We start from the raw sequence: 144,179 nt of genomic DNA on the forward strand, positions 1-144,179 counted from the left end.
TGATCTGCTAGAACAAGCGTCGTTGTCTCAAAGTAGCTGCTTATAGATCAGTAATAATCTTCACTGGCATTTTCTTTCGGCATTTCTTTTGTGGAGTGGCTGTGCTTCAGGATCAGGTCCTTGATATGATAGCAGTGTGTCCGCATAAGGACGTCCCTCAGCACTGTTGCGGCTAAGACTGTTGGTTTTAGGACTCGGTGCACATGGTCCAACAGGAGCATGTTAGAGGGCACGTCTGGCGCGAACACCTTGAGTAAGCCATAGATGTATGCTGGCAAGTCCGCCATCGCCACCGACTCTGGAACTCCCCGCATCCTTAAGTTATTTCGGCAGGAGCGGTCTTCCGCGTCCATAATTTTTTATTTCATAGTGGTAACTTGTTGTTTCAGCATTTGGGCCCGGTCTGCGAGGTCATTATGGGCTGAAGCAAATTCTGCCATTTTGCTTTAGTTGTGGCTCTCAATTCCTGGATATCTTTACATAGTATGTCTACATGAACTGACCAGGAGATTATCAGTTTAGTTGAGAGGGAGTCTAGGGCTTCTTGCAGGTACATGGTGGTTAGGTACCTGTTGGTACCCGGGTATTCTGCATCAGAGGCCGGGTTGCTATCTTCTGACATGTGACCGCCATCTTGTATTGCGGCCTGCGCGGCCAGGGGCGCAGGAGCAGTTTACTGGCCAAAAACATCTAGCCTTTCGGCTTTGGACGTGGTCCTTTTACTTTTGCCTTGCAACATCTTCTTTTGTTTGAGCAAATGTAGTGTGCGAAGCTCTAGATTTCTCATTATGCAGAGCCTAGATGCCAGAGCACAGATTCAAACGTCAGTCTTGCTCGGCGGTTAGCCATGCCCCGCCTATTTTGTTGCATTTTTAACAAAAGCATAATAGTGATCCCCAATTTTTTAAATAGTTTGCTATACAGAAAATAGATTTCAACTGAAGACATTATTTAAAAATGAGGTAAAACTGAGATGAAGTGGATTATTTAAATACCTTAACTTTTTTGGTCTTAATGCGTATTTTGAGCTGTGCTACTTTTTATAATCACAGCCCTATTTACTCCTTAGTAAAAAAAAATTTATTTTTTTTGGTAAATCTTTATTTTTGCTGTGGAGTGACACAATGAAAGCTGGCCGACGCCATAGGAATTCACACAGATATTTTTTTTAAACAATAAACAGAAAGAATGCTATAAGCTAAATATACAAAGTTGTACCAATAAAACAAGTCGATGAAAGACTTTGGAGTAGAACATTTTAAGCTAGGAACCGCTCTAATATTATTAAAATGGGAAGGGAAATAAAAATAATAGCACTGAAAATAGCCTAGAACAAGTATTCTTTAGGAGGTTGCTCGTTTGAACGCACAGGCCCTAATCAAGGGGAGCCCCAGCAAGGAATCCCAAAATCTTCTAGACATCGTCCTGGCAGGTATACTATGTTGAATCCTGCAACTGCATGGATTGTGTAACCTCCTCCGCCCGACTTCTCAACTCTGGCTCCGAGCTAGGGCTTTTACCTGCTAGGCCTGTTGTTGTTTCAAATAGTACTGAAGGAGGTAAAGGTGATAGCTGTAGTAACATTTGACTATTTTAAATTATTTTTTTTATTTTATTTTTGTTTTATTTAAAAAAAAAATCTACGAAAATTAAAACATTTTCTAAACTTTTTTTTAGATTTTATTATTAAATTAGATCCACTTTAGATCAGATCCTAAACTAATAGATAATAAACTTTATCATTAAAAAAATTCTGTTAGTCCAATAAAAAAGGTATTGCAAGATACAAATCTTATCTGTTTTTTTTACATCTACATCACTGGACTAATACGGCTACAATCTCTACTTGAACAGATAATATACTTAATATAGAAGTAGAAAATTACAAATAGATATGGTTTACACATTACTTGTTCAAATCAATGTCCTTGTTATATTCAACATTTATGGATGCTAAGGTTACATTTTAGATGTTGTATTTAAGTTTCAATATTGCTTTTGGTGGTTTCTAAATTGCAGTTATAACCTCTCTTAGGTTATAACTGCAATTTAATCTTCTAATTATATATATATATATATATATATATATATATATATATATATATATATATATACACACACACACACACACCTGCAATATTATGGACTTCGTGTGGTCTCTGCTGCACACCGGGATTGCCTGTGTATTATGCAATGCTGGATCGGTGTCCCCCCCACCCCACACACATATATTAGCACTAAGCTTTCGAACATAGAACACTAGAGCACCACACCTACAACACTCAGCTATCTCACTAGAGATTGAGCCACTACAACTAACAGAACAAAGCCCAGGGCAGTAGGAGATGGACCCGATCTGGCATCTTGCCAAGGGCCCTGGGCAATCTCAATCCTGCACTGCGAACTAGATTAGCACAGGGCGGAATTGCCGGTGTAATTGAACGGATCCTCAATTTATTGACACGAACTATGTGAGCTGGGCACACGCTGCTTCGTTCTCTCAGACCTGTATGCTTTACGCGGTCTGCTCCGGGAATAAGTGAGACACACCAACGGCAGATCTCAGTAAACTGCTTCACCTGGCAGCTCTGGGCGCGAGTCCTCCACCCTGTCACCTGCTTAGACTGGCGGGCAAAGTGTGTCCGCGTGACGAAGCCGTTATTCTTCGGTCAGTTGGCGCCAGTATGAACTGGGTGGGCGGACACAGGTGAGGCGGCCTGGTCTCACATTCATTATGAGTTAACCCTTTGTACCCGTGTGTGTATTTTTAAGGACAGTTCTTGTGCTGCTGTTTGAGTGTGGTGATATATGCGCTTACCCTGTTCATTATCCGATGGCATTCAACTATGTGTTTTGGTATGATAATGGATTTAACTATGTTGACTTGTTTTGTATGACAATTGATTTAAAGGGATACCATATTCACCAAAACTCATTGTAGTTGTACTGGTGCTTGTAGTCGGTCCCTACAGGTCTTTTTAATGTAAACACTGCCTTTTCAGAGAAAAATCAGTGATTACATTTATTGCCTAGGAACATCTCTAGTGGCAGTCACTCAGATGGCCACTGGAGGTGCTTCCTGGGTGACGTTCAGTGTCTCCTCCCTCTGCATGCAGACACTGAACTTTCCTCATAGAGATTCATTGATTCAATTCATCTCTATGAGAAGATACTGATTGGCGTAGCTCGGCTTTTTGCCATGCATGCGCGATAGCCTTTTCAAAAGCATAGGATTGGCTGAGATCGGGAGTTTTGAGGATCTCAGGCAAGGAGACAGGGGCGGATCCAGAGCCTAATCTCTGAAGGTGCACTGGTAATGGGGTGATAGGGGCTGTTATGGGGAAACAGCGGCTGTAATTGAGGAATTAGGGGCTAGGAGCTCTATTGGGGGACAGGGGCTATAGTGGGGGGATAGCGGCTGTAGTGGGGGGTAAGGACTGTAGTGGGAGGGTTAGGGACTGTAAATGGGGGTTAGGAAATGTAATAGGGGCTGTAGTGGGGGAATGGATGCAATTGGGGATAGGGGCTGCAATTGGAGGTAGCGACTATAGTAAGGGAATAGGGGCTGTAATGGGGGTGATATGGGCTGAAGTTAGGATGAATGGGGCGGTAGTGTGGGGGTATGGGCTGAAGTTGGGATGAATGGGGCTGTAGGGTGGGGGATATGGGCTGCATATAGGGAGTAGGGACTGTAGTGTGGGATAGGGGCTGCAGTGAGGAGTAAGGGACTGTGGTAGAAGGGTTAGGGACTATAGTATGGGTGTTAGGGGATTTAGTGGGGGAAAGGGACTGTAGTGGGGGAGTAGGAACTGCATTAGGGATTGAAGTGGGGATAGGAGCTACATTTGGAGGGTTGGGACTATAGTGGGGGACAGATGCTACATTTGGAGAGTATGGACTGTAATGGGGGTAGGGGCTGCCATAGGGGGTAAAAGCAGCAGTGGGGATAAGGGGCTGTAGTAGGGATAGAGGCTGCAGTGGGGAATAGGGGCTGCTGTTTGGTTAAAAGGGCTGTAGTAGAGGGTGTAGGGCTGTAGGGCATAGGGACGGCAATTGGAGGGTTAGGGGCTGCAATTGGGGGCTGCAGTAAAATGGAAGGAGCTTTAATAGGGGTGTTAGGGGCTGAAGTAAAGGGCTTTAGTTGGGGGTGTTAGTGGCTGTACTAAGGGGGTTAGGGGCAGGAGTAAGGGACATTAGTAAAGGAGGTTAGGGGCTGTAGTAAAGAGTAAGGGGCTTTAGTAGGGGGTTAGGGGCTGTAATCAGGATTTAGGGATGTAGTAAGGGGCTTTAGTAAGTGAGGTTATGGGTGTAGTAAGGAGTAAGGGGATTTAGTAGGGGTATTAGGGGCTGTAGTGGGGGTTAGGGTGTAGTAAGGAGTAGGGGCATTAGAAGGGGTGCTAGGGGCTGTAGTGGGAGGTTAGGGGTGTAGTAAGGAGTAAGGGGCATTAGAAGGGGGTGTTAGGGGCTGTAGTGGGTGGTTAGGGGTGTAGTAAGGAGTAAGGGGATGTTAGGGGTTGTAGGGGGGTTTAGGGGTGTAATAAGGGGATGTTAGGGGCTGTAGGGGGGTTAGAGGTGTAGTAAGGAGTAAGGGGCATTAGAAGGGGGTGTTAGGGGTGTAGTAAGGAGTAAGGGGCATTAAAAGGGGTGTTAGGAGCTGTAGTGGGGGTTAGGGTGTAGTAAGGAGTAGGGGTATTAGAAGGGGTGCTAGGGGCTGTAGTGGGAGGTTAGGGGTGTAGTAAGGGGCATTAGAAGGGGATGTTAGGGGCTGCAGTGGGGGGTTTAGGGGTGTAATAAGGAGTAAGGCAGCATTAAAATGGGATGTTAAGGGTTGTAGGGGGGTTTAGGGGTGTAGTAAGGAGCATTAGAAGGGGATTTTTTTTTGTAAATTCTTTATTTTATTAGTGCATAGAATAAAAAACACATCTTGTTCACAATGCCACAACAGCACGAATGAGTACACAACATATCGTAGTGTTACAATAGTGAGGCTTTTGGAGGATTCTGCACAATTTTTATATATTATTGTCGTTTAACAGATGGATTAACCTGTTCGGCTTGTTAGGAGAGGCACAAGATTAACTACATAAACATAAATGACTTGAATTCTCAAAAGAGTAATTCCAGATAGAAAAAATATTGGAAATGCTGTCGTCTAGTGATACTATGCCAACAAAGCCTATTGAGCAATTCTTCTGAGCAATTATTCTGAGGCGGGTTACGCTAGGTAGGCATGGGATAGAGCTGCCTAGGTTTATATCCAGATATCGCTTTACCTAAAGGAACAACGGGAACGTGTTGACCCCTGTTCTGCTTTTTAGTGCATATGGGTTACATTGAGTACTGGCGTAACGCTTCTTAACTCGGCTATGGACAGTGCTAGGGATTTAAATATGATGGTGGAGGGGAGGTACTTACAAAACCCATGCAGAGGCGCATTTTGGGGAGTTATGCTCGTGGCTAGGTTGCTTGAACATCGAGTATATCTAGGGAAGACATGTTACCTCCGGGTACTATGCTTCTTGCACGTGACGATACCATGAATTATTAAACAAATCTCCAACAGTGGTCAGCGAGTACCTAACAATGGAGTCTAAAGCGGTCGATCATAGCGAAAATACAATACAGGAATGTATCGCTGTCTGATGAGGGATTCAGTGTATTCTAGGACGCTGAGCTCTCTGCGTGCTAATAATGGAGTCAAAAACAGTCCCCAAGAAAACCTTTGATATACAACAGTCCTTCTTGCTAAACCACAAAATACATTTAAACACAACAAAGTGGGCAATGCAGCTATATGTACTGCCGCATGAGGTTTTACGAAACATAGATAAGTCTGGGCTTACTAAATTCGCTGAAAAGGTGGAAACAGGTCACTGGCGTAGGTAGTTTCAGTCCCTCAGAGCCTGGCGTCCAGCTCTAGATATTTAACACACCCTACAAGTCCAGTCAAGGGCATAGAACAGATGAATATTTAGCTGGGAGGGGGATGCAGGTAAAAGCCTAGCAATATATGCTACAGATTCCACTGAGTTAATGGGCCTGCAGAAAAATGCCCTGTTCTAGTCAGGAAACCTAGTTGGCGTCAAACAGGTTGAAAGGTGGTCGGACAAAATTCGCACTCAAGTATTATACACAGGTAGCTCTATGTCGGGCAGGACCTGAATGGAGGTGTAAAACAGGCAAACAATAATAACATAACGAACACAAGGAAAAGTTTGTGACTCTGGGCGTGTGGTCATTCGTGTCCCAACTCGAACTTCAGGCAGCTTGTTCTGCGTCCAGGTGAGTAGCTTGGGAACAGGCCAGTGCTGTCGAACATCCGAAGTTCTGGTGCGTCTCGGGAGGTAGTCTCTGCTAAGTGCAGCGTACATAAGAGACCACACAGTCCAAAGAGCCGTGTTGAATGTCGGGTGAGGATCTGTGAGTCCCCTCATGGTGTCGATTTTAGCTCAGCGTTGTCGCTGGTTGGGGGAGTCTCCTCGGGACAAATGTTTCGGAGGTGGCCGGATTCCATGTATGAGTGGCGGCGGGTTTGGTAGGCTGCGGTAGGGAGTCTTGAGGGAGGCCCCATGTCGCTAGGTGTCGTTGTGCTTCTCGTAGGTCGGCAATCAGGTAGGTATCATTCCCATGGAACACCTGTAGCATGTGGGGTGGGCGCCACTGGTAAGTTATGCTGTGTGCGCGGAGTAAGGTGGCGAGTGGCTTGAGGGTAGCGCGCCATTGCATTGTACCCCTAGATAGGTCCGTGTAGAACGAGAGGGACATGTCCTCAAAGGAATATGGCGTGTGTCCCCTGAGGGCTGCCGTTATTGCCATCTTGTCGTGGCGTCTTTGAAATGTAACTATAATGTCCCTGGATGCCGTCGTTGGGGCAGTCGTGGGTTTGGTTATACGAAATACATTGTCAATGCCTATGCCCTTGGCTTGTTTCGCGGGGAGAATCGTGCTTACCAGACGTCTGATGAGGTGGGGGACCTCGGCGTCCGAGACAGAATCTGCAATTCCCCGGATTCCTTGAGGTTTTGGGCCCTCCGCGTGTCCTCCATCGCCGCCATTTTGTGTTCCACTTTCAGGTACTGCTGCTGTAGAGTGTCTACAGTCTTCTGTAGCCCTGTAAATTGCTGCGTGTGGCTCCTGGAGTCTCGCTCGACGATAGCCACTCGATCCGACAGACCCTGGATGTTTTTCTTCATGTCTGCCATGTCGGCCTGAATGCCCCGTCGGAGCTCTGCCAACAGCTCCCTCATCTCCGCCTTTGTGACCGGTGACGTATCCGACTGTGTCTTGGGGTGCGTCGGTGGTCGTGAAGTGGGTAGGGTCACCTCTTCTTGGTCTGAAAATGGGCCATCAGAGTTAGTGAGGCCGTCCATATAGTCTGAGTAGTCCGCCATGCGAGACTCTTGGGCACCTTGTGCTCTCCGCCACAGGTCTCCGATACTAGCACCTGGATGTGTCCCGTCCGATTTTAGGTTTTTTGTCTTCTTTCCCATGCCGTCTAAGTTGTTGGGGTAATAAGCTTGTTTCTGACGTTTTTAGGGGGTTGATATGTGCAGTTTTTCCCGTTTTTAAGTTTGGTAGCCACGGAGCTCGCTAGAGTTGCGACCGCTCTGTTCGGCTGTTGGCTCCGCCCCCCTAGAAGGGGATGTTAATGGCTTTAGGGGGGGTTAGAGGTGTAGTAAGGAGTAAGGAGGGTATTAGGGGTGTAGTAAGGGACTTTAGAAGGGGGTGTTATGGGGCTCTAGTGGATGGTAAGTGGGTGTATTAGGGCATAGGGGCTGCACATAGGGGGGCTGAAGAAAAAACAATACTGTATTCCCCCCTCCCTGAGGCTTACCTTGGGTCGGGGGTGGGGGGTGGGGGGGAATCCTGTTCCCTGTTTGTCCGGTGGGAGATGTGCTGCTGTGCAGACAGTTCTTTCCAGCAGCCGCTGAGGTAAGTATCTGGGCGGGGGCGGGGCCTAAACAGGGGTGGAGCCTGTCACGAGTGGGCGGAGCCTGGTGCTGCCAATGTACAAAGGCTGTAGATTGAAGTGCAGCAGTAGCAAAGCAGGGCCATGGAAAGCCCTGTCATCGTGCTGTACTTCTATCTCGGATCCGCCACTGCAAGGAGAAGGAGCGAGCCACAATCGGACCCGAGCGGCTCTGGAAAAAGATAAGTTTTAACTAGAGCCAAGGGTGGCCGAACCACCAAAATGGAAGTTTCCAAACTACAGTGTGAGAAATACATGCTTGTATTCCTAACACTACAGTGTTCCTTTAAAATAGTAAGTCTGTGATCTCAGCATTACTACAGTTTACATTTTCAGATACGATAATGACACTAAAAATTGTGTATTCGTCCCTAAACTAGGCTGAAAACGTATGTCTTTCTCATTGTAAAAATAAATTAGATGCAAAAGATTATAGTGTGGACCAGCTTGCTAATATAAGCCCTACCCTGAAAATAAACCCTAGTTGCAAGTTTGTTTGGTGAATTTTCCCTTTACATTGTAATGATCTTGTAAGCCAAGCATGTCAAACTCAAAGTCTAGGCACGGGCCACATAAACAAGGTTTAAGTATATATATATATATATATATATATATATATATATATATATATAAAAAAATTTTCATAGAAACTTTAGGTTTATTTTGAAAATTACAGTATATAAAAAAAAAAAAAACAGCATCCCCCTCTACTAAACCACAGCACCCCCTATACTAAATCCCAGTCCCACCCCATAGTAAATCCCAGTCCCACCCCCATAGTAAATCCCAGTCCCACCCCCATAGTAAATCCCAGTCCCACCCCCATAGTAAATCCCAGTCCCACCCCCATAGTAAATCCCAGTCCCACCCCCATAGTAAATCCCAGTCCCACCCCCATAGTAAATCCCAGTCCCACCCCCATAGTAAATCCCAGTCCCACCCCCATAGTAAATCCCAGTCCCACCCCCATAGTAAATCCCAGTCTCACCCCCATAGTAAATCCCAGTCCTCCCCCATAGTAAATCCCAGTCCTCCCCCCATATACTAAATCCCAGTCCTCCCCCCATATACTAAATTCCAGTCCTCCCCCATATACTAAATCCCAGTCCTCCCCCCATATACTAAATCCCAGTCCTCCCCCCATATACTAAATCCCAGTCCTCCCCCCATATACTAAATTCCAGTCCTCCCCCCCATATACTAAATCCCAGTCCTCCCCCCCATATACTAAATCCCAGTCCTCCCCCCCATATACTAAATCCCAGTCCTCCCCCCATATACTAAATCCCAGTCCTCCCCCCCATATACTAAATCCCAGTCCTCCCCCCCATATACTAAATCCCAGTCCTCCCCCCCATATACTAAATCCCAGTCCTCCCCCCCATATACTAAATCCCAGTCCTCCCCCCCCATATACTAAATCCCAGTCCTCCCCCCATATACTAAATCCCAGTCCTCCCCCCATATACTAAATCCCAGTCCTCCCCCCCCATATACTAAATCCCAGTCCTCCCCCCCATATACTAAATCCCAGTCCTCCCCCCCATATACTAAATCCCAGTCCTCCCCCCCATATACTAAATCCCAGCACCCCCCCCCCCCCCCCTCTAGCCAACAAGCAGACTCCACTCACATTGCTGCTGCCAGTATGCGACTCCAGAGTCCGGCCTCTGGTATACCCCAAATGGTGCCGGCCGCACCCTGTGTAAAATCTGATCCTCCCGCTACTTCTTGAAACCCTGTGAAGGTGGAGCACGTTGATGTCCCGTCGGAATGTGACATGGCGTTGCGTGCCTCCATGCACCTTGAGGTACTCCACTGTCCAGTCACAACCAATGCAACACTGACCCCCCCCCACACACACACACACACACACACACTCATTTTTTACTTAACGGCTCCCTACCTTTTGGAGCATCTCCCTGGGGTCCTTCTATCTGCTCCCTCGCACGGTTTAGTGATGCTGGGTGCCGGAATATGACGTCATATTCTAGCAACTGGCTTCACTACAGACGGCCCGCGTGAGGGAGCAGGAACACTGAGCTTCCTCGCTGGCCCTACTCCCTGGCCAGGTAAGTTTTAGCAGAGTAGTCACCTGCAATGTGGGGAAAGCAGGTGCCTACTCTGCTATAACACCAAGCATGTACTTGTGGTTTGCTGGGCTGCAAAGATGTCCCTTGTAGGCTGCATGCGGCCCATAGGCCGCGAATTTGACATGCTTGCTGTAAGCTAATCTAATTCTAGCACATGCTTGCTACCGTTTTTCCCCAGAAATAAGCAATCCCCCGAAAATAAGCCCTAGTGCGTTTCAGGGGAAACATTTATATAAGATCCGGTCTTAAGTAATAAGTTGTAAGTTAGAGTAAATCAAGCTTACATTTTTCCATGGGTAGTATATCTAAACAACAACTTGCTGCTGCTTGAGTTTTGCTCCACTGAGCTAACCAAGCCAGGTAGTTACAGGAGCGGTTTATGATTTACAGTGTTTCAGTGCTACAGCGGAATTTCACAAACACTGTTACAGGGTGCGCTGTAGCACCAAAATGTGTGCCAAACTGTACAGTTATTGTTTACACGAAAGGGGGTGTTATGCAGTTTGTAATGTTTTTGTGTTAACCCATAGACTCTGTCCATCTGCAGGTTACGTGAGCGGTAATACTAGATAATTTCTTAACAATCGAGGTAGACTTAGAGCAGTCTAAGTATTAAAAATAGGTTTAGCCCAGAAAGAAAGATTGAACATGTAAGCAGGCACCATGCCTCCCTTCCCTATGTGGGCAGCAATATCAGTGGGTGCAGGAAGTTTATAACTACGTACCTAGTGTTCCAGCAATTTGTTGCAAGGTTTAATAGAAAGCTTAATACAGAGTGCTTTTTTGCAGGCAGGTAGCATTAAACAGACCCTCCAGGCACCATAATAACTTCATTAAAGTTAAGTTCTGTTGCCAGAATGTCCCTGGTACTGGTTTACCTTAATGATTAATTCTTTCACGGACGGTTTAGCCGCAAAGTCTCCTCTTCAGTGCTGTATAGTAGCCCCTTCCAACATCCCGCCAGCAAACGGTCTTCCGCTCCGTCTAGGGAGACTGTGTGACAGCCCCCCCTCGGCTAAATAGGACCCCCTGGGCAATGTGATCGCTCTGAAAGAGTGGTCACATGGCCGCAATAGGCATCCATAGTGCTGCCTAACCTGACAGGCACTCACCCTCCTGGTAAAAAAAAAAAAAAAAGTAAATAAAGTTAAAATAAAAGAAATAAAGTTAATAAACTAAAAAAGTCGGAACTATTTTAAATGAATCTTCAATAAAGTCTACAACTTTTAACTTCAGAATTCCGTGAGTGCTGGTCCGTCCCTCTAATACACACACACACAAAATAAAGGGAACACAAAAATAACATCCTAGATCTGAATGAATTAAATATTCTTCTGAAATACTTTGTGCTTTACATAGTTGAATGTGCTGACAACAAAAATCACATAAAAATAAAAAAATGGAAATCAAATTTTTCAACCCATGGAGGTCTAGATTTGGAGTCACGCTCAAAATTAAAGTGGAAAAACACACTACATGTCAGGGCTCCGCGGGCAGCGGTGAGGGGAGGCTGCAATCCTCTCGCAGCACTCACCCTCGGTCCGTCGCCGCCCGCGGTCCCCTCTCCCCTTACCGTTAAGCGAGCGGCGTCCTCTCCTCCTGACACGCCGCTCGCGTCCTCCTCTCCTCCTCCCAGCGGCAGCATGTCTAACGCTGCACGCTGGGAGCCGGCACTATTATCTAAGCGCCGGGGTCACTCACGTGACCCGGCGTTAAAGCTACAGTGCAACAAACACAGTGGGGGGTATAGATATCCCCCACGTGTGTTTGTTAATACTGATTGGTGGTTAGCCAATCAGGATTCAGGCTAGGATTTAAATACTTACCTTTCCTGTCTATCTGTGCCCTGTTGTGGTCTTTGCTTTATAGTATCGATTGTGAACGTGTGCTTTCTGGTTACGTACCCTCTGGCTTGTTATACTGACTTTGTGACTTTCTCCTACCCTTTGACCTCGGCTTGTTTCTCGTTATTCTGTTTTCTGGTTCCCCTTACTCGGCTTGTCTCCTGACTATTCTTTGTGTGCTTAGCCCGGCCACTCTAAGGACCGGTACAGCACACTTTCTGTGTGTGTGTCTGTGTGTGTGTTAGCGTGTTGGGTTCCCCGGGATCGTGACACTACAGGCTGATCCAACTTTGATGTAATGTCCTTAAAACAAGTCAAAATGAGGCTCAGTAGTGTGTGTGGCCTCCACGTGCCTGTATGACCTCCCTACAATGCCTGTGCATGCTCCTGATGAGGTGGCGGATTCTCTCCTGAGGGATCTCCTCCCAGACCTGGACTAAAGCATCTGCCAACTCCTGGACAGTCTGTGGTGCAATGTGACGTTGGTCGATGGAGCGAGACATGATGTCCCAGATGTGCTTAATAGGATTCAGGTCTGGTGAATGGGCGGGCCAGTCCATAGCATCAATGCCTTCGTCTTGCAGGAACTGCTGACACACTCCAGCCACATGAGGTTTAGCATTGTCTTGCATTAGGAGGAACCCAGGGCCAACCGCACCAGTATATGGTCTCACAAGGGGTCTGAGGATCTCATCTCAGTACCTAATGGCAGTCAGGCTACCTCTGGTGAGCACAAGGAGGGCTGTGCGGCCCCCCAAAGAAATGCCACCCCACACCATTACTGACCCACTACCAAACCGGTCATGCTGGAGGATGTTGCAGGCAGCAGAACGTTCTCCAGACTCCGTTACGTCTGTCACATGTGCTCAGTGTGAACCTGCTTTCATCTGTGAAGAGCACAGGGCACCAGTGGCGAATTTGCCAATCTTGGTGTTCTCTGGAAAATGCTAAACGTCCTGCACGGTGTTGGGCTGTAAGCACAACCCCCACCTGTGGATGTCGGGCCCTCATAGAGTCTGTTTCTGAACTTTTGAGCAGACACGCACATTTCCGGCCTGCTGGAGGTCATTTTGCAGGGCTCTGGCACTGCTCCTCCTGTTCCTCCTTGCACAAAGGCGGAGGTAGTGGTCCTGCTGCTGGGTTGTTGCCCTCCTACGGCCTCCTCCACGTCGCCTGATGTACTGGCCTGTCTCCTGGTAGCGCCTCCATGCTCTGGACACTACGCTGACAGACACAGCAAACCTTCTTGCCATAGCTCGCATTGATGTGCCATCCTGGATGAGCTGCACTACCTGAGACACTTGTGTGGGTTGTAGACTCCGTCTAATGCTACTGTGGTGGAAGCTCGGTAGAAATTAAATTTAGTAGGCCGAGATTTCCACGTGGCATATGTGTATGTTGGTGTATCAGTTAGTCAGTTACACGTAGCTAAGATACAATCAACAGTGTACTGAGCAAGTGCAGGAATGCAGGAACTGAAAACACTTCCCCTCCTCCATTGTTCTGGGTGAGCCATGTGGTCTAACAGGTAAGGGAAGTTAGGCTTTGTTCAGCTGATTGGGTAAAGAGTATATGTGGGTAGAGTTAACTATAGGAGGAGCTATATGTCTATATCATGCATTTACACAGTCAGTTCTGGGCTCAGACTTTGCTGTTTTTTGGTGACATTAGTCCCTCTGAGCCCCGGTCGGTGAATCAAATAAAGAATCTCTTCCTTCCTGAAGAAACCTGTGTCCACTTCTCTGTGCTTGGCTTCCGTCAGTTTCTCCGGTATCATTTGGTGCAATTGGCCGGGAAGCTCATCGTTCAACGGTAGCTGAGAAGCAGAGGCGTGAGAAGGTCTATCTTTGCCCACGCTCCCTACGGCTGCACCACTGAACTTCTGCGTGGACCTCCTTTCGTCTCGGCGCCACTGGTCTGTTGTCCAGGAGATCATCGGCCTCTACGTAGTAAGTGCTGGGGTGCCCCCGTCGATGAGTGTGAACCCAGGTTCAGGAACGAGGAGGTAAGACGACCACTGTTTTAGACGGTGGACCCACTAGGGGTATTGGATACCGATTGTGCGGTAGGCCCATAATGGGTTATTTGTGTATGGAATCTGCCCCCTCCAGTGGAGGGAAGGAGCGAAGGCGCACCGCTCGTAATTAAACGCCCTGTAGTCAGCCCGTTTAATTTTGGTTTGGAGTCAGGCTGGGTTCTGTGTAAATAGCCCAAGCCGGACACCGGTGTCTTGTCTAGACTAGCGTTCTAGGGTGTATATTACGTTCGCTAGGTCGGAGGGACCGGGAGACTAAGCGGCGTCTGTGTAAATTCGGTCCGCTAGATCTCAACCTATCTTGGCTAAGTGGGAAGGCGTGTAAATTTGGAACCCACTAGACTTTTGATAGAGTATATAGACTAAGAGGGTGCTGTTGTAAATTCCGCCCTCTAGTTCGCTATATGTGGTGCTTGGGCAGCGTGGCTAACCAAAACGGATGTAAATTGTTTTAGGTAGTCCATCGAGGTACTGGCCAATAGATTAGTTGGGAATTGTAAATGTGTTAAAGATTGTTGTAGTAGCGTGTATATCTTGCTAGATAGCGTGAGCTCTGCCGTCTAGCGAGAGTGTGAATAGTGTGTAACTGTATTATAGCGCACGGTACCATAACCATGTATAATTACTGATACTGTAAATAACTACTAATAACTGTCGTCTATGTTGTATGTTTAACACCATAACCACTACTAATTGAACTGTGACTTTAAATTGTACTCTAACCAATGCTAACCGTACTATAACTACTGTTTGTAAAGACGATGTTACTGGGGTATGTTATAGACGGGTAATTCAGATATAGGGAATTATAGCATGGGTGACTGTATAGTTTCGCCAAGAGGCGCAGTAATAGTTATTTAGTGACTGGTGTAACAGCTGTGTGTGTATGGGAATTCCCTGAGTGTTTTGTTGTGTGCGTTTCGCTTAGTAACTGTACCACGTGGTGTTGTTGCCAAGGGGAACGGGTGTGACCGTTGGAAGTGTGTTTGTTTTGCTTTTGTTGGAGACGACGCTCCGTTGTTAAGTATGGGTGCGTCGGATTCAAAGATTAATAATCCCTTAGAATGTATGCTAAATAACTTTAAAAAAGGTATATAATGTGTGTGATTTGGGGGTTAAATTGGCTCCAAATCACCTGACTACCTTATGTAGTAGAGAATGGCCTCTGTGGTAATCTGTCTTGATTTAAATCTAGTGCAGCGTGTACATGTGGCTGTATCTATTATGCTTGAATTCTATGACCAGTTTCCATATTTTGACTGTTTAAAACAGTTTGTGTTACTAGATGGTTACCAAAACTGGTTTGTCCATCCCCAATGGAATCTGACCCATCTGACCATCCCTCAACTAAATTCTTTAGCAAGAACTGGTGCAGCTGGTATGTCCACCTGTGCTCTATTGTCCCTGGCTCTCAGATGCCTGTCCCCTTGCTTTAAGCCCTCCATTTCTGTGCCTACCTACCCCCCAACTGGTTCTTTGTACCCTGAGGCCCTTTTTGGTGGAAGGGTATTTAAGTGGTTTTTTTTATTATTGTTCAGTTTTATTATTAGCAGTCAAAATTGTGAGGAGAATTCTTAATAACAGTAACTGAGTCCACTGAATCAGATAATTCTCAGCAATTATCATAACCACTGACAATACCATAACCACTGAAAACACCATAACCACTGACAACACCATAACCACTGACAACACCATAACCACTGACAACACCATAACCACTGACAACACCATAACCACTGACAACACCATAACCACTGACAACACCATAACCACTGACATAACACTATAATTACTGAGCCTTGTGTGCTTTTAGTAACAGTAAATTAGTTTTGAAAAACAACTGGATGAAATGGTCAATGGTATAGGACGCTGGAATACACTTTTACCATTTTTGGTTACTGGTCAGGCTCCTCCTAGCCCTGTCCGAAACATTTTGTTAACCGAGTTACTGACCAGTAAAATTAATTTATCCATTTCCACCTACCTCACCACTCCCCGACCGGAACCTATGACTAAACAACCCTATCTAAGTCCCACCCTAACCTGACAAACAACAACTCAGCATTTGTCAGCCAGACCCAAGGTGATATCAAAAGAAAATTGCTAAAGTTAAAGGGATTTGTAGGAATGTCCATATCACAGTTAATGGAAATTGCAAGCCAGGTGTATATGAACAGGGAGATTGAAACAAAGCAGGAGGAAGAACGTAAAATGAGGATGAAGCTATCATAAGTGTAGAGAGACAGGGAAGGGAGGTGAATAGAGGAGTTGAGAATAGGCTGAGTAAGGGAGGAAGTAGGAATCACTGTGCGTATTGTAGAGAGGAAGGATATTGGAAAAGTGACTGCCCACAGAGGGAATATAAAGCAAGTTATAGATAAGTTATAGATAAGACAAGAGAGAAGGTTACGAGATGGTTACAGAGGTGGCTATAGAGAAAGTCTTGCAGGGAATGACAGTAGTAACAGAGGAGGTGTTCAGGGAAGTAGATACTATTCCCCTACCCAGAGATTAAGGGATAGAGAAGATAGAGATTTTGCCGGTCTGGCTGACACTGTCATGGAAGACTATTGATACCGACTGGGCTCCATCCCCTTTAGCCGAGTGCAGCCTATGGTCGATGTATCAATAGAGGGAAAGAGGAGCTCTTTCATGATTGACACTGGTGCTGAGTACTCTGTGGTAACTAACCTAGTTGCTCTTCCTTCAGGAAGACTATAACTATGATAGGAGCTACTGGGAAAAGTGCTGCTAGACCAATTCTCAGGAGTCATACTTGTATTCTAGGAGGCCATTTTGTTAAGCACCAGTTCCTATATATGCTGGAGTGTCCAGTTCAGCTTCTAGGACGAGATCTATTATCAAAGCTTCAAGCCCAGATAACTTTTAAACCCAACGGATCAATGTCTCTGAAGTTTAATAGATCACCAGGCATAATATCAGTATCGGTGCAAAGGGAAGAAGAATGGCACTTCTACTCTATAATAACAAATACAGACCCTAAGAGTGATGAATCCTTATTTGACATTTCAAGAATATGGACAGAGAATAATCCTCCAGGACTTGCTTGCAATATTCCACCAATACACATTGAATTAAAGCTTGGAGCGTATCCTGTTAGCCTTAGTTAGTACCATATATTATAGAGGGCTAAGGAAAATATACAAACCTATGTGGATAAGTGTGTAAAGTATGACATCCTAAAATTCTGTACCTCCCCTTGGAACACTCCATTATTACCTGTTCAGAAGCCGGGATCAGATGAGTATCATCCTGTACAAGATCTAAAAGCAGTTAATAATGCAGTAGTCAATATACACCCAGTGGTACCCATCCCCTATAATCTGCTTGCTTTAATGCCACGTGGGGCAACCTACTATACCTTCCTAGACCTCAAAGATGCTTTCTTTTGTTTCTGGGTTACTGCTGAAAAATTATGTATGGGCATCTACCTTCCATACTCAGTAATTTAGGAGGAGATTTATGTCAGTTTGATGAAGGTACAGAAATAGGTGCAAGATAGGTTACCTGTGAACATATATCCACCTGTTCATTCTTACCATCCAGGGGATCAAGTGTGGATAAAAGAATGGAACACTGTTCCATTAGGTTCCAAGTGGAGAGGTCCCTATGTTGTTCTTTTATCTACCCCAACAGTTGTAAAGGTTGTAGAAGTGACTCCGTGGATTCATCACTCTAGGGTAAAAACCATCGGCAGATTCCTGACAAGCTACCATAGATCCAGAGAATCCTTGCAAGATCCGGTTAAAGCGTGTGACCCAGTTGGATTAAAAGTGTTTTTTGCGAAGACAATATTGTTAAAAGGGAACATCAACAAAGATCTACAAGTAGGTGTTTTGACGGCCACAATAAAGCCTGACCTCCTACCATTGTTAAGCCAGAGGAAAAACCTCTGTGAAGAAAAGTGAGGATCAGGAAGGACTCTTCCCTGCAGCCCTCACATCCTGGAAGCTGAGGTGCCATTGCACGGTCGAAGAGTCAGGACGAAGATGTCAGGAGTGATGTGTTTGATAATGTGTATATTTGTGTTTTTTAATTATTCAGGAAGGTAGAGGTACAGACACACCAGGCTGTGAGGTTTGCATTAAGACTATGAAAACGGGCAATCATATTTCCCAGACCCTTATTTGGCATTCACAATATGAGTGTAAAGGACATGTATCTAAGTGTAGATACTTGAGTATAGATTATAGTGTATGCCATCTAAGAGCAGGAGAACCTAGGTGTTTTAGTCCAGAGTATCAACCCCGTACAATTTGGTTGACTATTTGGAATGGAGACTCACAGGGGACCCTGATAAATAAGACCATACTAGAAACCGTACAACCTTCAGGTGTTCTGCTATTTGATGCATGTAAGGCGATATCAGGTGGTAGGAAACCATGGAATGTATGTGGTGATCTTAAATGGGAAAGAACGTATGGGTCTAATGATAAATATATTTGCCCCAGTAGTAAGTACAAATATATGGATCCAAAGTGCCCAAATAAAGATATAATTATTGTCCGTATTGGTCCTGTGTAGGGTGGGCAACCTTGGGACAGACAGTAGATAAGGATATGATCGTCACTAAGTTGCCTACCAAGCCATATTGTAAGTCTAGGGAGTGTAACCCAGTCCATATACTTATCAATGACCCAGAACGATTCATAGATAGGTTTGGGAACTTATTTGGGTTCCAGATATATGGAACAGGTTTGGATCCTGGGACAATATTATTTATATGAATAGAGACCGATACTGTAGCAACCCAGACTCATCAGGTCTTTCATTCCTTCTATGAGGAGATGAGTGTGGAAAATAAGATCCCCCATAATGCGAAAAACCTATTTATAGATCTAGCCGAAAGCATTGCTGGTAGTCTTAATGTAACCAACTGCTATATGTGTGGAGGTACTAACATGGGAGACCAATGGCCATGGGAAGCAAAGGAGGTAATGTATTCTGGTTCTGAGGCAGTTGAACAGTTAATATCTTCTCAGACTGATTATCAAGTGAGTGTTAGAGGTAAATCTGAGTGGCGATTAAAGACCTCCATTATAGGTTATGATTGCATAGCAAGGAAAAGAATAATGTTTAATACATCTGTAGGAGAATTGACTTGTCTAGGGCAAAAAGCTTATAATGATAGTACAAAAGATACAACTTGGTGGTCAGCTTCAAATGTCTCAGAACCACCTAATCTGTTTGCAATTTATACCAATTTATAGGATGTGTGGTTTGACCTATCTGCTACATCTAGTTGGAAAGCCCCAGCAAATTTGTACTGGATCTGTGGTAAGAAAGCCTATTCGGAGTTACCACAGGACTGGGAAGGGGCATGTGTATTAGGTATGCTCAGACCATCCTTCTTCTTGTTGCCAATTGAAACAGGAGAGACCTTGGGAGTTAAGGTTTATGATGTGAGAGTGTCATAGAGAGCACGACAGAAAGGAAAACAGCTGCGCATGTAATGGCTGTTTGCAAGTATGAACCCTTAGCCCAGAGAGAATATATTCAGAATGAGGAGTGCTGAAGGAATTTGTAATGATGCTAAGATGCTTACGAGGTCTGTTCTGATTCATGGCAACTTGAGGTGTAAGTAAGCGATGATTAGGTGATGCATCTGGAATTATTATATATATCAGAAGCATCAAAGGGGGGAATGTGGTGGAAGCTCGGTAGAAATTACATTTAGTAGGCCGAGATTTCCACGTGGCATATGTGCATGTTGGTGTATCAGTTAGTCAGTTACACGTAGCTAAGATACAATCAACAGTGTACTGAGCAAATGTCTATATCATGCATTTACACAGTCAGTTCTGGGCTCAGACTTTGCTGTTTTTTGGTGACATTAGTCCCTCTGAGCCCCGGTCGGTGAATCAAATAAAGAATCTCTTCCTTCCTGAAGAAACCTGTGTCCACTTCTCTGTGTTTGGCTTCCGTCAGTTTCTCCGGTATCACTACCACTAGAGTGAAAGCACCGCCAGCATTCAAAAGTGACCAAAACATCAGCCAGGAAGCATAGGAACTGAGAAGTGGTCTGTGGTCACCACCTGCAGAACTACTCCTTTATTGGGGGTGTCTTGCTAATTGCCTATAATTTCCACCTGTTGTCTATCCCATTTGCACAACAGCATGTGAAATTGATTGTCACTCAGTGTTGCTTCCTCAGTGTTGTTTGATTTCACAGAAGTGTGATTGACTTGGAGTTACATTGTGTTGTTTAAGTGTTCCCTTTATTTTTTTGAGCAGTGTACATAAATAAAAATCTAAACACCTTAGACTCTAGGCAGGGCTTGACCATTTTGCTTGGAATCTAGGAACCAGCTAAAAAAGTTAGGAGCCAGGTGTTTCAACTCCAAAACTACTATTCTAAAGGGATATTATAGTCACCAGAATCACTACAGCTTAAGGTAGTTCTGTAGTCTATATCCCGTGACAGTCACTCAGACAGCCTCTAGAGGTGCTTCACACTATTCAGCATCTACGTTAATGCTCCCTATAGGGATGCATTGATTCAATGCATCTTTATGATAAGAAGTTGATTGGCGCAATGGCATTTTGCCGTGCATGCCCAATAGTCTCCCAATGCTTTCCTATGGGGAAGCATTGGATTGGCTGTGATCGTCAAGATTGATGATCTCCTCAATGGAGGTAGGGCCAGCTGCGGCGTCACTAGCACAGTGTGGGAAAAAAAAGTGGTGAGTAAAAAACACCTTTCCCAGGTAATTGAAGGGGGGCAGATTATCTACAGATACACACTCACAAATAATTACTTTTTTATTTTAATTTAAATACACTCAGCCTCTCTACCTTTTGGAGAGCTGGAGTGGATAGGCTTTCCCTGGGGTCCAGTGGGTCTGCTGTCATCTCCCTGTTTAGTGAGCTGGGGGCCGGAATGACGTCATAACCCGGCTCCCAGCATCACTGCACGGCACGCAAGTGGGCAGAGCAGGGAGAATTACAGCTCCCTCTCTCGCTGCTTCTGCGCTTAGTCAGTCGCCCACCTCCCTCAGCTCTGTGTTCCGGCCGCTCACTGCCTGCCTCAGCCCTCCGTGAGGAACAGGCCCTCAGGGCTGAACAGGCCCACAAATCATAGGCGCCAGGACAAATTTCCTGCTCGCCATGGCGACCTGGGATTTGTCAAGCCCTGGGTAAGCCACAACTGCTTCAGATGAATCTGGTTTTACTATGTTTATTTGAAGATCATATAACCCTTATTAATAAAGTCTAGTGTATGGTCTTTGAAGAGACCATGGAATATTAAAGGATTATTTCTTGATCGCCATGGTGACCTGGGATTTGTCAAGGCCTGTTCTAAGGTTTTGTTGTTGTTGTTGTTTTTTTAACTGATCACGTTAGACACACCCAGATAATCCCAAAATCTTTTACTGTTAAAGGACCACTCTAGTGCCAGGAAAGCATACTCGTTTTCCTGGCACTAGAGTGCCCTGAGGGTGCCCCCACCCTCAGGGACCTCCTCCCGCCCGGCTCTGGAAAGGGGAAAGGGGTTAAATCTTACCTTTTTCCAGCGCTGGGCGGAGAGCTCTCCTCCTGCTCTCCTCCTCCGATCCGCCTCTTCTCCTCCCAGTCGGCTGAATGCGCACGCGCGGCAAGAGCTGCGCGCATTCAGCCGGTCACATAGGAAAGCATTCATAATGCTTTCCTATGGACGCTTGCGTGCGCTCACTGTGATTTTCACAGTGAGAATCACGCAAGCGCCTCTAGCGGCTGTCAGTGAGACAGCCACTAGAGGAAAAAGGGGAAGGCTTAACTAATTGATAAACATAGCAGTTTCTCTGAAACTGCTATGTTTATAAAACAATTAGTTAACCCTAGCTGGACCTGGCACCCAGACCACTTCATTAAGCTGAAGTGGTCTGGGTGCCTAGAGTGGTCCTTTAAGTGTGCCTTGAGGAGCACTGCATTAAATTAATATCTTTATACATGGTATTTAATACCAGTTCAAGGTGGCCTTTACTTTCTTTATTCAGCTCATAAGCTGTAGATTGCAATTTCTATTCTATTCAAAGCTATGACATTCATCATATCCACTCATGCACCATTTGTTTTGAGTTGGAAAAAAAAAAAAAATGTAAAAAACCAAAGGGATTTTGCATTACCATTTTATACCTATTCAAGGCTGTTATGGTGCTAATAGTGCCCTGGTACCACCCTCCCCTTTACACCTATACAAACAGTTTTAGAAATGTGTGATCTCTAACCTGTCTTCTAAATGCTGCTCCGCTTACCTGCCAGGAGCTCGCTTTACTGTCTCTGAATAGTTTATTATACATTATGTTGGAAAACACTGAAAATAAAATCAAACAATGGCAATGGTGGGTGTCCCTAGTGATCCTCCACAGCAGGGGTTCCCAACCCAATCATCAAGTACCCCCTACCAGTCCAGAATTTTCCATGGCAATGCTCCAAGTCACTTGCAAGAGTTAACTCTGGCCTCAGAAGCTGCTAGAGTTTACTCTTACCATTGCACCACCAGGGCTTCTCCACTGGACCAACAGGAATTGCCTTGTACTGTCTCCTCTCCCAGGCAAAGGTAATGCCAGGGTCTTACCTGGAGGTGGGAGTCTGTAGCACAGATATGTTTGCTCACCCTTGCAGATAGACACAGTTCAAGTTGTCCAGGTAAGAAGCCACCTGGACTGAATCTGTGCACGGGGGCTGTGCAGGAAAGGTGTTCCAAAGCAGTACCAACAAGGTCACATACAGCAGGATAGTCAAGGGATAGCCAAAGTCAAGGGATGCCAGAGGTCAGGATAAACATAGCCGAAATCAATATGGAATAAAAGTTCAGGAGACTGGAAAACAGGACCTGAACACATACCACAGGATCAAAGACTTGATAATGTTCTCTGGGAGGGGCAGTTTATATACCCAGCAGATGAATGATCAGTCTCAGGTGAAGCACAGCAATGACCATAGAATAAGTCCAGCCCCCCACTGCTGCAGACAAAGCCAGGAATAATAGGGCTAGAACAACTCAAAAGAATTGGAACTGCTGTGGCTCAACGGTAGAGAGCAGGCCCAGGACAGCAAAGAACCCGGGTTCAGATTCCCTGTTTGGCACTTGTGGGGCGACTGCATCTGGATGGCCCAGGGTTTATCCTGAAGGAAGAGGGGATATGAAAATATTATTATTTTTAAGTTTATATTTATTAATCTCCTCTCCGATCCCCCACAAACCCACACACTGCCCCCCAACACACACTGTCCCCCATACAAACACACTATACCCCTCACACACATGGCTACCCATACACGCACACTGTACCCCTCACACACACACTGCCCCCATACATAGACCCTTCCCCCCACACTGCACCCCTCACACACACTACATCCTTCACACACACTACATCCTTCACAAATACGATGCACCCAGTACACACACACTTGCAGACCCCGGGTAAGTTGTCAAACTGTTCTTAAACAGTTTGACTACTAACCCTGGGAGGGCACCAAAGCACTCCTGGCACCATAAACACTACAGAGTGCTGTAGTGGTTAATGTGCCTGGATTATTTCTTTAAAGGAGCACTATAGTGGCAGGAAAACAAACTCGTTTTCCTGGAACTATTGGGTTAATAGGTCCCCCCCCCCCCCCCCCTCAGTTCCCCCCTATCGCTGGGCTCAAGGGGTTAAAACCCCTTCAGCTACTTACTTTAATCCAGCGGTGACCTCTCCTCCCCCTGCCAACGTCAGCTCCGAATGCGCATGCGTGGCCAGAGTCACGCGCGCATTTAAACCACCCATAGGAAATCATTACTCAATGCTTTCTTATGGACGTCAGTGTGTCCTCAGTGCGATTTTCGAATTGTGGATCGCGGAAGCGGCCTCTAGTGGCTCTCAAGGAGACAGCCACTAGAGGCTGGATTAACCCTCAATGTAAACATAGCAGTTGTTCTGAAACTGCTATGTTTACAGCTGCAGGGTTAAAACTAGGGGGACCTGGCACCCAGACCACTTCATTAAGCTGAAGTGGTCTGGGTGCCTATATTGGTCCTTTAAATAATCTACCAGTGCCCCTCCCGAGATTTAGGTTCCGGATCCGCCCCTGACAAGGAAACATTTCTGCAGAACTGGGGCCCAGTATATACCGCAGCGCTGTACATATATACAACCTAGAATTTTTTTTATCTTGGGACGGCTTGGAAAAATATTGAAATAATAAGGGCGCCTTGAACATAAAAAGTTTGGGAACTACTGCCTTAGACACAACTGGGAAATCCATAAATCCTGGACTGTTAGGGGTTACTTGAGGACTGCATTGGGAAGCCCTGCTCTACAGGATGTATGGTGGCTGTCACCAGCATTTTCTGCATCATTGCATCCTCAGTGATTTCAATGGAAATGTTTGAGATTCAAAAGTGTGGCTTTGAAATGTGAAGATGCACCTCAGTGGGACCTGCTCAGACTGCACCAGGATACCTTCCTGTTAATTATGATATCAAGTCCTGGCTGACAATGGTGGTGCTGTCTTTAAAATCAAATTGCACACTTGTGTACTGCAGAGTTTTTTCTGTGCTCCTTTCTTGTCATACCCAAGTTGTATTTTAAAAGAAAACTCTCACCTTCCTAAAAAAAACTAATTGTAGTTGTTAAGGGGTCAGGACTCTGTAGAGGCTGGATTATCTTCAGGGTTGACACATTTTCTATTGGTTTGAGAATGAAGTTTGACTACAGTGGGGAGGGGAGTTACTAGAGAATTCATGGTACCATAACCACTACTGCAAGCTGTCATGTTTATGGCGCCTAAAGTTTAGCTTTAAATGTACCCACTAATTACGTATGCTGGATTTGTATCTTATTTTAGTTTGAAAAGTAAAATGTTTATCTTTTTTCTTAAGGCAAAGAATCATGTTTAAACATGAAAGAAGAAAACAAAAGGTATGTGTTTGTCCAAAAATTCTAGAAATTATGAAAATAGTTGGCTTATTAAACTGTAACATTGTAAAATGGAGGCTGAATAATGCATAAGTGATAGAAGGTCAACTACATTAAAGAAACACTATATGGTCATGAGCACAAACAAGTACTCCTGACCCTAAAACAATCATTTAGGTGGCTTGCCGCCCCCCCTTCCCTTTCCACCTTTAAAATACGTAAATGTACCTTATGACATTATCAGAATTGCTGACATTATCATAATTAAATTATGTCAGCCAATCCAATGCTTTCCCAAAGCATTGGATTGGCTGAAATCGTCAGGAGAAAGGATGAGCCAAACGCTGGCTTGGCCAATCAGCATCTCTTGATAGAGATGCATTGAATCAATGCATCTCTATCAGGAAAGTTCAGCATCTGTGCAGCACTGCCCCAGGAAACACCTCCAGTGGCCACTGCAGGTGTCCCTAGGAGGCAATGTAAACATTGCATTTTCTCTGAAAAGGCAGTTTCTACATGAAAATGCCCGCAGGTTATGATTATACTCACCAGAACAACTACATTAAGCTGCAGTTGTTCTGGTGACAATAGTGTCCCTCTAAAAAGAACAAAAACTAGAGCACTCTCATGTCGATTTGTTTATTCCCTCTGATTTTATTTTATTATTTTGCAATAATGAAAGTGGCAATGTCTCGTTTTTTTTTATTTTTTTGGTATAAATAGATAACCGGGCTTCCATCTGTACCTGGGGCCGTATTTAGTGGCCCGACTGACTGATAAGTAGGGATGCACCAAAATCCCTTTCCCTTCTCTGTACCCTCTCCCCCCCCCTATGTTTCTCTCCCCTCTCTCTTTGTGTGTGTTCTTTCCTCCCTCCTCCCCAGTCCCATAGTGTTCTTCCTCACCTCCCCTGTACCATAGTGTTCTTTTCCCCCTCCCCTGTCCCATAGTGTTCTTTCCCCACTCCCCATCCCATAGTGTTCTTTCCCACCTCCCCTGTCCCATAGTGCAGTATTCTTGACTTTTCATGTTATCGTTACTATATTTCAATGTGATATATAATCATCTCAATTGTCAATGCAAGTATGTCTGTTGAACTATGCACTACAAAAAAAAAAAAAATATATATATATATAAAAAAAAAAAAAAAAAAAAAAATATATATATATATTGACCTGTTTTGCCCGAAAATTTCGGTGCATCCTTACTGATAAGCTTTGTATTATGATCAAAGTGAATACTGCCCTTTAAAGCACTGTTGCTTAATTAACACGTTTAACCGTGGTGATACTCCGAGAGAGGAAGACCCGCAGGGCTTGAAAAGTCCCAGATCTGGTCTCCCCGCATGCTTTCCTGCAACGATTGGTTCTTGGCTGTGCATGCTGCCCATCCTTGATTACTGTGTGATTGACAGGGACAGAGGCAATTGTATATTTATTTATGGAACACAATTTATTCTTCTTGATTCTCCTCGTAGCTGGAAGAAGAGCTGATCAGTGATTATAACCCTTTCCCCCAGTAACTAGACGACACATAGTTCTGGGAGTACAACTGTTTTTATTGAGCCTAATGCAGCCATTTATGCACAGACCCCCAGCATGGGGTCTCCATTCAATACACACAGAGCCCATAATCTTTTATTTTATTTTTGGTAATCTCTTTACCACTGACTCAACAAATGTTTTTTACTTTTATTTGGTCTTTACCACTAGTAAGTAAGCTTATTGCTTAGCTCAGGCTCATAACTGTGACATATTTAAATGGGCACATTACTCATGCTGGTTGTCAAACAAGTTTATTTTTTTTACATTTTTTTTGTCAATCTCTGTTTAATTGAGGCAGATGATAAGTACATTGCGCAAAGTAAAGATTCAAACAAGCGCATACACGTGGATAGAAAAGAAGGATATCACAAGTTAAGAAAGCTTTTAAGAGTAAACTCCTAGTAGTAGCTGCTTCTTTTTTAAGTTATATAGGTAAGTAACGTTAGATACAAACATAGCATGTAGAGCATCTTGTTCTCATCAAGATGGGACAGCTCCTCATTATGCTTTTGGAGTAAGGGATTAGCTTGACAACACCTTCCCACAGCATTGGATCGGACAACGTAGCAGCATTGAATGGCAGCCACAATCACTTGACTTAACACCAATTAACATCTCTTTGTGGGTGTAGTAAATAATAATGTCTTTGAGAGGAAGCCCCAGACAATGGACAAATTAAAAGAGTTCATCTCGGAAGCATTTATGGACACACACATATGTATAAAGAGAAATATATAGTTAAAGGGACACTATAGTCACTTGAACAACTTTAGCTTAATGAAGCAGTTTTGGTGTATAGAACATGCCCCTGCAGCCTCACTGCTCAATCCTCTGCCATTTAGGAGTTAAATCCCTTTGTTTATGAACCCTAGTCACACCTCCCTGCATGTGACGTTCACAGCCTTCCATAAACATTTCCTGTAAAGAGAGCCCTATTTAGGCTTTCTTTATTGCAAATTCTGTCTAATTAAGATTTTCTTATCCCCTGTTATTTTAATAGCTTGCTAGACCCTGCAAGAGCCTCCTGTATGTGATTAAAGTTCAATTTAGAGATTGAGATACAATTATTTAAGGTAAATTACATCTGTTTGAAAGTGAAACCAGTTTTTTTTTTTTTTTTCATGCAGGCTCTGTCAATCATAGTCAGGGGAGGTGTGACTAGGGCTGCATAAACAGAAATAAAGTGATTTAACCCCTAAATGACAGTGAATTGAGCAGTGAAATTGCAAGGGAATGATCTATACACTAAAACTGTGTTATTTAGCTAAAGTAATTTAGGTGACTATAGTGTTCCTTTAAGGATAAGCGCTAAGCTAAAGAACACTGGATACAAATGCCAGCAGACACTGTAATAATGGGGAACTTCCTTATCATAGTTACAAAGTTACATGAGCTGTGTGGCGAAACCAGCTTCGCCACTGTGAACTGGAGAGGCCTGGCTGCTAGCCTCCTGCCCGCTGACTATGGCCCCTGGACATATTGCACTTTAGAAACTATATTTGGGCATGTAATAATTTGTATTGCTGCTGCTGGCCCTTTAAAAGCAGCGATGGACATATTGGAACTTTTGGGACTACGGTACCTTTAAGACTGTGGAGCGTAGTACAGTAATCCTGCCTTTAATACTTTCATGTCATGTATGTATTTTTGTATGCAGTTAACCTGGGTTATATATATATATATGCAGCCTTCATCTGATTGTTCGGTAGAATCACTCCATTCATTGTATTGAGGAAACTACCGAACAACCAGACCACCCAGGATTAAGTGTGCCTCCAATTACCGTTTGCAACAATGTTGCAAACGGGTAATTGGCAATCATGTAATGTGTTCTGTGTCCTCTGGGTGGCCGCCATTCAGGAAACAACCACGTGGCGGCGGCCATCTTAAACTACCGAACAGCGGTGTTTTGCCGTCGAGTGTCTGGAACTAAAATCGGACACTTGACTAGGCAAACACCGCTGAGACCTCCATACTTCCAGAAATTCGTATGGAAACTACCGAATGACCCGCCGTTCGGTAGAAAGAACCCCACAAACAAGGGAATTCATTCAAACCCTCTCCAGGCTCTATAACACAGGCAATTCGCCTGTTTTCATTCCCTTGTTTGTGACCGACCGCAGGGCCAAAATGCATGGAACTGTTTTCGGATACTTTACCCATGCGGTCGGTCAAATCTTTGGAACTTCATATCTCCCGAACCATTCATCCGAATGACCTGATTCTTGGATATGTTGTCCCCCTGAATAAGGGCTATCAGGGGATACCTGTTTTGGAGGTGTAGCATAGGTATTTGGGGTACATCCAGGAATTGGGGAAAAAGGTGTACAGTATAATTGTGTTAAGTGTTAATCTAAGGGGAGGAAATGTGTGGGAGGTACATACATGTGATTGGTTAATTTCATCCTCCCCCTGGGAGTGTCCTGTATGTACTTGTTGGTAATAAAAGCCAGACTGGGTGTCCCAGTCTAGAGTTTTGCTTAACCCTCAAAGCGATGTGTCGTCTCGGTCTTTGGGGGAATGGGATTGTATGCTGACTGCCAAGAGTGTAAGCCGATGTCTGCTTTTCTTGTTCAGCTGTTCCAGTGTTCGTGTGGTTCCAGTCGGGAGAATGGTGTTTGCAGTAGCTGCCTGTGCATCTGGAAAGGGGATTATCGCCTAAACTGGGTTTTATCCTCTTGTAAGTGAAACGGTCCGTTACAATTGGTGGCAAGCGGCGGGATCGTTCCTACAACCAGAGGGACAGCTACAGACAACACCATTTCTGGATTACAAATTGAGGGCAACGCTAGTATCCGTACAGCGACCCTATCTACAAAGGAACTCAGAAAATGGAGGAGAAGTTGCAGGATAGATTGTACGGTTCCGTACTCCGGAGGTCTAGAGCAATGTCAGAAGAGGACATGTTGATGTACAGAGAGACTGTCAGAGCCGAATTGTGGGACGAAGCCCTAGAGGAAGTACAGTATTCACGAGGGGATCAGCGCCGCAGCAGAAGGCAGCGAATTCTGGCTAGAATGGCAGAGCGGATGCCCCTCCTGAGAAATCAGACCACAGAAAAGTGGGTGACCAGACTCGAGATTCTAGTATACGCAGAACTGGTGCTCGACGACGCATACCAGGCGCTACAGTGGTACGCGGCTCAGTGTGTCCCCAGGATGGCAGAGTATGAGTTCCCAGAAGGCGGAGATTACACTGGCCCCGGTCTATTTTGGGATAATAGTGGTGACGAGGACTTTGGGGAAGATACCGACTATCGTTTTTGGGACCTGTACGGCATCCGAGAGAACATGCTGGGTCTCTTTGGCGCTATTGGCCTCGAGGCAGACCTACGATATTTAGTTAACCAGGAATGGAACCTGGAGGGGGATTACCTGCGACTCATCAATGAGGCCTGGGAAGAGACAACCGGCCCTCCCGCCCAACAGCAACCAGCAGTACCCGAGGTAGCAGAGTTCCTAGACTGGTCCTGTGAGCAACCCCAGGGAGATGAAGGTGTCGTCCTTCCTCCCCAGCGGCAGGCTGAGTTACAGGGGGCAGAGGTTGTTGTTCCTGCCCCCCAGCAGCAAAGGGAGATGCCAAGAAGGCAGTGTGAAGGGAAGGGAGAGGAGAGCAGCGTCCTCCCTCCCCAGCGGCAATGTGTGCCCCAGGGAGCTGATGGTGTCGTCCATCCTCCCCAGCAGCCGTGTGTGTCCAAAGGAGCCGAAGGTGCAGTCCTTCCTCCCCAGCGGCAGGCTGAGTTACAGGGGGCAGAGGTTGTTGTTCCTGCCCCCCAGCAGCAAAGTGATATGCCAAGAAGGCAGTGTGAAGGGAAGGGAGAGGAGAGCAGCGTCCTCCCTCCCCAGCGGCAATGTGTGCCCCAGGGAGCTGATGGTGTCGTCCATCCTCCCCAGCAGCCGTGTGTGTCCAAGGGAGCCGAAGGTGCAGTCCTTCCTCCCCAGCGGCAGGCTGAGTTACAGGGGGCAGAGGTTGTTGTTCCTGCCCCCCAGCAGCAAAGTGAGATGCCAAGACGGCAGTGTGAAGCGAAGGGAGAGGAGAGCAGCGTCCTCCCTCCCCAGCGGCAGTGTGTGCCCCAGGGAGCTGATGGTGTCGTCCATCCTCCCCAGCGGCAGTGTGTCCTGCAGGGAGCAGAGACAGTCAGTCTCGCACCCCAGCAGCAGGACAAGAGAATGAAAGGGGAGACAGCTGGTCCCCCTTTCCACCAGCAGAGAGAGTGGCAGGGAGAGGAGCCTGCTAACCCCCCTCCCCAGCGGCAGTTTACCGTCCAGAGAGAGGAGCTTGTTACACCCTCTCTCCAGCGGCAGCCTAACTCACCAAGGGGAGATGTTAAGCCCCACAACTGTGCAGATGGGACCGTAGTCTCTGCACTTACAGCACAAGGGATAGGGACGGTCGGTCCTGTTCCCCAGCCTCAGTGTGATGGATCCAAAGGGGAGACAGTCGGTCTCCCCCTCCGGCAGTCGAGCTGCGCACCTAACGGGGAGACAGCCAGTCTCCAGCAACCAGACGCCCACCAGACTACTCCCGTGGTAGTGCTGGCAACAGGACAGAGTACCGCTGGTCTCTGCCCCCTCAGCAACCCACCAAGGCAGCCTACCCGTCTCCCACCCAGCAGTGGTGAAACACCAGAACTTGGACAAAATCCTTCCTCACCCAGATGTAGTAACCGGTTAGTGTGGGTGGGCTGCTCTGTTATTTCTGTTTTGTGGGTGGGTTGCTGGACTAACCAGGGCACTGACCGGCAGAAAGTCAGGTACCCTGTTAGTCTAATTGGCCAAGGGGAGAAATGTGGCGAAACCAGCTTCGCCACTGTGAACTGGAGAGGCCTGGCTGCTAGCCTCCTGCCCGCTGACTATGGCCCCTGGACATATTGCACTTTAGAAACTATATTTGGGCATGTAATAATTTGTATTGCTGCTGCTGGCCCTTTAAAAGCAGCGATGGACATATTGGAACTTTTGGGACTACGGTACCTTTAAGACTGTGGAGCGTAGTACAGTAATCCTGCCTTTAATACTTTCATGTCATGTATGTATTTTTGTATGCAGTTAACCTGGGTTATATATATATATATGCAGCCTTCATCTGATTGTTCGGTAGAATCACTCCATTCATTGTATTGAGGAAACTACCGAACAACCAGACCACCCAGGATTAAGTGTGCCTCCAATTACCGTTTGCAACAATGTTGCAAACGGGTAATTGGCAATCATGTAATGTGTTCTGTGTCCTCTGGGTGGCCGCCATTCAGGAAACAACCACGTGGCGGCGGCCATCTTAAACTACCGAACAGCGGTGTTTTGCCGTCGAGTGTCTGGAACTAAAATCGGACACTTGACTAGGCAAACACCGCTGAGACCTCCATACTTCCAGAAATTCGTATGGAAACTACCGAATGACCCGCCGTTCGGTAGAAAGAACCCCACAAACAAGGGAATTCATTCAAACCCTCTCCAGGCTCTATAACACAGGCAATTCGCCTGTTTTCATTCCCTTGTTTGTGACCGACCGCAGGGCCAAAATGCATGGAACTGTTTTCGGATACTTTACCCATGCGGTCGGTCAAATCTTTGGAACTTCATATCTCCCGAACCATTCATCCGAATGACCTGATTCTTGGATATGTTGTCCCCCTGAATAAGGGCTATCAGGGGATACCTGTTTTGGAGGTGTAGCATAGGTATTTGTGGTACATCCAGGAATTGGGGAAAAAGGTGTACAGTATAATTGTGGTAAATGTTAATCTAAGGGGAGGAAATGTGTGGCAGGTACATACATGTGATTGGTTAATTTCATCCTCCCCCTGGGAGTGTCCTGTATTTTGGAGGTGTAGCATAGGTATTTGGGGTACATCCAGGAATTGGGGAAAAAGGTGTACAGTATAATTGTGTTAAGTGTTAATCTAAGGGGAGGAAATGTGTGGGAGGTACATACATGTGATTGGTTAATTTCATCCTCCCCCTGGGAGTGTCCTGTATGTACTTGTTGGTAATAAAAGCCAGACTGGGTGTCCCAGTCTAGAGTCTTGCTTAACCCTCAAAGCGATGTGTCGTCTCGGTCTTTGGGGGAATGGGATTGTATGCTGACTGCCAAGAGTGTAAGCCGATGTCTGCTTTTCTTGTTCAGCTGTTCCAGTGTTCGTGTGGTTCCAGTCGGGAGAATGGTGTTTGCAGTAGCTGCCTGTGCATCTGGAAAGGGGATTATCGCCTAAACTGGGTTTTATCCTCTTGTAAGTGAAACGGTCCGTTACAATTGGTGGCAAGCGGCGGGATCGTTCCTACAACCAGAGGGACAGCTACAGACAACACCATTTCTGGATTACAAATTGAGGGCAACGCTAGTATCCGTACAGCGACCCTATCTACAAAGGAACTCAGAAAATGGAGGAGAAGTTGCAGGATAGATTGTACGGTTCCGTACTCCGGAGGTCTAGAGCAATGTCAGAAGAGGACATGTTGATGTACAGAGAGACTGTCAGAGCCGAATTGTGGGACGAAGCCCTAGAGGAAGTACAGTATTCACGAGGGGATCAGCGCCGCAGCAGAAGGCAGCGAATTCTGGCTAGAATGGCAGAGCGGATGCCCCTCCTGAGAAATCAGACCACAGAAAAGTGGGTGACCAGACTCGAGATTCTAGTATACGCAGAACTGGTGCTCGACGACGCATACCAGGCGCTACAGTGGTACGCGGCTCAGTGTGTCCCCAGGATGGCAGAGTATGAGTTCCCAGAAGGCGGAGATTACACTGGCCCCGGTCTATTTTGGGATAATAGTGGTGACGAGGACTTTGGGGAAGATACCGACTATCGTTTTTGGGACCTGTACGGCATCCGAGAGAACATGCTGGGTCTCTTTGGCGCTATTGGCCTCGAGGCAGACCTACGATATTTAGTTAACCAGGAATGGAACCTGGAGGGGGATTACCTGCGACTCATCAATGAGGCCTGGGAAGAGACAACCGGCCCTCCCGCCCAACAGCAACCAGCAGTACCCGAGGTAGCAGAGTTCCTAGACTGGTCCTGTGAGCAACCCCAGGGAGATGAAGGTGTCGTCCTTCCTCCCCAGCGGCAGGCTGAGTTACAGGGGGCAGAGGTTGTTGTTCCTGCCCCCCAGCAGCAAAGGGAGATGCCAAGAAGGCAGTGTGAAGGGAAGGGAGAGGAGAGCAGCGTCCTCCCTCCCCAGCGGCAATGTGTGCCCCAGGGAGCTGATGGTGTCGTCCATCCTCCCCAGCAGCCGTGTGTGTCCAAAGGAGCCGAAGGTGCAGTCCTTCCTCCCCAGCGGCAGGCTGAGTTACAGGGGGCAGAGGTTGTTGTTCCTGCCCCCCAGCAGCAAAGTGATATGCCAAGAAGGCAGTGTGAAGGGAAGGGAGAGGAGAGCAGCGTCCTCCCTCCCCAGCGGCAATGTGTGCCCCAGGGAGCTGATGGTGTCGTCCATCCTCCCCAGCAGCCGTGTGTGTCCAAGGGAGCCGAAGGTGCAGTCCTTCCTCCCCAGCGGCAGGCTGAGTTACAGGGGGCAGAGGTTGTTGTTCCTGCCCCCCAGCAGCAAAGTGAGATGCCAAGACGGCAGTGTGAAGCGAAGGGAGAGGAGAGCAGCGTCCTCCCTCCCCAGCGGCAGTGTGTGCCCCAGGGAGCTGATGGTGTCGTCCATCCTCCCCAGCGGCAGTGTGTCCTGCAGGGAGCAGAGACAGTCAGTCTCGCACCCCAGCAGCAGGACAAGAGAATGAAAGGGGAGACAGCTGGTCCCCCTTTCCACCAGCAGAGAGAGTGGCAGGGAGAGGAGCCTGCTAACCCCCCTCCCCAGCGGCAGTTTACCGTCCAGAGAGAGGAGCTTGTTACACCCTCTCTCCAGCGGCAGCCTAACTCACCAAGGGGAGATGTTAAGCCCCACAACTGTGCAGATGGGACCGTAGTCTCTGCACTTACAGCACAAGGGATAGGGACGGTCGGTCCTGTTCCCCAGCCTCAGTGTGATGGATCCAAAGGGGAGACAGTCGGTCTCCCCCTCCGGCAGTCGAGCTGCGCACCTAACGGGGAGACAGCCAGTCTCCAGCAACCAGACGCCCACCAGACTACTCCCGTGGTAGTGCTGGCAACAGGACAGAGTACCGCTGGTCTCTGCCCCCTCAGCAACCCACCAAGGCAGCCTACCCGTCTCCCACCCAGCAGTGGTGAAACACCAGAACTTGGACAAAATCCTTCCTCACCCAGATGTAGTAACCGGTTAGTGTGGGTGGGCTGCTCTGTTATTTCTGTTTTGTGGGTGGGTTGCTGGACTAACCAGGGCACTGACCGGCAGAAAGTCAGGTACCCTGTTAGTCTAATTGGCCAAGGGGAGAAATGTGGCGAAACCAGCTTCGCCACTGTGAACTGGAGAGGCCTGGCTGCTAGCCTCCTGCCCGCTGACTATGGCCCCTGGACATATTGCACTTTAGAAACTATATTTGGGCATGTAATAATTTGTATTGCTGCTGCTGGCCCTTTAAAAGCAGCGATGGACATATTGGAACTTTTGGGACTACGGTACCTTTAAGACTGTGGAGCGTAGTACAGTAATCCTGCCTTTAATACTTTCATGTCATGTATGTATTTTTGTATGCAGTTAACCTGGGTTATATATATATATATGCAGCCTTCATCTGATTGTTCGGTAGAATCACTCCATTCATTGTATTGAGGAAACTACCGAACAACCAGACCACCCAGGATTAAGTGTGCCTCCAATTACCGTTTGCAACAATGTTGCAAACGGGTAATTGGCAATCATGTAATGTGTTCTGTGTCCTCTGGGTGGCCGCCATTCAGGAAACAACCACGTGGCGGCGGCCATCTTAAACTACCGAACAGCGGTGTTTTGCCGTCGAGTGTCTGGAACTAAAATCGGACACTTGACTAGGCAAACACCGCTGAGACCTCCATACTTCCAGAAATTCGTATGGAAACTACCGAATGACCCGCCGTTCGGTAGAAAGAACCCCACAAACAAGGGAATTCATTCAAACCCTCTCCAGGCTCTATAACACAGGCAATTCGCCTGTTTTCATTCCCTTGTTTGTGACCGACCGCAGGGCCAAAATGCATGGAACTGTTTTCGGATACTTTACCCATGCGGTCGGTCAAATCTTTGGAACTTCATATCTCCCGAACCATTCATCCGAATGACCTGATTCTTGGATATGTTGTCCCCCTGAATAAGGGCTATCAGGGGATACCTGTTTTGGAGGTGTAGCATAGGTATTTGTGGTACATCCAGGAATTGGGGAAAAAGGTGTACAGTATAATTGTGGTAAATGTTAATCTAAGGGGAGGAAATGTGTGGCAGGTACATACATGTGATTGGTTAATTTCATCCTCCCCCTGGGAGTGTCCTGTATGTACTTGTTGGTAATAAAAGCCAGACTGGGTGTCCCAGTCTAGAGTCTTGCTTAACCCTCAAAGCGATGTGTCGTCTCGGTCTTTGGGGGAATGGGATTGTATGCTGACTGCCAAGAGTGTAAGCCGATGTCTGCTTTTCTTGTTCAGCTGTTCCAGTGTTCGTGTGGTTCCAGTCGGGAGAATGGTGTTTGCAGTAGCTGCCTGTGCATCTGGAAAGGGGATTATCGCCTAAACTGGGTTTTATCCTCTTGTAAGTGAAACGGTCCGTTACAAGCTGAATAGAGACAAATGTCCAATAAGTTAAGCCTTCCTTACATCTGCTTTTTCCTGTTGACCCAAAGAAGGCAAAAAATCCAGTTTGAATCACTTTCAATTTTGCAACAAACTAGGAAAAAAATTATTCTTGATCCCAGCATGGCAGTGTGATTTATCCTTGGATCAAGAACCTATTACCCTACAATTGAAAAATTATATCATTGAATATAATGTTTTTGTAAGTATGCATCTAGTTACTGTTTGAACATCTGTAGAGACTCTGATAAAACCACTTCTTCAGACAGAGAATTCCAAATCCTTATTGTTCTTACTGTAAAAAGGCCTTGGACTAAGTCTCCTTTCTTCCAGTCTATACTTGTGACCTCATGTCATATGTATAGTCCTGTTTATGAATAGATTGCAATTAAGACAATGGTTTGTATTGGCCCCAGATATATTTCTATAATGTTATCACATCCCCTCTGAGGCAATGTTTTTCTAAACAAAAGAGGTTTAAATGTGTTAATCTTTCTTCATAACTAAAATGTTCCATTCCTTTTATTAATTTTGTAGCCTGCCTCTGTACTTTTTCTTGTGCTATAATATCCTTCTTTAGAACAGATGCCCAAAATTGCACTGCATATTTAAACTACGATCTTACCAGTGATTTATAAAGTGTCAAATGAGAGGCAAAATGATATAAAAAATCAAGCCCTTTTTTATAAATGATAATACCTTTTATACATAACAATATACATGCTGATTGACATTCACTTTGTTGCCTAGTTTGTTGTCTATAACAATTCCCAAATCCTTGTTGTGTGATGTTATCCCTAATTCACTAGTACTAATAAGTTGCTTGTGCATTCTTTACCCCAAAGTGCCTAATTTTGCATTTTTCTACATTAAAGCGGCACTGTCATGCCGAACTTACCTTTCCTCAATCTCTTCCTCTTCTCCCCCTCTCTCAGGATCTGTTCTTCTTTTCTTCCTGTCTTCTTTGGTTTTCTATAAAATCATAAGACAACGTAGGGACTCTTTGTCTTATGGACGATTTCTCCGCTTGACCAGCTCAGACCAGCGGAGGAGCAAAGTGTGCTTCATTTCCGCTGGTCAGAGCAATTTTCCCATGATCCCTAGCGTTCCTCCCTGTTCCCACAATGCTTCCTGTCAGTACTGCCGAACGTCCTGTCACTTAGACAGAACTCCGGCAAAACTGCCGAATTGCATCCTAACAGAATGAGCACTGTTTCTCCATTGGTGTTAGGATGCAATTCGGTACTTTGATTGTATCGGAATTTCATTCTAATGAATGAAACTCCGATCCTATTCATTGCTGTGACTGCATCTTGCAGCCGCTTAGTAGATTCCCACGGTATCAGGGAGCTATCTACTAAAAGGCTGAAAGACCTAAATTGGTCTTTCAGCCAAATTTACTAATACTAAGTAAAGATTACTTAGTATTAGTAAATAATATGCCCCTACTCGCTATACCGCGAGTAGGGGCATGTCTAGTAAGCAGTGAGCAGCCTGTGGCTGCTCACTTAAAAAAAAAAAAAAAAAAAAAAAAACACCTAATAAACACTCCCCCCCCCTGGGCGGGGGTTAAAGATGGGGGGGGGACCTACTGTCCTCCCCCCTGGCCCCCTCCCCTGAGCGGTGGGTGGGGGCCCTAATAAAACAATAAGGGGGGGGACCTACTGTCCTCCCCCCCGGCCCCCACCCCTGAGCGGTGGGCGGGGGCCCTAATAAAACAATAAGGGGGAGGGGGGGACCTACTGTCCTCCCCCCCGGCCCCCACCCCTGAGCGGTGGGTGGGGGCCCTAATAAAACAATATGGGGGGGACCTACTGTCCTCCCCCCCCGGCCCCCACCCCTGAGCGGTGGGTGGGGGCCCTAATAAAACAATTAGGGGGGGGACCCCTAGTCACCTTGATGGGGGGGGGGGTTCATTTAGGGCCCCCACCCACCGCGCAGGGGTGGGGGCCAGGGGGGGAGGACAGTAGGTCCCCTACTCGCGGTATAGCGAGTAGGGGCATTGGGGAGATTTTAATCTCCCTTATGCTATTATGGGGGTCATATTGACCCCCATAGAGTGAGGGGGAGGACCAGGGGGGCTTATGAAGTGGTGGGGAGCTCTGCTCCCTGCCGCTTCTATAGTTACATATTACAAGGAGGGAGCTGCACGCCGGTAGCTCCCTCCTTGTAATAAACTGAACGAACAAACTAACACTGATACACAGTGTTAGTTTGTTCATCTGATTTTTTCTATTCATTCATTCGTCTGTCTGATGAATGAATGAATAGGTGAAATTCCCGTTCGCATGTCCAGGTGTTTCACTGGGCATGTGCGGGAATCTCACAGTCTGTGTAGTGTGGGCAGATGACGTGTCCCACAGGGACTTCATCTACCCACACAAAGATGGCGGCGCCCTGAATAAAGATCGGGGCAGAAGATAAAGAATAAAAAAAAGGTAATGTGGGGGGCTTAGGGGCATTTGGGGGTGACTAGGGGGTCGATTGGATGTAGTGGAGGCGGGAGGGGGATTAAAAAAAAAACGGGATTCGGCATGACAGTGCCGCTTTAATTTCATCTCCCATTTTAGTGCCCAGTCTACCTAAATCCTTCTGCAGCAAAGTAATATCTGCTCACATTGTATCACTTTACAGACTTTTGTGTCATCTGCAAACAGTGAAACATGGCTTTCATTGCTTATTTCAACATCATTTATAAGTGTGTTAAATAGAACAGAACAGAACCCTGAGGGACACTACTTGCCACTTTTGTCCAGCTTGAAAATTTACCATTAAAGAAAACTCTCTGTGCTCTATTTTTAAGCCAATGTTCTAGCCAAGAACAAGAACAAGAATTTTCATCTAGACCTTTTTCTTTGAGTTTGAAAACTAACCTATTGTGTGGAAGCATATCAAACACCTTGTCAAAATCCAAATAGATCACATCCACTGCAACACCCTGATCTATACTTCTACTTACTTCTTCGTAGAATGCAATTAGGTTAGTGACATAACCTATGTTTCATAAAACAATTCAGATTTTTGCTGATAACCAAATTATTCTCAATGAATTCCTGAATATTATCCCTAAATAACCTTTCAAATACTTTCCCACTCACAGAAGTTAAAGGAAAACTCCAGTGCCAGGAAAACAATCAGTTTTCCTGGCACTGCAGGTACCCTCTCCCTCCCACCTCCCATCCCTCGTAGCTGAAGGGGTGAAAACCCCTTCAGGTCACTTACCTGAGACCCCGCTGATGTCCCTCGGCGGTGGTTTCGGGTCGGCGTCGCTCCTCCCAGTAATCACGTCAGCCGGTGGGCGAGACTGATCCCTCCTGCCGGCTGAGGAAACCTAATGCGCATGCGCGGCAATGCCGCGCACGCACATTAGGTCTCCCCATAGGAAAGCATTGAAAGAGATGCCTATTCCTATAGGGAATTGAGCGACGCTGGAGGTCCTCACACAGCGTGAGGACGTCCAGCGACGCTCTAGCAAAGAAAATCTTTGCTATGAATCAGGAAGTGCCCTCTAGTGGCTGTCTAGTAGACAGCCACTAGAGGTGAGGTTAACCCTGCAATGTAATTAACTGCAATAATTACAGTTGCAGGGTTAAGAGTAGTGGGAGTTGGCACCCAGACCACTCCAATGGGCAGAAGTGGTCTGGGTGCCTGGAGTGTCCCTTTAAGTTCACAGGAATATAATTTCCTGGCAAGGATTTTAAAGCCTTTTTGAATATAAGAACCACATCTGTCTTCCTCCAATCTGCCAGTACAATTCCTGAAAGGATATAATATTGAAAGATTGAAAACAGAGGTTAACTTATTTCCTCACTTAGTTCCTTAAAGCGGCACTATCATGCCGAACTTACCTTTCTTTAATCGATTCCTCTTCTCTTCCTCTGTCAGGATCGGTTCTTCATTTCATCCTGTTTGCTCTAGTTTTCTTTAAAACATAAGACAAAGTAGGGACTACTTGTCTGTTGGGGGTTTCCTACGCCTGACCATCTCTGACCAGCGGAGGAGCAAAGTGTGCTTCATTTCCGGTGGTCAGAGAAATTTTCCGATAATTCTCACCTTTCCTCAGTGTTCCCGCGATGCTTCCTGTCAGTATTCCCGAACATCCTGTCATTTAGAAAGAACGCCGGCGAAACTACCGAATTGCATCCTAACAGAATGAGAACAGTTTCTCCATTCATGTTAGTACGCAATTCTGGACTTTGTTCGGATCGGAATTTCATTAGAATGCATAAAACTCCGATCCTATTCGTGCTGCGGTATTAGGGAGCTATCTACCAAAAGGCTGGAAGACCTAAACTGGTCTTTCAGACAAATTTACTAATACTCGCTATATCGCGAGTAGGGGCATGTCTATTAAACAGTGAGCAGCCTGTTGCTGCTTACTGTTAAAAACAAACAAACCCTAGTAACCCCCCCGGCACCCACCCCTGAGCCATGGGAGGGGGCCAGGGTGGGGGACAATAGGTCCCCCCCATTGTTATTTATGGCCCCCACCCACCGCTCAGGGGTGGGGGCTGGGAGGGGTGAGGACAATAGGTTCCCCCGCCCTCATTATCATTTATGGCCCCCACCCACTGCTCAGGGGTAAGGGCCGAGGGGGAGGGCGACAATAACCCCCCTCATTTTCCTTTATGGCCCCCACCCGCCGCTCAGGGGTGGGGGGTGGGGGCCGGTGGGGGAGGACAATAGGTGCCCCTTCCTCATTTTCCTTTATGGCCCCCCACACCCACCGCTGCTCACTGTTTAGTAGACATGCCTCTACTCACAGTATAGCGAGTAGGGGCATTCAGGAGATTTTAATATCCCATATGCTATTATATTGACCCCCATAGAGTGAGAGAGGAGTGAGGGAGGATATGGGGGTGGGGCTTAGGAAGTGGCGGTAGCTCCCTCCCTATAATAAACTGAACGAACAAACGAACACTGATATTCGGTGTTTGTTTGTTCGTCTGACATTTCTATTGATTCCTTCGTCTTTCTGACGAATGAATGAATAGATGAAATTCACATTCGCATGTCCGAGTGTTTAACTGGGCATGCGCGGCAATCTCACAGCGCTATCTAGTGTGGGCAGATGACGTGTCCCACAGGGACTTCATCTACCCACACAAAGATGGCGGCGCCCTGAACATAGGTCCGACACAAAATAAAGTTTAAAATAGGTAATATGGGGGGCTTAGGAGCATTTGGGGGTGACTAGGGGGTCAGTTAGATGTAGTGGAGTCGGGAGGGGGGTTAAAAAAATAAAAAAAGGGGATTCAGCCATGACAGTCCCACTTTAAGTACTAGTGGGTGAATACTGTCAGACCCTGAAGCTTTGTTTATATTAACTTTCTTTAGATGCTGCCGCACCTTGTCTTGAGTCATCCAGTCACAATATTTATGCAAGTTTTTTGCTGCAATCATTTGCATATCTACAGCCACAGATTCTTCCTTAACCCCTTAAGGACGCGGGACGGTTCAGGACCGTCATCGGCATTTTCCCATTGCCGACCGACGACGGTCCTGAACCGTCCTTAATTTAAAATGTACTTACCCGATCGCCGTCGTTCCCCCGGCGGCGATCGGCGGTGCTCCCGTTGTGGGGAGACTGCCTGCAGCCCAGACAGTCTCCCCATGGCGGATTAGGACCCCTGGGGCCATGTGATCGCCCAACAGGGCGACCACATGGTCACAATAGGTGTCCTAGTCTCTGCCTGCAGGGGGACTGTCTGTGCTGACAGGCAGTCTCCCTGCATGTGTAAAATCATTAAAAAAAATTAAAGTTAAAGTTAATAAAAAAAAAATATTATTATATATGTGTATATATATCTGATATATAGACATATATTATACCTATATAATATATGTCTATATATCATATATATATATATATATAATGTCATGCTAAGTGTATTTTTATATTAATATGTACATATATTAATATAAAAATACACTTATAATTAAATTACACACGTATATATATAATATATATAATAACTATATATATTGTATATATATATTATTATAAAATACAAATAATAAGTAAATTAAATTAAATAAAACAAATTAAAAATAATAATAAAAAATTTAAAAAAAATTATATATCTATACAAAATTTTATTCTAACTGTATTTTGATATTAATATATATATATTTATATCAAAATACACTTAGAATGAAATTGTATATATATCTATGTATATATAAATAAATAAAAAGAATACGAACTATTCATATGTCCATATAAAAAATTACATAAATAATTATATAAATATACACGTAGACTTCAAATATATAAATATGCATATATATTTAAATTCTACGTGCGTATTTATGTAATATTTTTACATAATTAAGTTATTTTATTGATTGCAATTTAAGGGACCTGCCTGCCAACCCAGGCCGAAAGTACAGAGAATTGAATTTGCTATCACTGTATTTTACCCTGTAACGTTCTACGACACCCTAAAACCTGTACATGGGGGGTACTGTTTTACTCGGGAGACTTCGCTGAACACAAATATTAGTGATTCAAAACAGTAAAACATATCACAGCGATGATATTGTCAGTGAAAGTGACTTTTTTTGCATTTTTCACACACAAACAGCACTTTTACTGATGATATAATTGTTGTGATACATTTTCCAGTTTTGAAACACTAATATTTGTGTTCAGCAAAGTCTCCTGAGTATAACAGTACCCCCCATGTACAGGTTTTATAGCGTTTTTGAAAGTTACAGGGTCAAATATATGGGTCAAATATTTTTACATTGAAAATGGCCAGGTTGGTTACGTGCCTTTGAGAGCGTATGGTAGCCCAGGAATGAGAATTACCCCCATGATGGCATACCATTTGCAAAAGAAGACAACCCAAGGTATTGCAAATGGGGTATGTCCAGTCTTTTTTAGTAACCACTTAGTCACAAACACTGGCCAAAATTAGCGTTCAATTTAGTTTTTTACTTTTTTCACACACAAACAAATATGAACGCTAACTTTGGCCAGTGTTTGCGACTAAGTGGCTACTAAAAAAGTCTGGACATACCCCATATTGAATACCCTGGGTTGTCTACTTTAAAAAAAATATGTACATGTGGGATGTTATTCAGAGATTTATGACAGATAATAGTGTTACAATGTCACTATTGATACATTTTAAAAATGTATGTTTTGAAACCGCAATATCCTACTTGTACTTATAGCCCTATAACATGCAAAAACATAGAAAAAAGCATGTAAACACTGGGTATTTTTAAACTCAGGACAAAATTTTGAATCTATTTAGCAGTTTTTTTCATTCGCTTTTGTAGATGAGTAAAAGATTTTTCATATAAAAGTCAAAAAACATGTATTTTTTTCAATTTTTCATCATATTTTTTCATTTTTAAAAAATTTAATTACATGAGATTATATAAATAATGGTATGTAAAGAAAGCCCCCTTTGTCCTGAAAAAAACAATATATAATTTGTATCGGAACAGTAAATGAGAGAGCGGAAAATTACAGCTAAACACAAACACCACAAAAGTGTAAAAAGATGCCTGGTCGCAAATGTACAACATCGCAAAAAAAGTCCGGTCCTTAAGGGGTTAATATATACTGAGGAGAAATAGTTATTTCATTTTTGTTTTTTTTTAGAATTTATGTACATAAAAAATGCTTTGGTGTTGGTTTTGCTCTCTTTGGCTATCACATCCTGATTTTGTAGTTTATCCCCCTAAATTACTCCTGTTAGAGCACGAACAATGACAGAGCCCGTAACACAAGCTCAATGTTTTAAGCGTCTGGTAGTTTAAGACCCACCAAGAGGATATCCATAGCTTCTGTACTCATTAATCACGACAATACATAGAACAGAAAGAAAAACAAGAATTAGAATAAATAAGAAATTTGAGAGATAGTCCCAGAGAGAAAAAATAAACTGGGAGACCAGGTCTCAAACAGTTACCTCAGCTATTAATTTCATTCTTCTTGGTACTAGAATTAAAAAGATATATAGTCTTTATTAACTTAAGTTGAATCACATGAAACTTACATATACAGATAAAATGAATAAAGAAAAACGTGGCTGTGAAAAAGGGGAAACTTAATAAGCCAACACACTCAGCCTCAGAATCCTCATATGGATCACATTATATAGGTACACTTAATAATCTTATATTTGCCACTATGTAACTGTCACCACAGAATGTGTATAAACCGCATTTACTTTAATCCCTACATATGTAAGGTTATCTTGTGCCTAAAATGGTTAGAGTAGCAATTCCCGTTTTTGTATGTATAATAAATAGTTCCACTTTTTGGGGGTTTGGATTATTATTATTATTTTATTATTTATATAGCGCCAACAAATTCTGTAGCGCTGTACAATGGGTGGACTAACAGACACATAATTGAGACCAGACCACTGGACGTGCAGGAACAGAGGGGGTTAAGGGCCCTGCTCGATGAGCTTACATGCTAGAGGGAGTGGGGTATAGTGACACAAAGGGTTAAAGTAGGGGAATTAAATAGTTTGTTAAAGACGAGTTTATTGAGTGCTTGGTAGGTCGTTTTTGACAGTTGCAGGAAAGGAGTCATGGGGTGGGGGATGAGAAACCTGCTGACAGTTTAATTGATACGCTTTAACGAAGAAGTGAGTTTTCAAAGATTTCTTTAAGGAGTGGAGGCTGGGTGAAAGTCTGATTGAGGAGGGAAGGGAGTTCCACAGAATAGGTGCAGCCCTGGAGAAGTCTTGAAGGCGAGTATCAGAGGTGGGGATCCGGGCAGAGGATAGGCGTAGGTCTTGGGCTGAACGCAGGAGTCTCGACGGGACATACTTGTGTATGAGGGAGGATAGGTAAGTTGGAGCAGCATTATGTAGGGATTTGTAAGCCAGAATTTTGAATTGGGCCCTATATCTAAATGGAAGCCAATGGAGGGACTGACAGAGCGTGGAGGCGTGGGAGGTGCGACCGGACAGGAAAATAAGCCTCGCAGCCGCATTTATTATAGATTGCAGCGGTACAAGCCAGAAAAAAGGGAGAGATTGAAAATGTTAGCGAGAGGAAGAGCAAGAGAGGGAGACAAAGTGCGGATGAGATGCGAGGGAATAGGATCGAGGGAGCAGGTCGTGGGGCGGGAGGACAGGAGCAGAGCAGAAACCTCTTGTGCTGTAGCAGGCGCAAATGAGCATAGGATGGCAGGGGGAATGGGGTTGGGTGATGTATTGATAGGGGTAGGAGAGAGATTAGAGATCTCTTTCCTGATTGTAGAGATCTTCTCAGTGAAATGAGATTAAAAGTTTGTGGCGGACAAGGTGGTGGAAGGAGGGGAAGTCACAGGGCGAAGAAGAGCATCAAAAGTGTGAAACAGGTGTTTGGGTTGATGGGACAGTGTGCTTATGAGGGTGTTGAAGTAGTTAACTTTTGCAGAGGAAAGAGCCTAGCTGTAGGAGCGCAGCATACATTTATAGTGGACAAAGTCAGATGCAAAGTGAGACTAATACCGTCTAAGCCAGTGGTAGTCAACCCTTTTCTACCTACTGCCCACTAATGCATCTTTTTGGTTGAAAACATTTCCTTACCGCCAACCAGTTTTCGCGCAAGCGCAGAATATTTTTTAGAAAAGAGGGTGTTTTTAAAAAAATAAATGTACGTACATTTATCTTTTTATTTCTACTTAATGCAGGTTTATAATGTTTTTAACTTTATAAAGTTTAATGAGAAAACAATAAAATAAATTGAAATTACCTTTACTAGTGATTAATGAGATCCTTGAGGTTGATGCTGCGAGACTAAATATTTGATATCTGGTTCAATTTTCGTAAGGAACAAACTAAGGTCTCTTTTGGTGATATTCAGACGACTTCTCTGTTTGCGCATAATATGATTTCTCATTTGTGAGTCAGCTCATCTCCTCTCCCTCCTCAATTCCCCTCCCCACATTTTTTCCCCTTTTTTCTATTTTTTAGCCTTCCTTATAGCAATGCCCAGTAGGAAGGCTGAGCTAGGTAGCCCACTTACTATAGTCCACTATAACAGACAGGCACACATACATACACACATACAGACACAAACACAAGACACACACACAGGCACACAGACATACATACAGACACACGCACACATACAGACACACAAGACACATACATACAAACAGACAGGCACACACACAGACATGCACACACACACACATACAGACACACACATAAGACATACATAGACACATACACACAAAGACAAGACACACATACATACACACATATATACAGACAGACACACACACACACACACACACGACATACATACAAAGACACATACACACATACAGACAGACACACACAAGACATACAAAGACACACACACACAAGACATACATACAAAGACACACACACACAAACACACACATTATATTTAAGTCACCCTCCTGTTTCCTACCTTTAAGGTGCAGGAGGGTGACTTTACCTGGGGTCCAGTGGTGGCTCAGGTGGATGGGAGTCAGAGTTCCCACTCTGACTCCCTGGTCTTCCTCCCGCGCGGCTCTCAGTGTTAGCTGGGAGGAGTGACGTGCGCTGACCAGGCCCCCTTACAATCCACATCCATCGGGTGGCCCTGACAGCATGGGCCACCCGATGGACACCTTGGAAGGCGGCCCCGGCGGTTTACCGCACGGGCCGGGGCCGCAAATGGTGACGGCGGTACCGAGTCGCAGGTCTATCAAAATGAGGAAATCCCTACCGCCCACCTGGAATCCTTAAAGGCCCACTAGTGGGCGGTAGGGACCATGTTGACGACCCATGGTCTAAGCTATAGATAGTTCTCGATATTGCAGGAAGAGATCATATTTTTGAAGTCTGAGATTTGTAAATTATCTGTTAAACCAGGGCTTGACAAATTTGCTTTGAATTTAGGAGCCAGGTAATAAAAAGTTAGGAGCCTGTTGTTTTCAATGACAAAAATACAATTCTTAAAGGTACACTCTAGTCACCAGAACCACTGTAGCTTAACCTAGTGGCTCTGGTGTCTATAGCCTATTCCTTTAAGAATTGTATTTTTGCTGTTGAAAAACACTGTCTCCTAATTAAAGTTTCTCCTATCTAGACACTAAAGTGTCTCCTATCTTCATTTAGCGTCTCGGTGCTCTGCATGGAGGGGCTGAATGTTCCACATGGAGATGCATTGATTTAATGCATCTCTATGAGGAGATGCTTATTGGTGCAGCATTTTGCAGTGCATGCTCAATAGCTTCCCAATGCTTTCCTATAGGAAAGCATTAGATTGGCTGAGATTATCAATATTGATAATCTCAGCTATTGAGGTGTGCCAGCCGCGGCGAGACGTGCACTTAGTTTGAAAAAAGTTAAGTTAAAACACCATTCCCATGCGAATGGAGGAGAGCTAGTGGCCTAAACATACACATTAACTGACAGACAGATGCACACACACACACACACACACACACATAAAACAGACACACTGAGAGACATATGTACACACACTCACAGACACACACACACACACACACACATACACTGACAGAATTCTGTCACAAAGTATAATTACATTCAAATAGATACACACACACACTCACAGATTCATAGATATGCACAGAGAAATACACATGCAAACATACACACGTGACAAATATACACACAGAAAAAAAACATTTTACCTTGTGGGCACAGGAGGTAGGCTTCCCTGGGGTCCAGATTACAATGACCCTATGAGATAAATTAAAGTCTATAGTCTGTAGCACAATCTTTCGACTAGGGAATTTGGAATGATTTGGCAAGATGGTTTTGTATTCTGACTGCTAGGAATGGGTATTAACGATATACTGTCATCATTTCTTTATTCATTAAGTATAATAATTTTTATTCCGAGTTTCGCATTCTTAATTTATTTCCAGTTTATATTCTAGCGTCTGGATATTTTATCCAGTAGCGGGGGTATTACACCCAGATTACAGTGAGGCTGAATGCGGCTGATGGGAGCGGGCGCTGCTGGGCCAGACTCCTGGCTCTGTATCCCTGTGCACTGGGAGGAACTAAACTACTTCCTCCCGGCATTGAACCAGCGCAGGGGAATGGGTGGGGGTGCGTGCAGGCGCTCTGCATAAGCGGCAGGCGGGTGGGAGGTTTGCCCTAACAGGTGGACGGTTTTGCCCTAATGGGTGGGAGGCTTTGCCCTAATGGGCGGGGACTGGCTGGCTTTGTCCTAGTGAGCGGGCAAGCGGCTTTGCCCTAATGAGTGGGCGGCTCTGCCGAATGGGGCAGACAGTGAGCAGAGATGTCTTAACCTCAGCTCCGGGGGATGTAGTTACAGTTCCCTCCACTTCCTCCTGGCACACAGAGATCAAGAGATAAGAGGATGAGGAAAGATGCTGACAAATCCCAGGCGCCAGGACAAAATTCTTAAGTCACATGGATTTAAAGATCATAGACAACATGGGTTTAATTGAGGGAGATCATTCCAAACTAATCTTAATGATTTTTTTTTGATTGGGTAACTAAAATAATAGATTACGGTGGTGTAGTAGACATTACTTACCGTATATACTCCAGTATAAGTCGAGTTTTTTCGGCACATTTTTTGTGCTGAAAACCCCCAACTCGGCTTATACTTGAGTCAATGTCTGTATTATGGCAATTTAGATTGCCATAATACAGACAATGGGGCTGTGTAGGAGGGGGGCTGGCAGAGAGCTGTAACTTACCTCTCCTGCAGCTCCTGTCAGCTCCCTTCTCCTCCGTGCCGGTCCGTTCAGCTCCCCTGTCAGCTCCCAGTGTAAGTCTCGCGAGAGCCGCGGGGTCATAGCGCGGCAGCGAGACTTACACTGGGACTTGCAGAGGGAGCTGATCGGACCGGCGCGGAGGAGGGAGCTGACAGGAGCTGCAGGAGAGGAGGTAAGCGCTCTCTGCCAGCACCCCTCCACTGAACTGATAATGCCACTGGACCACCAGGGAGTGAGAGCTCCCATCCCTGCCATGTATCAAGCAGGGAGGGGGGGGGACAAAAAAATTATAATATATAAATAATAATAAAATAATAATTAATAAAATAAATAATAATATAACAAAAAAAATGATTAAAATAATAATTAAAAAATAACAATAATCAAAATGCCCACCCCCCACCAAGGCTCTGCAACACATACACAAACACACGCTGCATCACTCATACACACATTGCACTCATACACACACTGCACTCATATACACACACTGCACTCATACACACACACTGCACTCATACACACACACTGCACTCATACACACACACTGCACTCATATACACACACACTGCACTCATATACACACACACTGCACTCATATACACACACTGCACTCATATACACACACACTGCACTCATACACACACACTGCACTCATACACACACTGCACTCATATATATATATATATATATATATATATATATATACACACTGCACTCATACACACACACTGCACTCATATACACACACACTGCATTCATACACACACTGCACTCATACGCACACACTGCATTCATTATATACACACACTGTAAATAAATATTAAATTAATATAATTTTTTTAGGAACTAATTTTATTTAGAAATTTACCAGTAGCTGCTGCATTTCCCACCCTAGTCTTATACTCGAGTCAATACGTTTCCCAGTTTTTTGGGGGTAAAATTAGGGTCCTCGGCTTATATTCGGGTCGGCTTATACTCGAGTATATATGTTATCTAGATTTTAGTAAGGCTTTTGACATTGTCGCACATAGAAGGCTTTTCAATAAACTCCAATCTTCCAATTTAGATTTCAATATTGTTGAATGGTTTGGGAATACGTGAGTCACAGGCAACAGAAAGTTGTAGTCAATGGAGTATATTCAAAGCAAGATCTTTTTACCAGTGAGGTACCTCAGGGATTTGCACTTGGACCTTTTTACCTTCAATATTGTTATTGGTGATATAGTAAGATTGTAAGGTATGTCTTTTTGTTGATAATACAAAGATTTGCAACAGTGATGTTCCAGGAGAAACAAGCCAAATGGCAAACAATTTATGTGGAGGAAAGAGATTTAAGGGTAATTATTTCAGATGACTTTTAAAGGCAGGCAAACAATGTACTAGAACAGCAGAAATGCTAGCTTAATGCTTGGTTGTATAGGGAGAGGTATTAGCTATAGAAAGAGGGAAGTGCTCATGCAGAGAGCACTGGTGAGACCTCACTTGGAGTACTGTATGCACTACTGGAGACCATATCTCCAGAAGGATATTGATACGTTCGAGAGAGTTCAGAGAATGGCTACAAAACTGGTTAATAGATTGCAGGGTAAAACTTTACAGGAAAGGTTAAAGGAACTTAACATCTATAGCTTGGAGGAAAGACGAGACAGGGGGATAAGATAGAAACACTTAAATACATAAAGGGAATCAACACAGTAAAGGAGGAGAGTATATTTAAAAGAAGAAAAACTACCACGACAAGAGGACATAGTCTTTAAATAGAGGGCAAAAATGTAAAAATAATATCATAAAGTATTACATAAAGCATCCCCAAAACAGTAAATCTTGTGGGGTGTTCCCAGTATGCAGTGGTTAGTACCTACCAAAAGTGATGCAAGGATGGACAACCAGTGAAATGGCGTCAGGGTCATAGGTGCCCAAGTCTCATTGATGCACATGGGGAGCAAAGGCTAGCTCGTCTGAATTTGTCTAAATTCAGTAAGCACATCTTCAAATGGTTTAGATACAGTGATATAGGATTGAAACTCACTCACGTCATGATGATCATAAAGTAGAATTCTTAGGCTCAAAGAGTTTACAGAAAGATGGAAATGTGTAATACTTCTCGGGAAAAATTAATCTAGAACGCAACTGCAGTTGAACAAATACATTTGAAGCTGTCACTTTAAGAAAATATAATTTATTTAAATAAAGAATTTTAAAGGATCACTATAGTCAACATATAAAAGCAAGAAAGATAGGTCCCCTAGTCTTCTTCCTTGCTTTTATATTACTTTGCCATTAAAAATTAATAAATTTGAGCCCTTTTTATCATATAAACTTACCTTATTTCCAGCGCCGAGCTCCTCGGCAGGCCACGCCCCTTTTTTTCATCAAAATGACGGAATAACAGGGCTCAATCAGATTCTTCATAGAGCAGTATTGAATGACGCTCTATGAATGAACTGAGCGCTCTACTGCGCATGTGCGCGTTCGCAAGCTGAGCTGATTGACAGCTCAGCTCGCTGTCTATGCCCGCCCCCCTCCTACGGCAACCATCCTAAGCCAAAAGTTTTTATGCAAACACTATATATAGAGATACATTTTAAATAAATATTGTTAAACATACACATACACACACACACTCAATCTATCTCTATCCATCTATTTCTGTCTCGATCTATTTCTATCTGTCTATTTCTATCTATCTCTCTCTTTCTATTTCTTTCTATTTCTATCTATTTCTCTCACTAACACTCACGTTCTCTCACTCACTCAATTTCACTCACACACTCTCTTTCACACTCACTCTCAATCTCACTCACTCTCACAATCTTACTCACTCACTCTCACAATCTTACTCACTCACTCTCACAATCTTACTCACTCACTCTCACAATCTTACTCACTCTCTCAATCTCACTCTCTCAATCCCTCTCTTACTCTCAATCACTCACTCACTCTCACACACACTCACTCTCTCAAACTCACTCTCACACTCTCTCTCATTCACACTCTCTCACACTCACTCTCAATTTTTAAAATAAGTTTACTTACTTTTTGAAGTCAGTAGATCCTCCTGCTCGGTCTTCTGACTTCATTGTCAGCCCGAGCCCACGCTGTGTGCAGGAGATAGTTATCTCACACACTGTCAGCTCTGATTGCCGACAGGAACAGGAGGCGCGTTGACAGTGTCTCCTGTCTCCATATATCAAGTTTGATGCATTCACCGAAGCGTAAAGACGTCAAATGTGATGATTGCGAGTTAGGCAGCCCTGAACTCACTCGGAAGTTCCTCTGGTGGCCGTCTGAGTGACTGCCACTGGAGGTGTTTCTAGCTTCCAAGGTAAACTCAGAAAATACAGTGTTTACATGAGAAAGGCTGCAGGGAGCTATAGTTCTCACCTGAACAACCTCATTAAGCTGAAGTTGTTTCAGGTGACTATAGTGTCCCTTTAACTTTGGCATACTTTTACAGCAATACGGTTTTGTAATAATAATGCATGCATGTTTGTTATCTTGTTTCAATATTGCATCAAAAGAATATAGCATATAAAAAATAAGGAAATGCTTAATTAGCAATACAGTCCATAGACAAACAAGAACAGAATGGAGGATGGGTACTGAAGATGGAATACTATAAAGATAAAATACCACGCATAATAAGTCTTAACTTTTAATAAATCATGACAAAAAGAAAGTCCAAACAGGACTTACAAAAGGACTAACAGAAAAGAAAAATAGTACTATTGAAAAAAAAAGTAAAAAACACCTTTTAACCCCTTAAGGACACATGACATGTGTGACATGTCATGATTCCCTTTTATTCCAGAAGTTTGGTCCTTAAGGGGTTAAAAACAATGGCTCTTGTGATAAACTATACTAGTTCACTAATGAAAGGTTGTGATTGACCCCTTAGTAAAATATTTATTGGGGCACACAAATGTGTGCAAAATATTATATTGTAATGGCAAACAACTTAACAATGATAGTTGCAGATAAACACATTTCCACTAGTAAAGTGATTTGTAGTCGATATTTAATAGTAGATCACTGCTAAACAGACACATGCAGAGAACTTGGTATAATAGTATCTATTTCTAAAAAGCTACATCAGTGTAAATCATTGGTAGTCAACCCTTTTCTACCTACCGCCCACTAATGCATCTTTCTTGATGGAAAAATTACCTTACCGCCCACCAGTTTTTGCGCAAGTGCAAAATATTTTTTAGAAAGGAGGGTGTTTTAAAAAAAATAAATGTACGTATATTTATCTTTTTATTTCTACTTAATGCATGTTTATAATGTTTTTAACTTTATAAAGTTTAATGAGAAAACAATAAAGTAAATTGAAATTACCTTTACTAGTGATTAATGAGATCCATGAGGTTGATGCTGCGAGACTAAATATTTGATATCTGGTTCGATTTTCGTAAGGAACAAACAAAGGTCTCCTCTTTCGGTGATATTCAGACGACTTCTCTGTTTGTGCATAATATGATTTCTCATCTGTGAGTCAGCTCCCCTCCTCTCCCTCCTCAGTTCCCCTCCCCACTTTTTTTTTTTCATTTTTCTATTTTTTAACCTTCCTTATAGCAATGCCCAGTAGGAAGGCTGAGGTAGGTAGCCCACTTACTATTACTTACTATAGCCCACTATGACAGACAGGCACACATACATACAGACACACACAAGACACATATACACACACAGACAGGCACACATACTCACACATTCATACAAACAGACAGGCACGCATACATACAAAGACACACACACATACAGACAAACACAAGACACACATACATACAAAGCCACATACACACAACAAATACATACAAAGACAAGACACATACATACACACATACATACAGACACACACACACATACACACACAAAGACATACATACAAAGACACACACATACATAGACACATACATAAGACACACATACATACAAAGACACATACCGACACATACCTACAGACAGACACACAAGACATACATACATACAAAGACACACACACACACACACACACACAAGACATACATACAAAGACACATACACACAAACAAACACACACAAAATATTTTAGTCACCGTCCTGTTTCCTACCTTTTAGGTGCAGGAGGGTGACTTTCCTTGGGGTCCAGTGGTGGCTCAGGTGGATGGGAGTCAGAGTTCCTACTCTGACTCCCTCTGCTTCCTCCCGCGCAGTCTGTGTGTTAGCTGGGAGGAGTGACGTGCAGTCACTTCCTCCTAGTGTGTGATGTAATAACAGGGGGCCCGGTCGCGCTGTTAAAGCGCCTCGCGCTGACTAAGCCCCCTTACTATCCACATCCATCGGGTGGCCATGACAGCATGGGCCACCCGATGGACCCCTTGGATGGCGGTCCCGGCAGTTTGCCGCGCGGGCTGGGGTCGCAAATGGTGATGTCGGTACCCGGTCGCAGGGGTACCTCCGGCTTGTACCCGCACTCCAGACCGCCCAATCTCTCAAAATGAGGAAATCCCTAGCTCCCACCTGGAATCCTGAAACGCCCACTAGTGGGCGGTAAGGACCAGTTTGACGACCCATGGTGTAAATGATAAATGGTACCATAATTGTTACCACAATGTTACTAGAAAATAGCAAGATGCCCTGATAAGTTATTGCTATATAATTATACAAGATACTAGGATATCACATACTAAACAGTAAGCGTTGATACAAGAGAAAAATAGCTTTTGCAAAACCGCTGCAGACTAAGCAATGCACAGTGTACAAAAGATAACTTTTGCAAGACCACTGCAATAATGAATGAAGTAGGTAACAATATAAATGATGACACACCGTGATGGTACCTAGTGTCAGAATGCCAAAATCGATCAGTTGCTGTTTAACAAATGGAGTACAGAGATATAGCGAACCAAGTGACTGGCAGAAAAATAAGGAGGAGTGCAAGGAAAAAGGGGGGAGGGGAACGGAAGGGAGGCTGAGTAAAATAACTTCCCTATAGTGCCTTCATGGGCACCCATTACCCCAAAACAGATATTCTTGTCCTGCCTTGTTGAGCCATTCATCCTCCCCACAACACTGAAGTTGAATCTGTTTGGTGAACCTTACCACTATGATGTTGAACTGATTAAAACACACAATTGTGTTTAATGGTATCAGAATTCTGTGATCAATCTATTACTGTTGGAAAATATAGTATAGAGCAGGGATAGGCAACCTTCGGCACTCCAGATGTTGTGGACTACATCCCCCATAATGCTCTTACATCCATAATGCTGGCAAAGCATCATGGGAGGTGGAGTCCAAGACATCTGGAGTGCCGAAGCATACCTATGCCTGGTATAGAGAAATAACAAACCAAAATGGCTGGCCGTAACCTGTAATCAAATAGGATGGAGGGATAGGGGGAAGGGGAATAGGAAGGGAGTCAGAGTAGATTACTTGCCCTATTGTGCCTTCGTTGGCACCCCTTACCCCAAAAGCATTTTGTCCTGCTTGGAAAGTGCTTGTCCCTCCACCAAATACTGAAATAAAATCGATAAGATTCAGTCTTAGCGCTATAAGTGGAAAAAGAAAATCTCCCACAGCGACTAGGATCAGTTGTTGCAGTGCCTGGGTGGTCAAAACGACAACAAATCAAGAATGCCTGGTAGCAATTAAATAGTGAAATTCTAGTGGGAGCAACAAAGCCCTTGATGCGTGTTTCGCTAGTTCAGCTCATCCTCCCCTCTGATGAGCTGAAGCATCTAATTATCTAGAATTTCACTATTGAATACAGGACAGGAAAGTCAGGGCAGGCAAGGCAGGGCAGGCCTCTGGATACAGGACAGGCAGTTCAGGAACACATGGGAACAGCCATCTAGCACAGGAATTTTGTATAAAAAGACCAGACCACCAACAAACATTAATAAACTGTCAAACAAGAAAGGGTGAGGCTCAACTAAATAGGGAGACGTTACTTAGAAAGTAAGGCCAGCTGGAAACAGAAACATCTCAGTCTGGGTGCAGCAGCCTGGAATAGCACCACAGACAGGTAGTGACACTTTGAGTTATTGCACCAGACTGAGAATAAACCGAATCGTAAAAACTTTACAGAACAGGCAGTGTAGACCCACGCATATCATCCTACACAAAAAACTGTACTCTTGTCTACAAAGCCCCACCTGGCATGGGTGGTGATGGGCGGGGGGGGGGGGGTGGGGGGGGGGGTGGGGGGGGGGAGGGAGGTTGGGTACATGAATGACAAGGCCACTTCCTTGGTGCCTGTAAAGTGGAGTTGTTTGCATGCTGGACCACACAACATGAATCATTTTAAGAATTCATACAGTACCATCCGTGGGCTCCAAACCTGATGTAAACTTTACGTAACTTGACTGATTAAGTGTGTGAATGAACATTTTCTTGCGTTTAGTGAGTTCCTTGACAAAAAACTTCATGATGTTAAGCTCCTTCTAGATTCTGTTGATTTTAATTGTCAAATGTGAATGCAGTTCTTATTTACAGAGGAATTGTCTCTTTTCATTGCTTTTATAATGAAATATAGTTGTAATCAAAATTATTCAACCCCCATTAATAATCAGGTTTATTTTCAAAAGTTACAGACTTTCAGCTGTTTGCAATGAACAAATCAAACAAAAGCAATTGAAATAGCTCAACACGACAAATACTTCAAGTGGTTTCCCTAAATTCAACTGAAAATGCAACTTTGCATGAGAATGTCCAGCATCTTCAAAATCCCCATAGTTAAGCATTGATTTAATGTTTTCCTATGGGGAAGGCTAATGTGTGTGGGGCACTTTCTGCTCATGTGCATTGTTTTCTCTTTATTGCCAACCTCGGAGTAGATGGAGCTAGTGCCCCAGGAAAAAGGTAAGTGCTAGAAAAAAATATGTTTAGTTTTTTTTGTAATATCTATGAAACAATTTTAAAGAAGTACTAAAAACAATCAGTGCAGTGTTCCTTTAAGCAGTGTTTCTTAAAAAGCATAAATTATAAAAAATACAATTAAATGTTTCACGTGCAGCTGTAATTTATATTTCTTTATTAAACATTTCAATATAGGACTTTTTTGAAAGAAAGAAACTCAAATCCAAACTGAAGTTGTTACAACCAACACAGGCACACTCTTCTATAAGTTCAGATCTTCTTAATCTACATGTTGTTAATCAAATATGCAGCAAAAAAGAAAGAACCAGTAAGTTTTTTGTTACAGATAATTTCTATTAACTTTTTGGTATTCTATAATATGCATAAACCCCATGTATGTGACATAACTAGATTTGAAACCGTAGATACCAAAAGCCTATTAATTTAACAGAGCTCTCTTGGCCTTTTACTGCTGATTGATCAAATGCACCCACTTTTTCTAAAACAGCATTAATACAGAAAGGAAGACAAATTAGCTCCTGCGGGACTCCAGTGCTAAACCGTTTAAAAATGAAAGGTGAGAATGTGCTGGGGATATGAATTGGTTTCAGAATTTTAAGTCTTCTTCTTTCTTTTGTTCAAGAAACACTCCAAGTACGATACAATATTTCAATTAACATTAAAAGTGATTGACATTAAAATATTGATTACCAGGGCGGTGCCTGACTTTCTCGCTGACTGGTTGCATGAAGGAGCAGCTCCTGAAGTTTTCTCACTTTTAAAGCGGCACTGTCATGCCGAATTTACCTTTCTTTAATCGATTCCTCTTCTCTTCCTCTCTCAGGCTCTATTCTTCATTTCTTAGTGTCTGCTCTAGTTTTCTTTAAAACATAAGACAAAGTAGGGACTATTTGTCTTATGGAAGTTTCCTACGCCTAACCATCTCTGACCAGTGGAGGAGCAAAGTGTGCTTCATTTCTGGTGGTCAGAGCGATTTTCCCACAATTCTCATCTTTCCTCCGTGTTCCCGCGAAGCCTTCTTTCATTTTTCCTGAATGTCCTGTCATTTTAGACAGAACGCTAGCGAAACTACCAAATTGCGTCCTAACAGAATGAGAGCAGTTTCTCCATTCGTGTTAGGACGCAATTCGAGACTTTGTTTGGATCAGAATTTCATTTGAATGAATGAAACTCCGATCCTATTCGTGCCGCAGCTGCATCTTGCAGCCGCTTAGTAGATAACTCCCTAATTACCACAGTATTAGAGAGCTATCTACCAAAATGCTGAAAGATCTAAATTGGTCTTTCAGCCAAATTTACTAATACTAAGTAAAGATTACTTAGTATTAGTAAATGCTGCCCCTACTCGCTATACTGCTCACTGTTAAAAATAACAACAAACCCCAGTATCCCCCCTCGCAAGCCCCGACCCGTGCCGCGCGACTGGGGGCTATTAAACTGAAGAGGAACCAAGTGTCCACCTCTCGGCTCCCACCCCTGAGCGGCGGGTAGAGGACCTAAACGAGAATGTGGGGGGGGTACCTATTGTCCTCCCCCCCGGCCCCCACCTCTGAGTGGCGGGTGGGGGTCCTAAATGAGAATGAGGGGGGGGGGACCTATTGTCCTCCCCCCCTGAGCAGCAGGTGGGGGCCCTAAATAACAATAAGCAACGCAAAAGAAGGAGACCCTTCAACAAATGTGAAAATACAAAGAAATGGGGTAGGGCTGCGCCAGTGACAAATAATAAATAAATAAATAAAATAGCATAAAATAATACAAAAGAGTCTCAGTAGAGTGACAGTGCTTGATGGGATATAGATGAGTAGACTTTTTAGTAGAAGTGGGTGTGTCCCAGTGTCTCAGGGTATTCGCATAAATGAAAAACAAGGAGACAGGGGCAGCCAGTAGTGCAATACGTATAAAATCCAGAGGGTAAAATAATAGTAGAAGGTAAAGAACTCACATTTAAAAGAGCTATGGCCAGCTCTGGTGTGAAGGGCGTACAGCGATACAATCCTCTCTTATGCGATATGTGAAGGGAGTGCTTCTGTCAACACTTTCTGGTCATCCAAGGCTCCAAATAGGGATAAAAAGAGGTGATAATAGTGCTCTAAATTGGATAAGGGTAAGTAAGAGTAACTAAAATAATACTAGTGTAGAGCAGAAAACACTGCTCTATTAATAAAGCGTTGGTGCTATGATCCCCACCTTGGATTTCTTTAAGTGCAGGAGCAACAGTAAAAAGCCAGAAAAGTAAAAGTAGTAAAAGTGCATAAAAATACAATAGAAAGAGGGGGGCGGGGCCTGACCATCATGGCGGTCGGACGAAATCTGTGAGAGCTCCTCCACAATCCGGCGTAATCTGTCTAAAAAGCCTCCGAGGGCACTCTCATCCAGCTCTCACCGGGACTTACCCGTCATGTGCTGTCACCAGAGAGCCTAGGGTTGGACCTGGGACGAGCCGACGGCCAGCTACACCCGAGACACTAAGGGAGGCCTAGCGGAATCATTGGGCGGGAGAGGCGGCCGCTCTCCTTCCCGGTGCGGCTGGGCACGACCTCGGTGCAGAGACCTCCAAGTGCCCTCTGGACCGGGGGGGTCATCCCGGTTCCCACTTCACCAGCAGACTTACCTGCCTCGCTGCCTCATCGCTGTGTAACGGTCCAGCCACGTGGAACCAACCAAGATGGCGGACACACACTTAAACCAGGGACGAATCCCGAACCCGACCCTGCAGGCCTCTTCAGCGGGCTCTGATCAGAGGCTGGAGGAAATCTTTGCGCGCTTCTGGGCTAAGCTGGAAGCTAAACTTGGTGCCTCTCCACAATTGACCCCAACAAATGAGCAAAGAGAAAAGCATGGAGAGGTGAGGCCGGCCCTGGGCACAGCAACCCTACCAGCACCTACCAACACTCGACCTAGCCCACCCAGACAGCGGGCCCCAAGAGGTTGTAAGCCAAGGCGTCGACCACACAAGAAGACCACCAAAGTTCCCTACTATCCCCTTAACGATATGGACCGGGCTAAATACACACCTAAAGTTCGTGAGATGAAGGCGCCGGCCAGCATGCATGCCTGGGTTGGAGACTCCGACCTCCCTTGCTCCCGTTACACTGGCTCACAGGCGAGATGCGACTACCCCGCAAAGTCTCTCCTCAGACACCACTCACGGGACACTCTCCTACCACCAGCCAACGACGGCTCCAGACTACAGCCCGGACCAGGTACACCACAGCTAAACAGCGCACGCATATACGAGACACAACACCGACGGCAGATATATAAGACGGCGAAAGGGAGCTCACACTCTTCTTGGCAGTCTGGACATTACTTATCCGGCATAGGCTGAACTAACAGCACACTGCTACCTGTCAGCCCCAAGGACTCATTCTCAACCAGGGGTATTTTGTTTCTGTTCTTGTGTCCTTTTTCTTGTGTCTTTGCTTATGTTTATTTTTATTATGTTCTATGGGCAAAACGGAGCTACTTCTAAGTAAGAAGCTTGCGACCGGGACCCGGTGGCACAAAAGCAGTATTGTTTAGCATAACAACAAGCATGTCTTTATTAGCTGTTAGTTATATGCACTCCCTCATGCTTTACTTACTGTATTACTTTAAAATTATTAGCAACATGCCTATGTATACGCAAAGCTCAGCCACTTTCCTTTGGCAGTAGCTCCAGACATCTACTAGTTAGCCTGTAATTCAAGCATTCTATAAAATCTAAAAAATGTGCGATATATACGAATGCCATAACTCTGTTTTCTATGACTTGTTATCACTCTGTGTACAGAGGCTGTTGTGGCTTACTGAACACTATGTTATTTCTTGCACTCTATAAATAAAGAATTCAAAAATACAATAGAAAGAAAATTGGCACAGTAAGTAACCAAAAACTTTTAATTGATCTTATCCCTTAAGGACACATGACGGAACTATTCCGTCATGATTCCTTTTTATTTCAGAAGTTGTGTCCTTAAGGGGTTAAAATACACACTATAAAATGCCCACTACGCGTTTCACCAATAAGGCTTTCTCAAATGGTGGCAAAACCCTTGTTGGCAATCACAGAGGTCAGACGTTTCTTGTAGTTGGCCACCAGGTTTGCACAGGAATTTTGACCAACTCCTCTTTGCAGATCCTCTCCAAGTCATTAAGGTTTCGAGGCTGATGTTTGGCAACTCGAACCTTCAGCTCCCTCCACATATTTTCTATGGGATTAAGGTCTGGAGACTGGCTAGGCCACTCCAGGACCTTAATGTGCTTCTTCTTGAGCCACTCCTTTGTTGCCCTGGCTGTTTGTTTTGGGTCATTGTCATGCTGGGATACCCATCCACAACCCATTTTCAATGCACTGGCTGAGGGAAGGAGGTTCTCACCCAAGATTTGACGGTATATGGCCCCGTCCATCGTCCCTTTGATGCGGTGCAGTTGTCCTGTCCCCTTAGCAGAAAAACACCCCCTGACAGTTATTTTGTGTTTCTTCCATTTGTGAGTAATTGAACCAACTGTTGTCACCTTCTCACCAAGCTGCTTGGCGATGGTCTTGTAGCCCATTTCAGCTTAGTGTAGATCTACAATCTTGTTCCTGACATCCTTGGACAGCTCTTTGGTCTTGGCCATGGTGGAGATTGATTGATTGATTGCTTCTGTGGACAGGTGTCTTTTATACAGGTAACAAGCTGAGATTAGGGTCACTCCCTTTAAGAGAGTGCTCCTAATCTTAGCTAGTTACTTGTATAAAAGACATCTGGGAGCCAGAAATCTTGCTGACTGATAGGGGATCAAATACTTATTTCACTCATTGACATGTAAATCAATGTGTAACTTTTTTGACATGCGTTTTTCTATATTTTTTGTTTTATTATTCTGTCTCTAACTGAAAGCTACCATTAAAATTATATACTGATCATGTCTTTGTCAGTGGACAAACCTTCAAAATCAGCAGGGGATCAAATGCTTATTTCCATCACTGTATGTCACTATTGTACACACAATGTATGTACCGTTTATGCCTAAATAAAAAAAGTGGTTGACAAAAATATATTTTGTTTATGTTTATGCAGCCATAGTCACACCTCCTGTGGTTGTGACTGACACAGCCTGCATGAAAGCAAAATGTTTTAAAGGAACACTTTAGTCACCAGAACAACAACTGCTTATTGTGTTTGTTCTGGTTAGTAAATCAGTCCCTTCAGGCTTTTTGCAGTAAACACTGGATTTTCAGAGAAAAGGCAGTGTTTACATTACATTCTAGGAATACCTTCACTGGCCACTCCTCAGGTGGCTACCAGATGTGCTTCCTGGGGTAGTGCTGCACACTGAAATTCATTGTTTCCATCCTCTGCATGGAGACACTGAACTTTCCTCATAGAGTTGCATTAATTCAATATGTATTTCTACGAGGAGATTCGTATTGGCCAGGGCTGTGTTTGGCTTGAGCTGGCAAAGCCCCTGATCTGCCTGGACGCTCTCAGCCAACACAATGCTTTCCTGTGGGAAAGCATTGTGATTGGCTCAAATCGCCACTTCTGAGGTTGTCAGCCAAGGAGACAGACCAGGGGCAGAGTCAGCAGCAGCAGCAGACTGGAATAAAGGTAAGGATTTATTATATTTAGGGGGGCTAGGTGGTGGTTTTAACACTATAGGGTCAGGAATACATGTTTGTGTTCCTGACCCTATAATGTTCCTTTAATTCTTCAGATACTTTCAGTTACTTTATATCTCCTACTCTGTAAATTAAACTTTAATCACACACACAAGGCTCCTACAAGGTCTAGCAAGCTATTAACAGAGCAGGAGAAATTCTAAATTAAACAGAAATTCCAATAAAGGAAGTGTAAGAATTAGATGGCTCTATACAAGAAGTGTTTAGAAAGGCTTTGTAAGTCACATGCAAGGAGGTGTGACTAGGGTTGTGTAAACAATGTGATTTAACACCAAAATATCAGAGAATTGAACAGTGAGGCTGCAGGGGCATGCTGTATACATCAAAACTGCTTTCTTAAGCTAAAATTGCTTTGGTGACTATCGTATTTCTTTAATCGAAGTCTTAGCAATACGTTTAGAAACACCCCTTTACCTGATGTCAGCAAAGTTATTCCCTTCCTGGCCCTAATCCTAATCTAAACCTTAATCCTAAAATTAGTTCTAAACATTCTTATCATAAGCCTAATCTTAACCCCTTATCTAATCCTAATGGTTTCCCTCTGCTAATTTAACACTGCTCACACTACTTTTCTTTCTATACATATTTAAATCACCATTTAAACGCTGCATGCTGCGCTGATTTTTAGAGGTGTATGCAGTTCATCTGTCAGACTGAGATCACTAAAAATGTCCCCAGTTGACAGAGGGGAGCCCCAGGTATCAATCGATAACCCGGTATCGCTCATCGGATTTAACCCTGCTCACACTACATTGTTGTCTCTAAGTGTTTAAATATCTATTTAAAGTGCTGCATGTTGTTTTGACTTTCAGCATTCCATGCAGTTTATCATTAAGCCACTAAAATGGTCCCTGCAGACAGAGAGAAACCTCATGTATTAATCCTGCTCACACAACATTGTAGCAATTGGGATTTAAAACCCCATTTAAATGCATGTATGCAGTGCTCACTTTGATCATTGCAAACAGAGCATTGATCAGTCTGGGGCCTTTAATTCTTGCTTCAGCTGACAGAGGAGGCCCCCAGATATATAATGATATCTTGGGTTCCCATATACCAGCAGGGAAATGGTCCCTGCTTGCAGGGGCGGACTGACCGGTCGGGCACTTCGGACATGGTCCGAGGGCCCGGCCGGGAGGGGGGCCCGCCATCAGGGGGCCCGCCCGCCCCTTTAAATGCTGCAGCCGCCTGAGCGCTCTCTTAAGAGCGCTCAGGCGGCTGCAGCTTCTCACCTCCCCTCCTTTGTAGCGCTCGCCGGTCCGCGGTGCCCGGCCGGAGTGATAGGAAGGTGCACACTGAGTGTGCACCTTCCTGTCAGTCCGTCCGGGTACAGGAAACAGAAACTCCTGTTCCGCGCGGAACAGGAGTTTCTGTTTCCTGTACCCGGCCGGACTGACAGGAAGGTGCACACTCAGTGTGCACCTTCCTATCACTCCGGCCGGGCACCGGACCGGACAGCAGCTCGGCCAAGCTACAGAGGAGGGGGTGGGTAAGAACAGAGAGCGAGGGGGGGGGGAATGAACAGAGGGGGTGGGGGGGGAATGAACGGAGGGGGAGGGAAATGAACAGAGAGGGGGGTGAACAGAGAGGGGGGTGAACAGAGAGGGGGGTGGGGGGGATGAACAGAGAGGGGGGGTGGGGGGGATGAACAGAGAGGGGGGTGGGGGAATGAACAGAGAGGGGGGAATGAACAGAGAGGGGGGGATGAACGGGGGGAATGCACGGGGGGAATGAACAGGGAGGGGGGGAATGAACAGGGAGGGGGGAATAAACAGGGGGGTGAACAGGGAGGGGGGATGAACAGAGAGGGAGGGGGGATGAACAGGGGGGGATAACAGGGAGGGGGGATGAACAGAGAGGGAGGGGGGAAATGAACAGAGAGGGGGAGAAATGAACAGAGAGGGAGGGGAGGGGGGTAAGAAGAAAGAGGGAGGGGGTGGGTAAGAAGAAAGAGGGAGGGGGGGTAAGAAGAGGGAGGGGGGATAAGAAGAGAGAGGGAGGGGGGGTAAGAAGAGAGAGGGAGGGGGGTAAGAAGAGAGAGGGAGGGGGGTAAGAAGAGAGAGGGAGGGGGGTAAGAAGAGAGAGGGAGGGGGTAAGAAGAGAGAGGGGGTAAGAAGAGAGAGGGAGGGGGGTAAGAGGAGAGAGGGAGGGGGTAAGAAGAGAGAGGGGGTAAGAAGAGAGGGGGAGGGGGGTAAGAAGAATGGGGGTAAGAAGAGAGAGGGGGGGGTTAGGAGAAGAGAGGGAGGGGGTAAGAAGAGAGAGAAGGGGGGTAAGAAGAGAGGGAGGGGGTAAGAAGAGGGGGGAGGGGAGTAAGAAGAGGGGGGAGTAAGAAGGGGGGGTAAGAAGAGAGTGAGGGGGGAGTAAGAAGAGGGGGAGGGGGAGAGTAAGAGGAGGGCAATTGCCCCCTCCCCTGTCCGCAGGCACCGTGCGGGCAGCCGGCAGGGGAGGGAGGAAGAGAGGACCCGGGAGCTCAGCCTGCAGCTCCTCTGGGTCCTTCTTGCACGAGCACAGATCGTTGCCGCGGTTACCACGGCAACGTTACGGCTCTTGCGAGAGTAAACTCTAGCCCTGGAGCTACGGGCTAGAGTTCACTCTCAACACTGTGACCACCAGGGATTCCTGGTGGTCGCAGTGGTGAGAGTGAACTCTAGCCCCATAAACACACTGCCCCGACACACCATACACATTCACACACTGCCCACCATACACCCACACACACCATACACATTTACACACATTGCCACACACACACATACACTGCCCACCCATACACACACAGCCCCCCATACTAACATTGCCACACACATACACAGCCCCCTCATACACACATTGCCCCACACACCCTACACATTCACACACTACACCCCCTCACACACACTGAACCTTTCACACACACACTGCACCCCTTACACATTGCACCACTGCTCCTATACCCTACTACAGCCTCATATCCCAGCAGACCCCAGGTAAGTTGTCAAACTGTTCTTAAACGGTTTGACTACTTACTCTGAAAGGGGGGTCCGGCCCTCCTGGCACCATAACGACTACACAGAGCAGTAGTGGTTATTGTGCATGGATTATTTCTACAAGTGCCCCAGTAGCCAGCAAGCCAGCCAGCCCACAGGCCGGCCAGCCAGCCAGCCAGCCAGCCCACAGGCCACCAGTTAGGCTTACAGCCAGCAAGCCCGCAACCTGCCAACCGCAGCCAGCAAGCCACAGCCAGCAAGCCAACAGCCTGCCAGGCGCAGCCAGCAAGCCAACAGCCTGCCAGCCACAGCCTGCCAGCCACAGCCAGCAAGCCCACAGCCTGCCGGCAGTAGCCAGCAAGCCCACAGCCTGCCGGCAGTAGCCAGCAAGCCCACAGCCTGCCGGCAGTAGCCAGCAAGCCCACAGCCTGCCAGCAAGCCCACAGCCTGCCAGCAAGCCCACAGCCTGCCAGCGAACCCACAGACTGCCAGCCAGCAACAGTAATTAAGGTAAGAGGAGCTAACTTGGCCTAGGTATCAGCAAGCTATGTTGTGTTGCTATATTGTGAATAGGAACCAGAGTGTTGGAGAGACCCCCCTCCAGGCCCCATTAGACTCCATTGTAGTCTATAATGGGACCTGGAGGAAATTCTTTCTAACACACTCTCTAAAGGACACTGAGATAGCCTCTGCTAGAAAGACCCCCCTCCATGGCCCATTAGCCCTCAATTGTAGTCTCTACTGGGGCCTCGAAGGGATTATTGCACTTTTGTTCCTTGTGTCTAAAGATTGTGTAGGGTGTGGCTGGAGGCGGTGCATGGAGGCGGGACATGGGTGGCGCTTGCTGCGGAGTATGGGTGGGGCCTGTAAGGGGGCCCTTGATTTATTTTGCCCGGGGGCCCTGAGGGTTCTCAGTCCGCCCCTGCCTGCTTGTTAATACCACATCGAGTTGTTTATTCTATAGTGGCTGGAGCAACAATAATCTCACCCTAGCTCAGTTTGTTAAGAGAGAAAATTTGTGGAATAACATTAAATGAAGAAACATGTTTATATGTTAGTATGGTAGTATTTATTGTCTTACAGCATCCGTCACTCTCAGCATATGATTAAGTCATATGCAATAGTTTGATGTAATAATGTGGAAGCATGAATTTCTGCCTTGTCATAGCAGTTTAGACCAGAAGGACTGTATTTCTCTAACTCAGCAAGTAAAAATATGAAACTTGATTTTGACAGCTTCCAGGTACTGCTGGCACCATATTCACTAAAGCGTGCTTGAAGTGTCCTTTTAAAGGAACACTATAGTCACCTAAATTACTTTAGCTAAATAAAGCAGTTTTAGTGTATAGATCATTCCCCTGCAATTTCACTGCTCAATTCACTGACATTTAGGAGTTAAATCACTTTGTTTCTGTTTATGTAGCCCTAGCCACACCTCCCCTGGCTATGATTGACAGAGCCTGCATGAAAAAGAAAAACTGGTTTCACTTTCAAACAGATGTAATTTACCTTAAATAATTGTATCTCAATCTTTAAATTGAACTTTAATCACATACAAGAGGCTCTTGCAGGGTCTAGGAAGCTATTAGCATAGCAGGGGATAAGAAAATCTTAATAAAACAGAACTTGCAATAAAGAAAGCCTAAATAGGGCTCTCTTTACAGGAAGTGTTTATGGAAGGCTGTGCAAGTCACATGCAGGGAGGCGTTACTAGGGTTCATAAACAAAGGGATTTAACTCCTAAATGGCAGAGGATTGAGCAGCGAGGCTGCAGCGGCATGTTCTAAACACCAAAACTGCTTTATTAAGCTAAAGTTGCTCAGGTGACTATAGTGTCCCTTTAAGATTAATTTGTAGGACAGTGCCTGTATTTTGCAGTTTTATTTATAATTCACTGCAGTTTGCTGTTTTTTTAGGTACATCAAATAATTTACATTTGCCTTTTTCATCCTTACTCATTTTTTTCATTTTTTTTAAGACAGGGTATTACATATTAGTGTCATGAACGCAGCTAATGAAAGAAATAATGCAGAATTACCAATGTCTCCCATTACTTCCAAATCAAAAATATGTCTTTCAGACTCAGAAATAAAGTAAGTATTATTCAGAAAAAAAAACAAATTGAAAAAGTATAGTTGATATTACCATATTTACCCTCCCAGGTTTAGTAGTTTCGGTCAGTGTCATTGTGCAGTTTCTCTGTGGGTTCTTCCACATTGAGTAGAAGAGCGAGGAGAAGCATCCTGAGAGCTTACTCTGAAGTGTAGTGCCGACTAAGCAGCTACATTGGTGCCTATTCATAAGATTTGGCCTGTAGGTACATCGTTGCTGGTTATGTGTTTCTTGGTAGCCCTGAAGTGGGTAGTTATCCAGTTTATGTGAGTATTTGTTACCTTGTTCAACTCCTGATTACCAAACTGGATTTGTATTTGGACATGTACCCTTTAAGTGCAGTGTACTATTTAGTAATAGCTTTTACTTGCATGCCAGTCGAGTCTTTAGTCTGCATGCACCTCCTTCCTATACAGCTGCTGCTCCACTCACTCCTCATTGCATCTTAGCAGCCATGGCCAGCTTTGCCTGCATCTCCTGCTTTCCCTGCACTGTTTCTGTATTTTCTGCAGTCCTCACAGTGCTGTTAACCTCTAAATGCCAGCCTACCAATTTGCCTGCCATATGTTGCCATAAGGGATACTCATAAAGCTATCGCTAAGCTCCCCTAATTCTGTCTTCTGTGGCACACTATGCATGTTTGGGGTTATTATGTGCATGATTTTTAAATAAGATGTCTGCTATTTTCCAATATGCTCCTAGTAGCAGTTCTACAAGTTCCCACTCTGGCACTTCATCCCTAATGGATACCCAGCCACAGCTGTGTCTCTGACCCCCAAAGATTTCAAAAACATATCTGTCTTTGTGGAGTGTGCCATTGGTTAACTGACCTCTCCAGTGTGTCATGTTTAAGCAGGGCCGGCCTTAGGCCTTTGGGCGCCCAGTGTGAAAAATCTTCACAGCGCCCCCCCCTTCCCGCCCCCTCTTCCCCCCCTTCCCACACACCCTGTCACACACACACATGCAGACAGCCACACGCAGACCGCCACACACACACAGACATAGAAACATGGAATGTGACGGCAGATAAGAACCATTCTGCCCATCTAGCCTGCTCTGACAGTCACATATAGGCAGTCACACACACAGAGGCAGATAGCCACACACACAGCCACACACAAACACACAGGCAGACAGCCACACACAAACACAGAGGCAGACAGCCACACACAAACACAGAGGCAGACATCCACACACAAACACACAGGCAGACATCCACACACAAACACACAGGCAGACAGCCACACACAGGCAGACAGCCACACACAAACACACAGGCAGACAGCCACACACAAACACAGAGGCAGACAGCCACACACAAACACAGAGGCAGACATCCACACACAAACACACAGGCAGACATCCACACACAAACACACAGGCAGACATCCACACACAAACACACAGGCAGACAGCCACACACAGGCAGACAGCCACACACAAATACACACGCAGGAAGCCACACACACAGGCAGACATAGAAACATAGAATGTGACGGCAGATAAGAACCATTCGGCCCATCTAGTCTGCCCAGACAGTCACACATAGGCAGTCACACACACACACATACGCAGTCGCATGCACACACAGGGAGACACACACACACACAGGCAGATAGTCAGACACACAGACACACAGACAGTCACACACACGCACAGGCAGACAATCATACACAAAGGCAGACAGTCACACACACAGGCAGGCAGTCAAACACACAGACCTCTGTTACCTCTGTTCCTTGTGGAGGCAGAAAGGCAGTGCAGCTCCTGTATTCTGGTTGTTGGTAAGGAGTCCCTGCTTCCCCTGCAGCAGTTACACAGCACTTTTAGCTCCGCCCCCGACGCAAATGTATTTATTTATTTTTTATCCTGGCCGGCCATGTGTTAGCCGTGTCTGCCGCATGGCGCCCCCTGCTGCATGGCGCCCTGTGGGCCCGCACACCTCGCACACCCCTAAGGCCGGCCCTGGCTCTTAGCACCTATCTCATGCCCAGTGCAACACTGTGGTCAGATTCCCCGGGAATATCGACATGAGCCTAAAAGACATTGCCTAATTCCCTACCTTGCTCATGTCAAGTGTAACACTGTGCTCAGATTCCCTGTGACTATCGACACAAACTAAAAAGGCATAGCCAAAGTCCCGCATTAATTTGATGCAAATGGAAAAGACTTACTGTATATACTCAAGTTTCAGCCGAGTTTTTCGGCACATTTTTTGTGCTGAAAAAGCCCCACTCGGCTTATACTCGAGTCAGTGTCTGTATTATGGCAACTTACATTGCCATAATACAGACCAGGACCGCCAGGCTCATTACAAGCCCGGCGGTCCTGTTTGGGGCCGGCAGGAAGTTTACTTACCTTTACAGCAGCTCCGTGCAGCTCCCCTGTTCAGCTCACAGTGTAAGTCTTGCGAGACTTGCGGCCGTCAGAGCGTTGCCACGGGTTACCGTGGCAAGGCTCCACGTGGCACGCAGGCCGCAAGACTTACACTGTCAGCTGAACAGGGGAGCTGACAGGAGCTGACCGGAGCTGACAGGAGCTGCTGTAAAGGTAAGTAAACGCTTACCACCAGGGATTGCCATAGCCCCCCTCCCTGGCCAGGTATGAAGCAGGGAGGAGGATCAAAACAATTTCATTTTATAATATTAAAATAAATTAATAAATAAAAATAAAATAATAATATTAAAATAAAATAATACATAAAATAAAAAAAAATAAAAATAATAAAAATGCCCTCCCCCCCACCCAGTTAACACACACTACACAAACACACACACACTCTGCATTCACGCAAACACACACTCTGCTTTATATACACACAGAGTGTGTGTGTGTATATAATGCAGAGTGTGTGTGTATATAATGCACATACTCTGCATTATATACACACACACTCATACAAACACACACTCTGCATTATATACACACACACTGCATCCATAAAAACACACACTGCATTATATACACACACACAAATTCTGCATTCATTATATACACACACTACACAAACACACACACACTGCATTCATTATATACACACACTGTAAATAAATATTCAATTAATGTAATTTTATTGGGATCTAATTTTATTTAGAAATTTACCAGTAGCTGCTGCATTTCCCACCCTAGGCTTATACTCGAGTCAAAACGTTTTCCCAGTTTTTTGTGGTAAAATTAGGGGCCTTGGCTTATATTCGGGTCGACTTATACTCGAATATATACGGGGTAAACATATTCCCAATCTTGCAGCAATTGCGCATTATTATCAGTGTGGACCAAAAATACTTGGCCAAATCCCTGCTTAATGACACTTATGTATCAGTATCTATGCGTGGCGAAAGGGCTTAGAAAATTTTTAACCTCACATCAGTCGTACAACAATATGACGCAAGGAATACAGACTTAGAACATATTCCCATCTCAAGTAAATACTGTGTCTATAGTGACAATGCCCACTCTACATATGTAGCCAAAAGTGACACAAGATCAGCATTATTTCGACTTCGCAAATCTGACATTTTAGTCATTCTGGTGTTGTCAGACGCCAGAGCTATTTAAACCTGCTGCACTAGGAAACCTGTGTCTTGTCTAGTAGCATGAGTGCACTCTGCATTTGATTATTCTTGATTTTGACCTTGGCTTGTTTATTGACAATTTTTCTTGTTGATCTATCCCTTAACCCCTTAACGCCGTTACGGCGTTCTATGCCGTCGCGGCTTTAAAGGGCTTTAAAGCCGTTGCGGCGGCATAGAACGCCGTAACGGCTTGCAGCCCCAGGAGCAGAGGTGTACTCACCTCCGCCGCGATCCTCTTCTGGGGGGCTGTCTGAGAGCCCAGGCAGCCCCCCTCCGGCAAATGAGGCCCCCGGGGGCCATGTGATCGCTCTCAAAGAGCGATCACATGGCCCCCTATAGCTGGCTATGGATCTGCCAGCAGGGGGACTGTTTAAAATATTAGACAGTCCCCCTGCTGGTAGGTAGTGTAAAAAAATAAATATTAAAATGTTATAAAATAAATTAAATGCCTTTTTATATATATATAATATGTATATATATTATATATATAATATATATACATATTATATATATGTAACGTCATACGTAATGTATTTTAATATTAATATTAGTATATATATAAATATTAAAATACACTTAGAATGACGTTACATATATATAATATGTATATATATTATATATATAATAGATCTACATATATATATTATATATATATACGCATAATTACAATAATAAATAAATAAAATAATTAAATAAATAAATAAAATATTGAAACAAAATATAAAATAAATTATATATTCATATGTAATTTCATTCTAACTGTATTTTGTTATTAATATATATATATTGGAAACAGAATACACTTAGAATGACATTCTATATATATATCTATCTATATATAAAATACAAATAACCGCAAATATATATAGAGAGATAAATACATATAATTACATAAAAGATTACATTAGTATACACGTAGAATTTATATACCTATAAATGCATATATATTAAAATTCTACGTGTATATTTAAGTAATTTTTTAACATAATTATGTCATTTGATTAATTAAAATTTGATTGACATGCCTGACAACACAGGGAGAAAGTGCAGAGAATTTAATTCGCATGCACTATATTAGACCCTGTAACTCTCCAAGACACCATAAAACCTGTACATAGGGGGTACTGTTTTACTCGGGAGACTTCGCTGAACTCAAATATTAGTGTTTAAAACTGGTAAATTGTATTACAACGATGATATTTTAACCCCTTCAGGACGGAGTCAATAGTACACGTTCTGATCAAAACAAAACGTAAACAAAAACTGGAATTTGCGCTATATGTCTGTTCACCCGTAGTTCTCCTCTTTCATATTATATGCACCCACACTTATTATATATCATTTTGTTCAGGAGAAACAGGGCTTTCATTTTATATCAAATATTTATATATGAAACATAATTTATTATGAATAAAATTTAAAAAACGGTGAGAATTTTTTTTTTTTTTTTTTAATTTGTAGTTCCGCCTCACATTTTAGCTGTATATGTCATAATACTGTTAGGTTTTACTGCAACAAAAAGCACATATTTGTAATCAGCGATGTCTCACGAGTACAACAGTACCCCCTATTAACAGGTTTTATGGTGTTTTGGAAAGTTACAGGGTCAAATATAGAACGTTCCATTTTCAAATTGAAATTTGCCAGATTAGTAATGTTACCTTTGAGACAGTGTGGTAGCCCAGGAATGAGAATTACCCCCATAATGGCATACCATTTGAAAAAGTAGACAACCCAAGGTATTGCAAGTGGGGTATGTTTAGTCTTTTTTTTAGTAGCCACTTAGTCACAAACACTGGCCAAAGTTAGCGTTCATATTTGTTTTTGTGTGAAAAAAGCAAAAAACTAATATTTGGCCAGTGTTTGTGACTAAGTGGCTACTAAAAATGACTGGGCATACCCCATTTGCAATACCTTGGGTTGTCTACTTTTGCAAATGGTATGCCATCATGGGGGTAATTCTTATTCCTGGGCTACCATACGATCTCAAAGGCAACATAACTAATCTGGCAAATTTCAATGTCAAAAAAATGAAATGCAAGCCTTATATGTGACTCTCTAACTTTCCAAAACACCATAAAACCTGTACATGGGGGGTACTGTTATTCTCGGGAGACTTCACTAAACACAAAAATTAGTGTTTTAAAACAGTAAAACATATTACAACAATAATATAGTCCATAAAAGTGCCATTTGTTTGAAAACAATGCAAAAAACTTAACTTTTACTTAAAATATCATTGTTTTAATAAAATTTACCAGTTTTAAACACTATTATTTGAGTTCAGCGAAGTCTCCCGAGTAAAACAGTACCCCCTATGTACAGGTTTTATGGTGTCTTGGAGAGTTACAGGGTCAAATATAGTGCTTGCGAATTAAATTCGCTGCACTTTCTCCCTGTGTTGTCAGGCATGTCAATCAAATTTTAATTAATCAAATGACATAATTATGTTAAAAAATGACTTAAATATATACGTAGAATTTTAATATATATGCATTTATAGGTATTTAAATTCTACGTGCATACTAATGTAATCTTTTATGTAATTATATGTATTTATCTCTATATATATATTTGCGGTTATTTGCATTTTATATATAGATAGATATATATAGAATGTCATTCTAAGTGTATTATGTTACCAATATATATATATTAATAGCAAAATACAGTTAGAATGAAATTACATATGCATATATAATTTATTTTAAATTTTGTTTCAATATTTTATTTATTTATTTTATTATTTTATTTATTTATTATTGTAATTAGACGTATTTATATATAATATATGTGTATATATCTATTATATATATAATATATATACATATTATATATATGTAACGTCATTCTAAGTGTATTTTAATATTAATATATATACTTATATTAGTATTAAAATACACTTTGTATGACGTTACATATATATAATATGTATATATATTATATATATAATATATATACATATTATATATATATATAAATACTTTTAATTTAATTTTACACATGTTTAATAAATTTTTTTTACTCTTCCTACCAGCAGGGGGACTGTCTAATATTTTAGACAGTCCCCCTGCTGGCAGATCCATAGCCAGCTATAGGGGGCCATGTGATCGCTCTTTGAGAGCGATCACATGGCCCCCGGGGGCCTCATTTGCCGGAGGGGGGCTGCCTGGGCTGTCAGGCAGCCCCCCAGAAGAGGATCGCGGCGGAGGTAAGTAGCTGCGATCTTCTGGGGGCTTAAGCCGTTACGGCGTTCTATGCCGCCGCAACGGCTTTAAAGCCCATTAAAGCCGCGACGGCATAGAACGCCGTAACGGCGTTAAGGGGTTAAGTAAAAGTGAAGTTTTTTGCATTTTTTACAAACAAACGGCACTTTTATGGACTATATTATTGTTGTAATATGTTTTACTGTTTTAAAACACTAATATTTGTGTTTAGTGAAATCTCCCGAGAATAACAGTACCCCCCATGTACAGGTTTTATGGTGTTTTGGAAAGTTAGAGAGTCACATATAAGGCTTGCATTTCATTTTTTTGACATTGAAATTTGCCAGATTAGTTATGTTGCCTTTGAGAGCGTATGGTAGCCCAGGAATAAGAATTACCCCCATGATGGCATACCATTTGCAAAAGTAGACAACCCAAGGTATTGCAAATGGGGTATGTCCAGTCATTTTTAGTAGCCACTTAGTCACAAACACTGGCCAAATATTAGTTTTTTGCTTTTTTCACACAAAAACAAATATGAACGCTAACTTTGGCCAGTGTTTGTGACTAAGTGGCTACTAAAAAAAACTAAACATACCCCACGTTCAATACCTTGGGTTGTCTACTTTTTCAAATGGTATGCCATTATGGGGGTAATTCTCATTCCTGGGCTACCACACCGTCTCAAAGGTAACATTACTAATCTGGCAAATTTCAATTTGAAAATGGAACGTTCTATATTTGACCCTGTAACTTTCCAAAACACCATAAAACCTGTTAATGGGGGGTACTGTTGTACTCGTGAGACATCGCTGATTACAAATATGTGCATTTTGTTGCCGTAAAACCTAACAGTATTATGACATTTACAGCTAAAATGTGAGGCGGAACTACAAATGTAAAAAAAAAAATCAAATTTCTCACAGTTTTTTTTAATTTTATTCATAATAAATTGTTTCAAATACAAATATTTTATATGAAATGAAAGCCCTGTTTCTCCTGAACAAAATGATATATAATAAGTGTGGGTGCGTTTAATATGAAAGAGGGGAACTACGGGTGAACAGACATATAGCGCAAATTCCAGTTTTTGTTTACGTTTTGTTTTGATCAGAACGTGTACTATTGACTCCGTCCTGAAGGGGTTAAAATTGGCGTGTATTCTGACCATTCACGCTTTTTTCTCCCTTTCCTAGATTAGCATATTGGGACCCCTACACAACCTGACATTACAGCAAGGCCATGGACCCTGTTAATCTAGGACAGCAATTAACCTAATGTCAGTAGGATATGGATCATAGAATGGACAAATTCTCATAGGCTTTCCAAACTATCCTGGTTAGATCTGTCTGTCTTAGCCTAAGGCTCAGGCAGCTGCAGGTATATTCCAGTCCATTGCTAACTTTGCTGCTTATCTTGCAATTTTCTTTCTGTACACCTTACTCCACTATCCAGATTTAATGGGAATTCTTCTCAGTGTAGAGGTTTCAGTAATCAGATTGGTGTACATTTTGGAATGACTTCCAGGTCCTTTCCCTCTGACAAGGTTGGATTCATTATAAATCTCCAGTCAGACAAAACTATAGCCTGGATCAGTCCCCTGTGGGAGAGTAATGATCTTATTGACTACAACTACCAGGAGTTTCTTCCTGCAATCAGAACAGTGTTTAAACCTCAGTGTGGGGTTCATAAGAATTAAACAGATTACAGGACTACTCTGTAGATGTCATGATTCCCTTTTATTCCAGAAGTTTGGTCCTTAAGGGGTTAAAAAGGAATGTCAGTAAGCCCTGACTCATACCTTTACTTCGGTCTCCAAAGACAGATAATTAGGGTGAGTTCTTTATTATACATAAGATGTCTCTTTGGTTGTTAATGCCTCGTGAGCGTATAGGTGTACTGAAGTTATGTAGGTTAATAACGACTCTGATTAAAAAAATATGAATAATTACATAAAGATAAAAGGGGCAACCTATACGTAAAATCCATATATAGAATTTAAACAATAGTGAGTAAAAATAATTTCTATATATGGATTTTACGTATAGGTTACCCCTTTTTTCTTTATGTAATTATTCATATTTTTAAATCAAAGTCATTATTAATACGCTCAAGAGGCATTAACAACCAAAGAGACATCTTATTCTCAGGAACCACTTGACTTATTCTTGTGCTGAGCTATTTCAATTCCTTTTGTTTGATTTGTTCATTGAAAACAGCTGAAAGTCTATAAATTTTGACAATAAACTTGATTTTCAATTGGGGTTGAATTATTTTGAATACAACTGTATATATGCGCTAGTTAATTTTGCAGTCTACTAGTTATTATGTGCTTTTGATTTATATGATCAGTAGTACAGTTCTTTGAGCAATTCAATATATGAGTGTTGTTATAGGGAATTCATGCTATCTGTAATCTATTAGGTAAGGTATCAAAAAACCAACCATATAATATAAACCTCTCCCCCCACTTGTAGACTCCCAGCAAACAAACACTCTCTATGCTAAACCCTATACTCCTAAGGAAACACCTTCGAGGGTGTTCTAATCTCAGCTCAAACTAACATTAGAAAAGGTTCCAAGAGTTTAAATAAGTGACAAATCATCTGTGCAGAGTGCTCAAATCGTGAGTGAAAAAGTGGCTAAAACCCGACGCGCGTTTCAGCGTGTTCCACACGCCGTCATCAGGGGTAACGCTAATGCAGCTAGCCCAGCAGTTATAGGGAATTCATGCTATCTGTAAGTGTGTTTTGGTCCAGATGAAACCTTAAGGGACCAGAAAACAGGGAGGACAAAACCCTACCCTATTACCGTCTCTTAGGTAAGGGATGGTCACCTAGACTGGGTAGAAAGGGGGTAACCCTAGGGTAATGAAACAAAACAAAGAAAATAAATCCAAAGGTGGTCTAACTAAGAGACAACCATGAGGACAATTACCCAGTCCAATTCCAATAGTAAATGTTAACAGGAAAGAAAATAATAAATAACTTTATTAAGGTATATAATACAATGTATACATAAATACCAATCTAAATAGATAGAGTCAGTTAAGAGGAATAACCCACCATCAAAAATAGAGATAGGTGGCTAAATAGTAGCCTACTGTATATAATCCTTCTAAAAAGAAAAGAAAAATAATAATGACTCAATGATGCTTGGGCTAAGGGTATAGAAACACTCATATGGGTGGAGAGGCTAGGTGGAGAGTAGTGGGTAATGGAATGTATGGATCATAATCTCACATTCATATAGCCCCACATATAGTAAACTCCTCCACAAGTAGTCACCCTTAGTGTTCCAACCCTATACTCCTGGGAAACACCTTCAAGGGTGTTCCAATCCAGACTTATCTATAATAGAAAAATACACCAAACTAAAAATAAAATAAAAACTAATGGTAACCAGTCTAAATAGAGAGAGACAGAGAGGAAAGAGGAGAGGCCAGGCACGAAATGGAAGTGGCTAATTAATAGCCTACTAAGAGAGCTACCTTTCTAAAATAGAAAGGAGATTAACTAAATAGTGCTCTGGCTAAGGGTGTACAAGCAATAAGAGAGGAGGGGAGAAATAAAGGAGAGAGGTAAATGCATAAGCATATATAAACGTTTTAGGTAAGGTATCAAAAAACCAACCATATAATATAAACCTCTCCCCCCACTTATAGACTCCCAGCAAACAAACACTCTCTATGCTAAACCCTATACTCCTAAAGAAACACCTTCGAGGGTGTTCTAAACTCAGCTCAAACTAACATTAGAAAAGGTTCCAAGAGTTTGAATAAGTGTCAAATCATCTGTGCAGAGTGCTCACTTAAAATAAAATAAAAACTAATGGTAACCAGTCTAAATAGAGAGACAGAGAGGAAAGAGGAGAGGCCAGGCACGAAATGGAAGTGGCTAATTAATAGCCTACTAAGAGAGCTACCTTTCTAAAATAGAAAGGAGATTAACTAAATAGTGCTCTGGCTAAGGGTGTACAAGCAATAAGAGAGGAGGGGAGAAATAAAGGAGAGAGGTAAATGCATAAGCATATATAAACGTTTAGGTAAGGTATCAAAAAACCAACCATATAATATAAACCTCTCCCCCCACTTGTAGACTCCCAGCAAACAAACACTCTCTATGCTAAACCCTATACTCCTAAGGAAACACCTTCGAGGGTGTTCTAATCTCAGCTCAAACTAACATTAGAAAAGGTTCCAAGAGTTTAAATAAGTGACAAATCATCTGTGCAGAGTGCTCAAATCGTGAGTGAAAAAGTGGCTAAAACCCGACGCGCGTTTCAGCGTGTTCCACACGCCGTCATCAGGGGTAACGCTAATGCAGCTAGCCCAGCAGTTATAGGGAATTCATGCTATCTGTAAGTGTGTTTTGGTCCAGATGAAACCTTAAGGGACCAGAAAACAGGGAGGACAAAACCCTACCCTATTACCGTCTCTTAGGTAAGGGATGGTCACCTAGACTGGGTAGAAAGGGGGTAACCCTAGGGTAATGAAACAAAACAAAGAAAATAAATCCACCAGTCTGCTGGTTCGTGTCAGCCTAGTCGAGGTTGTTTTGCTAGTCTGGTATGTTAACCAAGCTGGTGTACTGAGTGATCGGTCAAATAGGAAGTGGGGGAGGGTAGGGAGTGGGGTTGCAGGTTGAGGGGGGGGTGGTTATAGAAGGGGGGGGTGCTGTGCTCGTCGGGGCGCCCGGCGGGTATAGGTACGCCAAGCCGCAGCTCGCGATTATCAGATTGTCTGGAGTTATTCATTGGTATAAGTTTCCCATGGGTGGCAAGTTTTTTTGAATGATTTTTCCGTATTTCTTATTTGGGCTGTTTGTTTGTCCATTAAGTATGTGTCTTTAATTTTAACTATCACGTCGTTGTCTGTGGGGATCATGGGCTTTAGCCACGACTGTGCTAGTGCCCTTCTAGCTGCCAGTGTGAGTTTATTCAGAAGTTGTTGTTCTCTTTTAGAAAGGCCGTCGGTTGGCCTGGATAGGAGGATCGCCCAGGGATCTAGGTCTATGTGTCGTGTGAGGACCTCCTGAAGTAGTGATTGGATTCTTTTCCAGAATTTGGCAACCTCAGGGCATTCCCACCACATGTGGACAAAGGTGCCCTTGCCGCCGCATCCCTTCCAACATGTGTCTGTCGTTGTTTTCCCCATTTTATGGAGCTGAGCAGGTGTGGTGTACCACCTCATGAGCATCTTGTAGGCTTGCTCCTGATGTAGCACACAAATCTATGTTTTTGCCGTCGCTTCCCATATGTCTACCCAGTCCTCCCCCTCTATTGCTCCCCCTAGGTCTGTCTCCCACTGGTGTATATAGTTTGGGTCTATGGCTCCCTTTTCTGGGGCGCTGAGCTGTGCATAAATAGTCGTGATCATCCCTTTTTGGATTGTTTCGGCGTTACACAACCGTTCATAGAATGTCATAGGGGTCTGGGCTGCTTTCTTTATGTTTGGGTGTTTGGCAAAGTCTCGCAACTGCATGTATCGGAAGACGTCCTTGGTTGTTAGGGGTGCTGTGGTTTTTAGGGTTTCGAAGGTTTTGAAGGAATCCCCGTCGTACATGTGCTTGTATCTTTGCATTCCTGTGCTTTCTATCCCCCTGAAGTCTTGTGCGCTCAGCCCGGGCTCGAACGCTTTGTTCCGTAGGTATGGAGTCAGCAGTGAGGGTGTATGTTTCAGGGCGTGTTTGGTGGCTGTCAGGTCCCAGATCCTTATGGAATTAAGGATCGCTGGGCAAGATGTATGTAGGGATGGTCGATCGTGTTTAGGCACCCATATCCAAAATTGAGGCAGGTCAGTGTTCATTAGTTTTGTCTCTAGATCTACCCACCTATGTGCGCCCTCCGGTGTATGCCATGCTATTATCTGGGCCAGTTGGGCTGCCAGGTAATAATGATACAGGTTCGGGAGTCCCAACCCACCTCTCGCCTTTGGTCGGTACAGTGTCTGTCGAGCTATCCTATGTCTTTTCTGTGCCCAGATGAAGTTGTCTATGTGTGTCTGGAGTGTTTGTAGGTCTTGCTTGGTTACTTTAATTGGAAGGGCCTGAAACAGGAACAGTATATGTGGGAGCAGAGTAATTTTGACTGCGTGCAGTCTACCAATCCACGATATGGGTCTCTCATGCCATTTTTCTAGGTCCCGACAGAGCGCTTGGATGGTGGGCGTGTAATTGGCGCGTGAGTTTGACCCCAAGGTATTTAATATCTGATCGTGCTAGTTTGAGGGGGTAGGTGTTTTTTATGTTGTCTATCCCGTCCCTGTCCATTTCTATTGGCATGGCTACTGATTTGTCTAAGTTGATTTTGTAGCCTGAGACGCGTCCATATTCCTCTAGTATGGTCACCAGTCGGGGCAGGGATTGATTTGGGTTGGTAAGTGTGATCAGGACGTCGTCCGCATATGCGGAGACTTTGAACTCATCGCCTCCTGCGTGTATGCCTGAGATGTTCTTGTCTTCCCTTATCCTCTGTAGGAGAGGCTCCAACGAGAGGGCGAACAGCAGGGGGGAGAGGGGGCAGCCCTGTCTAGTGCTGTTGGTTGGCGTAAACGTGGTCGGGATCGTTCCAGGTACGTTGGTCTGCGCCCTCGGTTGGGTATAAAGGGCCTTAATGCCTTTCACAAAAGCGTCCGGCATGTGCAGTCGTTCAAGTAGAGCGAAGAGGTAGTGCCATTGCACTCTGTCGAACGCCTTCTCCGCGTCCAGAGAAAGGATCAGAGAAGGCGTCCAAGACCTCACCGCCCACCATATAATGTCCGCCCCCCTCCTGGTGTTTTCGTACAGTTGCCGTGCTGGTACAAAACCGACCTGGTCCGGGTGGACCAGCGTGCCCAGGAATTGGTTTAATCTTGTTGCTAAAATTTTCGCGAAAATCTTTACGTCAAAGTTAATCAGGGAGATGGGTCTGTAGTTAGCGGCTTCTGTTGGGTCTCTCCCTGGTTTAGGTATGAGTGCTATGTCGGCAGTGAGCACATCTGGGTTAGGGTGCCCGCCCTCCATCCACTCGGCGTACATTTTCGTAAGGCTGGGCGTCAATACGTCCCTAAATACTTTATAGTAAGTGCCTTCGTAGCCGTCCGGTCCCGGGGCTTTATTTCCCTTAAGGGCCGTGATCGCCTTGTTAATTTCCTCTTCACCAATGGGCTCCCCCAAGGTGTGCAGGACCTCCGGGGATATTCTCGGCATGTTTGTCTTTGCTACAAAGTCAGCTACTTCCTGTGTGTGTTCCCTATTGTCGCTACTGAGTGTTGGGGAATGGTTATAAATGTGTGCGAAGAATTCCGTGAAGATCTGATTGATCTCCGTTGGGTGTTTGGCTATTTGGCCCTTTTTGTCTTTAATGGCCGAAATAGTATGGTAGTTGGGTTTGGGGTTCAGTGCCCTAGCAAGCAAGGTGTCCATCTTATTGGAGCGTTCGTAGTAGAGGCGTTTTTTACGGACTAGGTCTCTCCCCAGGTCCTCTACTGCTATAGATCTAATTTTGTGCCGGAGGTCCCGAAGGTCTTGGAGTCCCTGAGTTGTAGGGTTGTGTTTGTGTTTGGCTTCTGCCCCCCTCAGCGCCTTCTGGAGCTCGAAGAGGGTTTCGGCTCTCTGCTTCTTCCGTCGGGTAGCGAGTTTAACCCCTTAAGGACACATGACATGTGTGACATGTCATGATTCCCTTTTATTCCATAAGTTTGGTCCTTAAGGGGTTAATGAGGGTACCTCTCAGTACCGCCTTATGTGCGGCCCATACCGTGGATTGGGATAGGTCCGGGTGGTCGTTATCGTCAAAATATGTCAGGATTTCGTCTCGGAGGAGTTTTCTCTGTCTCTGTCACTTTTATAAGTGTGCTGTTATGTCGCCATTTCCAAGGCGGTTTAGGTCCTGGGATTCTGAGAGTCAGTTCTATGTCGGCATGGTCCGACCATGTAATGAGGTTAATGCGTGCAGTCTGTACCCATGGGATCCCGGTTTGGTTCACCAGGAACATGTCAATGCGAGAGTATGTGGAGTGTGCAGCCGAGAAGAACGTGTAAATTTTTACACCCGGATTCCGCAACCTCCAGGAGTCAAATAGTTTTGTCTTTTGTATGAATTGGGTCAGGAGTTTGTCTTGGCCTCTCGTGTTCTGCGCCCTTTGTCCGCCGTTTGTAGTGCTACGGTCTACCGTAGGGCAGTGGGTAGCGTTCATGTCGCCCCCCAGAATTATGATTCCGTGCGATAGGGTCTGAATCAGTGTATGTAGGTGTTCCCAGAAGCCCGGGTCTGGTTGGTTAGGTGCGTAGATATTGATAAGGTGGTATGTGGTGGCATGTATTGTCCCTGTGACAATGACATACCTGCCTGATGTGTCCGCGCTTGTCGACTGTACGACAAAGGGGCATTTTTTATGTAGGAGTAAACCCTGGTGTAAATGTGGTCCGTTAATTGAATCCGGGCTGAGCGCAGGAGGTGTGTTTCTTGAACGAAAGCTACGTCTGTTTTTTGTCGTTTCAGTTCCCTCATTAGCAGGCGTCTTTTGGTCAATGTGTTTAACCCATTAACGTTAAGGGAGGTGAATTTTAGCGTCGTCCTATTGTGAACCGTTTGTAGTTACTGTCTTTCACGAGTGCTGCGAGTCTATGCACCGCCCGCCGTGCGCCCCTTCGAGTCTTGCTGTCCCTTGGGTGGTTCCCTTGGGGCCCACAAGTCTCGGGCCTAATACTGGGCCGGGCCGGTATGTAGGGGGTGGGGTGGGAGGGTGAGGAGGGGGGGGATTGGGGGAGGGTAGCGTAGGGGGGGGAAGGTAATTGGAAGCACCCCGGTCTTATCAAGTAGTGCCGGGTGTCTCGGGGGGTGACTACCCGCCCCGCGGTACCTTGTGTTAGCGCGGAGGGGGCAATCAATCGCCGAGCACCCTGATGTCGGTCCGTGTAGCAAAGTTATTCGTCACCCACATTGTTGGTCGCGTCAGCGTTCGTGAGTCAGGTCGTCCGTGCGTGTCACGTCCCATACAACATTTATCAACAACATTATGTACAACAGGTATTCAAGCATAAAGTTTAACAAAATCAAGTTGACAGCGAGAGAGAAAAAAGAAATACAAAAAATCACCCCTATTCTTTTCAGTTGTGGCTGTCTAATCTACCGTTCCTTGGTTGTCCCCATTATGTAGTTTGTGTAGAGGGTTCGGTTTGTAATACATCTCTACCGATGGCTGCCTAGCAGGCCCCTAATCCCAAGCATTCTAGAGTGCCCTGGCTATTGAGGGGGTGGTTCCTCAAATCATTATAATGTCGGTTGCGCTCGGGCCCAGCCGGTGCCCGTGCCCCTTTGTGGTGGGGGCCTATTGCTAATAATGCTTGGAGGTGTGTGATTCCCATTGCGGGTTGGGTGTGAGTTAGGAGGTGTGTGCATGGTTGTTCCTCTCCCTGGGCCCACTAACCCTGCCGCTAGCCTGAGCTGCCCCCCCCCCCTCCCCTTTTAGCATAGGCATAAATATACAACATAAGGTGGAAACTTGCGTGTCTGGTTGGATGCAAGGCGGGTACTGGAGTCAGTTTCGTGCTCTGGGAGGGACTGTGTATGTTGAGGAGCACGTGTTTAGGGAGTCCTTTTGGCCAATACTGCCTGTGCATTCTTGTTCGTCGATGAAGTCCATCTACTGATAAAGTTTTTAAAGCGGTGGGATTTGCGTGAATGCTTTTTTGGTGTCAGTGACTCCCTCGTCCTTTGTGTCTGTACGCTGGGGTTTAAACGGTTGCTTGCCTTTTATTTCTCCTTGATTGCTTCCGTCTGTTTCCGCGCCTGAGTGCTTCAGTTCGTATCGGTCATAGGTATAATACTACCACCTTGATTAGTCGAACTTTGGTAGTTGGCATATTACTTAGGCTTTTCTTTTTTTTTTTTTTTTATGTACTTTTAGGTAATTTTTGGTTAGAGGTGTTTTTCATTTTTTTTTTTTTTATATTTTTTCCCTCTCTTTTTTTCCCCCCTCTATCTTTTTTTCCCCTCTTGTATCATTCTGTCCTTTTGTGTATAGTTTTTAATTGCTGACCTTCCTTCTCTTCTGGGTTTTTATAGTATGACGTCCACATCTTTAGGTAGACTATCTGGTGTTCATTGTGTGTCTTTGGTTTTTCTTTTATGGTCCCCTATAATACTCATGTCTTTTTTCATTACTTTCTCCTTGTTGTCTTCCCCTGGTTTACATTTTTCTCTTTTTTGTTGGAGCTCGCTGTTGTCCGGTTTTGACCTGCATGTCTGTTTTTTCTCGTGGTTCATGGTGGGGTTGATTGGGTAGCTGGTGTTCGTCGATGAGTCCCTTTTTTGTTTTTACTTTGTGGTTTCATGTTTGGTTATATCTCGGATTTGGGGTGTATTGTGGGTTGTTATAGTCCGCTGGTTGTAGAGTGAGGACTCTGCGATGGGAAGGGGGTCTTTGAGCTACCATTAAGGTGCGTTACCGTCCATCGCTTCGCCGTCTCTGGGTAGCAGGCCTAGCGCCTGGGTGCCCCTCTGGGGGAGATGGAAGTCTGCCGGAACCTCGATGCCTATGTCCATGAGGAAGGCCCTGGGGTCCACAGTGGGCAGTAGTACGGCCGGCCTTGGCCCATTAAACACTAGCATTTTGAAGGGGTGTCCCCAGGCAAAGTTCAGGCCCTTGGCTCTGACGAGATCTGCGATGGGCTTCCACTCTCTGCGCCTGGCAAGCGTGGTCGGTGCTATGTCTTGATATAAGTGGAGTGCGGTGCCATCGAGAGTGTATGTGTGGTGTCTGGTACTTTTGATGATGGCTTCCTTGGTGGAGAAGAAGTGCCACCTCATGATCACATCCCTGGGTGGGCCGTTGGGGGGTCCCCTGGCCCTCAGTGCCCTGTGCGCCCTGTCTATTACCCACATATGGTCAGGGATAGCTGGCAGTTGCGTTTTGAACATGTCTGTGAGTACCTTCTGGATGTCTGTGTCTTTAATGCGTTCAGACAGACCCTTTATTCTCAGGTTGTTTCTTCTCGACCTGTTTGAAGCGTCCTCTATTTCTGCCTCTAATTCGGCTACTTTGGTTATTAGGGTGTTGGTGGCAGAAGCGGTCTCATTGTGGGCCGTTACCACATGGTCCATCCTCCATTCCAGGGCTTCAGTGCGTTGCCCCACAGCTTGGATTTCGGCTTTCACCTCCCTCGCCGATCTTTCAATCTCGCCTGCAAGATAGTGCTTTACCTCTGCGAGTGAGCGCATTATGTCCGAGATGGTAGCCTGTTGTGGCGGGACAATCATTTCCCTGGTGCCCGGGGAGCTCGGGGAGTCCGCGCTCGTGTGGCCGCCGCCATCTTTGTGCGCTTGCGGCCTGGGCGTTGTGAGGAGGTCGGCTACGGATGGGGTGCCGTCTCTTTGTTTTTTGACGGTTTTTTTTTGATGTGCCATCTCCGGACCCTTCTCTGATGCGCTGCAGGTAATTTTGGGTGTTGGTGAGCGGGTGTGCTGCGTCTGGCGTGGTTTTTCGGACCTTTCAGGGTGCAGAGCTCTCTACCTAAGCGGCCATTACTCTCGGCGGTCAAGCCACGCCCCTCCATGTTCACCTTTCTTATTTTAAATATTTCTTATTTTTTCTTTAAACCAATATGTATTTAGAATTTCTGTTTATAATGAGTAGTATTCACATACAGTTGTGCTCAAAGAAATTGTGAAATGTTGGCATTGATTTTGAAAATATGACTGATCATCCAAAAAAAATATTTAATTCAAGGATAGTGATCATATGAAGCCATGTATTATCACATAGTTGTTTGGCTCCTTTTTAAATCACAATAATAACAGCAATCAATCATCCCAAATGGCCCTGATCAAAAGTTTACATACCCTTGAATGTTTGACCTTGTTACAGACATGCAAGGTGACACACTCAGGTTTAAATGGCAATTAAAGGTTAATTTCCCACACCTGTGGCTTTTCAAATTGCAATTAGTGTCTGTGTATAAATAGTCAATGAGTTTATTAGCTCTCAGGTAGATGCACTGAGCAGGCTAGATACTGAGCCACGGGGAGAAGAAAAGAACTGTCAAAAGACCTGTGTAACAAGGTAATGGAACTTTAGAAAGATGGAAAATGATATAAGAAAGGTATCCAAATCCTTTAAAATGCTTGTCAGTACTGTTCAATCACTTAATAAGAAGTGGAAATGTATGGGATCTTTTTTTTTTGTTATCCTTTTTTTTTGCAATGGCAGATTGTATGGTAAAGTAACATTGTTAGTACATATGTCAATTATGTATTACAGAAAGGAAAAGAAAGTCGAGAGTTATTTTGTTGAGGTTTTTCTTCTTGTTGTGTTGGTTGACATGGTCGCAATCCGCCAGAGTTCAGTTTTTTTATAGTTAAAGAAGAACAATAACAGAAAACAAATAACCTTAGAAGTATTGCATTTAACATGTTATGTAGGAGTGGGTTTTGTTTGTTGCAGTGTTATTCAGGGGCTTTGGTAGTGTATTTTTGTCATAGGATGTTATATGCACGTGAGATATGATCAGCATCCACGTGTGTTGAGTTGGTAGAGAACCGTGTAGAGCAATGAAGGAGTAACTATATAGTCAGCGTTACATGTCATAATTACATTTTATATTGGGTGTCATAAAAATTTAACTGCTTTACTACATTTAATAAGTTTGCTCTAGATATGTTTATCTAATAATCGTATTCTCTCTATATCCATCTTGCTCTGCGACCCCTGAATCTATATAGGTTTGTCTTTCCCCCCCTCCCTCTCTTCCTCTCCTCAGATTTTTTTCAAAGTCAAGAACTATTTACAATTACCAGTCCACTGGACATCCCCGTCCCCCAGGAGCTGTAGATAGATTTATGGATGAGTAGCACTGGGCAGCACACCTAATGGATCCCATCCCGCCACCACCTTGGTCGAGAACCATGCCGTGTACTCCAAAGTTGCTCTAATTCTGGATTGGAAGGAGGTGTTTAGCGTATGAAGCCAATCCATTTTAAAAAGGAATTTAAATGTGGTTAAGAATAAAGTGAGTGATGGACTGCTCGGCTGGTTCCAAACCTGAAGAATGGTTTTGCGGCCCACTGCTGCTATGATCATAGAGAAGTGTCTATTAGGTATGGGGTCACCACATACGGGTCCCAACAGTAGGAAACTGGGATTTAATGGTATGGGCTTCATGTTGTTGTTCGTTAAGTATTGCGTAACATCTTTCCAGACATCTCTCTGTGATACATATCTGCTTTGGCGTGGGTGCATTTAAAGCAGGTAGAGGAGTCCTTCCTTGCCATGAGATGTAGACTATGTGGCGTGAAATATGCATAGTTTGTGGTTTTCAGGAACATGTCTCGATAAGAAACCATGGGGAGCAGTTGACTTTGAGTGTAGTGTGAGTTTAGGATGTTCTCAGGTGTGATGTCAGGGAAATTAGTCTTCCATTTCCCCAGACCAGTTTGTAGTGTGTTCCAATCGGGTGTGTATCGTAGAAGAGCATAGAGGGTAGAGATGGTGTAAATTGCTGGGTTTGTGGTGCATAAAAGACGATCCAGAGAGTTATTCCAGTCGAAGGGCGTGAGGCGCTGACTTACAGTGTAAAAATAATGTCGTACTTGAAAGTATGTGAACCAGGGTATAGGAAGGTCCTGGAAGCGCACCCCATGGTAAGAAATTTGTTTGTGTCAAAATCTACAAAGGAACTCAGAGACCCGAGACCCTGCCCTGACCACATCGTGAATGGATATGTGTTGGATCCGTCCTGGAACTCGGGGTTCTGGAGCCGAGGTAGGTGTATGGAGCATAGCGGGCTTGCCCCCATGCTAGCATGAGCCATCTTCCAGACCTTAATCGTGACGGCCAAGAGAGGGTTTGAGAGAATATCATCCAAAAGTAGGTTGTGTGGTTTGTGTAAAAGTACTGGTAGGGAGTACTGCTGCGCCAGAAAGGAGTCCAGAACTAGGTCTGAGTATCGTGACTGTGACTGGATCCAATCGAGCGCATGCCGGAGTTGAGTCACCATACTGTATTCACTGGCGTTTGGAAGATTAAGTTCTCCATTGCATTTGGTTTGGTGAAGTTTAGTTAGGCTCACCCTGGCCTTCGACTCCTGCCAGAGAAAGTGCCTCAGTTTTTTGTTTAGAAGACATTCATCTTTTTTGGAGAGTAAGACTGAACTTGAAGTGGGTATAGTAACTTTGGGAAACTAACTAGTTTATAGAGATTGGCCGTCCTATGTATGAGAGTGGCAATTTGTGCCAGTGTTCCATTTCATTAAAAATGGAGGAGAGAACCGGAGGAATGTTCAGTTTGTACAGTTGGCCAATGTTTCTTGTGATCTTGATCCCTAAATATTGTAAGGCCGAGGTTTGCCAGTTCAATGGGACACCCCTCGGCAGCCTAGGAGGCGGTCCCCTCCCCAGATGTAGCGCACTGGATTTCAATGAAATATCGATTTTGAACTTACACATATTCTGGAGTAGATCGATATATATTACATAAATCGGGACCCTTTAAGATATTCAATTTTATTTTATATTTATACCCCGCAAAAAAAATGTTATAAAAAAGAAAAGGAAAAATTATTTTGAATAGGAATGCACCTTTAAGAAAAAGCATAGGTCTGTGACTTATAAGTGTTGAATTGAATTTTCCAAGAAAGGGCATAGAGAAAAAAAACACGTGATTTAAAAAAACAAATGTGCAGTAACTATCTTTGTGAAAAGTTAAAAAGTCTTATAGTATCTTTTTTAGAAACTTTATTTGAAATACATTAAGGGAATTATCATCTTGGAAAGTATACCCTTTTAAAATTATAAATCATATTTGAATGGTATCGTTTTATAAGCACCATAGGAATGTTTCTTTATACGTAAGACAGTTATCCATGAAATCCTGTAAAAAAAAGAACTGATAAGATAAAATTAAGATAATATTATGATTTTATGCATGTGAAAGGGTTAAAAATATGTACCTATAAGATCTATATGTAAAGCAGACACTTTAAAAAAAAAAAAAAAAAAAACATGTATAAATGAAACTGATTAGAGGTAAGGGAAATGACATCAGGATTACACACAGGTGAAGGGGTTAACAAAGAAGATTGGAAGAACCTGCAGGATATTTGCAATCGAGTACAACGGAATTTAAATTAGATCGGCAGTCGGCATCCACAGACTTTAAGAAAGCCCACCCAGGGCGAAACGCGCAAGTCACGTGGTGCCGATTTCACGTATACAGCGTTCAGGGGAGAGGAGAAACAAGCGGCAACATCGGCGGATGGTGGACCCGCAAATAAACTGTAACTACCCCAAGAACAGTGAGCTGGATGAATACAGTGACATTTACTGTTGGAGCTATATATCTTTTATATTTTATTTATTTTTAAAACGGAAATAAAGTTGAGTAATCTTTAAAAGATCTCCGGAGTAACTAATCTCTATACTGTGGGTTAAATACAAAGTGGATACAAGTCATTACAACCAAAGTGTAACAGAATAAGGTGGGAAGAGCTCCACATAGGGTGCATATGGTGGAGGCTCTTCACCTAACGTTATCACACCATTTAAGCCTTGTATTTGCCTAGATAACAGCTTAACCCCTGGAGTGCTGGAAAAAGTAAAAGAAGTGGTTATCTTTTGAGATTTGGACTGCTCATTTCTGGGACTCTCAGTGTTGAAAGTTGTTTATATATAGTGAAAAAGTATTTTTGTGTGAACACATATGTATAAATTACATCTGTAAGGTTAATAGGTTATAATTATAATTTTTTTTTTCTGTACTCTCCAATTGGAGAGCTTTCAAAAAGATTGTGCTCTAACTCATTGTTAAATACATTGAAAATCTTGCTATGTGTGTGTGACACACAGGGGGAGTTTATGTTATATATATTATGATTAAAAATTAAAGGCATAACACCTTAGATACATAAAAATGAAAGACATAATACCCTGGATATATAACATTTAAAGGAAAAGCGCCTCAGATTAGTATCTATTTATATCTAGGAGGTTACTTCTCACTGGTTTCATAACACTGAAAGTATTGTCTAGGCATGCACAATAAACTAAAGGAGATTATGCGATCAAACTAGGCATACATGAAGTAAATGGAACAAGTAGTAGTTACATATGTAAATAAAGCTCTCCAGAGATATGTGATATGAACTATGGTTAAATAAACATGCTGAACAATGGAGTAACTTGAACTAGCTTACATTAAAGTCCACTGGGCATGGTTACAAACGGGATAAGGTAGATAGCCCGCATCCCTGCCTATATTAAGCTGCATAGCGTTATCCCCAGGCTCAACCTATGCCCTTCATGGTATGTACTGTGACTCAATGAAAATATACACGGGAGTCCCACTTATTTGCAGCCTGCCATCCCGGGTCGAAACACAGTCCAGTGTACCAATCCCACCAGGCTCTTGCCGTGCCGTCAACCAGGCTTGATCTTGGAGCTCATGACAATAGTTGATCTAAAACATTATATCTTCATTTTTTGATCCACCTAGATTTTTATTGGTTACTACTGCTCACCTCTTTGGACTGGCACTACTAGTTTGTCCTCTTACCCTTTAGACTGACCATGGCTCCCATGCTGTTCACTAAGATTGTTGGTGCACTGATGGCTCAAGTGCATACCTTGAGTGTAGCGGTTGGCCAAACCAGAACAATATATGTTGGTACAAGGGCCTTTTATTTCTTGGCCTCTTACACGTGCCTCTTATGGTAGAAGGGCCTCTTATAACCCACATCCTAGTTCATTTGTCTGTAAAAGAAGCTGTTCCTTCCAGAGGTTTGACTAGAGAAGTTTCAGTATGCTTTATTTCGGTTATAGGGTCTCTGACTCTTTTAGTGGCATGGATGTCCTGGATGTCTCCACATTTGGTTCCATTTGCAAGATATTACTTGCGCCCAAGGGTCTTTTCTCCAGTGAGATGGGAAATCAAAAGTCTGGATTGTGATGCTGTCAGTGATACATTTTTTGGTGTAGAGAGTTTGGAAACAAACTACCTCAGTTGCCTGGCCTTTCACTTGAGAGAGTGGAATCTTGATCTTTAGAGCTTCACTTTTTTTGTACAGCCCCATACTGTTCATGTCCAGACCTCTACAAATTGTAGTGGTCCACAGCGAAATCTGACTCTGGTTCTTTGGTTGATTCAGCACTCCCTTTTTGAACTAATGCACAAGCTAGATTTGCAGTGTTTGTCTTTAAACATAGCTCCATAGCTATTTCTTCTCCCAGGAATGTTTCCAATCTTTGAGGTATGTCTTGTGCTTCTCCTTTGCTGATTTTCAATCAGGAAAAACATTAATTCCCTCCTTACATCATATACCTTTTTGCTGAAGGTTGTTTCCACTTACTAGAAAATGACAGAGAGGAAAATTCTCCAGTCAGCTATTTAGCCAAGCAAAGGAGAAGGACATGTTTTGTACATACGTTGCATGTGATGTGGAATCTCACGTGATTAACTGTTCCTCTGCTTTTCTGGACCGTGAAAGCGTCAAAAGGCTATGCTGTTACCTGTACCTTCTGGCAAAGGGTCATTCATTGACACAAAAAATCAGTGCATGACAGCATTACTACCCATTCAGCTACAGATGGTGCTACTTTCTGTCCCTTTTGTCTTTATGCTTCCATTGATTAGATTGCAAAGTGGTAACTTGCACACTTTTGCCAAATATTAGAATTCTGATGTTTTTGTGCTTATTGACCCTTTGTTTGGGTAGTAAGTCTCCTACAATGTAATTTTGTGAATTGTGACCACATTGAGTTGAAAAAAATTAAATTTATACTTGCTATTAAATGTATTTTTGTCATTGTGGTCATGAGCTACATTGCATGGTGTTTTATCTCTTTTTGGTGCTGGTATCTGGTGATTTTACGCGTACCCAGATTATTTGGAGAATTTTCTGTAGTCAAGCTGGAAGGAGAAAGTGTCTGCAAGGGTTTTTATAACCTGTTGTAATGCTACAGATGGCAGAAACAATATGCTACAAGTGATGGATTATTGCGGTCTGTAAATAAATTTTTTTGCAAACATAAATGTCGTTTTTGCTTATCTTTCTCTCTTACTTGCCATGCAGGTATGTGTTATAATTTTAAAAATGCTACTTATTTCATGTTTGTTTGTTCTTGGCTAGCACAATCAGTTGCACAATTCAGTATGAAATACTGATAATTACAGGTGATACTCGAAAAATTAGGATATAGTGCAAAAGTTCATTTAAATTCAGAAATGCAACGTAAAAGGGGAAACTAATATAGAGAGAGAGGCATTACATGCAAAGCAAGATAGTTCAAGCCGTGATTTGTCATAAGTGTGATGATTATGGCTTATAGCTCATGAAAATCCACAATCTCAGTACATTAGAATATTGTGAAAAGGTGCAATATTCTAAGCTCACAGTGTCCCACTCTAATCAGCTAAGTAAGCTATAACACCTGCAAAGGGTTTCTGAGCCTTTAAATGGTCTCTCAGTCTGGTTCAGTAGGAATCACAATCATGGGGAAGACTGCTGACCTGACAGTTGTGCAGAAAACCATCATTGACATCCTTCATAAGGAGGGAAAGCCTCAAAAGGTAATTGCGAAGGAAGTTGGATGTTCCCAAAGTGTTGTATCAAAGCACATTAATAGAAAGTTATGTGGAAGAAAAAGATGCACACGCAGCAGGGATGACCGCAGCCTGGAGAGGATTGTCAGGAAAAGGCCATTCAAAAGTGTTCGGGACTTTCACAAGGAGTGGACTGAGACTGGAGTCAGTGCATTAAGAGCCACCACATACAGACGGATCCTGGACATGGGCTTCAGATGTCGTATTCCTCTTGTCAAGCCGCTCCTGAACAACAAACAACGTCAAAAGCGTCTTACCTGGGCTAAACAAAAACAGACCTGGTCTGTTGCTCAGTGGTCCAAAGTTCTCTTTTCTGATGAGAGCAACTTTTGCATCTCATTTGGGAACCAAGGACCCAGAGTCTGGAGGAAGAATGGAGAGGCACACACTGTAAGATGCTTAAAGTCCAGTGTGAAGTTTCCACAGTCTGTGTTGATTTGGGGAGCCATGTCATCTGCTGGTATTGGTCCACTGTGCTTCATTAAGTCCAGGATCAACGCAGCCGTCAACCAGGAGATTTTGGAGCACTTCATGCTTCCTTCCGCAGAAGAGCTTTATGGGGATGCTGACTTCATTTTCCAGCCCACACTGCCAAAAGCAGCAAAGCCTGGTTCAATGACCGTGGGATTACTGTGCTTGATTGGCCAGAGAATCTATGGGGCAATGCCAAGAGAAAGATGAGACATGAGACCGAACAATGCAGAAGAGCTGAAGTCCGCTATTGAAGCATCCTGGTCTTCCATAACACCTCAGCAGTGCCACAGGCTGATAGCTTCCATGCCACGCCGCATTGAGGCAGTAATTGCTGCAAAAGGGGCCCAAACCAAGTACTGAGTCCATATGCATGCTTATACTTTTCAGAGGTCCGATATTGTTTTATTGATTGCATGTAATATTCTAATTTACTGAGATTGTGGATTTGGGGTTTTCATGAGCTGTAAGCCATAATCATCGCATTTATGACAAATCACGGCTTGAACTATCTTGCTTTACATGTAATGCATCTATCTCATATATTAGTTTACCCTTTTACGCTGCACTACTGAAATAAATGAACTTTTGCACAATATTCTAATTTTTCGAGTATCACCTGTATATGATTAGAACAATAAAAGGCGGATTTTTGTTTTTACTTTTTTGTGTACTTTTGTATAATTAGTACAATTCAAATATCTAAAATTGGTGATGAGCGTATAATTCACATTTTGATTTGTATTTTTCACATCGCAGTTGTTTGTTATATTTTAGTAACTCTGTTCCTGGAAAGAAATCTCTTTGTATTAAAGAAGATTCCATTTTTAAAAAGGTAATTCTGTCTACAATTATTATTGTAAAAAATAGAGGAATAGATGGACTGTTAGAAAGACAGATATAGAAAATAAGAATGTGGTTTTAATAATGTGTTAAAAAATATATTTTTCTCAAATCATTATATTTATAATCACTATTGTTTTGTAGTAATGTTGGTTATTGTCAATATGTGAGGCTTTAGTCATTTTGGTTTCCTTGTTTAGAATAAAGATTTGATTTCCCTTGAAGTTCACAGGCTTCAACCTGTAGGTCTAGTATTGTGAACTGAGTGAATGCTCAGTTGATGGAAGGCTAATGGGGCTTTAGTGACCTGGAGTAAGGGCCTTAGGCCTTTAGGCGCCCTGTGCAATAAATAGTCACAGTGCCCCCCCCATCATCCATGAATAGTGTGTGTGTGTGTGTGTGTATAGGAGTATAGTGATTGTATAGGGGATTTATTAAAGGAGCACTATAGGATCAGGAGCACAAACATGTATTCCTGAACCTATAGCCCCATGTAGCCCCCGCTGGTCCCCTCATGCCTTCCTTATAAATATAGTAAAATCTTACTTGTATTCAAGTCTGGAGCTGCTTACTTTGTCCCTATTTCAGTTAGACCTGCCCACTGCCTGCTGACATCAGCAGAAGATCCAATCACAATGCTTCCCCATAGGATTGACTGAGACTGACAAAGAGGCAGGTCAGGGGCAGAGCCAGCACATTTAAAACACAGCCCTGGCCAATCAGCATCTCCTCATAGAGATGAATTGAATCATTTTCTTTGAAAAGACAGTGTTTACAGCAAAAAGCCAGAAGGTAATGATTCTACTCACCAGAACAAATTCAATAAGCTGTAGTTGTTCTGTTGACTATAGTGTCCCTTTAAATTAATAATGATTTCAAAACAAATATTCATTCCTCCTTTCCTGTTGTTACCTAGTTGGGAGAGGGGCATACTGATCTGAATCTGGCCTGCCCCTCCACTTTGTACAGACCATGCGTAACAGTTTTGCAAGCTCAGGGACTTGCAGTGTCCTGTGGTAATCTGCGGCAGCGCTCTGATTATCCCGAGCTAGGAAGACAACTACTTGTGGTCTGCAACAAACAGAAGTGCAGGCCAGAAGTGCCAGACTACCTCCCCTACATTACAGAGGAGCAGACTAAGTATATCACATAATACCGTGAGTGGTTTTGCTTTGGAGCTCTGGATATACTTATTTACCTGCACCTCTTTGGAATAAAAATTTGCAGTAATACGCTACTTCTCCATTTATCACAGAGCTCCACAACAATAAAACTCCCAGTAATGTGGAGCTCTGTGACAAGATCATACACTATACAACAATACAACTCTAAGTAATGTCTATTAGTGTATTACCGAGCTCTCTAACTATAAAACACAGAGTAATGTGCATTTTATATACCAGAGCGCCACTGTAATACCCAGGGGCGTATTAGCCGCGAGGCAAACAAGGCATTTGCCTTGGGCGGCATTTTCCAGGGGGCGGCAAAAAAAGCCACCCCCCAAATGCCCAAGGCAAATGTCTTGTTAGCCTTGCGGCTAACAGACATGCTGGGCTGCTGCTGGGCGGTCGGCGAGGGAGCACTTCCTCTGAGCTGTCTGCTCAGCTCCCTCGCGCGCCGCAGAGTGAGGCTGGGAGCCGGAATATGATGTCATATTCCGGCTCCGCCTCCCAGCCTCACTGTGCGGCGCGCGAGGGAGCTGAGCAGACAGCTCAGAGGAAGTGCTCCCTCGCTGCCCGCCCAAGAGCGCCGCCCGACCGCCCAGCAGCCACTGGACCACCAGGGAGAAAGATGACCCCCCCCAGCATTCCAAAAGTTAAGGAGGCTGGGGGGGTTAAAGTAAGAAAAAAAAAAAGTGTTAATGTGAGTTTGTGTGTGTGTGTCTGTTAGTGAGTGTGTGTGTGTGTGTCTGTTAGTGAGTGAGTGTGTGTGTGTCTGTTAGTGAGTGAGTGTGTGTGTGTCTGTTAGTGAGTGAGTGTGTGTGTGTCTGTTAGTGAGTGAGTGTGTGGGTGTCTGTTAGTGTGGGTGTCTGACTGTGTGTGTCTGACTGTGTGTGTCTGACTGTGTGTGTCTGTGAGTGTGTGTCTGTGAGTGTGTGTCTGTGAGTGTGTGTCTGTGAGTGTGTGTCTGTGAGTGTGTGTCTGTGAGTGTGTGTCTGTGAGTGTGTGTCTGTCTGTTACTGAGTGTGTGTCTGTCTGTTACTGAGTGTGAGTCTGTCTGTTACTGAGTGTGAGTCTGTCTGTTACTGAGTGTGAGTCTGTCTGTTACTGAGTGTGAGTCTGTCTGTTACTGAGTGTGAGTCTGTCTGTTAGCTAGTGTATGCGTATCTGTCATTTTTGTAGAGTTATGTGCACACAGTCCCACAGTCAGATGCACACAGTTATATATAACTGTGTGCATCTGACTGTGGGACTGTGTGCACATAACTCTACAAAAATATACACCTGGATTCACACATATGCCTAAATGCATATTTTTATCTGAATTAAATACCCATCACACACAGCCAATAAACCCAGCACAAATATCACACATAGTTAATACACCCATTACAAATATCACACATAGCATACACAGGGGCGGGCTGGGAGGCAATTGCCCCACAGGCCGCCGTAAATCCAGGGCCGCCCACATCCACAAAAAAAAATGTTTTGTTCCCCCTAGTGGGGTCAGATGGATTATCCAGCTATCTTCCTTGTTTGTCTGTGCAAACACAGACACTGTCAAATCCACCACATGCACACAGTCGCAGGCAGATAGCCATACAAACACAGGAAGACATCCACACACACACAGAGGCAGACAGCCATACAAACACAGGAAGACATCCACACACACACAGAGGCAGACAGCCACACACACACACACACACAGGCAGACAGCCACACACAGAGGCAGACAGCCACACACACACACACACACACACACACACACACACAGGCAGACAGTCACACAGCCACACACACACAGGCAGACAATCACACATCTGTTCATTATGGTGGATTGGAGGCAATGCAGCTCCTGGAGAATGGTTGTTGGGGAAGCAGGGACTCCTTCCTGCTTCCCCTGCAGCAGTTACCTGGCACTTTTAGCTCTGCCCCTGCCGTCAATTTAGCTCCACCTCTGCCGCACAGGAAGCTCTGCCCCTCCGCACAGAAATCTCTGCCCCGCCGCAATATTGTTTTTTTTTTTTTTTTTTTATAATCCCGGCCGGCGATGTGTGAACTTTGTCGGCCGCAAGGCGCCCCCTGCTCCCATGGCTCGCACACCCTTTAGGCCGGCCCTGTCTGCAGGATTTCTCCTTAATTAACCCCTTAAGGACCAAACTTCTGGAATAAAAGGGAATCATGACATGTCACACATGTCATGTGTCCTTAAGGGGTTAAATAAGTGTTATACAAATCAATAGGGGGTCTGTCCTCATTAATTTGTGATCAATATGTAACACATATTAGAGTACACATCTGTATGATTAACCTTTTGAGCCTTTAAAATAAAATATATAAAAAGGAGAGGTGTATAGAGGTTTCAAGGGTCAAGTAAAACAGGAAAACAAAGTGAATTATTTCTCAGATACAGACATCCCATTTTGAATAACAAAATAGTGACAAAATAGTGTAATATTGTATATGGCAGAGGCGAGGAATAAAGTAATAGAAAATGCATATGCCTTATGAATAGGCTTGGCATTTTTAAAAGAAGTATAGAATAATGTGGCTCTAAAAAATAAGGGAGATTTGATGAATTAAGGCAATACTTTGAAAAAAATGTTTGAGGCTGTGCCACAAAGTGGAAGTGCTCCATTTTGCTACGTCAGTGATTCCCAACCTGTGGTACGCGTTCCCCAGGGGTATGCAAAAATTATTCAGCAATGATGGTTTTGAAGGTGCAGCTGCACTGCACAAATTGGGAACCACAGGGTGAAGGGCCCATCGGGGGCCCAGTCATGTGTTGTGGTGCTTTAAAGGGACACTATAGTCACCAGAACAACTTCAGCTTATTGAATTTGTTCTGGTGAGTAGAATCATTACCTTCTGGCTTTTTTGCTGTAAACAAAGAAGAAATGAAGTGTTTACATTACAGCCTAGTGATAACTTCACTGACCACTCCTGTTTGTATCAGTGTATCTGTATGTATGTCAGTGTGTGTATCTGTATGTCTATCTGTGCGTGTCATTGTATCTGTATGTGTGTCAGTGTTTCTGTATCTGTAATTATGTCAGTGTTTGTATCTTTGTGTGTGTGCATCCACATCTCTCATTGATTGTAACGGTGTGTCTTTGTGTGATTTTGTGTCTGTATAGGTATGTATGTCAGTGTTTGTATCTGTGCCTGCCCATCTGCATGTGTGTCAGTGTTTGTATCTGTGTCTTTGTATCTACATGTGTGTCAGTGTGCGTCTGTGTATCTGCATATGTTTCAGTGTGTATCTTTGTATCTGCATGTGTGTTCGTTTTTGTATCTGTGTATCTGTATATGTTTCAGTGTTTTTATATGTGTGTCTGTGTGTATATAATTGTTTGTATCTGTGTGTCTTTGCATATGCATGTGTGTCAGTGTGTCTGTACAATTGTGTGTCATTGTATCTGTGTCTGCATGTGTGTCATTGTTTCTATCAGTGCGTCTTGGCATCTGTGTGTGATCAGAGATGGTCTATGTATCTGCATGTTTTCAGTGTGTGTATCTTTGTATCTGAATGTGTTATATATATATATATATATATATATACACACACATATACACAGTTAGGCCATTGCAAAATATTTCATTTATTTTCCTTAAATGCTTTCAACAGACAAATTATCCCTATACACTTCAGAATTCATCCAGCTGCTAATGTCTTCTTTCACATTATCAGTAAACACTCGTGCTATTTTCCTGTGGCTTTTTCCTGTGAACACTTCTCGTATAGTGCAATGACTGTGGTTAGTTTGATTTTGTTACATCATTAGTCTTTCAACACAGTTTTGTTATTAGTTGGTATAAAGTGTAACAGATATTGTTTCATACGTTTTCCTAAAAATCTATTACAGCTGTCAGACGATGAAGACTTTGAAAATACAAATACTCCAAGAAATGGCAACTTTGGTACTAAATCCTACAGAATGCAAAGACTATCTGAAATTACTCCTGCATTAGAAAATACTGTTGATGCAAATGTTGATGAGTGTAGTGTAATGTGTCAGAATAACATTTCAGGGGTGCAGAACCAAATGTTAAGGCAACTTTCTCTGCAGTGTGGTTCACCATGTTTGAATGATTGTGAAAATGAAATCAAATTTAATAACAGTGAAAAACAAGATAATTGGTCTCAAACAGACTCAGTACATGCAGGAGAAAAATGTCATATGTCTGTACAATGTAACTTTGTTTTGGAATGCTGCAATTGTACAGAAGTTTCTTCTATTCATTCAATAAATATCAACGAAAAACAAGATGCTTGGTCTCAAACTGACACTGTGCATGCCGCAGAAAAATGTCATATGACTGTGCAGTGTAATATTGGTTTGGGCTACAATTCTGTAGAACTTTCTTCAATTCCTAATAATTGAGCATCTGTATGCAAGTCAAACAAAGTTTATATTTTTAACACTAGAGGGCAGAAAATCCACATGACAGATTATTAAATTGTACCAAAAAGACAACAGCGGCACAGTAGTATATTAAATGTATAATGTACAGAATTGTTATTTACCTTAGTTATAGACATAAAGGTATAATTAAACAATGATGACTACATATGGTATTTAAATGCTTATTACTACAACATTTTGTTGAATACCCGCTAACATTTGTTTTTAGCTCAGATATAGTTATACATCTACAGTTATACTCGTAATTGGGATTGAACTCTTATTTCTAGAAATATAAACATTTATATTTTTTATATAATAATTCTGTTTTACATTTTCTATTATTCCATATCTTTCTTTAATTTGTTTCGCAGCTTTAAGAATCTAATGTTTTAACCCCTTAGGTGCCAGAGGATGTGATAACTTTTAAACAGCCACTGTATGTACTAAAACGGAATGCATTTCGTGACATTGGCAATGATGCTTGTTTATTAAACACACATATTGATCCTGTTTTTTATTTTTGATAATATGTTGTTCAAAACAGGGCTTGACAAATTTGCTTGGAATCTAGGAGCCAGCTAAAAAAAGTTAGGAACCAGTATTTTTTTTAACTAACAAAGATTCATTTTCAGCAACAAAATTAGAATTCTTAAAGGGACACTATACTCACTAGAACCACTAAAGCTTAATATAGTGGTTCTGATGTCTATAGCTTGTCCCTTCAGGCTTTTCAATGTAAACACTACCTTTTCAGAGAAAAGACAGTGTTTACATTGCTGCTTAGTAACAACTCTAGTGGCTGTCACTCAAACCACGCTCGGCGCTAGTTGAATGCATCTCTTTGAGGAGATGCAGATTAGTGCATGCACAATAGCCTCCCACCGCTTTCCTATGGGAAAGCATTGGTTGGCTTAGATCAACAAGATTGATTATCTCAGCCACGGAGGTGGATTCAGCCATGGAGGTGGATTCAACCACGGCAAGAACGTCACGGTGTGGAAAAACAGGTAATTCAAATTGTTTACATGTAATCAGAGGGGGACCGGTCACTTAAACAGACACTCACTAAACAGACAAACACAGAGACAGACCCACACACACAAACAAATTTGCAGACAGACACACACAAACACAAACACATAGATAGACATACACACACATACAAACTCGCAGACAGACACACATACAAACTCACATGCACACACAAACTCAGACACACATTCGCAGACAGATATACAAACTCGCAGACAAACACACACACACATTCACTCACAGACAGACACACACTCAGAAGCTTTTTAAAAAATATATTTTAATTGGAACCCAGCCTCCCTACCTTTAGGCTTTCCCTGGGGTCCAGTGGGGCTGCGGTCATCTCCCTGTTGTGCACTGTTTAGTATGCCAGGGCCCAAATTACATCATATTCCGGCTTCCAGCAGCCCTGTAGGGCACGCGAGGGAAGAGAGGAGAGTGATGACTGCTCCCTCCCTCACCACCCAGGTCTATTCCGCACAGCTCTGCTCTCCCTCAAGACCGGCCTCTGCTTTCCCACAGCCGGCCTGCCAGTTGGTCGGCCTTGGGAAGCTCTCAAACCTCCACTCTCCCACGGCCGCCTGGCTTGCCACCGCTGCTCTTCCACGGCCAGCTGCCTAAGCTCCTCCTCAGCACTGGCCTCTGCTCTCCCACAGCTGGCCGGCTGCCTCTGCTCTTCCACAGCTGGCCCCCTACTTTTTCCCTTGCCGCTCCAGACCGACATATCCCAGGCACCAGGACAAAATTCCTACTTGCCATGGCGACCTGGCGCCTGGGATTTGTCGAGCCCTGATTCAAAATACAAACAAATATCAATAAACTGTATCATCAGGAGAGTTCAACAGAACTTACTAAATTACATGCTTACTAAATAAGAAAAACAATTAGATAGTTACTACTGTGATAGAGACTAAGGGTTTTATCTAACTTAACAGTGCTTTATTTTATTTTTTTTTTACTTATCACTGGAGTTGTGAAAAATAGGGCAGTATTTTTGTTCTACTTTCTCTTTATTACCCTCCCCCCTCCTTCTATATTTTCCTTTAAGGCAGAAAAATGCTTATTACCACTGATGTAGAATTATTAAAAAATCTTGTTGAACTTGTATTGAATTATTGCACTAACTCCATTTTAACTTCATACTGTGACAAATCCTCCATTTTGTCCTCATGACCTGACTTCTTCATTTTAAAACTACATTACATGACAGAATTTCCCAGCACATCTAACACAATGGACAAAGACTGTATTTTCTATAAAGACATGACTAACTCAGGAACTGCTGAATTTCCCCTAACTCGCAACATAGTATAAATTGAAGGCCATGAGAACACTGTAGTAATGAAATGTTCTATTCATAAGAGACCTTGCACCTGACCACAAGACCTGACATCACTGACCGTGTAAAATGACGCTCAAGCCCCCCTTTCCACCGAGTAAACCTCATGCTAAGGGAAATGGCGCTTGAGCCCCTTGTCCCCACCCGTGTCCAAACAATACCACCTCTCGGTGGGTGGACACGTAGCTAACCACTTAGTTTTTGAGCCAATTAATTATATTGATAGGTGGACACTAATCCAGACACTTAACAATTAATCCAATTAATGATGTGTATTTACTGATATCTTGATAATCAATGATGACGCAAAATGCCTCTTAAAAGGGCCTGCGAGCCCGCTTTTCTGCACTTGCCAATACATTTTCTCGAAGTTATTTTAACCTGAACTCCGTGTGTCAGACTGAATTACTTCAGCGTATATACGCAATTCAATTTTCTCAATTTGGACAGGAACAGATAGACATTTAAACATTTTGGTTTACTGCTAAAAAGTACCATAACAACTTTGGCGCCCAACGTGGGGCCCCGGGCTATGTCTGGCCGGTGAGCCGTCCTAAGGAAGACGCTGTTGGACGGAGGAATCCGGGGGGAAGGAAAGGAAATTGATCACCTCCAGGTACACGGTAGAGACTTCTGCTCTCCCTCAAGACCGGCCTCTGCTTTCCCACAGCCGGCCTGCCAGTTGGTCGGCCTTGGGAAGCTCTCAAACCTCCACTCTCCCACGGCCGCCTGGCTTGCCACCGCTGCTCTTCCACGGCCAGCTGCCTAAGCTCCTCCTCAGCACTGGCCTCTGCTCTCCCACAGCTGGCCGGCTGCCTCTGCTCTTCCACAGCTGGCCCCCTACTTTTTCCCTTGCCGCTCCAGACCGACATATCCCAGGCACCAGGACAAAATTCCTACTTGCCATGGCGACCTGGCGCCTGGGATTTGTCGAGCCCTGATTCAAAATACAAACAAATATCAATAAACTGTATCATCAGGAGAGTTCAACAGAACTTACTAAATTACATGCTTACTAAATAAGAAAAACAATTAGATAGTTACTACTGTGATAGAGACTAAGGGTTTTATCTAACTTAACAGTGCTTTATTTTATTTTTTTTTTACTTATCACTGGAGTTGTGAAAAATAGGGCAGTATTTTTGTTCTACTTTCTCTTTATTACCCTCCCCCCTCCTTCTATATTTTCCTTTAAGGCAGAAAAATGCTTATTACCACTGATGTAGAATTATTAAAAAATTTTTGTTGAACTTGTATTGAATTATTGCACTAACTCCATTTTAACTTCATACTGTGACAAATCCTCCATTTTGTCCTCATGACCTGACTTCTTCATTTTAAAACTACATTACATGACAGAATTTCCCAGCACATCTAACACAATGGACAAAGACTGTATTTTCTATAAAGACATGACTAACTCAGGAACTGCTGAATTTCCCCTAACTCGCAACATAGTATAAATTGAAGGCCATGAGAACACTGTAGTAATGAAATGTTCTATTCATAAGAGACCTTGCACCTGACCACAAGACCTGACATCACTGACCGTGTAAAATGACGCTCAAGCCCCCCTTTCCACCGAGTAAACCTCATGCTAAGGGAAATGGCGCTTGAGCCCCTTGTCCCCACCCGTGTCCAAACAATACCACCTCTCGGTGGGTGGACACGTAGCTAACCACTTAGTTTTTGAGCCAATTAATTATATTGATAGGTGGACACTAATCCAGACACTTAACAATTAATCCAATTAATGATGTGTATTTACTGATATCTTGATAATCAATGATGACGCAAAATGCCTCTTAAAAGGGCCTGCGAGCCCGCTTTTCTGCACTTGCCAATACATTTTCTCGAAGTTATTTTAACCTGAACTCCGTGTGTCAGACTGAATTACTTCAGCGTATATACGCAATTCAATTTTCTCAATTTGGACAGGAACAGATAGACATTTAAACATTTTGGTTTACTGCTAAAAAGTACCATAACAACTTTGGCGCCCAACGTGGGGCCCCGGGCTATGTCTGGCCGGTGAGCCGTCCTAAGGAAGACGCTGTTGGACGGAGGAATCCGGGGGGAAGGAAAGGAGATTGATCACCTCCAGGTACACGGTAGAGACTTCTGCAGAGCCACCGGTATGTTCCGGCCCCTTTGATTGACCCGTCCACGTGTCTGTGACTGCTTCCCGGGAGGACATCAAAGACAGGTAATATCTTGCCCGGGGTCTCGTTACTCACTTGTTTACCTGCATCTAGTCTATCTGTTGCCTGGGTGTGTTTGAATTGTTTGCCTGTTTCCCCTTTTGGGATAAAGGGGGGGGGGGTGGACCTGCGGGGGTTTTGCCTGGGGTCCTTTGTTTGCCTGTTTTCCCCTTTTTGGGATAAAGGGGGGTGGACCTGCGGGGGTTTTGCCTGGGGTCCTCTGTTCGCCTGTTTGCTAGTTTACCCCTTTTGGGATAAAGGGGGGTGGACCCGGGGGATTTGCCTGGAGTCCTGTTGCCTGTTTTACTCCTTTTAGGAGCCACGTGGCCGTGGCTGCAGGGAAAAAGGGGGGGTTGACCTGTGGAAGTTTTCCTGGGGGTCTTCTTTGCCTGTTTAACTCTTTTAGGAGCCTCGTGGCTGTGGCTGTATGGAAAAAGAGGTGTGTTGGATCTGTGGAGATTGTGTAGACTCATAGTTTCCTGGGGATCCTTCTGGTGTCACTTTGATAGCCTAGCTAGCCTCATTGTGCACATAACTCTGCTTGCAGAGAGGTGGTACCCTCCAGCTTTGAGCGCTGAGCTGGAGTCATTCCAATTGTTATTTGTGGTGTGTGGATTCGGGCAGGCATTGCTGTCTTCATCACCACGGGGTAGTGGGACTTATGAGTGGGTTTCATAGGGGCACTACGAGTGTGAGGATAGAGGCGGCCACTCTTAGTGGACTGCTGTAACGAGGGAGGCTTACGGATCTCGGACCGGTGTCAGTTGTTTTCCGTGGCCGTTGGTAGTGAGACTTGAGGAAGTCGTTCTCCGAGCGGGGACACTACGAGGTTGAGGGAGGTGACATTGGAGTAAGCACACGAGTAAAGGAAAGGAATTACTGTTGATTTTTATTTGAACTGTGATGCATGCACTGTATTTCAATTGTATTGTTGTCTTGTTTGTTTAATTAGGAGTCATTCAAACTCCTGTGTCTGTCTCTAAGGATTTCTCCTTACCTTTTTACCTTCTCTACACTTCCTGTATTATTACTCTATCCACTCCTATTTCTCTTGATAGAGAAGTGATTGGTCACGCACTTCTCACCTCGCTCCAATCCGTGTCTACCACCCCGGGTAGGCGGATTCAGTGACTAGTCTACGTTTTGGGAAGACGCACTTGAGGGGGACCCACCCTTTCCTCGAGTGGCAGTCGAGCATTGTAGACGTTCTTGTTCCTTTTCCTTTTCTTTCCCTATATCTAGGACGCTGGTGTAGGGGGAGGGGGAATATGGGGCAGGAATTGAGTAAGCCCGGTAGGGGCTGGCTCGCATGTGATTTAGTTGAAGACAGAGAGGGAGAGGAAATGGTTAAAGGTGTTGAAAGAATTGCTAAAGTGTGTAAAATAGCTGTGCCTTCATGTGGTAGATTGCATCCAGAAAGCTGGCGTAGATTATTGACAGAGAAGAAAGGCAAGCTCACAGATAACGATTTATTAAAGACTGCTGAAGCGTGGTACAGAGTAGCGAAGGCTATTCAGCAGGAAGGTTGGGTTGAGGAAGAAATAAATCACAAAGGTGTGAAATTGTTTGTGTATCATAATAACTGTGTTGCTGGGGTATTCCCTCAGCCAGCGCCCCAAAATGGCGCCCAGGGGATGTCTATCCCCAAGGTTCAGTCAGCAATAGGTGATAGCCAGCTGACTATGTTCCCCACTCCCAATCCTCCCGATGCCCATCCCATCACCTCCCCTGTCTGCCCGGTCCTGAATTCTGATGGATCTTTCTTTTCCCCTTCCCCGTCTCTAACATTCCCATCATCCTCATCCATCCCTACACTATCTTCTGTACCTAATCCTAACATTTCATCTGCCATTTCTTCTCTACACTCTCTCTGCGTTGATAACTCTACCCTCCCATCTGCTTCCACCCAGCTAACTACCCCCTCCTCCCTTGCTCCGGCTCCTCCTTCTACACCCACCCCTACCAATCCCTCTCCGTCCTCTCCCGTACCCGCCCCCACCCCGGTCCAATATCCCACCTCCTTCCCAAATCCCCACCCAACTCTCCTGCCCTCCCCAGCCTGGCCATACCCTTTTCCATATCCCATGGCCCTGCCCTATCCAAATTATCCATACCCCCTTCCACAAGCCACTCCCCAGGTTCCGGTCATGCCCAGTACGGCACAGTCTGCCCCGGATGTGCCCACATCCAACATGGCCGCCACTTCTTCCCTTAACCCCAATGCAGCTTCCTTTCACGCCCCCAATATGGCGGCCCCCAGTCATCCAGCACCCCTGATGCCGGTACTTCCCGGTGACTACTTATCCCAAGATTATGACCCACAAGCCACCCCCGCATCTGGGACTCCCTCCCATCCCCCGGTCCCGTCACCTCAAGCGGGCCCCTCACGTAGAAGGGCCCAGATCGTAGAAATAGATGAGGAAGAGGATGACAGGGTATCCCAGGACTCATTGGAGGCTGCGGGAGCCTCAGCTCATCGTTCTATCGATGATCCCTTCGGACACAAGGGTCGGGGAGAACGGGCCCCTCCTAAATATGTTGCCTTTAACCCCACTCAAGCTAGTGCTTTAATGAAATCACTCCCTGACCCAGAAAAGCAGCCTATGCCTTTTTACCGAGGGATAGTCCAAATTCAAAAGACTTATTCCGCCGCATGGCGTGATTTACTGAGCATTTGTGCTATTAAAGCAGGGGATGCATATTGGCCCAGCATGGCCCGCCACCTCAGTACAGATCTGCTCTCCAGTGATGTTGATTACCCTTCCGGAGTAACTTTTTGCAACCAATTGAGAGAATGGGCTAAGGACAAACTTGCAGATCAGGCTGCTGGCCTTACTGATGTTATACAAGATAAAGGAGAATCAGTGGAGAGGTTTCATGCAAGACTGTATCAAATGTTTACAGATTTGGGGTTTGATCTTACTGATAAGATCCATTCACAAATGCTGTCTGGTTTATTTGTCCAAGGTGTTAAGGATTCCATACGTAAGGGAATCATTGCTGCACGCCCTGAATATAAGGTTGTTCCTCTGGATACTTTACTCTTAGTTGCTAGGGGTCTAGAGTCTGCCCAGGCCCCCCGAAGGCCCAGTTCCGCTCCTCTTATGGTGTCCCGCACCACCCCTGTTCCCAAGGGCACCAGACCAGAGGATGGTTATTGCTTTAATTGCAAGGCTAAAGGACATTTTAAAAATGATTGCCCAGAACCTAAAAGAGAGCCAAGAAAGCCGTCCAGGCCTGCCCCGGGCCCCAAGGCCGAGACAGCTGTTCCAATAGTTGAGGAACCCGATGATTAGGAAATTGGCAAGCCTGTGTCTGTAACCCCTGTCATGGCAGTGTCTACAGGGGATAAGGGGGGGGCACTTGCTACAGTGACTTTACCCATTGAGGGCCAACCAACCACATTTCTTGTCGACACAGGTGCAGCCCGAAGTGTTCTGCGAGAACAAGACCTGCCAGACCCATCTTTTCTGTCAAATATTGATGTCTCTTGTGTTGGAGTGGATGGCCAGCCAAGACACAGCCCTTTAACAACTCCACTACGAGTTGGCACTAGCCTGCTTGCTCGCTTTGTGGTATCCTCCACATGCCCAATTAACCTGTTAGGCGCTGATGTTCTCTCACGCGTGCAGGCATCTATCACCTTCACTCCAGATGGACAAGTAGAAATGTATACACCTCTATCTGAATCGGACACCTCAGCCTTGTGCTCCCTACCTCTGATGCTGCATTTAGAAGGACCCCGTGGGGAAGCAGCAGAACCGAGGTCCAATTTCCCAGAAGTGTTAAAAACACAGGTGCCTGCTGAATTATGGTCCTCAGGCCCAGAGGACATAGGTCACCTAAATGTCCCACATGTGGTGGTAAAGCTTATTCCAGGAGCTAAGTTACCAAGAAAACCACAATATCCTTTAAAACCAGCACAGGCTGCAGCCATTTCTATCCAAATCAAAGCACTCTTGGAGAAGGGTGCTCTAGTGAAATGTAAATCAGAATGTAATACTCCATTATTTCCTGTGAAGAAGAAAACTCCAAAAGGTGAGCCAGAGAAGTACAGGATGGTTCAGGATCTCCGTGCCGTCAATGAAGCAACTGTCCTGGACACCCCTCTTGTACCAAATCCTCACACTCTGCTCTCTGGAGTCCCACCATCTGCAAAGTATTTCACAGTCATTGACCTGGCTAATGCCTTTTTCAGTGTTCCACTGGACCCATCCTGTCAATACCTGTTTGCTTTCACCCATGAAATGCAACAGTATACCTGGACTGTCATGCCCCAAGGGGCACAAAATTCTCCAAGTCAATTTGCAAGAGCCATGTGCACCATCCTTGACCCATGGCAAGCTGAACACCCGGACGTTGTTCTGCTCCAGTATGTGGATGACTTACTGCTCTGTGGAGATGATATACCCACTACTGAAAAGTGTTCAATTAGTCTTCTTTGCTATTTGGCAGAACAAGGATGCAAAGCTTCACTCCTCAAGCTGCAGTTCTGCCAACCTTCAGTAATTTTCCTTGGTCATTGCCTATCTCAAGGTACCAGACACCTTACTCGAGACCGAGTAAGGGCAGTACTGGATATCCCACCTCCAAGGACTTCGAAATCTCTCCATGCCTTCTTAGGCCTCATTTCCTACTGCAGAGCATGGATCCCAGAAGCCTCTCTGCTTATGCAACCTCTCTATGATGCACTCAAGTCAGACCCATTCTGCTTGACCAATGAAGCTCTGGATAATTTCAAATCTCTTAAACGTGCCATAGCTTCTGCTCCTGCCTTGGGTCTACCAGACTATACCAAACCTTTCAAATTATTTGTCTCTGAGAGACAAGGCCATGCTACAGGAGTTCTTACCCAAACTAATGACTTAAGAGGCCGCCAGAGGCCTATTGAATATTTCTCACGTCAACTGGACATTGTGGCCAGAGGGACTCCTTCCTGCCTTCGGGCTGTTTTTGCTGCAAGAGAACTCATTGAAAGAACTGCAGACCTAGTCCTTGGCCACCCTCTGGTTGTTTTGGCCCCTCATGACATTTCTGCCATTATCAACCAAGTCCAGCTCAAGCACGTGTCTCCAGCCAGACACCTGCGCCTACAATGTCATCTTCTTCTGCCTGACAACATTTCCATACAAAGATGTCAAGTTCTTAATCCATCCACTCTTCTTCCACTCCCTGAGGGGGGTATCTACTATGGATTTATCACGGATGAAACCTACATCTACCTTCTCTGTGGATGTATCAAGAAAATAATGCATCCACATTTAACATTTTACGAAGACAAGACACCTCTCTGTGAAGGCCCGGATTATGCCTTCTGTACCATGTGGTACAAGCCGAACATTACTCCTGAACCTTGCTACGAAGATGAGCTTTACCACTGGATTGATGTGAAGCTCACTGCTCAAGATTTCTATTGTGACTCTGAAGGCAATAGCATGGTTCTGATCCAATTACCTCCAGAACTCAATTACCTGTACCGTCATTGGGATACTTCTATTCCACATATTCCTGTTACCAAATTGAAAACAAGGTCATGGAATGATCTTGGGCCCATGGCAAAGTTATGGGCCACTATGGATGAAACACAGCTACAGGAAAATGGTATTGCCAAATACCCAACAACTGATCTTCTTGAAGCATGGCCACGCCATTTCCTGGAAAAGGAATTTCAAGATCTGGTCATAGTGAATGATTATGACCCAGAAACACATCATGACTGTTTTGAACAGATGAAAATGGAGACAGTGCACTTACCAACTGTGCATGAGAATCCATTACCAGATCCAGATTTTACCCTGTTTGTGGACGGTTCAAGATATGCTGATGAAGAAGGAAAATACCATACAGGATATGCCGTAACCACAACAGATGAAGTTATCAAATCATCATCTTTACCGCCAGCAATGTCTGCGCAAGAAGCTGAATTACAAGCCCTGACTTCAGCATGCAAAATTTCCGAAGGAAAACGTGCCAACATCTATACAGATTCAAGATATGCTCTGGGTGTGGCACATGACTTCGGCCTCATTTGGAAGACAAGAGGATTTCTTACCACCGCCGGTACACCAGTCAAACACAGCTCTGCAATCAAGGAACTAATGGATGCCCTCCTACTCCCTGAAGAAGTGGCCGTTTTGAAAGTCAAGGCACATGGGAAGTTGGATACAGATGAAGCAAAGGGCAACCATTTGGCTGATCAGGCCGCTAAGCAAGCAGCCAGAGATTTGCAGGAAGTGGATGAAGAAGTGTCCGGACAAGAAGAAGAAGTTCCTATTTTTGCTCTGCAAACCCTTCCTACTGATTTAAGAATTTTGCGAGAACAGCAAGCTGCAATCACCCCTGAAGAAATCCAGAAACAACTTTAAATTCTGCCTTCCAAAAAATTTATATCCAGCAGTTGTCCAATGGGCACATGGGCCTGCACACCTGTCAAAAGACTTAATGGCCGCCCTCATACAAAAGTATTATGAAGCACCTGGAATCACAAGATTGATCACCAGCTTCTGCAGGGCCTGTGTCATTTGTGCAAAATGCAATCCAGGAAAACCAATCAAAGTGCCTTCAAAACACCTGGCAAAACCCATGTACCCATTCCAGAGAATTCAAATTGACCACATCCAAATGCCCAAGAGTGGGCCTCATGAATATGCACTAGTAATAGTGGACATGTTCTCAGGCTGGCCAGAAGCCTACCCAGTGGCCAATATCACTGCAAAAACAACCGCAAGACGCCTACTTACAGATATTGTATGTAGATTCGGACTTCCAGAAGTCATTGAAAGTGATCAGGGCCCAGCTTTTACAGCAACAGTGACTAAAGAAATTTGGACTGCTCTGGGGGTGACCCTAGCCTTTCACACCCCTTACCACCCACAAAGTAGTGGTAAAGTAGAGCGCATGAACGGCACTTTAAAAGCCAGAATGTTAAAAATGTCACAAGAAACAAAGATGCCCTGGCCAGAAAGCCTGTCAATAGCTTTATTCAGCGTTAGGCACACACCTAGAGGGAAGCACTCATTATCCCCATATGAGATTCTATTTGGGACAGCACCCAGACTAGGTTGTTATTACCCGCAACAGTTACAGCTTCAATCAGATGTTTTAGTAGACTATGTAACTGAACTTGCAAGTGCCTTAAACAAAATACATGCCCAAGTTTTCTCTTCAATTCCAGATCCCGATTTGGATACAGGTACCCACAACCTGCTTCCCGGAGATTGGGTTCTGGTTAAGAAATTTGTACGGAAAAATACCCTGGAACCAAGATTTGACGGTCCATTCCAAGTTCTCCTGATCACCGCAACCTCCGTCAAATTGGCCGGCAGGCCACATTGGATCCACGCTTCCCACTGCAAGAAGTCTCCTGCCCCAGAGGAAGCAGATACCGCACAAGCATGTACCTCTGGTACATCATCTCCTTAATTAGTTCAAAAAAGGCCCAGCAAGTAGCCATCACCAAAGATGTTAGTGGGTACACCTTCTGGTATAATTCATCATGTACCCACGTGGCTACTTATACCTTTGATTATTGTGACATCGTAGAATGCCCATTCCCTACATCACAAATTGTGTAGTTGACAAACAATGGGGGCACAATTGTGACCATTGGGGGGCGGCGGGATGGAATGCCGGGCCTGCCTGGGGTTACAAACCAAAAAGTGCCTTATCTAAAGTAGATGATCATGGTAGATCCCTTCTTCAGAGAATGACTTTGAGAAAGCCTGGGGGGGGGGTACACCAATGAAATTAATCCTTAATATTGAGCATCCAAGTCCAACAGATGCAGACCAATATGTGATGGGAATGTATTGGAAAAAGGGTTCCTACCACAAGTTAGGGCATTTCTACCTCAAAGATATGTGCAACTCTTCTGAGTGGCAAGGGGCCACTCATATGGTCCCTAACCCATTAAAACCACACATCCAGACCTTTCAAGACATGATGGCCATTGCTAACCCCACCTTTGAAGATACCATGGCCGCTGAAACAGGGTTTAATGATGTTAACCTATGGTTAGAATGGATGAAATATAATGCTAATAAGCATAACAGAACCGCATGCTATGTGTGTGGCGGTGCCCGGCCTCACCTGGGCACTGTGCCTTTAACCCTGCCAGTAGATATAGAAGAATGTGTTTTGAGTCTTTTTGCCTATCACTACGAATTCAACAGGTCCATATGTAAAGCATGGACAGTAGAGTATCCTCTTCTAACCAAGGATGTCAAAACCCCAGATGGTATTACAGTATATAAAGGTAATTACACTTGTTATGCTAATTATGATGGAATTGGTAAATTCTTGGGTAACTTCTCTAAGGGGTATTGTGCTACCTACAGAAATGTCTCCATGAACTTGTTGCAGTTTCACACTAGGTCATTAGGGGATATTTACTGGTTGTGTGGGGATTTACAGCTAAGATCCAGAATGGACAAAGAGTGGTGGGGGGAGTGTACTTTGGCTAAAGCCATTATGCCCATACACATTATCTCTGACACACACCTCAACACCCATGAGTCCAGGCACACTAAGGTTAAGCGCGAAGCCCCAGTGAAAGGAAGCTTTGATCCTCATGTTTATATTGATGCTGTTGGGGTGCCTAGGGGGGTACCCAATGAGTTTAAAGCAAGAGATGAAGTTGCTGCAGGATTTGAATCACTTTTTACCATAGTTACCGCAAACAAGAATTTAAATTGGATAAATTACATTTATTATAACCAACAGCGTTTTGTTAATTATACCAGAGATGCCCTCCAGGGATTGGCCGAACAGTTGCAGGCCACATCCCAAATGGCCTTCCAGAATAGAATGGCCTTAGATATGATTCTAGCTGAAAAAGGAGGAGTATGTAAAATTTTGCCAGACACCATGACATGTTGTACCTACATCCCAGAAAACACAGGCCCTAATGGTAAAGTTACATTAGCTATAGAAAAATTAAATGAACTTTCTGAAGAGTTAAAAAGGAATTCTGGGATAAAAGATCCCTGGGAAAGATGGTTTGGTTGGATGACAGGATGGCAAAAGGCTTTAATGCATATTGGTATGGCAATACTATTTTTTCTTTTTATCTTTGCTCTTCTCTTTTGTTGTGTCCTCCCTTGTCTGAGGAAATCCCTCATGAAAACTGTTGACCAAGCGGCACCCACTTTCACACATCTCTAAGTTGATGACCAAGATTTCCAAGATCTCAACTCACCCTGTTTACCGCTGCAAACCATCCCTTTTGTTGATAAAGTGCGAGAATTCTAGGAAGGGACCAGCTTAGGGACAGCATCTGTCAGTGAATGGTAAAGACCCCGTGTGGAGAAGTGGTGGGCAAGCCACCATGGGCCACCCATGGGAGTGAAGTGTTCGAGAGCCATACTGACGATGAGTTAGCCTATTAGGGTCAGATTTAGGGACAGACTTGCACTTTGCATTAACACCTAGCTAGCGGCCACGGGGTTTCTGTGCCTTTGGGTTAACACGTCTTCTGGTACTAACAAATAAAGTTTTATCTCTTAGAATCTAACATTTCATAGGGGGGACTGATGTAGAATTATTAAAAAATCTTGTTGAACTTGTATTGAATTATTGCACTAACTCCATTTTAACTTCATACTGTGACAAATCCTCCATTTTGTCCTCATGACCTGACTTCTTCATTTTAAAACTACATTACATGACAGAATTTCCCAGCACATCTAACACAATGGACAAAGACTGTATTTTCTATAAAGACATGACTAACTCAGGAACTGCTGAATTTCCCCTAACTCGCAACATAGTATAAATTGAAGGCCATGAGAACACTGTAGTAATGAAATGTTCTATTCATAAGAGACCTTGCACCTGACCACAAGACCTGACATCACTGACCGTGTAAAATGACGCTCAAGCCCCCCTTTCCACCGAGTAAACCTCATGCTATGGGAAATGGCGCTTGAGCCCCTTGTCCCCACCCGTGTCCAAACAATACCACCTCTCGGTGGGTGGACACGTAGCTAACCACTTAGTTTTTGAGCCAATTAATTATATTGATAGGTGGACACTAATCCAGACACTTAACAATTAATCCAATTAATGATGTGTATTTACTGATATCTTGATAATCAATGATGACGCAAAATGCCTCTTAAAAGGGCCTGCGAGCCCGCTTTTCTGCACTTGCCAATAAATTTTCTCGAAGTTATTTTAACCTGAACTCCGTGTGTCAGACTGAATTACTTCAGCGTATATACGCAATTCAATTTTCTCAATTTGGACAGGAACAGATAGACATTTAAACATTTTGGTTTACTGCTAAAAAGTACCATAACAACTTTGGCGCCCAACGTGGGGCCCCGGGCTATGTCTGGCCGGTGAGCCGTCCTAAGGAAGACGCTGTTGGACGGAGGAATCCGGGGGGAAGGAAAGGAGATTGATCACCTCCAGGTACACGGTAGAGACTTCTGCAGAGCCACCGGTATGTTCCGGCCCCTTTGATTGACCCGTCCACGTGTCTGTGACTGCTTCCCGGGAGGACATCAAAGACAGGTAATATCTTGCCCGGGGTCTCGTTACTCACTTGTTTACCTGCATCTAGTCTATCTGTTGCCTGGGTGTGTTTGAATTGTTTGCCTGTTTCCCCTTTTGGGATAAAGGGGGGGGGGGTGGACCTGCGGGGGTTTTGCCTGGGGTCCTTTGTTTGCCTGTTTTCCCCTTTTTGGGATAAAGGGGGGTGGACCTGCGGGGGTTTTGCCTGGGGTCCTCTGTTCGCCTGTTTGCTAGTTTACCCCTTTTGGGATAAAGGGGGGTGGACCCGGGGGATTTGCCTGGAGTCCTGTTGCCTGTTTTACTCCTTTTAGGAGCCACGTGGCCGTGGCTGTAGGGAAAAAGGGGGGGTTGACCTGTGGAAGTTTTCCTGGGGGTCTTCTTTGCCTGTTTAACTCTTTTAGGAGCCTCGTGGCTGTGGCTGTATGGAAAAAGAGGTGTGTTGGATCTGTGGAGATTGTGTAGACTCATAGTTTCCTGGGGATCCTTCTGGTGTCACTTTGATAGCCTAGCTAGCCTCATTGTGCACATAACTCTGCTTGCAGAGAGGTGGTACCCTCCAGCTTTGAGCGCTGAGCTGGAGTCATTCCAATTGTTATTTGTGGTGTGTGGATTCGGGCAGGCATTGCTGTCTTCATCACCACGGGGTAGTGGGACTTATGAGTGGGTTTCATAGGGGCACTACGAGTGTGAGGATAGAGGCGGCCACTCTTAGTGGACTGCTGTAACGAGGGAGGCTTACGGATCTCGGACCGGTGTCAGTTGTTTTCCGTGGCCGTTGGTAGTGAGACTTGAGGAAGTCGTTCTCCGAGCGGGGACACTACGAGGTTGAGGGAGGTGACATTGGAGTAAGCACACGAGTAAAGGAAAGGAATTACTGTTGATTTTTATTTGAACTGTGATGCATGCACTGTATTTCAATTGTATTGTTGTCTTGTTTGTTTAATTAGGAGTCATTCAAACTCCTGTGTCTGTCTCTAAGGATTTCTCCTTACCTTTTTACCTTCTCTACACTTCCTGTATTATTACTCTATCCACTCCTATTTCTCTTGATAGAGAAGTGATTGGTCACGCACTTCTCACCTCGCTCCAATCCGTGTCTACCACCCCGGGTAGGCGGATTCAGTGACTAGTCTACGTTTTGGGAAGACGCACTTGAGGGGGACCCACCCTTTCCTCGAGTGGCAGTCGAGCATTGTAGACGTTCTTGTTCCTTTTCCTTTTCTTTCCCTATATCTAGGACGCTGGTGTAGGGGGAGGGGGAATATGGGGCAGGAATTGAGTAAGCCCGGTAGGGGCTGGCTCGCATGTGATTTAGTTGAAGACAGAGAGGGAGAGGAAATGGTTAAAGGTGTTGAAAGAATTGCTAAAGTGTGTAAAATAGCTGTGCCTTCATGTGGTAGATTGCATCCAGAAAGCTGGCGTAGATTATTGACAGAGAAGAAAGGCAAGCTCACAGATAACGATTTATTAAAGACTGCTGAAGCGTGGTACAGAGTAGCGAAGGCTATTCAGCAGGAAGGTTGGGTTGAGGAAGAAATAAATCACAAAGGTGTGAAATTGTTTGTGTATCATAATAACTGTGTTGCTGGGGTATTCCCTCAGCCAGCGCCCCAAAATGGCGCCCAGGGGATGTCTATCCCCAAGGTTCAGTCAGCAATAGGTGATAGCCAGCTGACTATGTTCCCCACTCCCAATCCTCCCGATGCCCATCCCATCACCTCCCCTGTCTGCCCGGTCCTGAATTCTGATGGATCTTTCTTTTCCCCTTCCCCGTCTCTAACATTCCCATCATCCTCATCCATCCCTACACTATCTTCTGTACCTAATCCTAACATTTCATCTGCCATTTCTTCTCTACACTCTCTCTGCGTTGATAACTCTACCCTCCCATCTGCTTCCACCCAGCTAACTACCCCCTCCTCCCTTGCTCCGGCTCCTCCTTCTACACCCACCCCTACCAATCCCTCTCCGTCCTCTCCCGTACCCGCCCCCACCCCGGTCCAATATCCCACCTCCTTCCCAAATCCCCACCCAACTCTCCTGCCCTCCCCAGCCTGGCCATACCCTTTTCCATATCCCATGGCCCTGCCCTATCCAAATTATCCATACCCCCTTCCACAAGCCACTCCCCAGGTTCCGGTCATGCCCAGTACGGCACAGTCTGCCCCGGATGTGCCCACATCCAACATGGCCGCCACTTCTTCCCTTAACCCCAATGCAGCTTCCTTTCACGCCCCCAATATGGCGGCCCCCAGTCATCCAGCACCCCTGATGCCGGTACTTCCCGGTGACTACTTATCCCAAGATTATGACCCACAAGCCACCCCCGCATCTGGGACTCCCTCCCATCCCCCGGTCCCGTCACCTCAAGCGGGCCCCTCACGTAGAAGGGCCCAGATCGTAGAAATAGATGAGGAAGAGGATGACAGGGTATCCCAGGACTCATTGGAGGCTGCGGGAGCCTCAGCTCATCGTTCTATCGATGATCCCTTCGGACACAAGGGTCGGGGAGAACGGGCCCCTCCTAAATATGTTGCCTTTAACCCCACTCAAGCTAGTGCTTTAATGAAATCACTCCCTGACCCAGAAAAGCAGCCTATGCCTTTTTACCGAGGGATAGTCCAAATTCAAAAGACTTATTCCGCCGCATGGCGTGATTTACTGAGCATTTGTGCTATTAAAGCAGGGGATGCATATTGGCCCAGCATGGCCCGCCACCTCAGTACAGATCTGCTCTCCAGTGATGTTGATTACCCTTCCGGAGTAACTTTTTGCAACCAATTGAGAGAATGGGCTAAGGACAAACTTGCAGATCAGGCTGCTGGCCTTACTGATGTTATACAAGATAAAGGAGAATCAGTGGAGAGGTTTCATGCAAGACTGTATCAAATGTTTACAGATTTGGGGTTTGATCTTACTGATAAGATCCATTCACAAATGCTGTCTGGTTTATTTGTCCAAGGTGTTAAGGATTCCATACGTAAGGGAATCATTGCTGCACGCCCTGAATATAAGGTTGTTCCTCTGGATACTTTACTCTTAGTTGCTAGGGGTCTAGAGTCTGCCCAGGCCCCCCGAAGGCCCAGTTCCGCTCCTCTTATGGTGTCCCGCACCACCCCTGTTCCCAAGGGCACCAGACCAGAGGATGGTTATTGCTTTAATTGCAAGGCTAAAGGACATTTTAAAAATGATTGCCCAGAACCTAAAAGAGAGCCAAGAAAGCCGTCCAGGCCTGCCCCGGGCCCCAAGGCCGAGACAGCTGTTCCAATAGTTGAGGAACCCGATGATTAGGAAATTGGCAAGCCTGTGTCTGTAACCCCTGTCATGGCAGTGTCTACAGGGGATAAGGGGGGGGCACTTGCTACAGTGACTTTACCCATTGAGGGCCAACCAACCACATTTCTTGTCGACACAGGTGCAGCCCGAAGTGTTCTGCGAGAACAAGACCTGCCAGACCCATCTTTTCTGTCAAATATTGATGTCTCTTGTGTTGGAGTGGATGGCCAGCCAAGACACAGCCCTTTAACAACTCCACTACGAGTTGGCACTAGCCTGCTTGCTCGCTTTGTGGTATCCTCCACATGCCCAATTAACCTGTTAGGCGCTGATGTTCTCTCACGCGTGCAGGCATCTATCACCTTCACTCCAGATGGACAAGTAGAAATGTATACACCTCTATCTGAATCGGACACCTCAGCCTTGTGCTCCCTACCTCTGATGCTGCATTTAGAAGGACCCCGTGGGGAAGCAGCAGAACCGAGGTCCAATTTCCCAGAAGTGTTAAAAACACAGGTGCCTGCTGAATTATGGTCCTCAGGCCCAGAGGACATAGGTCACCTAAATGTCCCACATGTGGTGGTAAAGCTTATTCCAGGAGCTAAGTTACCAAGAAAACCACAATATCCTTTAAAACCAGCACAGGCTGCAGCCATTTCTATCCAAATCAAAGCACTCTTGGAGAAGGGTGCTCTAGTGAAATGTAAATCAGAATGTAATACTCCATTATTTCCTGTGAAGAAGAAAACTCCAAAAGGTGAGCCAGAGAAGTACAGGATGGTTCAGGATCTCCGTGCCGTCAATGAAGCAACTGTCCTGGACACCCCTCTTGTACCAAATCCTCACACTCTGCTCTCTGGAGTCCCACCATCTGCAAAGTATTTCACAGTCATTGACCTGGCTAATGCCTTTTTCAGTGTTCCACTGGACCCATCCTGTCAATACCTGTTTGCTTTCACCCATGAAATGCAACAGTATACCTGGACTGTCATGCCCCAAGGGGCACAAAATTCTCCAAGTCAATTTGCAAGAGCCATGTGCACCATCCTTGACCCATGGCAAGCTGAACACCCGGACGTTGTTCTGCTCCAGTATGTGGATGACTTACTGCTCTGTGGAGATGATATACCCACTACTGAAAAGTGTTCAATTAGTCTTCTTTGCTATTTGGCAGAACAAGGATGCAAAGCTTCACTCCTCAAGCTGCAGTTCTGCCAACCTTCAGTAATTTTCCTTGGTCATTGCCTATCTCAAGGTACCAGACACCTTACTCGAGACCGAGTAAGGGCAGTACTGGATATCCCACCTCCAAGGACTTCGAAATCTCTCCATGCCTTCTTAGGCCTCATTTCCTACTGCAGAGCATGGATCCCAGAAGCCTCTCTGCTTATGCAACCTCTCTATGATGCACTCAAGTCAGACCCATTCTGCTTGACCAATGAAGCTCTGGATAATTTCAAATCTCTTAAACGTGCCATAGCTTCTGCTCCTGCCTTGGGTCTACCAGACTATACCAAACCTTTCAAATTATTTGTCTCTGAGAGACAAGGCCATGCTACAGGAGTTCTTACCCAAACTAATGACTTAAGAGGCCGCCAGAGGCCTATTGAATATTTCTCACGTCAACTGGACATTGTGGCCAGAGGGACTCCTTCCTGCCTTCGGGCTGTTTTTGCTGCAAGAGAACTCATTGAAAGAACTGCAGACCTAGTCCTTGGCCACCCTCTGGTTGTTTTGGCCCCTCATGACATTTCTGCCATTATCAACCAAGTCCAGCTCAAGCACGTGTCTCCAGCCAGACACCTGCGCCTACAATGTCATCTTCTTCTGCCTGACAACATTTCCATACAAAGATGTCAAGTTCTTAATCCATCCACTCTTCTTCCACTCCCTGAGGGGGGTATCTACTATGGATTTATCACGGATGAAACCTACATCTACCTTCTCTGTGGATGTATCAAGAAAATAATGCATCCACATTTAACATTTTACGAAGACAAGACACCTCTCTGTGAAGGCCCGGATTATGCCTTCTGTACCATGTGGTACAAGCCGAACATTACTCCTGAACCTTGCTACGAAGATGAGCTTTACCACTGGATTGATGTGAAGCTCACTGCTCAAGATTTCTATTGTGACTCTGAAGGCAATAGCATGGTTCTGATCCAATTACCTCCAGAACTCAATTACCTGTACCGTCATTGGGATACTTCTATTCCACATATTCCTGTTACCAAATTGAAAACAAGGTCATGGAATGATCTTGGGCCCATGGCAAAGTTATGGGCCACTATGGATGAAACACAGCTACAGGAAAATGGTATTGCCAAATACCCAACAACTGATCTTCTTGAAGCATGGCCACGCCATTTCCTGGAAAAGGAATTTCAAGATCTGGTCATAGTGAATGATTATGACCCAGAAACACATCATGACTGTTTTGAACAGATGAAAATGGAGACAGTGCACTTACCAACTGTGCATGAGAATCCATTACCAGATCCAGATTTTACCCTGTTTGTGGACGGTTCAAGATATGCTGATGAAGAAGGAAAATACCATACAGGATATGCCGTAACCACAACAGATGAAGTTATCAAATCATCATCTTTACCGCCAGCAATGTCTGCGCAAGAAGCTGAATTACAAGCCCTGACTTCAGCATGCAAAATTTCCGAAGGAAAACGTGCCAACATCTATACAGATTCAAGATATGCTCTGGGTGTGGCACATGACTTCGGCCTCATTTGGAAGACAAGAGGATTTCTTACCACCGCCGGTACACCAGTCAAACACAGCTCTGCAATCAAGGAACTAATGGATGCCCTCCTACTCCCTGAAGAAGTGGCCGTTTTGAAAGTCAAGGCACATGGGAAGTTGGATACAGATGAAAGCAAAGGGCAACCATTTGGCTGATCAGGCCGCTAAGCAAGCAGCCAGAGATTTGCAGGAAGTGGATGAAGAAGTGTCCGGACAAGAAGAAGAAGTTCCTATTTTTGCTCTGCAAACCCTTCCTACTGATTTAAGAATTTTGCGAGAACAGCAAGCTGCAATCACCCCTGAAGAAATCCAGAAACAACTTTAAATTCTGCCTTCCAAAAAATTTATATCCAGCAGTTGTCCAATGGGCACATGGGCCTGCACACCTGTCAAAAGACTTAATGGCCGCCCTCATACAAAAGTATTATGAAGCACCTGGAATCACAAGATTGATCACCAGCTTCTGCAGGGCCTGTGTCATTTGTGCAAAATGCAATCCAGGAAAACCAATCAAAGTGCCTTCAAAACACCTGGCAAAACCCATGTACCCATTCCAGAGAATTCAAATTGACCACATCCAAATGCCCAAGAGTGGGCCTCATGAATATGCACTAGTAATAGTGGACATGTTCTCAGGCTGGCCAGAAGCCTACCCAGTGGCCAATATCACTGCAAAAACAACCGCAAGACGCCTACTTACAGATATTGTATGTAGATTCGGACTTCCAGAAGTCATTGAAAGTGATCAGGGCCCAGCTTTTACAGCAACAGTGACTAAAGAAATTTGGACTGCTCTGGGGGTGACCCTAGCCTTTCACACCCCTTACCACCCACAAAGTAGTGGTAAAGTAGAGCGCATGAACGGCACTTTAAAAGCCAGAATGTTAAAAATGTCACAAGAAACAAAGATGCCCTGGCCAGAAAGCCTGTCAATAGCTTTATTCAGCGTTAGGCACACACCTAGAGGGAAGCACTCATTATCCCCATATGAGATTCTATTTGGGACAGCACCCAGACTAGGTTGTTATTACCCGCAACAGTTACAGCTTCAATCAGATGTTTTAGTAGACTATGTAACTGAACTTGCAAGTGCCTTAAACAAAATACATGCCCAAGTTTTCTCTTCAATTCCAGATCCCGATTTGGATACAGGTACCCACAACCTGCTTCCCGGAGATTGGGTTCTGGTTAAGAAATTTGTACGGAAAAATACCCTGGAACCAAGATTTGACGGTCCATTCCAAGTTCTCCTGATCACCGCAACCTCCGTCAAATTGGCCGGCAGGCCACATTGGATCCACGCTTCCCACTGCAAGAAGTCTCCTGCCCCAGAGGAAGCAGATACCGCACAAGCATGTACCTCTGGTACATCATCTCCTTAATTAGTTCAAAAAAGGCCCAGCAAGTAGCCATCACCAAAGATGTTAGTGGGTACACCTTCTGGTATAATTCATCATGTACCCACGTGGCTACTTATACCTTTGATTATTGTGACATCGTAGAATGCCCATTCCCTACATCACAAATTGTGTAGTTGACAAACAATGGGGGCACAATTGTGACCATTGGGGGGCGGCGGGATGGAATGCCGGGCCTGCCTGGGGTTACAAACCAAAAAGTGCCTTATCTAAAGTAGATGATCATGGTAGATCCCTTCTTCAGAGAATGACTTTGAGAAAGCCTGGGGGGGGGGTACACCAATGAAATTAATCCTTAATATTGAGCATCCAAGTCCAACAGATGCAGACCAATATGTGATGGGAATGTATTGGAAAAAGGGTTCCTACCACAAGTTAGGGCATTTCTACCTCAAAGATATGTGCAACTCTTCTGAGTGGCAAGGGGCCACTCATATGGTCCCTAACCCATTAAAACCACACATCCAGACCTTTCAAGACATGATGGCCATTGCTAACCCCACCTTTGAAGATACCATGGCCGCTGAAACAGGGTTTAATGATGTTAACCTATGGTTAGAATGGATGAAATATAATGCTAATAAGCATAACAGAACCGCATGCTATGTGTGTGGCGGTGCCCGGCCTCACCTGGGCACTGTGCCTTTAACCCTGCCAGTAGATATAGAAGAATGTGTTTTGAGTCTTTTTGCCTATCACTACGAATTCAACAGGTCCATATGTAAAGCATGGACAGTAGAGTATCCTCTTCTAACCAAGGATGTCAAAACCCCAGATGGTATTACAGTATATAAAGGTAATTACACTTGTTATGCTAATTATGATGGAATTGGTAAATTCTTGGGTAACTTCTCTAAGGGGTATTGTGCTACCTACAGAAATGTCTCCATGAACTTGTTGCAGTTTCACACTAGGTCATTAGGGGATATTTACTGGTTGTGTGGGGATTTACAGCTAAGATCCAGAATGGACAAAGAGTGGTGGGGGGAGTGTACTTTGGCTAAAGCCATTATGCCCATACACATTATCTCTGACACACACCTCAACACCCATGAGTCCAGGCACACTAAGGTTAAGCGCGAAGCCCCAGTGAAAGGAAGCTTTGATCCTCATGTTTATATTGATGCTGTTGGGGTGCCTAGGGGGGTACCCAATGAGTTTAAAGCAAGAGATGAAGTTGCTGCAGGATTTGAATCACTTTTTACCATAGTTACCGCAAACAAGAATTTAAATTGGATAAATTACATTTATTATAACCAACAGCGTTTTGTTAATTATACCAGAGATGCCCTCCAGGGATTGGCCGAACAGTTGCAGGCCACATCCCAAATGGCCTTCCAGAATAGAATGGCCTTAGATATGATTCTAGCTGAAAAAGGAGGAGTATGTAAAATTTTGCCAGACACCATGACATGTTGTACCTACATCCCAGAAAACACAGGCCCTAATGGTAAAGTTACATTAGCTATAGAAAAATTAAATGAACTTTCTGAAGAGTTAAAAAGGAATTCTGGGATAAAAGATCCCTGGGAAAGATGGTTTGGTTGGATGACAGGATGGCAAAAGGCTTTAATGCATATTGGTATGGCAATACTATTTTTTCTTTTTATCTTTGCTCTTCTCTTTTGTTGTGTCCTCCCTTGTCTGAGGAAATCCCTCATGAAAACTGTTGACCAAGCGGCACCCACTTTCACACATCTCTAAGTTGATGACCAAGATTTCCAAGATCTCAACTCACCCTGTTTACCGCTGCAAACCATCCCTTTTGTTGATAAAGTGCGAGAATTCTAGGAAGGGACCAGCTTAGGGACAGCATCTGTCAGTGAATGGTAAAGACCCCGTGTGGAGAAGTGGTGGGCAAGCCACCATGGGCCACCCATGGGAGTGAAGTGTTCGAGAGCCATACTGACGATGAGTTAGCCTATTAGGGTCAGATTTAGGGACAGACTTGCACTTTGCATTAACACCTAGCTAGCGGCCACGGGGTTTCTGTGCCTTTGGGTTAACACGTCTTCTGGTACTAACAAATAAAGTTTTATCTCTTAGAATCTAACATTTCATAGGGGGGACTGATGTAGAATTATTAAAAAATCTTGTTGAACTTGTATTGAATTATTGCACTAACTCCATTTTAACTTCATACTGTGACAAATCCTCCATTTTGTCCTCATGACCTGACTTCTTCATTTTAAAACTACATTACATGACAGAATTTCCCAGCACATCTAACACAATGGACAAAGACTGTATTTTCTATAAAGACATGACTAACTCAGGAACTGCTGAATTTCCCCTAACTCGCAACATAGTATAAATTGAAGGCCATGAGAACACTGTAGTAATGAAATGTTCTATTCATAAGAGACCTTGCACCTGACCACAAGACCTGACATCACTGACCGTGTAAAATGACGCTCAAGCCCCCCTTTCCACCGAGTAAACCTCATGCTATGGGAAATGGCGCTTGAGCCCCTTGTCCCCACCCGTGTCCAAACAATACCACCTCTCGGTGGGTGGACACGTAGCTAACCACTTAGTTTTTGAGCCAATTAATTATATTGATAGGTGGACACTAATCCAGACACTTAACAATTAATCCAATTAATGATGTGTATTTACTGATATCTTGATAATCAATGATGACGCAAAATGCCTCTTAAAAGGGCCTGCGAGCCCGCTTTTCTGCACTTGCCAATAAATTTTCTCGAAGTTATTTTAACCTGAACTCCGTGTGTCAGACTGAATTACTTCAGCGTATATACGCAATTCAATTTTCTCAATTTGGACAGGAACAGATAGACATTTAAACATTTTGGTTTACTGCTAAAAAGTACCATAACACCACTAAACTAGTGAAACATAGTCCCCCGGTTAGGATGAAAATAAAATACTCCAAAATGGAACATGGACTAAGCATCAAAATTCATAGTTCGATTAAAAACTGTCTCACTTTTGCCATTTGCCCCTTCAACATCCACATATACCTGGCAGAGGTACTAATGGGGACATAGCTGAACAATTTATTTAGTGCTATACTGCCGTAGCACATGTAAGGATGTCAAAATATGTAAAAATATCAACACGCAACCCAACATGCAGGATGTACTAGAAAAACGCATACCAGGCCTTAGAATGGCCGGACTTAACGTTAGACAGATAAAGAATGGTCGGGGACAAGCCAAGGTCAAAGAAGCCAGAATTCACGGAATCAAGGAATACAAGCAAAGTCAAGGGAACCAGAAAACACAGTAGCGAGCTATCAAAGCCGGGTCAGGAGTACAGAAATGAGAATAGTCAGAAAGCCGAGGTCAAACCACAAGAACACACTGAAAAGCAAAGCACTATTGGGAACTGTGAGCAGAACCACAACAGGGCAAAGAACTATGGTTGAATCTGCCTTTTATAGGCTGGATCTTTAAATTTGAAGCCGCACCCCCAAAAGGTCCAAGTTTGAACGTATTGGTGGGCCGTGACGTCATTAGCATCATACGTCGGCATGCACACAACATGCAGACATCATTAGCACCATGATGTCGCGCCACGTCATAAAAGAGGGCGGAGCTACAGCTGCTGGCGTTGGAATCACTGGAGTGGAGACTGGAAGCAGGAGCACAGCCAGAAATGTGAGTGAGCATGATCGTGTGTGTCAAAAAGGCCCTGACTGCCAAGCTGATGCACCCTGATGTAGCTACGAAGCTCTATCGCCAATTTATCATTTCTTAACTTCACTTACCTAAGACATTGCATTCTGCCTGATGCGGACACACTGAAAAAGCATCCAGTCCCTCCCAGTGAGGAAAGTGAGCAAAGTTGTACAGTACTGTGGCCATTTGAGTGGGGAGTGTATACCTTGCGTTTATGGCCTAGTTCGGCTGGGTACAAGTTAAGGGGCTGATCTCCTGATTTAAAGGTTAGTGCCATGAGGCTGTTCCTTTGGGCCAGTGGAATTTATCCCGGTCCCAACTAAAGAAGCACTGTTTCATGCTATTTTGACTAGGGCACATTGCACTCCAAGATGGCCTCCTCTCCAACCACTGTGCACCACACAAGACACATTGCAGAGGTGGGAAGCTACATTAACCTTGTCATTTGATGCCATACATTTTTGAGCAATTCTGGCTTCTCAACTGCGGTTTTGCCGGAAACTGATGATATTGCTGCCTATTATTCTACCTCTGAGCAGAGAATCAAGATGGGTGCCCACATTGAGCACCGTTCACAACCTCAATAGGATTTCTGCTGCTTGAGGACCTCCTGGGACCATGACCTTTATCACCAAGATTAGAAAGGTCAGTGAGCATTGGAGTGCTGGTTTAACTCTGCCTTATTATTGCAGCAGCTTTTTGACTCTGCAGCTAAATCAGCTATCTTAGATGCACCCCGTGATGCTCCACTGAACAATAAATACTCAATATCTTGGGAATCTTTCTCTATGGCGTTATTGCATTTTCTCTGTCATTTCCCCATGATTACAGGAATAAGAGGCAGTGTTTGTGGTCATTGTTACCAATATATTAGCACTTAGAAGCTTAATTAGATGTGATTGCAAGCAGAGCTCAAGCTGAATATGTTCTGATAGGCCTTTGTGGGGTAGTTTAAAATAGCAAACTACTTGAATGCTCCAACATAAAACATAGCCTAATTAGACTCATCTTTTAAAATTCATATTTTAAAAGCTGAAATGATCATGTCTGTTATATTGCTTTTCAAAATAATGGGGGACCATCAAAACACAATTATTAAAAATAATAATAATAATGGGGGGTATTGTTGTACTCAGAAGATGCAGCTGAGCATAATTTGGTTTTTTTATTACAGTGCAACATATCATTTACAAAATATCCAGCAAAAATGCAACATCTATGTAAAAAAGCAAGACATTTTTTTTTTACCCAAAATGTTTGAAATAAACTGGTGAAAAATGGCGACATGATAAGGCACAATATACACAGTATGACATACCCTGGAGTGTCTACTTTCACAAATAGTAGGCCTTCACTGGTTGATTTTATTAAACTGTCAACTGTTAAAATGCCCCAAAATGAGGCCAATCAAATACATCCATCAAAATTCTAACAATTTAAAAGTGCTAGTGACTGGGAAGTCACTAGTGCAATAAGCCAGGTCTCCCCCCCCCCCCATTCCCCCATGGTGGAGAACACAAATACCTAAAGAGGGGACCTAATGCCCCCCCCCCCCCCCCAGTCCCCACATCAATGAGTGGCGGGTGGGAACCCTAATGTCGCCCCTGGTCCCCACCCATGAGTGGCGGGTGGGGACCATAAATAAATAAAAAAATGGGGGGGACCTAATGTCCACCCCAGGTCCCCACCCATGAGCGGCAGGTGGGGACCCTGAATAAATAAATAATGGTCCCCACCCATGAGCAGTGGGTGGGGACACTAATTAATTAAAGGGGGAACCTAATGCCCCCCCTGGTCCCCACCCATGAGCGGCAGATGGGGACCCTAATTAATTAAAGGGGTAACATTGTCCCCGCGCATGAGCAGCAGGTGGGAACCCTAATTAAAGGGGGGATCTAATGTCAGCGGCAGGTGGGGACCCATAATACATAAATAATTGTGGGGGGGCTAATGTCCCCCCCAGGTCCCACCCATGAGCGGCAGGTGGGGACAATAAATAAATAATGGGGGGGTGCTAATTTCCCCCCGAGGTCCCCACCCATAAGCAGCAGGTGGGGACCCTAATTAATTAAAGGGGGAACCTAATGCCCTCCCTGGTCCCCACCCATGAGCGGTGGGTGGGGACCCTAATTAAAGGGGGGACCTAATGCCCCCCCTTGTCCCCACCCATGAGCAGCAGGTGGGGACCCTGAATAAATAAATAATGGTCCCCACCCATGAGCAGTGGGTGGGGACACTAATTAATTAAAGGGGGAACCTAATGCCCTCCCTGGTCCCCACCCATGAGCGGCGGGTGGGGATCCTAATTAAAGGGGGGACCTAGTGCCCCCCCTTGTCCCCACCCATGAGCGGCGGGTGGGGACCCTAAATAAATAATTGGGGGGGACCCAATGTCCACCCCAGGTCCCCACCCATGAGTGGCAGGTGGGGACCCTAAATACATAATGGGGGGGTTAATGTGCCCCACCCATGAGCAGCTGGTAGGGACCCTAATTAATTAAGGGGGGACCTAATGTCCCCCCTGGTACCCACCCATGAGCGGCAGGTTGGTCCCCCAATGAGCAGCAGGTGTGGACCCTAATTAAAGGGGGGATCTAATGTCCCCCCTGATCCCCACCCATGAGCGGCGGGTGGGGACCCTAAATACATAATGAGGGGGTCTAATGTCTACCCCCCCCATCCCCACGAATAAGCGGCAAGTGGGGACCCTGAATAAAAATTGGGGGGACCTAATGTCCCCCCTGGTCCCCACCCATGAGCGGCAGGTGGGGACCGTAATAATTAAAGTGGGAACCTAATGTCCCCCCTGGTCCCAACCCATGAGCGGCAGGTGGGGACCCTGAATAAATAAATAATGGTCCCCACCCATGAGCGGCAGGGGGCGGACCCTAATTAAAGGGGGACCTAATGTCCCCCTGGTCCCCACCCATGAGCGGTGGGTGGGGACCCTATATAAATAATCGGGGGACCTAATGTCCCCCCCAGGTTCCCACCCATAAGCTGCGGGTGGGGACCCTAAATACATAATGGTGGGGGCTAATGTCCCCTCCCAGGTCCCCACCCATGAGTGGCGGGTGAGGACACTAAATAAATAAATAAATAATAGGGGCGACCTAATGTCTTCCCCAGGTCCCCACCTATGAGCGGCTGGTGGGGACCCTAAATAAAGGGGGGACCTAATGTCACCCTCCATTAGCAGTGGGTGGGGATCCTATGTCCCCCCCTGTTCCCCACCCATGAGCGGCAGGTGGGGACCCTAAATACATAATGGGGGGGCTAATGTCTCCCCCCAGGTCTCCACTCATGAGCGGCGGGTGAGGACCCTAAATAAATTTTTAAAAATGGGGGGTACCTAATGTCCACCTCAGGTCCCCACCCATGAGCGGCAGGTGACCAGGTCCCCATCCATGAGTAGCGGGTGGGGACCAGGGGGGACATTAGGTCCTCCATTTAATTAAATAGGGTCCCCACCTCCTGCTCATGGGTGGGGACCAGGGGGGACATTAGGTCCCCCTTTAATTAATTAGGGTCCCCACCTGCTGCTCTCGGGTGAGGAACATTATTTATTTATTCAGGAAAATGGTACTCTGCTTAATAATGTGGAACACCCATCTTTAGTAGTTTTTCCTTAAAGGACCACTCTAGGCACCCAGACCACTTCAGCTTAATGAAGTGGTCTGGGTGCCAGGTCCTTCTAGGGTTAACCCATTTTTTGATAAACATAGTTTCACAGAAACTGCTATGTTTGTGAATGGGCTAAGCCTTCCCCTATTTCCTCTAGTGGCTGTCTCATTGACAGCCGCTAGAGGCGCTTGCGTGATTCTCACTGTGCCAGTGAGGGCACTCTAGTGCCAGGAAAACGAGTATGTTTTCCTGGCACTAGAGTGGTCCTTTAAATTTGGCTCACCTGGAAATCTAATTATCACAGGTGTCCGAGATTGTTTTCAGTGATCAAAAGAGCCCTGAGACACAATGCCATCCATGAGTTAAACTGGAAAACAAAATATTTAATCTTTGTGACACTTAAAATAATTTACAGAATAATTTGGAACAGGGTCTAAAGGGGGTGACCTAATGTCTCCACTCATGAGCGGCGGGTGCAGACTCTAATTAAAGGGGGGACCTAATGTCTCCCCTGGTTCCCACCCATGAGCGGCGGGTGGGGACCCTAAATAAATAATGGGGGGGGGGGGGACCTAATGTCCCCCCTGCTCCCCATCCATGAGCGGCAGGTGGGGATCCTGAATAAATAAATAATGGTCCCCACCTATCAGCAGCGGGTGGGGACCCCAATTAATTAAAGGGGGACCTAATGCCCCCCTGGTCCCCACCCATGAGCGGCAGGTGGGGACAATAAATAAATAATGGGGGGTAAATAATGTACCACCCAGGTCCCCACCCATGAGCCGAGGGTGGGGACCCTAATTAATTAAAGGGGGAACCTAACATCCCCCCTTTTCCCCACTCATGAGCAGCGGGTGGGGATCCTAAATAAATAATGAGGGCAACCTAATGTCCCCCTCAGGTCCCTACCCATGAGCGGCAGGTGGGGACCCTGAATAAATAAATAATGGTCCCCACCCATCAGCAGCGGATGGGGATCCTAATTAATTAAAGGGGGAACCTAATTTCCCCACTGTTCCCCACCCATGAGCGGCGGATGGGGACCCCAATTAATTAAGGGGGACCTAATGTCCCCCTGGTCCCCACCCATGACCGACGATGGTAGGGACCCTAATTAATTAATTTAAGGGGGGGACCTAATGTCCACCCCAGGTCCCCACCCATGAGCGGCAGGTGGGGACCCCGAATAAATAAATAATGGTTCCCACCCATCAGCAGCGGATGGGGACCCTAATTAATTAAAGGGGGAACCTAATGTCCCCCCTGTTCCCTACCCATGAGTGGCAGGTGGGGACCCTAACTAAATAATGGGGGGGGACCTAATGTCCCCACCCATGAGCGGCAGTTGGGTACCTAAAATAAATTATGAGGTGGACCTAATGTCCCCCCCCAGGTCCCCACCCATGAGCGGCAGGTGGGGACCCTAAATAAATAATGGGGGGGCCTAATGTCCCCCCCAGGTCCCCACCCATGAGCAGCAGGTGGGGACCCTAATTAAAGGGGAAACCTAATGTCCCCCCCGTTCCCCACCCATGAGCGGCGCGTGGGGACCCTAAATAAATAAATAAGGGGGCAACCTAATGTTTCCCTCAGGTCCCCAACCATAAGTGGCAGGTGCGGACCCTAATTAAAGGGGGGACCTAATGTCACCCCTGGTTCCCACCCATGAGCGGCGGATGGGGACCCTAAATAAATAATGGGGGGGACCCCATGACCTCTTGCCGGTCAGCCTGACATTGCACCCTCAGGGCCAGTGCGCCCTATGGCGGCCACCTGATGGTAGTGCCGGCCCTGTAGCTATATAGAATATATTGCTATAAATAAATAAAAATTTGCATATTTATGTAATTTATTTTAACCTAATTAAGTAATTTTATTAATTACAATGTGAAGGACCTGTCTGACAACACAGGTCCAGAGAATTTAATTTTTAAGTCCTATAGTTATCCCTGTAATTTTCCAAGTCACCATAAAAGCTGTATATGGGAGCCACTGTTATACTCGTAAGACTTCGCTGGACAAAAATATTAGTGTTCTCTAATTTTTGTTTCATCCATTATCCCTTGGCGCACCCTTCTCTCTGTGTTTTACAAATATTAGTGTGTCTAAACAGTAAATGTATCACAATGATGATAGTGTTGTTTTTTGTCATTTTTCACACACAAACGACACTTTCACTGACAATATCATCGTTGTAATATGTTTTACTGTTTTGAAACACTAATATTTGTGTTCAGCCAAGTATCCCGAGTACAACAATAACCCCCCTCCTTCCCTCATGTAGAGGTTTTATAATGTTTTCGAACGTTACAGAGTAAAAATAAGGCTTGCCCCTTTCAGTTTTTTCACATTAAAACTTGCCAGATTGGTTATGTTGTCTTATCCCCTTAAGGACACATGACATGTGTGATATGTCATGATTCCCTTTTATTCCAGAAGTTTGGTCCTTAAGGGGTTAAAGACCTATGGCAGCCAATTGCAAATGGGATATGTCCAGTCTTCTTTAGTAGCCTCTTAGTCACAAACACTGGTCAAACTTAGCATTCAGAGTTCTTTGCAATTTTACACACAAATATAAACGCTAACTTTGGCCAGTGTTTGTGACTAAGTGGCTACTAAAATAACTGGACATACCCCATTTTGAATACCTTGATTTGTCAACTTTTTCAAATGGTATACCATGATGGAGTTAATTTTCATTTCTGGCCTCAGAGGCAACATAACCAATCTGGTAAATTTCAAATTGTATAAACTGAAAAAGTGAGATATTTGACCCTGTAACTTTCCAAAACTCCATAAAACCTGTACATGAAGTGTACGGTTTTACTCATGAGACATCACTGAACACATATATGAGTGTTTTAGAGCAGTAAAATGTACACAGACATATAGCGTAAATTCCAGGTTTTGTTTAGAACTTGTTTTGATCACAACTTGTACAATTGACTCCGTGCTTAAGGGGTTAAAGTAGATGGACCAAAGTGATAATATTTTATTATTAAGGTATTTTAATACCACAATTTGAAGCTCTATTACAGGGACTCTTCACTGCACTAATAAAAAAACAACAAACATGTATGCATATAATTATGTATTTTTTCATAAAAACAGCTTGCAAACACTGCATATCTTTTGCCATTGCAAGCCCTTCTTTTTCAACCCAACCCAGACTTTCTGTTTAATCACAGACATCCCAATGAAGGCCACTGAGAAGCTTTTGCAAGGCAAGTGCTCTGGGCGATTGCCCGTCTCTTGAGTTAAGTTCCACTTGAGTGAACCAAACCAAGAAGTAACAGGACCTGTTTTCTGACTGACAGCCAGGGCTGTGTAACAACAAGGTTGATTTATAAAAATGCAGATTTCTAAAGAAATCTGCGCTTTTTGTAAAATAAAAAAGAGCACACACTCTTGACACAAGCTGGAGTGCTCTAAGGATCTGGATTGTCCATTTAAAGGACCACTCTAGGCACCCAGACGACTTCAGCTTAATTTAGTGGTCTGGGTGCCAGGTACCTCTAGGATTAACCCTTTTTTTTTATAAACATAGCAGTTTCAGAGAAACTGCTATGTTTATAATGAGGGTTAATCCAGCCTCCAAATCCTCTAGTGGCTGTCTCATTGACAGCCGCTAGAGGCGCTTGCGTGCTTCTCACTGTGAAAATCACAGTGAGAGCACGCAAGCGTCCATAGGAAAGCATTGTAAATGCTTTCCTATGCGACCGGCTGAATGCGAGCGCGGCTCCTGCCGCGCATGCGCATTCAGCCGATGACGTCGCGATCAAGATGGAGAGGAGGAGGAAAGCTCCCCGCCCGGCGCTGGAAAAAGAGGTAAGTTTAACCCCTTCCTCTCTCCAGAGCCCGGCGGGAGGGGGTCCCTGAGGGTGGGGGCACCCTCAGGGTACTCTAGTGCCAGGAAAACGAGTATGTTTTCCTGGCACTAGAGTGGTCCTTTAAATGTGAGAGGCCTCGTCTGCCTACCTATCATTACCATTTGCTTTTACACATATCACACTATTGGAGTTTTCTTTTTTTGTCCCTTTCATATATATTACACCGAAGAGTCAATGACTTATTTTAGGATCTAAACGTTTTATTCATTAGTGTATGTTCTTATATAAAATATTTACGACTTTCCACTTTTTCTTGATAGGCCCCATCTGGTATGTTGTAATATTGTATCCTATTATAACAATGCAATGTTTTGTGGACCCAGGACATACTTGAAATCGAGAGAACTCTCAATGTACCTTTCCTGGTAACATATATTCTAAATAAATACATGTCTTCATGGTTTCTATTTGTTCATTTGTGGTATAGAAGAACTCTAGAATGTCAGACATTGCTGCCCAGCTTACTCCACCACATATTTTTAGCCCTGTACTTTTTCTTAGCTTTAATGACAAAGACTGCCTGGTGGGGAGGACATGGATCTATTTATACCACTTTCAGAGTTCTATTACCTGTCCTTTCTGCTGCAAGGAGAAAAGCTATGCATGATGCTGCCATATATAATAGTCATGAAAGAAAATTAAAGGGACACTATAGTCACCAGAACAACTACAGCGTATTGAATTTGTTCTGGTGAATAGAATCATTACCTTCAGGCTTTTTGCTGTAAACACTGTCTTTTCAGAAAAAATGCAGTGTTTACATTACAGCCTAGTGATAATGTCACTGGCCACTCCTTAGATGGCTGTTAGAGATCCTTCCTGGGTCATGACTGCCTAAAATGCATCCAAACATTCAGTGTCTCCACCCTCTGCATGCAGACACTGAACTTTCCTCATAGAGATTAATTAATTCAATTCATCTCTATGAGGAGATGCTGATTGGCCAGGGCTGTGTTTGAATTGTGCTGGCTCTGCCCCTGATCTGCCTCTTTGTCAGTCTCAGTCAACCCTAAGGGGAAGCACTGTGATTGGATCAGGCTACCACTTCTGATAATGTCAGCAGACTGCTTGTTTTTCTGAGGCAAACCACATCTAGAGTTACAGCTTCAGGCTTGAATACAGTACAATTTTGCTATATGTATGGAGGCATGGGGGGGCTAGATGGTGGTTTTAACACTATAGGGTCAGGAATTCATGTTTGTGTTCCTGACCCTATAGTGATCCTACCCCTTAAGGACACAGGACATGTGTGACATGTCAAAATTCACTTTTATTCCAGAAGTTTGGTCCTTAAGGGGTTAAGTTATGAAACAATTATTCTTAGTAACAGAATTGCCAAAATATTGTGTATATAAAGTTCACCATTCACATTTATACTGGGAAAGTAATAGAGAAGTCAAACTGTCAGAAAGTTATGGTCTTGGTCATCTTGATCTTATAGTACAACACCCCCACTGAAACCATCAAGAATCTAATGCAATGCAGACATCAACATTAAATCTTTTGTATAACCCAGAAGGGAGAAGTCAGCAAAAGTGCTATTATTAAGAGGGCCCAGCTTCTGCACTTCTGCACTTCTGCTTCTGATGTCTTATTATATTAGTTTATCCCTGATGACACAGGACTCTAAGGTATGGACATAAATAAGTTAGAAAGTGCGCATCCAATGAATGCAGTAATACCTCCCATGCAGACCTTTGCCATTTTTTTTGACAAGTTACATCAGTTTTAAAAATGTCCCATTTTCACCAGGTGATTTACAGGGACCATGCTGTTTTGGGATAAAATAGACCCCACCACTGAGCTTTACCATCTCAGTATTTGCACACACACAAGAAAAAAGACCATTGAGAAGATTTAATAGGTGGCATTGTGTCTTTTTACTAGGCCATTTCATAAGCAATTTATTTTGTGAGACTATCCAATAATTACAAATACATGTAATTATTGCAGTAATTGAGGTGTGCACCACTTGCAATGGAAGATCCCTGGCAGACTGTGCATTATAGGTCATTGGTGTGCATGTCCTCATAATCACCCACCTTGGGTGACTGCTAACATACTATTTCACTGTGAATTTTACTTTTAAGGCCAAAGTAGCCAAACTGAAAGCATAGCTGATTTAGAGATCTTTGGCTATATTGATCTTAAATTCTCAATAACCCTGTTAATTTCATTTTTTTTACACTTTAAACATAAAATTAAAAATCACGGTACGCATTTACCACTAAGAAACTTAAACATGCTGGTTGGGACCATGCAAGCATCCTGAATATCTGTGGAGAGGTTTATCTTCCTCAACCTTTATAGCTTGTGGATAAAACATTTGTAAGTGTTAAAGAGATAAGCTGCGGGTAGTGTTGCCAGATCCACCATGTTTTCCTGGATAAATATTAATTAAGTGCTGTCCTATTGTACTTATTACTCATAATCTGCAGGAAGCAATCTATAACAAGACAGGTTCCCATTTTTATCTATTATTCTATTAAACATAATGCTTAGAACAATTAAATGTAAATAGCCAAACAATCAATTAAGAATATTAATTTCCTTTATTGTCTTATATATGTAAACATTTTTGATGAACTTGGAGAGAGCATTGCACTCAATTATTTGATACATTTTATTTAAAAAAATAGACATGATGAAGTGTAAAAATTACATATAAACAGTGTAATGAAATTAAGGATATATACGTGATACAATAACAAAAATAAATGTCACAAGCTATCAAGTATTTACAGAGTTAGATACAACAGGTATCTGACTATTTAAAATAAATAGTCGATAGCTAGTGTTATGGCATAAAGCTTCTAAACAGAATGTAAAAACATTTTTCTTAAATATTTAATAAAATACACATTCAAATGAGTGTCATTTTTCTTTCCCACCCAAATATCACCATAAAATCTTTACATTACTAAAGTTAGGAACTGAAAAATAGAAGACACCATGGAAATTTTTTACATGTTTGTGCTGTAAATATTTACACAACAGTGTGTTGATCCTTCAGGTATACTGCATACATCATGTAATTCTTAAGCACGCCCTGCCGATTTAGGAAATATGATTTGACTGAAACTATGCAATCCGTTCTATCAAGAATACAAAAAAAGACAGTACTGGCAATTTAATAAATGCATTATAACCAAGAGCATTGCTTTCTTTATCATTGTTATTACCAAAGGCTCATTGGTTCAATGATAACAATATTTTCAACTTTTAAAAACACTGGACAAGAGGATTATATACCCATGTTTCCCAACTAAAATCTGCAATTAATACAGTAGAATCTGCAATTGACAGGTAACATGTTATCATTGTTACTACAGAGATTACCTGACAACTATGTTCATGAGACCATAACAAATAATGCTGTTTTAAGTGAAAAGACGTGGTCCTAAACATGCCTCCACAAATATTACAAAGATGTTAGGTGAAAGGAAAAGTAAAAAAACAACAACTTCCAAGCACCATAACCATTACAGCTACAGGGCTCAAAATGTTCTCTCACTTAGGAAAGGACTAAGGGCAGTGAAATGGAATAAATATATGATGGAAGAGAGCTTAAGAGACGATTCATCAGAGAGAGAGAGGAGACAGAATAACTATCCACAAGAGTAGGGGTGGGTCACTGGACGGATATGGTAGTGCTAGGAGATAATTAATATGATGTACACGCATTATTTGTGGTGTTGAGAAAGTTTTAGGCCTAACTTACAGGTTATGACTTGAGATTTTGACAGTGGCTTACAGCATTGTCGCTATTGGTTGGATGGGGTTCCAGCAAATTTACCATATAATCGCATTACATTTTATTTAATTTTATGTATCCAGCACCCAGATTCCAGTTCCTTATGTGATTAAAGGAAGCATTGTGTCCCCACTGAGCAATCAAAGTACCTGTATGGATTTAGTAGGAACTGCCTGCTTAAGCTGTGCCAGTCAGCCCCTGAACCTGCAATAACTATATAGTAAGAGCTCACAGCATAGGTCAGGGATAAGCAACCTTCGGCACTCCAGATGCTGTTGACTACATCCCCACATAATGCTCTTACACCCATAATGCTGGTAAAGCATCATGGGAGGTATAGTCCAAAACATCTGGGGTACCGAAGGTTGCTGATGCCTGGCATAGGTCATAAAAGACTGAATGGGCGTAGAATATTTTCACAAATTACATCAGTAGGAAGGGTAGGGATGGAGTGCTGCCAACACCAGACATTTAGCTAAAAGGGAAACAATCTGAGGTATTTAGAAATTAAGTTACCATGATAAACTTACTTTAACCCCTTAAGGACCAAACTTCTGGAATAAAAGGGAATCATGACATGTCACACATGTCGTGTGTCCTTAAAGGGTTAAACTGATTATAGTGTTTGGGGTGTCCTTTAATGGAAAACATGTGAATTCAAAACAACTTTAGCTTAATGAAGCAGTTTTAGTGTATAGATCATGTACCTGCAACCTCACTGCTCAATTCTCTGTCATTTAGGAGTTAAATCACTTTTGTTTCTGTTTATGCAGCCCTAACCACACCTTCCCTGGCTGTGGTTCACACAGCTTGCAATAAAACAAATAGTTTCATTTTCAATCAGATGTTAACTTACTTTGAAAGGTTATCTCCTGCACTTTAAATTGTACATTAATCAATCACAAAAGGCTCCTGCAGGGTTTAAAAGGCTTGAGTAGGAAATAACAAATTCTTAATTAATCAGAATGTGTAATAAAGGTAGTTTAAATGACTCTTTATAGGAAGTGTTTATAGGCTGTACATGTCACATGCAGGGAGGTGTGACTAGGGCTGTATAAACAAAGTGATTTAACACCTAAATGGTAAAGAATTGAGCAGTGAGACTAGAGGGGCATGATTATACACCAACACTGCTTCATTAGGCTGAAGTTGTTTTGGTGCCTATAGTGTCTCTCTAAGTGTGTAACAACACTTCTATCCTACGCCTGCTACCTATATATTTTACTCAAATAATTTTGTGATCTGCAAACCTTGGTGATCCGGTAAAGATGAACAAGTATACCCAATGCCATTGATGGCAAAAAAAAAAAGCCTTCTACAGTTTTGGCAACAAGATTCTGGATTACAACTACTCTGTGCCACTGAAAATGCCATTCTTCTTTCCCTACATCACCAGAGGAAAACAGGGCCTGTTGCAGCTACAGTATCAAATGCTTCTGTTAATCCACTCTATATGTATATAATTATATATTTTTCACCTTAGCATATGAATGCTGGAAAGGAAAAAAAAACAAAAAAACTTTACAGAGAGGTATGACCAGATTAAAAAAAAAAAAATGATACAGAAGACATCTTAATACTAAATATGTGTCCTACTGATATGGTGTTTCAGTTTGTCTGGACATCCTTAAAGGCAATCTTTAAAAACCAAAACTATTTCATCTTAATGCAGTGGTTTTGGTGCATAGATGCTGCCCCTTTTATCTGGCAAAGCAAACCTTTGCTGTTTCGGAGGAACTGCTACGTTTACATTTTGCCTTAAATGTCTCACACACACAGCTACTAGAGGCATTTTCTCCGTAAGATCTTTGATTTTTGAAGGTTTTTACATTTTGTGTAATCATGCACAGCATAATGAAGCCAAGTGTTGCTAATGTCCCAGCGCTGAACTACAGCTTTTTTTGTAATGGGGGGAGAACAGTAATCTAAACTATAAAGAAAAACTGATCATTTTTATACACTTTATAATTTATTTTTAAAGTAAGAACATAGTATTTTTTAGAGAAAGACCATTTAAAACTTTAAATCATTTAACCTAATTATTCCATTTGACAAAATTGGAAACACTATAAAAGACCATACAGATATATAAACGGTCATCCACTATCTTCCTCTATAATGGAGGGCCACAGCTGGCTGTTCATCAATTTCAGTGTATAATCATTCTCATGTGTCACCATTTGAGATTATCCGCCAAAAGGCAGATTATGTTATAAAGCAAGAGTGACTGCTGATTGGAGGATGAGAGAAAATTAATTGTAAATATTGATATGTATGAAATATGGGGAGGGCTTGTTGTGCACACCCAGGGCAAGTACAGTATGCTAATTATGCTACCACTCAAAATATCATCCACATATCACATAGTGAAGAAATACAGTTGTATTATAAAAGGGCCTGTAGTTACAGACGTTTAAAGAATTTAAGTATGCAACTTCACTGTTCATACAAAAGACAAGACTAATCTCTATCTAGTCTTGTAGAAGTTCCCCTTTCATTGAACAGGACAAGAACTAGTTTAAATGGACAGTTAAAATACATACATTTTCCCATATACATAAATAGAAGGAAAAAAAAACGTAACTACATATTTAAGCAAATATATATATATAATAACAGTAATTTCTTTATTAACTAATTTGTTAAATAAATTTCATAGTTCAAACACCATTGACACTTTTATACAAAACATCACAGTGCTTATCTGTAGCACATACCGTATAAAACTTTTCTAGGTGAAACACTAAACCAAAATAATATATCTTTTGATTTGTAATATGCCTATGAATATGTGTTTTTTGTTTGTTTGTTTGTTTTTTAAATAGAAATTTACCTTGTAATACAAGAACAACTGTATTTGTTAACAACATACAGCCAGACTTTACTGCTGACATTTTAACACGGCCACAACCTAATTCACTTAGTTATGTTTACAATACTGTACACAAGGCTATTAAGATTCATGATATTATGAAACAATGTATATTACATAAAGTTGTAACTTCTATGAAGGAGAAAATCATTTTACAGATTGCAGCTACATGTTCGATATTTTAAATAGTACCTGAAATAACACAAAACACACACATTTAAATTTCTGCTTCTGGCCTGGTACAAGAGTAATCGGCTCCATTTTTATTTTTTATTTAAATCAACAAAAACAAAATACTCAAGGTTGTTACTTACATTTCACCTCTAATTATGTATTAGTAAATAATTCTGTATTCTGGATACTCTGTGTGTGCTCGGATTTTGAAAAAAAGCAAATGAATCAAATTGTCACATCCCATTTTTTTATTATTTACAATATATATATATATATATATATATATATATATATATATATATATATATATATAGTTTTAGCACTGTAAACCCACATATATTCACACTAACATTGCAAAGGCTGTGAAAGAGTACATATCAAAATTGAAAGAAAAGAAGGGGAGCGGTCAAGGATAGGGCTTTAGTGTAACACCCTTGTCCCGTACCTAACCCACAAAAAAAGGTCACCTAGACTGGAAACGTAGGGGATAACCCTAGGGAGTACAGGGTTATTCGTACTCGTACTGCCAATTCATACCCGTTTGGAACTAGTGTGGTATGCTTTATTATTGACTATCTATTATTGAGCATCTCACTCAGGGCTGTTCCCCCTCGTGTCAGGCTACACGGTTTAATTTGTCCTAGTACATTTTAGAGTTGCTAATAAAGTTATTTTGTTATTTATTATTATTTTCTCCTTTAAGATCTTATTGGAGTGGATTGGAAATTTAACCTTGTGGTCACTTTCTATTCAACACCTTTGGTTCCTTACTATTTACATATCAAAATTGTACTTGAGAAACACCAAAGTTCTACGATATAAAAGTACTATATTGACCTTTTAACCATCATCTGAAACTAAGCACACAATTTTATCATCTAAACAGTATGCTAAATTAGAGGAAATTTAGAGGAAAAGCGATTTAACATGTATGCTCTATACTTGATTACCGTGTATGCTCTGTATTTGTTTAACGTGTATTTGGCAAATTTGTTAAAATCGGAATCTGAAGTATGCACATCAAAAATATAAATATATACTAAACATATGACACTATGTTTATTTAAACATTGACAAATATCGGTTCATGGCATTACTGTGTCTCCAGTATTCACTAAAATGCTGGTTAGAACTTTCTCACAATATATAGTCCGAGTTATTCAAAGACTCAATCTGATAGTTCCATCTATAAGAGAATCCTTGCATCCTACATTGTGGCTAATGACTAATTAATGACACAGTTGTAGTATGCTATAAACTACATAAATGCAAAGTTAAAGGACCACTCTAGGCACCCAGACCACTTCAGCTTAATGAAGTGGTCTGGGTGCCAGGTCCTTCTAGGGTTAACCCATTTTTTCATAAACATAGCAGTTTCAGAGAAACTGCTAGGTTTGTGAATGGGTTAAGCCTTCCCCTATTTCCTCTAGTGGCTGTCTCATTGACAGCCGCTAGAGGCGCTTGCGTGATTCTCACTGTGAAAATCACAGTGAGAGCACGCAAGCGTCCATAGGAAAGCATTATGAATGCTTTCCTATGTGACCGGCTGAATGCGCGCGCAGCTCTTGCCGCGCGTGCGCATTCAGCCGACGGGGAGGAGAAGAGGAGGATCGGAGGAGGAGAGCTCCCCGCCCACCGCTGGAAAAAGGTACGTTTTAAACACTTTCCCCTTTCCAGAGCCGGGCGGGAGGGGGTCCCTGAGGGTGGGGGCACCCTCAGGGCACTCTAGTGCCAGGAAAACGAGTATGTTTTCCTGGCACTAGAGTGGTCCTTTAATAATACTTATGTGATAATGGTTTGTGAGTTTTTGGCAGGGGCAAAAATCTGATATGCAGTTATATAAGTTGAATCTATATAAATCTAATATCTTTGAACATTTCACATTAAAATCATTTTTGGAATAAAATTAACTGGAAATTATAATTATGCATTCACCGCTCCATTTTTAGAAACTAGAAATCTAGACCTTGTATACACTGACCTTATTCCAGATACATGTATTAATTACAACACTAATTTACTTTTTATAACTCATTTGTGTCAATTAGAACATGTAACACTGAAAGTAGAGTGTCTACAGTTGTCTACGTAGTGATGTTTTAGTTTTCCTCTTACCAAATAATTGAGTAAAAATAAATATAGAATTATTTATCCTTTACAAACTCTAGGAACATAACTCATATTGCCAGTGCAACAAAAAAAAGATATGCTAGGTACCTTCATTCTACACCTATTTGTTATTTGGGATAAGCTTACATACATCCAAGGACAGGAAAGGGTGTAGATATTTATGTTGCATTAAGGGGCAAGAGAAAAAAAAGGAGCCAGAAAGGTGTATTTTAGGTTCCTACCATCCTTTTTATAATTTTTTTATGTAAATAAATCCTTAGTTTTGAACCCTCCAACAACAAATCATATTCTTTAACCATTTGTATGTTGGACATTGCTATTTTCTTACAAACTCATCTGAATCTGGTGATATATTTCAAGATTTATTTTACTCACAATCAAAATAAACAAATGCAACATTAACATTGTAGGCAGGAAGAAGGCTGAAAATGGTCTGGGCCCATGACAGAACTAAGCCTATTTTTCTCACATAATCATTTATTTTTTGTTGCTATTTTTATAATTAATTAAGGTTTATAATCACCATAGTATACAAGAAATACATTATAGCACATATATATCCACTAACTTAAATCTTTATTTAGTAATCTTACTTATTTTTGTTACTCAAGGGACAGTAAAAGTTCAATTACTATAGATTACTGGTTACAATGAGGTTATTAAGTTCTTTCAGCTTCTACATGTTTTAGAATGAAAATAAATAAATAAATTCCAATACCCAATATCTGCAGCCTAAACAGGTACCTCTCTTTAGTTTTAGTTATAAATTACCAAAATGATGTTCCACCCTGACAGTCCCAAACTCAGTCAATTTTCAACTAATTAGTGATAAACACATTTCCTTTTGTTTGCAACTGATAGATAAACAATTATTGATCAATGCTGGGAAAGGAAACCTGTGAATTTACAGTTATATTTACTCATTTTAATCTAGCCGCTAATAAAAAGAAGCATAAATGCTATATAATGGTTTTTATTTTAAACATATATTTGACTGAGATCATTTGTGGCTACATGAAAATGATTAAATGAACATTATAGTGTCAGAAATACAAGCGTATTCCTGACACAATATTCTTAAAGTGTCAGGGCCCCCTTCAGATCGCAGTAAAAAGATGATTTTACTCACCTTTTCTCCCACGCCGTGCTGGTCTTTCCATGGCTGGCACTACCTGGTCCATATTGATCATCTCATCCAAACCAATGCTTTCCCATAGGAAAGCATTTGGAGGCTATTGCGCTGCATCAATCAGCAGCTCTTCATAGAGATAGATTAAATCAATGCATCCCTATAGTAAATGTTAAGTGTCCTCATGCAGAGCACGGAGATGCTTACCACCAGTGCTGTACTTTTGTAGCACTGGACTAGGAAGCAACTTTAGTGGCCACCTGAGTGACTGCCACTGGAAGTGCTCTTAGGCACCAATGTAAACACTGAAAAGGCAGTGTTACAGACTGTAGGCACATATTATAGGCACCAGAACCACTACATTAAGCTGCAACGGTTCTGGTGACTACAGTGTCCCTTTAAGAAATAGGCCTTACCTTTAACAAAATATTTAATAAGATATAGACTATCCCCACTAGAATGCTTACCACAGTTTTTTTTCTGTTCTTCATTTATATACTTATTTTTTCTCCCTTGTACATGTTGTATACGATCCTTTTCGCAAAGTCTGTTTGATTTACTTTGTCCTTGGATGATTATTTTAAAATGTATGTCTTATTGGTGACAATAAAATCTTATTAACTACACTATGCTACACTTTAAAATTTTTAAATTGATTATCTAGTTTGCCAGGTAAAGACGTGTGGAAGTCAAAACAAATTATTTAGAATTAAAGGAACACAGCAGGGACTATAACCACTACAGCTTTCTGTAGTGTATATGGTGTAGGAGAACCCAGATGCCGCCCCGGTTTTGAATGGCTTGACTTCTTACATGGGCTGCAAAGGGTGCCTCTC

At 43.8% G+C, this 144,179-nt stretch overlaps 2 protein-coding genes across 2 annotated transcripts in view; one reads left to right on the plus strand and one right to left on the minus strand.

The window, feature by feature from the left end:
- Positions 1 to 2,678: 2,678 nt before the first annotated feature.
- On the plus strand, positions 2,679 to 99,148 carry REDIC1 (regulator of DNA class I crossover intermediates 1). The gene is made up of 5 exons (XM_063448080.1): positions 2,679 to 2,707; positions 24,815 to 24,854; positions 56,791 to 56,923; positions 93,945 to 94,002; positions 99,043 to 99,148. Exons 1-5 carry the CDS (start codon positions 2,685 to 2,687, stop codon positions 99,146 to 99,148), a joined length of 360 nt encoding a protein of 119 aa, XP_063304150.1. The 5' UTR covers positions 2,679 to 2,684.
- A 43,799-nt stretch (positions 99,149 to 142,947) lies between these two features.
- Positions 142,948 to 144,179, minus strand: part of SLC2A13 (solute carrier family 2 member 13) — a 282,474-nt gene continuing 281,242 nt past the window's right edge. Inside the window, exon 10 of the mRNA XM_063448079.1 lies at positions 142,948 to 144,179. This exon is cut by the window's right edge and continues 1,123 nt beyond it. The gene's annotated coding sequence lies outside the window, so the exon portion shown is untranslated.

This window comes from Pelobates fuscus, chromosome 3, assembly GCF_036172605.1.
Source record: "Pelobates fuscus isolate aPelFus1 chromosome 3, aPelFus1.pri, whole genome shotgun sequence".
NCBI classification, from domain to species: Eukaryota; Metazoa; Chordata; class Amphibia; order Anura; family Pelobatidae; genus Pelobates; species Pelobates fuscus.

Bases quoted from the DNA above. Each gene is read 5' to 3' on its own strand.
- REDIC1 (XM_063448080.1), top strand. From the start codon at position 2,685: ATGAACTGGGTGGGCGGACACAG. The intron at 2,708-24,814 runs GTGAGGCGGCCT...TTTTTTCTTAAG, and splicing joins AACTGGGTGGGCGGACACAG to GCAAAGAATCATGTTTAAAC. The intron at 24,855-56,790 runs GTATGTGTTTGT...ATTTCAATATAG, and splicing joins ATGAAAGAAGAAAACAAAAG to GACTTTTTTGAAAGAAAGAA.